A 126,026-nucleotide genomic window follows, 5' to 3' on the forward strand; every position below is an offset into this window, starting at 1 on the left:
AGCGTTTGAAACCAGCGAGATGGATTTGCCAACTGCTGCGGGGCTGAGGCACGGTAGTGTAGCGGTTAGCGTAACGCTTTACAGTGCCAGCGACCCGGGTTCAATTCCGGCCGCTGTCTGTAAGGAGTTTGTACGTTCTCCCCGTGCCTGCGTGGGTTTCCTCCGGGTGCTCCAATTTCCTCCCACATTCCAAAGACATACAGGTTAGGAAGCTGTGGGCATGCTATGTTGGCTCCGGAAGCGTGGCGACACTTGCGGGCTGCCCCCAGAACACTCTACACAAAAGATGTATTTCACTGTTTGTTTTGATGTACATGTGATTAATCAAGATATCTTATCTTATCTTCTGCTGCCAGGAACTCAGTTCGCGGCCGCATTTCCCACTTGTGACCAGTGCAGGTTACAAACAATTCACAGGAACGGAACCCTGCTGTATCTTGGGGAGGACCTGTTCTGCTGCCTGATCCCTTTGATGTTGTGTGATTTTGAGTGAAATGGATTCTTATACCCAAGGTACCCAATCGCCCGTGCCGTTCCTACAAGGTGACAACAATACCAATGCAGTCACAGTTGTACACTGCACATGGTCCCCACCTCCCTATCTGTAATCTTATCCAACTGTATAATTCACCGTGATCTCCAGACACATCCAAGTCAGGTTTCTTGTCCAGCCTCAGTTTTAATCGCTCCAACTTGATAGAGGTGTACAAGATGATAAGAGGCATAGATCAAGTGGACAGTCAGAGACTTTTTCCCAGGGTGACAATGGCTAACACGAGGGGGCATAATTTTAAGGTGATTGGAGGAAGGTATAAGGGGGACGTCAGGGGCAAGTTTTTTACACAGAGAGTGGTGGGTGTGTGGAACTCACTGCCGGCAGAGGTTGTGGGGGCAGATACATTAGGGACACTTAAGAGACTCTTAGATAGACACACGAATGATAGAGAAATGGGGGGCTATGTGGGAGGGAAGGGTTAGATAGATCTTAGAGCAGGGTAAAGTGTCAGCACAACATTGTGGGCCGAAGGGCCTGTACTGTGCTGTAGTGTTCTATGTTCTATGTTCTATGTAACATTGGACGCTCAGGCTTCAGTTGCCGGGTCTTGAACTCTGGAATTTCCACTCTAAGGCTTTCTGCCCCTTTAATCCCTTCTTGTCCTTTGAGACACTCAATAAGGCTTATCAAAGGCTTTTTGTTAGATGTATAATTTTTGATCAGTAACATTTCTTTGTGTTTGCTGGAATTAGTTGACACATGAAAAGGTTAATTCTTTAGCATACCCACCATTTAGATCAGATGTGATCGAGGTACTTCTCACTGCCTCTGTAAAGCAGGCAGCATAATCAAAGACCCCACCCACCCCGGACATTCCCTCTTCTCCCCCCTCCCAGAAGATATAAAAGCCTGAAAGCATGTACCACCAGGCTCAAGGACAGCTTCTATCCTGCTGTTATAAGACTATTGAACAATCTCCTAGTACGATAAAATGGACTCTCGACCTCATAATCTACCTCGTTATGACCTTGCACCTTATTGTCTGCCTGCACTGCACTTTCTCTGTAACTGTATCACTTTATTCTGCATTCTGTTATTGTTTTCCCTTGTACTACCTCAATGCACTGTGTAATGAATTGATCTGTATGAACGGTATGCAAGACAAGTTTTTCACTGTACCTCAGTACATGTGACAATAATAAACCAATGTACCAATTTATGGGTGAATCAAGGGGTTTTATCGTGGAATCATTGATACAGAGGGGGATGAGACGGAGTGATAGGTGTGGAAATTCTCTCATCCATATACAAATATCCATGATTTCCTCTTTCTTGATTGGCACATTTTGCTTTTCCCAACATAAGTGCTGAAAGGGTAGATTTTCCTGACACTTGGGATATTGTGTAGGAGGGGTGGGGTCAGGTGAGAAAGGCCCTAAATATTGTAAATACGGGACTGGGTAGCCCCCAGGGAGCCACACGTGTAGCATCGGTGCTGTTTTTTATATAAAAAGGTAACACTAATGAATGATCTGTACAAGAATGTAAAGGCTTGCACTGTTTTATAATTGTATGTAGTTTGTCATTTATTACGAATAAAGTTGATTTTGGAATAAAAAAAAATTGTGTAGCCAGTGCAACATGTCTATAAACAGAACAAATTCTTTCTCTTTTATGATGCATTTGTCATCATTTAGATGGAGCCCAGATTTATGAGTTTCTTTCAGTTGTCTTCCATTCCATAGATCTGGATGTCATTTGCTACGCTTGCAGCTCCTTTGCACCCACTAATGATCTCATCTACACTCTGCTGAAACACATCCCGCTTTATATTGAGGTCAAAAGTGGACATTGGAATTTGTGTTCCCAAACGTTGTCTTGAATATTGACAGTATGGACGTGATGGGACGAAGGGTCTGCTGCTATGCTCAACACTCCATGACATCTGAAGATTGTTTTCAGGCGAGCCCCCACCACCTTTTCAGTGGAGTGCTCCAGGTCAGGGTATTTCCCCAGGGAGGCTGCTTTGCCCCTTTGTCCCGCTGGGATCTGAGATACTTGGGCGACCGGTGGCTGCAGTGGGTGAGGGCAGCAGCACGGGCGGAACCAGAGTGCGGGCGGCAGTTCCCGGGCGGACCGCGGGGCGGGGACCTCGGCGCTGGTGAGGCGCGTTACCAGGGCGACGGAGCGGCTGGAAATGGGGGAGAACAGTTACAGCATCCGGCCGGCCGCCCAGCACAGGTGGGGGGGGGCGTCCCGGGGGGGGGGATACAGGGGGGTGGGGACCCTTGGGGGGGGTCCCCAGGGGGGGGGGGTACCGTGGGGGGATACAGTGGGGGGGGTGGATCCTGGGGGGGGCGTCCCCGGGGGGGGGGATACAGGGGGGGGACCCTTGGGGGGGGTCCCCAGGGGGGGGGGGTCCCCGGGGGGGGGGTCCCGGGGTGTGGGGATCCTGGGGGGTGTATCGGGGGAGTGTGGGGATACGGGGGGGGGGACCCTTGGGGGGGGGTCCCGGGGTGTAGGGTCCCGGGGGGGGGGTACCTTGGGGGGAGACAGTGGGGGGGGTGGATCCTGGGGGGGGCGTCCCCGGGGGGGGGATACTGGGGGGGGACCCTTTGGGGGGGTCCCGGGGTGTGGGGTCCCCGGGGGGGGGGGTACCGTGGGGGGATACAGTGGGGGGGGTGGATCCTGGGGGGGGCGTCCCGGGGGGTGGGGATCCTGGGGGGTGTATCGGGGGAGTGTGGGGATACGGGGGGGGGGACCCTTGGGGGGGGGTCCCGGGGTGTAGGGTCCCCGGGGGGGGGGTCCCGGGGGGGGATACAGTGGGGGGGGTGGATCCTGGGGGGGGCGTCCCCGGGGGGGGGATACAGGGGGGGGGACCCTTGGGGGGGGTCCCGGGGTGTGGGGTCCCCGGGGGGGGGTACCCTGGGGGGATACAGTGGGGGGGGGTGGATCCTGGGGGGGCGTCCCGGGGGGTGGGGATCCTGGGTGGGGGATACAGGGGGGTGGGGATCCTTGGGGGTGTATTGGGGGAGTGTGGGGATACAGGGGGGGACCCTTGGGGGGGGTCCCGGGGTGTGGGGTCCCCGGGGGGGGGTACCGTGGGGGGATACAGTGGGGGGGTGGATCCTGGGGGGGGGGCGTCCCGGCGGGGGGGATACAGGGGGGGACGGGGAGGGGAGGGGAGGGGGGAGAATAGTTACAACATCTGGCCGACCTCTCAGCACGGGGGGGTCCCGGGGTGTGGGGTCCCCGGGGGGGGTACCGATGGGGGGGATACAGGGGGGGCTTAGGGATACGGGGGGGGGGGGGAAGGATCCTTGGTGGGGGGGGTCCCGGGGTGTGGGGATACTAGGGGGTGGGGATCCTGGGGGGGGGGTCTAGGGGGGTGGGGATCCTGGGGGGGGGGGTTCAGGCGGGTGGGGATCCTGGAGGGGCGTCCCAGGGGGGTGGGGATACAGGGAGGATGGGGGGAGGGGAGGGGGGAGAACAGTTACAGCATCCGGCCGGCCTCTCGGCACAGGTGGGGGTGTCCCGGGGGGAGGGGGATCCTTGGCGGAGGGGAGGGTGTGGGGGGTCGGGGGGGGGGAGAGATACTAGGGGGTGGGGGGAAGGGGATACCGGGGAGATCCTGGGAGGGTGGGTGGGGGATCCCGGGAGGGGGGATCTCCGGTGGGGGATATGGAAAGGTCAAGGTACTGGGGGTGGGCCCCGCAAACAGAGAGGAGAGGAGGAGTGAGTTCCCTGTGGACAGAGGGTACGGGAGGGGGGAGCTCCCTGTGGACAGAGGGGAGGAAGAGCTCCCCGTGGACAGGGGGGTTTCCCTGCAGATACGGGGGGGGGGGGGGCGGGGGCGAAGCACCCTGCGGATACTGGGGAGGGGGGGCAGCACGTAGCAGGGAGGGGGAAGAGACGCAGGGATCGAGTGAAGCAGAGGGAGGAGTACCTGGGCAAGGGGGGAGAATTATTTGTCAACAGTGACATCTGATTCGCCCAGGACGGAAGTACTGGTAAATGGGATGGGTGTAGGTGGGAACTTAATGGTCATCATGGACGTGACGGGTCAAAGGGCCTGGTTCTGTGCTGAATGGCGCTGTAAAACCCTTTGGAGGGGGAATCCTGTGCAGTCACCCTGGGAGAAGGTTTGCACGGCCAAATGCTACAGGAGGGCAAGAGTCTGCCACTAATACCCTGAGAGAGTGTTTGAGAAAAGATATCTTTATTAGTCACATGCACATCGAAACACACAGTGAAATGCATCTTTTTGTGTAGAGTGTTCTGGGGGCAGCCCACAAGTGTCGCCACGCTTCTGGCGCCAACATAGCGCGCCCACAACTTCCTAACCCGTACGTCTTTGGAACGTGGGAGGAAACTGGAGCACCCAGAGGAAACCCACACAGACACGGGGAGAACGTACAAACTCCTTACAGACAGTGACCAGAATTGAACCTGGGTCACTGGCGCTGTAATAGCGTTACGCGAACAGCTGCACGACCGGACAGCTGCATTGCAGCGTGGTGGTTCAGTTACTGGCCCAAGACTCTCTTCCTCAAAGGGCAGTTCAGATCTTCAAAGGACTGATTTGATTTGTTCAAATGTGTAATACCGAATGGCATGCATTTAAGGTGGGAGGGGGTAAGTTCAAAGGAGATGTGCAGGACAGATTTTTTACACCGAGTGTGGTGGGTGCCTGGAATGTGCTGCCAGGGGTGGTGGTGGAGGCAGATATGATAGAGGTGTTTAAGAGGCTCTTAGATAGACACATGGATGTGCAGAGAATGGAGGGATGTGAACATTGTGCAGGTAGAAGGGATTAGTTAAATTGAGCATTTGATTACTAATTTAATTAGTTCAGCACAACATTGTGGGCCGAAGGGTCTGTTTCTCTGTGGTACTGTTCTATGTTCTGTGGCTGGGAAATAAAATAAATTGGTTTCCATTCTGGAATAAAAACTGTAGATGGGTAGCACGGTGACGCAGCTAGCAGAGCCACTACCTCACAGCTGTAATGACCCGGCTTCCATCCTGACATCAGGTGCTCTCCGGGTGTGGAGTTTGCACATTCTCCCCGTAACCGTGTGTGTTTCCCCCGGTGCTCTGGTTGCCTCCCACATCCCAAAGATGTGCGGGTTGGCTGGCTAACTGCCCACTGTAAATTACCCCCAGTGTAAGGGAGTGGTGGAAGGGGGGAGTTGGTGGAAATGTGGGGAGAATTAAAAAATAGGATTGGTGTGAATAGGTGATTGGTGGCCGCCGTGGACTTAGTGGGCCGAAGGGCTTGTTTCTGTGTTAGAGTAATAGAACAGTACAGCACAACACAGGCCCTTCAGCCCACCATGTTGTGCCGACCCTTAAACCTCGCCTAAGACAATCTAACCCCTTCCTCCCACATATCCCTCGATTTTAAATTCCTCCATATGCTTATTTAGCAATCTCTTGAACTTGACCAATGTACCTGCCTCCACCACCGCCCCAGGCAGCGCACTCCATGCCCAACCACTCTCTGGGTAAAAAACCTCCCTCTGATATCTCTCTTGAACTTCCCACCCATTACTTTAAAGCCATGCCCTCTTGTATTGAGCATTGGTGCCCTGGCTGTCCATTCTATCTATTCCTCTTAATATTTTGTACACCTCTATCATGTCTCCTCTCATCTTCCTTCTCTCCAAAGAGTAAAGCCCTAGCTCCCTTAGTCTCTCCTCATAATGCATACTCTCCAAACCAGGCAGCACCCTGGTAAATTATATCATTCTGACTGTAATATCAGTTATAGTAATGGTGAACCACTGGATTTTGATTAGAAATTACCTGGTTCAATAATGCTCTTTAGAGAAGGAAATCTGTCGCCTTTATCCTCAGTGGACATTATGTGACCCTTGAACCTCAACAATGTAGTTGATTCTTATCAGCCTTCAGAACAGTAGCTCTCTGGTATGTTTCTGTGTCCATTAAAAGCTAGCATCAATGAGATGGAACAATAAAATCGCTTGAGGCTGTACACACATTCCCAACATCTCATTGCCAAAACAAGTTTCTGTTTCTGTGATATTTTTGCATCTGTGGTGTTATTTTCTAACCTCTGGATATAAAGAGAATCAGGGACATGGGGATGTGGGTCCCTTGTGTGACACCTTTCCCATTGCACCTGCCATTCAATGTCTGATATTTAACAGTGGGCTGTAGTTGCTGTGTTGCTCCCTGTCTCCATCTAGCTAACTCCTTTGTCAGTTTCTGCTTCGATGTGCTGTTGCTTTTTGAAACTACAGGGACTCGTTCGATTTAAACAGTTCATCTTGTCTGTACTAGTTCTTTGAAAGTATTACACTCAGTCCCACCCCTGCTGTTGTCACCCTCCCATTCATGGTAATTTCTCATATTCAAGTATTTATTGGTATTGGTATTGGTTTATTATTGTCACGTACCGAGGTACAGTGAAAAACTTGTCTTACAAACCGATCGTACAGGTTAATTCATTACACAGTGCAGTTACATTGAGTCAGGTAAAAACAATAACAGTACAGAGTAAAGTGTCACAGCTACAGAGAAAGTGCAGTGCAATAAGGTGCAAGGTCACAACAAGGTAGATTGTGAGGTCATAGTCCATCTCATTGTATAATGGAACCATTCAGTAGTCTTATCACAGTGGGGTAGAAGCTGTCCTTAAGTCTGGTGGTACATGTCCTCAAGCTCCTGTATCTTCTAACTTCCTTTTGATAGTTTCTGTTGAATCTACTTCCACAGGGCACCAATGCTCAAGACGAGAGGGCATGGCTTTAAGGTTACAGGTGGGAGGTTCGGGGAGATGTCGGGGAGGTTTTTCACCCAGGGAGTGGTTGGTGCATGGAATGCACTGCCTGGGGTGGTGGTGGAGGCAGATACATTGGATAGGTTCAAGAGTTTGTTGGATAAGCACATGGAGGAATGTGAGATAGAGGGATATGCGGGAGGAAAGGATTAGATAGTGTGAGGGTGGTTTGATGGATGGCACAACATTGTGGGCCGAAGGGCCTGTTTTGTGCTGTATGGTTCTATGGTTCACCCTTTCAGGTATTGTGTTTCAGCTCACAGGAGCTTGCTGCTGAGAAAATATTCTTCTCCACACTGGCTTCTTACAATAGATCTGTTTCATCTTTATGAGGCTCTTAGTCCTGCCCTTTATTATGCTTATCTTTTTGGCCATTTAGGCTATGCAGCCAAGTTGCCTTGCTTCCTTCAGATACACATGTTCCTGACATCCTGTCCCAACTCTCGGTGATAACCATGTCATACCCACCTCAGTGACCGGCACTGTTGCCTCTGATGCAAGGAGACTGTGGTTCAAGTCCCTACATAAGTGACTGTATCAGCTAAATCTAGGCTGACACTCTGTGCGGTGCTGAGGGAGCGTGGCCACTGTTGAAGATGCTATTTTTTCAGATGAGACGTAAATGTGATTTCCTGCCTGCTCCCTTAGGTTTACAGAAGAGATCCCAATTGTGGACGAGAGTAGGAAGTTCTATTTGATGACCTGGGATCAAAATTGCTAACCATGTTGGAAATGTCCATCTCCTGAAAATGAATACAAGAAATCAACCTGGTTACTGTCACCTGGCTATCTGTAGGAGCTTTCTAAGCTAATTGAGTACTATAGTTCCTGCAGTAAACGACTAGAATATTTCATTGTAAAGCTTTTTGAGACATAGAGCGGACACAAAAAAGTTCTTTCCCAGACCTGAAATGCATTAAAAACATCTTTGTATTGAACACTTTGGCATCTGTCGTCAGGTTACAAGGAATATAAAGCAGGATTGTGCTTCCTGGAATTTAGAAAGTAGACAATGAAAATTTCAAAATATTATTTGTGGTAGTTGGGGAGTCGAGGACAGGGGGTACAAAAATTAGAGCCATATCAATTTGGGAGTGAAGTTAGAAAATAATTGTACAAGCAGAAATGTGGTTGAAATTTGGAATTGATGAAAGGTTGTCAATGTGCAAATTCCACATAGACAACATCAGAGGTCAGGATTGAACCCATGTCACCAGAGCTGTAAGGTGACAGCTTTACTTGCTGCACCCACTGTGTTGCCACATTTACTGGACTGGTTCCCAGAGGTCTGCGCTATTCATTTAGGGTCCATGTTTGATTTTAAATTCAAATAGTTAAATAAATATGAGAACTAAAAAGCTAACATAGTGATGATGACCCTGATTGGTGTTAAAGCCCATCTGGTACGCTGGGGTCCTGAAGACAAGGAGATCAGCTGTTCCTTACCCAATCAGGCTCATTAGTACTTCAGACCCTCCAGTGTGGATGATTCAACAGTCCTCTGAAATGGTCCAGCAAGCCATTCATTTCATGGGGATTCGGGGATGGGCAATAAATGCTGGATTTGCTCCCAGCACCCATGTCCTATGAATGAATAAACAGAATCAAGGCCGCCTCTGTTTCTGTATTGAACAGTAAAGGTGGTTGAGAATTTCCATCATCCGATCAGCATTGAAGGCTCAACCTTTCCCCTTGCTTCTTGGAACAGAAGTATTCCCTAGCTGTCCAGGGCTGGAGTGTCTCCCACCTTCACCACAGCTAGGTTTCGGGCTTGAAGTAGAAATAAATTCATTTTAATAGGGTAAATACAAAAGAAGGATTTCGTCTGGTGGGGAAATTCTGAACAAGCAGCGTGAGATGTTGGCTGTTCAGGAATGGAATCAGCAAAGACTTTGTTGTGCAAAGTTTAACTGGGTGACTTTCAAGTTAACACAATCAAATCATTCAAATAAAGTTTGCTTTTAGCAAACCCTTGCTGGTTGTCACTTAAACCCACATTTTTCAATGTTGACTTGCAATATTATCTCTAAACTTTACCTGTCTATTTGCAAGAGGGAAGAGGAACCTCTGCTGCCCTCCCAATGTAATAAAATGATTTCCTTTTTGTTGTCATCGCCAAAGCTCTTTCACTTGGATCTTTTCATTTTTAAACTTTCAACATTTTTCAATTCTAATGACAGATCATCCACCTGAAGTGATAACTCTTTTTCACTCCCACCACTGCCTCCTGACCTGTTGAACGTTTTCCAGCATGCCCTGTTGTTGGCTCAGATTTTCAAATACACAGTATTTTGGCTTGTTGAAGTACAAGATGATGGGGTGTCAGAAGGGATGAGGAATGTGGGGACAAACCCTCAGTCTCTTGGTTATAATTCTTTGTGCAGCAGAAAACGCTTAATTCTTTTGCAGTGATAGGGAGTTCCCTCCTTGTCATAAATAAGGCAGTCCAGAGTGCAAAAGAATTGGTTGGAATTTGCTAATGGACAACATTGTTGTCAATAGGTTCAAGCCAGCGATTGTCAAAGGGAAGATCAACACTGTGCTGAAGGAGGAGTTAACAAACAAGTTTTATGACCCTGAAGAAGTTCCCATCCTGACCCGGAAGATTGCAGAGACCATAAAAGCTCAAGTAAAAGGTAACATTCCACTACCGGTGATCTCTGTATTCTGCTTGCATGCATTGCAGAGACAACGTTACAAAACACAAACTGCCTGGTGGGACTGCAGCATTTCAATCCCCAGTCCTGCACCAGAGTTCATTTTTGGATACGTACATGAAAAGAAACTTGTAAGAGGAGTGGGATTAATTGGTTGGATCCTTCAACAGAGTGGGCATAGACATGATCAGTTCCATGTCTTCAGCTGTGGTGAATGATTCCACAAAAGAACATAGAACTCTACAGCACAGTACAGGCCCTTTGGCCCACAATGTTGTGCTGACATTTTATCCTGCTCTAAGATCTATCTAACCCTTCCCTCCCACATAGCCCTCTATTTTTCTATCATTCATGCGTCCATCTAACAGTCTCTTAAATATCCCTAATGTATTTGCCCCCACAACCTCTGCCGGCGGTGCGTTCCACGCACCTACCACTCTCTGTGTAAAAAAAAAACTTACCCCTGACATCCCCCTTATACCTTCCTTCAATCACCTTAAAATTATGCCACCTCAAGTTAGCCATTGCCGCCCTGGGAAAAAGTTTCTGACTGTCCACTTGATCTATGCCTCTTATCATCTTGTACACCTCTATCAAGTCTCCTCTCATCCTCCTCCTCTCCAAAGAGAAAAGCCCGAGCTCGCTCAACCTATCCTCACAAGACATGTTCTCCAATCCAGGCAGCATCCTGGTAAATCTCCTCTGCACCTACTCTAAAGCTTCCACATCCTTCCTATAATGAGGCGACCAGAACTGAACACAATACTCCCAAGTGTGAGACCTTAACTTAAACATTGGGTTTAGAGAACCACTACATATTCCCTCCCCAAAATCTCATACAACTAAAAAAATTCTCTTGTTGTAACTGCAAGTAGTTTGTTGTGTTCCAGTGCCCACTGCACTGCGGCTCCTGTGCTCCTGAAAGCTGAGGTATGTGGCTATTTTTCATACGTACTGTTCATTCTTCTTCTTAGGCAGTCACTTGGGATCATGGATGACTGACCACTTTTTGGAGGTTTGGAAGTGCTAATGAGGCGGTTTTGGGAACCACAGACCCCCTGGGCAGAAGCAACAGACAAGATGTTGGAGAAACTCAGCGGGCCAGGCAGCATCTGTGGAGGGAAATGGACAGTCATCGAGTTGTAGAGTAATAGAGCCCATGCAGACCAAGGTGTCCACTTAAGCTAGTCCCATTTGCCCGTTTGGTCCATGTCCCTTTAAACCTCTCCTATCCTATCCAAATGCCTTTTAAATGTTCTTATTGATGTTATTTTAAATGTTAGTCAACATTTTGAGTCCAGGTGACGGGTCTTGAACCAAAATGTCGACTGTGATTTTGCCCCCACAGATGCTGCTTGTCCTGCTGAGCAAATAGTATGTTGCTTCAGATTCCAGCATCTGCAATCCTTTGTCTCCCCCCGGGCAGATGCTGGCTAACCAGGTGGGTGGGTAGTTTGTGAGGCGGTCCCCTTCTGCCACTGTTTTCACAGGGCGTATCTCTCCTGATGCATGGTTTCAAGGTTCTCAATAACATCCTGAATACTCCTGCTCCACTTTGAGTGGACATGGGCCAGAGATTCCCAAAAGTCTCATCGTGGGCCGAAGGGCCTGTTCCTGTGCTGTACTGAGCCGGTAGGTCCATTGCATTTCCTTCAGGGAGGCCTTGAGCACATCCTCGAATCTCATCGACCCACCAAGTAATCTCTTCCCGTACCAGAGCTCAGAATGGAAAGTCCAGTGTCGAGCATGTGAAGGTCACGGCCTGCCCAACATAGCTGACCAAGTATGACTAGGGCCAAGGATGATGGACTGGGAGAGGACATTGACATTGATTTGTTTATCCTTCCTGTGAATGTGGAGGATTTTGCAGAGACGGCATTAGTGCTATCTCTCCAGTGTCTTGAGATGCCTTCTGTAGGTGGTCCAGGTCTCAGATAAGATAAAAGAAGCATATTGGAGGCCTTTACGGTGGCCTTTCCTAGTGAATGGACCCATCAGAGGCACTCAGACTCAATTACCACTGCTCTTATCCAGGCTGAGACTGGCTATCTTGGTACAGGTCAATAGGGTCAGGAAATCTGAATGTCCATGGCCCTCTGACAGAAAATTCCAATGATTCACAGTTCTTAAAGGAAAGAAATCTCCCCTTACCTCAATCTTAAATTGTCAGCACTTGAGACCATGCTCCTGATGCTAGACAACTGTTGCCCAAACTGCAGACCACATCCAGCCCTCCAGTATTTTCCTTCTGTCCCGACCAATATGTCTGGCGCAGCGACAAGAGCTGGGTAAATAAGAATCCCATTACTGTAGCAGTAGGAAGGGTACTGCTGACAATAACAGGGCAAACTGTTTGGTTTTAGGAGGTCAAACTCTGTGTGTAAGAAAACAGAAAATGCAGGAAACAATCATCAGGTCAGGCAGCATCTGTGGAAAGAAAAAAAAGATGACATTTCGGGTCCAGAAGCCTTCATTAGAACTGAGAATGAGAGAAAACAACACACACACAAAATGCCGGAGGAACTCAGCAGGTCCGGCAGCATCTATGGAGGGAAATAAACAGTCGACACATACCTGGATTCACCTATCACCTGCCCCCCTCAGCCAGACTCACCTATCACCTGCCCACCCCACACCTGGACTCACCTATCACCTGCCCACCCCCTCACCTGGACTCACCTATCACCTGCCCACCCTCACCTGGACTCACCTATCACCTGCCCACCCTCACCTGGACTCACCTATCACCTGCCCACCCCACACCTGGACACTCTGCACCTGCAAAGAGACATGCCGTAGTGATAGGGGACTCGATAGTCAGGGAAACAGACAGGAGGTTATGTGGCAGTGAGCATGAATCCTGGATGGTATGTTGTCTCCCAGGTGCCAGGGTCCGGGATGTCACTGATCGGGTCCACAGAATTCTTGAGTGGGAGGGAGAGCAGCCAGAAGTTGTGGTCCATATTGGCACCAATGACATAGGTAGGAAGGGGGATGAGGTCCTGAAGAGTGAGTTCAGGGAGCTAGGCAGAAAATTGAGGAACAGGACCTCAAGGGTAGCAATCTCGGGATTGCTGCCAGTGCCACGTGATAGTGAAGGTAGGAATAGGAGGAGGTGGCAGATAAATGCATGGCTGAGAAGCTGGTGCAGGAGGGAGGGTTTTAGAATTCTGGATCATTGGGATCTCTTCTCGGGAAGGTGGGACCTGTACAGAGAGGACGGGTTACACCCGAACCAGAAGGGGGCCAATATCCTTGCGGCGAGATTTGCTAGGGTGGTTCAGGAGGGTTTAAACTAGTTTGTGAGGGGGAAGGGAACCGGAGGAGTAGGTCAGAGGAAGAAGGGAATGGGGAAAAGTTAGATCAAACAGGTAGAGAGGCTTTGGGGAAGGAGAAGCAGAATACAGGCTGTAAAAGTAGTAAGGTAGATGGACTGAAGTGTGTTTACTTAAATGCAAGAAGTGTAAGGAATAAGGGGGATGAACTGAGGGCTTGGATAAGTGTGGGGGACTATGATATCGTGGCTATTACTGAGACGTGGCTGACGTCTGGAGAGGAGTGGATATTGAATATTCCTGGTTTTCGGTGTTTTAAGAGGGATAGGGAAGGGGGGAGAAGAGGTGGAGGGGTGGCAATACTGGTCAGGGACACTGTTACGGCTGTGGAAAGGATGGATGTTGTAGAAGGATCATCTCTAGAGTCCGTACGGGTGGAAGTAAGGAAGAAGAAAGGAGCGGTTACTCTACTAGGAGTATCTATAGGCCCCCCAGTAGCAGTAGAGATATAGAGGAGCAGATTGGCAGGCAGTGTTTGGAGAGAAGCAGAAATAACAGGGTTGTTATAATGGGAGACTTCAACTTCCCAAATATAGACTGGAACCTGCTTAGTGCCAAAGGTTTGGATGGGACGGAATTTGTTAAGTGTGTCCAGGAGGGATTCCTGACGCAGTATGTCGACAGGCCGACTAGAGGGAATGCCATGTTAGATCTAGTTTTAGGAAATGAACCGGGACAGGTGAAGGATCTATTGGTGGGTGAGCATTTGGGGGACAGTGACCATTGCTCCATAACCTTTAAAATTGTCATGGACAGGGACAGGTGCAGAGAGGACAAGAGGTTTTTCAATTTGGGAAGGGCTAACTACGAGGCTATAAGGAGAGAACTTGGGAGTGTAAATTGGGATGTCCTTTTTGAAGGAAAATGTACCATGGAGATGTGGTCGATGTTCAGGGATCTTATGCAGGATGTTAGGGTTAAATATGTCCCGGTGAGGCAGAGAAGGAATGGCAGGGTGAAGGAACCGTGGATGACGAGAGAGGTGGAACGACTTGTTAGGGAGAAGAAGGTAGCATACGTGAGGTATAAGCAGCAAGGTTCAGACAGGGCTCGTGAGGAATATAGGATAGCAAGGAAGGAACTTAAGAAAGGGCTGAGGAGAGCTAGAAGGGGACATGAAAAGGCTTTGGCTAGTAGGGTTAAGGAAAATCCCAAGGCCTTTTTCAAGTACGTGAAGGGTAGGAGGATGGCTAGGGTGAAGGTAAGTCCGATTAAGGACAAAGGTGGGAGAATTTGCCTGGAGGCGGCGGAAGTGGGAGAAGTTCTGAATGAGTACTTCTCTTCGGTATTCACCAGGGAGAGGGGTCTTGATGATGCGGAAGGGAGTGCTGGTAGGGGTAATGTTCTCGAGGTTGTTGATATCAAGAGAGAGGATGTGTTGAAGTTGTTAAATAATATTAAGACAGATAAATCTCCGGGGCCTGACGGGATTTTCCCCAGGCTGCTTCGAGAGGCTAGGGAGGAGATTGCTGAACCGCTGGTAAGGATCTTTGAGTCCTCGTTGTCTACGGGGGTGGTGCCGGAGGATTGGAGGGTTGCGAATGTTGTCCCCTTGTTCAAAAAAGGTAATAGGGATAGGCCAGGGAATTATAGACCGGTGAGTCTCACATCTGTGGTGGGTAAGCTGTTAGAAAGGATTCTAAGGGATAGGATTTATGAACACCTTGAGAATCATAGACTGATTAGGGACAGCCAGCATGTCTGTGAAGGGAAGATCTTGCCTCACAAGCCTGATAGAGTTCTTTGAGGAGGTGACCAGGAAGATTGATGAGGGCAGTGCGGTGGATGTGGTTTACATGGATTTTAGAAAGGCATTTGATAAGGTTCCTCATGGTAGGCTTCTTCAGAAGGTCAGAGGCCAAGGGATCCAAGGAAGCTTGGCTGTGTGGATTAGGAATTGGCTTGCATGTAGAAAGCAGAGGGTTGTGGTGGAAGGAGTGCCCTCAGATTGGAAGGCAGTGACTAGTGGTGTCCCGCAGGGATCGGTTCTGGGACCTCTACTTTTTGTGATATTTATAGATGACTTAGATGAGGGGGTGGAGGGCTGGGTTAGTAAGTTTGCAGATGACACTAAGATAGGCGGTGTTGTGGATAGTGTGGAGGGCTGTCAGAGCTTACAGAGGGATATTGATAGGATGCAGAGCTGGGCGGACAAGTGGCAGATGGAGTTCAATCCGGAGAAGTGTGAGGTGGTACACTTTGGAAGGACAAACTCCAGGGCAGAGGACTGGGTAAATGGCAAGGTACTTGGCAGTGTGGAGGAGCAGAGGGATCTGGGGGTTCATAGTCACAGCTCATTGAAAGTTGCCTCACAGGTGGAAAGAGCAGTTAAGAAGGCCAATGGGATGTTGGCCTTCATAAGTCGCGGGATTGAGTTTAAGAGCCGCGAGGTGATGATGCAGCTTTACAAAACTCTAGTTAGGCCACACTTAGAGTACTGTGTTCAGTTCTGGTCGCCTCATTATAGGAAGGATGTGGAGGCATTGGAGAGGGTGCAGAGGAGATTTACCAGGATGCTGCCTGGATTGGAGAGTATTGAATATGAGGAGAGGCTTAAGGTGCTAGGGCTTTATTCACTGGAAAGGAGGAGGATGAGAGGAGACATGGTAGAGGTATATAAAATATTGAAAGGAATAGATAGAGTAGACAGTCAGCGCCTCCTTCCCAGGGCACCAGTGCTCAAGACGAGAGGTCATGGCTTTAAGGTTATGGGTGGGAGGTTCAGGGGAGATATCAGAGGGAGGTTTTTCACCCAGAGGGTGGTTGGTGCATGGAATGCACTGCCTGGGGTGGTGGTGGAGGCAGATACATTGAACAGGTTCAAGAGCTTGTTGGATAGGCATATGGAGGAATGTGAGATAGAGGGATATGCGGGAGGAAGGGGTTAGGTAGTGTGAGGGTGGTCTGATGGACGGCACAACATGGTGGGCCGAAGGGCCTGTTTTGTGCTGTATGGTTCTATGGTTCACCTATCACCTGCCCACCCCCCTCACCTGGACTCACCTATCACCTGCCCACCCTCACCTGGACTCACCTATCACCTGCCCACCCCTCGCCTGGACTCACCTATCACCTGCCCACCCCTCACCTGGACTCACCTATCACCTGCCCACCCTCACCTGGACTCACCTATCACCTGCCCACCCCTCACCTGGACTCACCTATCACCTGCCCACCCTCACCTGGACTCACCTATCACCTGCCCACCCCTCACCTGGACTCACCTATCACCTGCCCACCCTCACCTGGACTCACCTATCACCTGCCCACCCCTCACCTGGACTCACCTATCACCTGCCCACCCTCACCTGGACTCACCTATCACCTGCCCACCCCTCACCTGGACTCACCTATCACCTGCCCACCCTCACCTGGACTCACCTATCACCTGCCCACCCCTCACCTGGACTCACCTATCACCTGCCCACCCTCACCTGGACTCACCTATCACCTGCCCACCCCTCACCTGGACTCACCTATCACCTGCCCACCCCTCACCTGGACTCACCTATCACCTGCCCACCCTCACCTGGACTCACCTATCACCTGCCCACCCCTCACCTGGACTCACCTATCACCTGCCCAGATTCCATCTGCAGAATCTCTTGTGTCTCTGAGAGAAAACGTTAGTTTTCAGTGGCAGAGAAAGTGGGGAAGGGATGGGTAGAACAAAGGGAATATCTGATAGGGTGAGACCAAATGAATAAATGTGCAGTAGGATTATTTATGATTCTTTGCCTGATGTGTTGCTAATAGCAGGCTGTGGGACATGCCCAGCAGGACAGACTATACAAATAGAAAAAGAAATACTGAGCTGAAATACTTCCAAGCAGAAAAAGGCCAGTTTTGATACTGATAGAAAGAAAGAGCAAGTTACGTAAAATTGGAGAATTTGATATTGAGTCCTGAAGGCTGCAGTGTGCCCAGACAGAAGATGAGATGTTGCTCCTCAAGCTTGCCTTGGGCGTTGCTGTAACAGTGCAGGAGCCCACAGACAGGTCAGAGTGAGAGTGGGGCAATGAATTAAAATAGGAGGTAAAAGAAAGCTCAGGGTCATTCTAGTGGATTGAGCACAAGTGCTCTGCAAAACAATCACCCAGTCTATGTTTGTCTTCTCCAGTGTAGAAAAGGCAGCATTGTGGACACTGAATGTGGTTCACTAGATCATAACAATTGTAAGTGAATCAGTGCTTCACCTGGAAAGACTGTTTGGCTCCCCGAATGGTGGGAGGAAAGAGGTGAAAGGACAGGTGTTGCATCTCCTGCAGTGGCGTGGGAATGTGTCATAAGATGGAGTGGTCGGTGGGGAGGGAAGAGTGCTTCAGGAAGTCACGAAGGGCGAGAAACAATCCGCCAGAGGAACCCAGCAGGTCGAGCAGCATCTGTGGGAGGAAAGGCATTGTCGATGTTTCGGGTCGTAACCCTGCATCAGGACTGAGAGTGGAGAGGTGAGATGGCCGGTATGAGGAGGAGAAGGGGAGAAAGGGTCACGAGGCAATTGGTTGACTGAGGAGGGGTGTAAGATGGCAGGCAGGGGAGGTGAGTGGGGGATGGAGTCACGAAGGGAGTAACCACTTCAAGATGCTGAAAGGGGAAGGAAACGTGTGTCTGGGGGAATCTTGTTGGAGCTGGCACAAATGTGAAGGATGATCCATTGAGTGCGGAGGCTGGTGAGGTGTAAGATAACGATCAGGGAACTCTATTCATGCTCTGTCCCAATGGAGAAGGGGTGAGAGCAGGAGTGTGGGAAGTAGACAAAATGGTTCCACAGATGCTGCCTGAACCTATGAATGTTTCCAGCATTTGATGCTGTTTTTTCAGATTTCCAGCATCTGCTTTTGTTTAAGTTTCAAACTTCACTTGCAGTCTTGTTCATATTTGGCAGTCTCCAACTCCTCTGTTGACGCATCTGTAAACACGATGAACCAGATCTAGAAGCTTAACCATAAGTTGACAGTATCAAGGCCTGTGGGGAGATAAAGTGAATAACATATCAGATAGCTAAGTTCTGCAAGTTTAGTGGCTTAATTTGGAAACTCTTAAAGATGCTGGCGATTACTTTGTGGTGAGATAATCAACAGTGCACAGGGTATGTGGCCAGAGGCTAAAAATACCCATATTTTCTTTTCGAATCTTGCTGCATGTTCACCTTCAGAAGAACCACTACCAAATCTGAAACAAACTTTTATATTTCATTATAACTTGAGAATATACCTGTAAATACAAATTATATTCAGATTCTGATAACAAGAAATAAGAGAGTAGATTTTTCATTGCAAGTATTTAAGTTCTCCATTAATGGAGAACTTAAATACTTGCAATGAAAAATGGGGCACTTTTTCCCCATTATTCTCACAAATGCACAGAGATTTCCTTGAAAGGAGATTAATTTTGTCTCAAGTGAAGAGTGGGTGATTGTTTAGTAAGGAATAAACAGCCACAGGTGGCTAAATACATTTTAGAGAGGAGGTGAAGAGAAAACTGAGGGAATATTAAAGAAAATGAAGGCAGCAACTTAATAAGTATACTTTACAAAGGGAATGTTTCGTTTGTGAAGCAGTAGCTATTGCAAAATCCAGGATGTAATGCTGTTAAAATCATAAACCCAGATTATTATTTTTAGGTCTACAGGAATAATGAGGGCTTTTTAAAAAATGGTTTCAAGCCAATTTTGCTATAAAAAACCGAAAAACACTGGTCATAATTCACTGGGTTTTAAATAACACAACCTTTGGATTGCTGTTTGCTCGCAATCTGAACATAAACCAGGCTGATAATAAACTTCAGCTTTTGTGTTTTTGTGTATGTGACTAAATATTCAAAGTAAAGAGAGGAAATGCTGGAAATACTCAGCAGGTCAGGCTGCATCTATGGGAAGAGGAACAGAGTCAACCTTTCAGCTCAATGACTGTCAGAACTTGGAAGGAGACAAAAGAAGCTTGTAAAGCGAAGCTACCTCGACTACACCTCCTCCCACCTGGTCTCTTGTAAGGATGAGACCATTCCCTCAGTTTCCCTGTCTCTGCCACATCCGTTCTCGGGGCTTCCTGTTCCAGGACATCCACAGTGACCTCCTTTTATCAGGAAACGTGGCTTCCCTTCAGATGACGGAGCCCTTCCTCTCGTTTCTTCCATTTCCCATACTTCTGCTCTCGTCCTGCCTCACCCAAGACAGAACAGAGAAAGAGTTGCCCTGGCCCTCATCTTTCATCCGACCAGCCTACGCATCAGCACATCATCTTTCATCATTTCCACTGGCTGCAACAAGATTCCCCCTGCCACCAGCCACATCTTTCCCTCCCCACCCTGTTCTGTTTACTGCAGGGACCACTTTCTCCATGACTCCCTGGTTCGCACATCCCATCCCACCCCACCCACACCACCATGCCCTGGCACTCTCACCTGCAACTTTAGGAGGTGCACCACCAGTCCCTACACCTCCTCCCTCGCCACCATCCAGGGACCTAAACAGCCCTTCCAGGTGAGGCAGAGATTTACATGCACCTTCTCAACCTTGTCTATTACATTCTGTGTTCCCCATGTGTCCTCTACATCGATGAGACCAAGCACAGACTAGGTGACCGTTTTGCAGCACACCTGCGCTCTGTCCGCAACGGACATCTTGAGCTCCCGGGTGCAAGCAATTTGTACTCCTCTTCCCATTCTCATACCAACCTGTCTGTCCTTGACTTTCTCCAGTGCCAGGGCGAGGCCAAGTGCCGACTAGAAGAACACCTCATATTCCTCCTTGGTAGCCTACAGACCAATGGTATGAACATTGTTTTCCAATTTCAGGGAACTCACACCCCCTCTGTACCTCTCTCTCTCCTTCTAATCCACCCAGGTTTTCTCAGCCACCTTTTTTCCAACCCCAGCCCCCTGTTATGTAGTTTCATTCCCCTTCCCCACCTGGTTTTATCTGCCTATCACCCACACACTTAACTTACTGGGGTCTCCTATACCCTCCCTCAACTGGTTCCATCATCCCTTCCTGATGTGGTTCCACATATTACCTTCCTTACTTATCAGATTACAGCACCTGCAGCCTCTTGTGTCTCCACTTATCACCTTGCAGACTGTTCTCTACCTCCAGACTCTGTCTCTCTCTCCGTCCTCTCCTCCCCCCCATCTGGCTCCATCTAGCCTCTTTTTCCTCATCTCTTTCCACCTATCACCCGCCAACTGCTGACTCCCAACCCCACCCTTCCCCCTTCCCCACCCGCCTCCATCTGCCCATCATCCCCCTCCTCACCTGGTTCCACAGCCAGCCCTGCCTCACCCATCCCTTACCTCTTCATACTGGCTGTCTTCCCTCTGCACTCTCAGTCCTGATGAAGGGTCTCGACCCGAAACGCTGACTGTTTATTTCCCTCCATAGGTTGCTGCCTAACCTGCTGAGTTCCACCAGCACTTTTTATGTGTTGCTGGAGGAACTCAGCGGGTTAAGATTGTTTGTTGCTCTAGATTCCAGCACTCGACCTGCTGAGTTCCTCCAGCAGATTGTTTCTGCCGAATCCAGCACCTACAGTCTCTTGTGTCTCTGAGAACTCAAGTTACCTGAACTGGTAGAATTCAATATTGAGTCTAGAAAACTGCAAAGTGCCCAGATGGAAGATGAGATGCTGTTCCTCAACCTCGTGTTGGGCCTTGATGTAACAGTACAGGAGACCGCAGACCGATAGGTCAGAGTGGGATGGAGAATCAAGTTGGTAGACAATGGGACATGTGCTGAGAGTTTCCAGCATTTTCTGTTCTTGTTTTTAGATTTCCAGCATCTGTTGTTTTCGATTTTCACTAAAAATTCAAAGTCTGGTTATCTGTGGTTAAAATTGAATGTTTCATGCGAGTGGCCCTCAGCAGTGATCTGCATTCTCATTTCTGGCTCTCCACAGAAGAATGTTATGCCTCTGATCTAGTCTGATAAAGCAGCCTCACTCTGATGTATCTTCTGAGAAATTTGTTTCAATAAGATCTCCTCTTCTTTGAAACACTGCTGCATGTAGTCCAAACTTGCTCAATATTTCTTGCAGGATGACCCTCTCATCCCACACCCCAAAAATCAACATCATAAATCTACACTGAACCCTGTCTACAGTAAGTATATCCTTCCCTGGGTTCAGCCTTCAATGGCACATGGTATTCCATGTATAGAACATAGAATGGTACAGCACAGAAGCAGGCCCTTTGGCCCATGAAGATATAAGGGGGATGTCAGGGGTATGTTTTTTTTATACAGAGTGGTGGGTGCGTAGAACACACTGCCGGCAGAGGTTGTGGGGGCAGGTACATGAGGGACATCCAAGAGACCCTTTAAAGCCATGCCCTCTTGTATTGAGCATTGGTGCCCTGGGAAAGAGGCGCTGGCTGTCTACTCTATCTATTCCTCTTAACATTTTGTACACATTTATCATGTCTCCTCTCATCCTCCTTCTCTCCAAAGAGTAAAGCCCTAGCTCCCTTAGTCTCTCCTCATAATGCATACTCTCTAAACCAGGCAGCATCCTGGTAAATCTCCTCTGCACCCCTTCCAACACCTCCACATCCTTCCTATAATGAGGCGACCAGATAGATATTAGAGCAGGGTAAAATGTCAGCACAACTTCATGAGCCGAAGGGCCTGTACTGTGCTGTAGTGTTCTATGTTCTGTGTCTGTGCTGTACAGGATGCCAAATTAAACTCAATTTCTTCTGCCTGCACACGATCCATATCCCTCTGTTCCCTGCATATTCATGTGCCTGTCTAAAAGCATCTTAAATGCCTCTATCGTATCTGCTTCCACCAATACCCCTGGCAACCCGTTCCAGGCACCCACAACTCTCTGTTTAAAAAAAACTGACATGCATATCTCCCTTAAACTTTGCCCCTCTCACTTTAAATACCTGTCCTCAGGTATCTACCCTGAGAAAAACATTCTGACTGTCTGCCCTATCTATGTAGTCTCACCAGAGCCATGTTCCAGATACTGCTGCCACTGACACAGGTCTCTTCACTTCTGCCATCTGAAGCATCATTTACGGGAAGCTAATTCCCTCATTGACTGCTGTCTGTGTGCTTCCCCCCACAGAGTGTGCGTTTGAGCGATACAAGCTGGTGGTGCAGGTCGTCATTGGTGAACAGAGAGGGGAAGGAGTAAAGTATGTCGGCTTTTTATCTTTTTTAGGTTTGTTCATGCAATGCTTTGTGTTCCCCTTTCCCCCTTTGCCCCAGGGTACTCATTCCTTAAGCAGGTAGGCGTTTGCCTAAAGTTCAGCATTATTTGTTCTGTTGCAGACCTCGGCAGCAAAGTCCGGCAGATTGTCTGTGCAGGAAGGAGGGCATCACACAGATGCTCTTTCCAACAGGAGCCAGAGGAGGACGAGCTGGAACAGCCACAAGGACTGATCCCTCCTCCCTAACCAGATGCTGCTTATCCAGATCCATCACCCTTAGTGAGACATGATCAAGCCAGCTAACTGAATCCAGGCTGAGTTTTCAGAATCAGATTTATTATCACTGACTTATATGATGTGACATTTGTTGTGTTGCGGCAGCACTTCAGTGTAAAGACACAAAATTACTATAAATTACAAAAATAAATAAATAGAGCAAAAAAAAGGAATAACGAGGCAATGTTCATGGATTCATGGACTGTTCAGAGATCTGATGGTGGAGGGGAGGAAGCTGTTTCTGAATTATTGAGTGGTTCTTAAATTGGTAAATTGGTTTATTATTGTCACATGTACTGAGGTTCCGTGAAAAACTTGGCTTGCATACCGTTCATACAGATCAATTCATTACACAGTGCATGGAGGTAGTACAAGGTGAAACAATAACAGAATGCAGAATAAAGTGTTACAGTTACAGAGAAAGTGCAGTGCAGGCAGACAGTAAGGTGCAAGGTTATAACAAGTTAGATTGGGTCTTCAGGCTCCTGTACCTCCTCCCCAATGGTAGTAACGAGAAGAGGGCATGTCCCGGATGGAGAGGGTCCTTAGTGATGGATGCCCCCTACTTGAGGCACTGTCTCTCGAAGATGTCCTTGATAGTGGGGAGGGTTGTGTCCGTAAAGGAGCTGTTTGAGTCTACAATCCTCTACAACCTCTTGCATTGGAGCCTCCATACCAGGCTGTGATGAAACTAGTCAGAATCCTCCCCACTGTACAACTATAGGAATTTGTAAGATCTTTGGTGAAACATTGGCATCCTTTGAGGCTTTTGGTCAATTAAGTTTTAATCGTGCTTTCACCGTTTGTTCTCATGGAATCAACTGGAATACAGTGCCTGATAGGGCAGTAAAGTCAGACTCATTTGGGTCCTGGGGTAAATGTGGCTAATTGAAGAGTTCTCAGTGGGTTGAGTGGTCTCTGTGCTACCTGAGCTATAAAGAAAGGTTGGACAAACTTGGGTTGTTCTCCTTGGTGTGTCGGAGGCTGTGGGGAGACCTGATAGAGGTTTTTAAAATTATGAGAGGCATAGATAGGGTGGACAGTCAGAATCTTTTCCCCAGGGTAGAAATGTCAAACACCGAGGACATCCTTTTAAGGTTAGGGGGGGAAGTTTAAAGGTGACGTGAGGGGCAAGGTTTTTATGTAGAGGGTGGTAGGTGCCTGGAATGGGTTACCAGGGGTAGTAGTGGAAGCAGGCAGTTTGGTGGACTTTAAGAGGCTTTCAGGTAGACATATGAATATGAAGGAAAGGGAGGGATATGGATGACACACAGGAGATGGACATTTAGTATAAATTGGCATCAAGGTTGGCACAACATCGTGGGCCGAATGGCCTGACCTGTACTGTACTGTTCTTTGTTATTCTGTGAATATCCAGAAGCATCTTCCATTTATTTTCTTCCCAGACGTGGAGGTTTGGAGCACAGAATGCTGCCATTTTGCCCATTCTGTGCCAGCAGGAAGAAAGAGCACTTGGAGACTAATTCCTCTTTGAAGCTCTCAGTCCATTGCTTTGTGGGTCAGAGAACATCAGAGCCTTTTTAAATTTGATCAAGATTTCTGTTCCCATTGCCCTTTCCATACCTTCTCCAGATGTCGATTCCCCTCGCTGTCATAGTCATAGAGTGATGCAGCATGGATACAGGCACTTTGGCCCAACCAGTCCATGCCGACCACGGTGCCCACCCAGCTGGTCCCAATTTCCTGCGTTCCCCCCCATATCCCTCCAAGCCCCACCCCTCCATGTACCTATCCAAGTGCTTCTTAAATGATACTGTTGTACCTGCCTCAACCACTTCCTCTGACAGCTCGTTCCACATAACTCACCACCCTCTGCGTGAAAAAGTTGCCCCTCAGATCCCCTTTAAATCTTTCCCCTCTCACCCTCAACCCATGCTCCCTAGTTTTGGACTCCCCTACCCTGGGGAAAAGACTGTTACCTCAAAGGATGCCAATGTTTCACCAAAGATCTTACAAATTCCTATAGTTGTTACCATCCACCTTATCGATGCTTCCCATAATTTTAAACACTATAAGATCACACCTCATTCTCCTATGTTCCAAGGAATAAAGACCGAGCCTGGCCAACCTCTCCCTATAACTCAGGCCCTCTAGTCCTGGCAACATCCTCATAAATCTTTTCGGCACTCGTTCCAGTTTTCCCCTAAACAGGGTGACCAAAACTGTACACAAGTGCGACCTCACCAACGACTTGTACAACTGCAACATAATGTCCCAACTCTTATACTCAGTGCACCAACTGATGAAGGCCAGCGTGCTAAATGCTTTTTCCCATCACCCTGTCTACTTGTGATGCCGCTTTCAATGATCTATGCACTTGTTCTCCTTGGTCCCTCTACTCTGTTGCACTCCCTAGTGCCCTAACCATTCATAGTACCGTTTCCCTGCATACACGGTAGAAGTGGGGAAACCAATTTCAATGTAACTTGGAGATGTGCTTAAGGACCTTTCTTACATTACTGGACGTTACGTAAGAAGCAGTTTGTTGTCTTGTTTAATCACTCGCTCTAATTTACAATTAATCTTTATTTCACAATTGTGACAATTGTCAACATTCCTCTGTACATTGCTCTCCACCTCCACTCCAAGCACACACCTACACATTCTTCCTCCTCCCTGCATCCTTTGTTGAAATTGAGATTCGTTGCACCCCACCCCTTTGGCCAAGATTTGGTCCTCAGTGCTGTATTCTCTGATGTCATTACATTAAGATTCTTCAGAAGTGTGAGTTGTTATTAGGACATTTTATAACAGTCTTTGGTGATGAATTTAAAAACAGACCTACATTTAAACTGTACATTTTTATAACCCAGACATGTCTCTAAATGATATGAAATCACTATTGTAATGTTGGAAATACAACAGCAAGTTTGTACACAGCATGATGCCACACAGCACAGATTCTAAAAGAAGTGAAGTTGTGTTATTAGTTGAGAATATTGACCAGAAAACTGTGGAAAACTTCTTTCCTTTTTGTTTGAAAAGTGCATCATGATACCTTGATCATCTCTCTGAGGGAGCAGCCGGGTTCATCTGAAACTCAGCCTCTCTGATTCGCAAAATAGGAATGCTCAAATCTTTGGAGTGGGAATTAAACCTCCAACCTTCTAACTGAGCCACAGCTGACGGAGTTAGAATACTTTGTTCAAAATCAGTTAAATTTAAGTAACCAGTTTGTGCTGTTTGTAACAATTTCTTGTGGATACTTTCAGGGAAAGGTCAGTGATTAATTCCTTCTCTTCAATGAATTCTGATGCATTTTTCACATTCTTTTGCTGTTCTGCCTTGCTGTTTTGTGTAACAGAGTTGTTCTGGTGCCTACTTATCAGACTTGAGCAAAGCCAGAGTTCGAGTTTAAAGCCTTCCCAAATATTTGTTGAAAGCAGGCTTTGTATTGTGAATGCACTAGTCGACAGATTAGTTTATGCAAACATACAAATGCATTTAAGGAGAATGGGTGAATGCAGTAGAAAGTAATTCTGATGACTCATCGAATTGTACAACACGGAAACAGGCCCTTCGGCCCAACTTGTCTATGCCAACCAAGTTTTCCACTTGAGCTAGTCCCACTTGTGTGTCTTTGATCCAGATCCCTCTAAACCTTTGCTATCCATGTACCTGTCCAGATGTATTTTAAACAATGCAATTATACCCACCTCTACCACTTCCCCTGGCAACTCACTCCATACACCCACCACCCCCTGTGTGAAAAACTTGCCTCTCCTATCCCCATTCTTTCCTCCTTGCAAAGATCCCAATGTTCTTGATCTATCCAACCCTTCCCTCCCATATAGCTCCCCTCCTTGACAGAGAAATGGGGGAGGGGAGCTATATGGGAGGGAAGGGTTGGATAGATCTTAGAGCAGGATAAAATGTTGGCACAACATTGTGGGCCGAAGGGCCTGTACTGTGCTGTAATATTCTATGATTAAACCTTAAGCAACAAACAATCTGCTGGAGAATCTCAGTGGGTCGAGCAGCATCTGTGGGGGGAGAAGGAATTGTTGATGTTTTGGGTCAAACCCTTCATGGGGGAATGCTGCTCGACCTGCAGTTCATTGTTTCTTGCTCCAGGTTCCAGCATCTGCAATATCTTGTGTCCTGTTTACATCTTTCCCCTCTCACCTTAAACCTGTGCCCTCTAGCTTTAGACTCCCAACCCTGGGAACAAGACAGTGACCCTCCACCTTACCTATGCCCCTCATGATTTTATAAGTCTCTCTCAGGTCGCTCCTCCGCCTCCTGTAGGGAGGGGTGAAGTGAACTGTAAAGAATTGGGAGGGTGTCATATGGAATTTATTCACTGGAGTGAACCAGTTGTGCCTGTTTCTGTGCTATGAATGTTGTCATAATAAGCAACCTGTGTTTTATGCTTTACCACAAATGTTGTTCAGGGGATAAATGGCAGAGGGCTGAGTACATGGTTCAGTGAGGTCATAGAACAGTACAGCACAGAACAGGCCCACAATGTACTCCTTATATCTGTTCTGAACCTACCCCTTCTCACCGTAAATCGCGCGTTAGAAATCACAGGCTAACTGCCCCTTGTCCGATCTCTTATTAAGAAGGTATACTAACACTGGACACAGTCCAGAAGAAAGGCAAATTCCTGGTGTGAGAGGGTCGTCTTATCAGGAATGTTTAGATCTAGAATGAAGGAGAATGAGGGATGATCGTAATGAGGCACATAAGATCCTCAAGGGACATGACACGTTAGGTGTTGATGTGTTTCCACTGGTGGGAGGATCCTGAACAAGGGGACATAGTTACAAGGAGGAAGCTGTTTAAACCTGAGCTGCACAAGAATTTAATCTTGCAGATGGTGGTGGAAAACCAGAAATCTCTAACCTGTCGGGTTGTGAACACAGGAGGTATTAAAAAGAGAGGAAGATAAATTGAAAGATTAGGGAATTGAGGGCAGGCTTCAGGGACTGAGTGGCCTCCTCCTGCTAATTTCTTGTATCCTTTGTCTTAAGAGCATTTAAATTAATAGCTAGAAGATCTGGGGCGATAGTCTTTTCTTTTCTCAGCTAGTAGTTACGGCCCATGCCAGCTGAGCTGGGCTGTAGGCTGGACTATGGCATCCCATGTGAGAGAGGGAGAGATTTCTTGATTCTTTGATTTCTCTTGGGAGGTAGATTTTCACAGCTGGAATCAGTTTGCCCTTACTTTGAATGTTCAGCTAAGAAGAGCGCATTCCCTCAGTGTGGTAAACCTTTCTTTCTTTAAGGTTTTCCACAAGTCTTCATTCTGAGGCCACCTTCCCCAAGATGCCCTTGTTTGGTTCAAAACTAAATGTTCTCCGTTATGCTACCATGAGGCACCTTGGGGTGACGGTTGTGGTGAGCTGCAGTATGAAGATGATGCTTGCATTTGTGCACACTCAGAGACCGAGGTCCAAAACATCATCAGCTTGTTCGTGAGCAGTTGATGATGTCTTGTACTCAACATCCACAAAACCAAGGCCCGTCTACAAATCTGCTTCCACTATACTACACTACTGTACAACAATAATGGTTTACCATGGAACCCTTGAAACTGTATTTCAGAAGCCACTTCTTGGTGAAGACATTGATGAAATTCACCACTGTATCCAACGCCAAATCTCGACCTTTGGCTGATTGAGGAAGAAGGTGTTTGAAGATCATGACCTCGTACCTTTAACAACATTCCTGGTCCACCAGTTACCTACAGCAGGCACCACAAGGCACTGGAGAAATACACCAACGGTGTCTCTGTAAAATCCTCCAACTTTTATTAGATATATATTAGTCACATGTACATCGAAACACACAGTGAAATGCATCTTTTTTGCATTACTGAGAATGTCCTGGAGGCAGCCCGCAAGTGTCGCCACTCTCCCGGCACCAACATAGCACGTCCACAGCTCCTAACCCGTACGTCTTTGGAATGTAGGAGGAAACCGGAGCACCCAGAGGAAATCCACACAGACACAGGGAGAACGTACAAACTCCTTACAGACAGCGGTGGGAATTGAACCCTGGTTGCTGGCGCTGTAATAGAGTTACACTAACCGCTACACTACCGTACCGCCAAACTCACTGGAAGAATGAGCAAACTAACATCAGCATCCTCCCCAGGACAACAGTGAGAGCCCATTTATAGCCAAAGTCCTGCAGACAATCTGTTCCAAGCTCTGTCAAGGAGATTACCAGGTGGACAGAGACAAGATTCAAAGTCTCCTTGAAGTTGGTTCTTGAACCAACCACAAAACCCTAATCACTACAGTTTAGCAACACTATGACCACTTTGCGCTAAAATGGACCCTTTTTTTTATTCTAATTATGTTCTTTTCTGTAAAAATTGTGCATAATTTATGTTTAATTTATGTTTTTATTGTGAATGGAGCTTACATGATGCAATGTGCCGGTGATGCTGCTGCAAGTTTTTCATTGCACCTGTGCACACATGTAAATTGGTTTATTATTGTCACGAGTACAGAGGTACAGTGAAAAACTTGTCTTGCATACTGTTCATACAGATCAATTCATCACACAGTGCATTGAGGTAGTACAAGGTAAAACAATAACAGAATGCAGAATAAAGTGTTACAGTTACAGAGAAAGTGCAGTGCAGGCAGACAATAAGGTGCAAGGTCATAACAAGGTAGATTGTGAGGTCAAGAGTCCATGTACTTGTGCATATGACAATAAACTCGACTTTGAACATTCCCACTGACTCCTGGGAATCCCTGGCCCATGACCGCTAAAAGTGGAGACGAAGTATTCGGGGTGGTATTGAGAACTGTGAGACCGTGCATTGGGAGCACACAGAAGGCCCTCGTAAGTGGCAGAAGAAGCACGCCACCTCACAAACCACCCAGCGGCCCGTCCTTTGGCAACCACCTACCCCTTCCATGGAAGATCTGTGGTTACTACATTGGCATCTCATGCCACAATACCGGAGTGAAAGCAAGTCATCCCCGATCCCGAGGGACGGCATAAGAAGACATTCTTGCCTCTGAACCAGAAGGTTCCTGTTTCAATTCCCATTCCAGAGCTGCCTGTGAAAAATCCCAGGCTGACACCCCAAAGTAGTACTGAGGGATTGCTGCATTCTGGGACCATGATTTGGGTGCTGTGTTAAATTCAAACATACCCAGAAAGATATAAGAGGGTCAGTGGAACTATGTGGAATAAGAACAGGACCGTCACCCCCTGTATCCCAGGATGTTATTCCTCAATCAACATTTATTTTAAAAAAATACTCGTTACCTATTTCTTGTGGAATCTTGCTGTGCGCAAAATGGCTGCTGTATTTCCTACATCACAGCAATGACTATGTTTCAAAGGTGCTTTATCAGCTGTAATGTATTTTGGGATGTTCTGTAAGGAACAAGAGGCACTTTAGAAATATAAGTATATGTTTACTTATTAAAGGCATTACTTGTTATATAAATGCAAGCCTTTTTATACAAAAATATCTTTTATGTTCTTTTAGGATGGCCGCACGATGTTTCTGGGATGCTGATACAGATAACTTTGCACAGGCAGTGTACATGAATGTAAGTGTAGCAAGTACATTGCTGCTTCCTATTGATGGTGTGTGTGATGGAAATGATCTCTTCAAGACCAGAAATTGTTCTCCCTCCTCCCCTGTTTTCGTGGGTAACAGAACATCTCTTTATGATTCTGCCTTCTTCCAGAGGTGCTGACTCTTTCAGGGATTTCATCACTACCCTATCTTGAGCGAAGTAAGACCTGTCCCGAGACTCCTGTCATCGAAAGACTGTGGGCATGAGCTATAAGAAAAGGTTGGACAAACTTGGGTTGCTTTCTCTGGAGCGGCAGAGGCTGAGCAGAGACTTAGTAGAAGTTTATATGATTATGAGAGGCATAGATAGAATAGACAGCTGGAATCTTTTTCCTGGGGTCGAAGTGTCTCTAATACTAGAGGGCATGCATTCAAGGTGAGAGGGGAAAGTTCAGTGAAGATGTGCGGGGCAAGTTTTTTTTACACAGACAATGGTGGGTTCCTGGAATGCTCTGCCAGGGGTGGTGGTGCAGGAGGCAGATACGATAGAGGGGTTTAAGAGGCTCTTAGATAGGCACTTGAATGTGCAGAGAATGGAGGGATATGGTCAATGTGTAGGCAGAAGGGATTAGTTTATTCAGGTGTCATTAGCTTAATTAGTTCGGCACAACAATGTGGGCTGAAGAGCCTGTTCCTGTGCTATACTCTTCTATGTTCTTAGTGACTGTGGAGAGCAGTACAGTTGTCCTGATCCCATGCTCACGCCATTGTCTGCTCAATGTAAGGTGCGATTACTAGAATTGTAGTCAAAGTTGGGTTTATTGTCATCTGCACAAGTCCATGTGTGCACAGGTGCAATGAAAAACTCACTTGCAGCAGCATTACCAATATATAGCATCATTTCAGCAGTATTCACAAGAAAACCATAAATTAAACATAAATTATGTACAAGTTTTACAAGAAAAAACACAATTAGAACAAAATAAAAAGTCCATTTTAGTGCAAAGTAGTCAGTGTTGCTAAACTATGGTGATTAGGGTTGTGCCGGTTGGTTCAAGAACCGAATGGTTGAAGGGAAGTAGCTGTTCCTGAACCTGGTGGTGTGGGACTTCAGGCTTCTGTACCTCCTGCCCAATGGGAGCTGTGAGAAGATGGCACGGCCCGGATGGTGGGGATCTTTGATGATGGATGTTGCCTTCTTGAGGCAGCACCTCCTGTAGGTACTCCCGATGGTGGGGAGAGATGTGCCCGTGATGTATTGGGCTGAGTCCACTACTTTCTGCAGCTTCTTACATTCCAGCACATTTGAATTGCCCTCCCAGACCATGACGCACCCAGTCAGGGCGCTTTCAACAGTACATCTGTAGAAGTTATACAGCATGGAAACAGGCCCTGCGTCCCAGCTCGATGACATATGAGATTGGGGGCTTTGCTTACACTGGTCCCTCTCATCACCCAGGCCTATCCCAGGAACAACCCAAACTGGCTAACTCTATGTTGATATAATTCAGCTGTGTAATGCAGAGGGAATGAGCAATTAATGGGACTTCCAGCAATGAAGGACTGGAACTAAATGATACTGCTTAAGATATCCTTGTCCCTTCCGGTCTTGATGGGATTAATTTCACCTGAGACGCCATCTCAGGAGGATGAATTGTGGATGAGTGTCTGCATTAGTGGTTGATACTTCTGCCTTCTGTTGCATCCAAATTATCCATGCCAGTACTGAGGGAGCATGGCACTGTTGAAGGCACTGTCATTCAGATGCGTGGATAAACTGAGGGTCTCCCAGGCAAACACAAAACATGCCTCCTTGAAGAATGGCAGAGAAGTCATCCCTGGTATCCTGGCTAAAATGTATCCCTTAGAACCAAGTGCAGTAAAACTCTGATAATCCAGCACACAGGTTTGGAGAATCCAGACCATGCGATCTTCTGGACTGTTGGATGTTATTTCTATGAGTACCTCAATGCTCTTATACATCTCTCATTTAAGATGTTACATATTATTAGTTTTCCAGTGAACCAGGTAAATTGAAACCAGAATTTCCAAATAGCAGGTTTTTGGAATATTGCTGTGTTTAGCCATTATTGTGGCTTTTTGTGGGAGCTTAGAACATAGAACATTACAACACAGTACAGGCCCTTCAGCCCACAATGTTGTGCCAACATTTTATCCTGCTCTAAGATCTATCTAACCCTCCCTTCCCACATAGCCCTCCATTTCTCTATCATTCGTGTGTCTCTTAAATGTCCCTAATGTATCTGCCCCTACAACCTCTGCCGGCAGTGCGTTCCACGCACCCACCACTCTCTGTGTAAAAAAACTTACCCCTGACATCCCCCTTATACCTTCCTCCAATCACCTTAAAATCATGTCCCCTCGTGTTAGCCATTGTCACCCTGGGAAAAAGTCTCTGACTGTCCACTCGATCTATGCCTCTTGTACACCTCTATCAAGTCACCTCTCATCCTCCTTCTCTCCAAAGAGAAAAGCCCTAACTCACTCAACCTATCCTCACTCAAGCACACAGCTTACTGTGTGCGAATTGGCTGCCACATTCCCTACATCACAGTAGTGACGCCTTCATTAACGGTAAGGTGTGTTGTCCCCTCCTGAAATCATGAAAGGCTCTGTACGGTTGCAAGTCTGTCTGTCTTTCTTCTGGGTTAATGTGAAAAGTTCCAGTGCCTTGCCACAGGCAGGGAAGCTAACGATTCTGGGAAGGGAAAACTCCCAATCCAAAGAAATGTTAAGGTAGTTAGGTTCTTTTTTGGATCTTGTTTGACCAACTCCATGTAGCTTGATGGTAATGAATGTGTAATGTGCCTCGTCACTAGTATTGTATTATTTCTGTTTACAGGACAGTCTATTTTGTGTTGCTGCTGCTTTTGGCTGCTACCACTATTAGCAAACCAAGGATATAAACAGCTGGTGCAATCTTCTCTGTGTGAATATGTTAAATTTTTTTTTACATCTGTACAATAGTTTTTATAATAAAGTGATGCATGATAGCATTTAATAAAGAAATATACAGTGACTTCGTTCAAATTAGTGCTCCTGGTGACGTTGGCTTGGATTGTTCTGGACCCAGACCACTACTTGAAATCTCTGCTTACTTGAGGGGGAAGGAGTTCACACTGACCTCTGCAACAGCAGTGTTCAGAGATTTCACCTTCTGATTGATGCTGACAGCCTTTTCGGTGGAAGGCAAGGATTGGGGTGAAGGGGAGGGGAGGGAATCAGTGGAGCTTTTTCTCATGTCAAAAGTGGAATGAATCTTAATAATTGTAAATGTCTAACATAAATATATAAAAATGTCAAAAACTGTATGAAGCTAAAAGAAAACACTTGGAAACATTAAAGTAATGTAAAATAATTGAAATTAATATCTTCTTTTGCTGCCTTACTTGCAGGATTTGGTCAATAGGGTCCCCAATCCTGTACCAGGACTGACCTGGTATGGGCTCCAAGTGGTCCTTTTCCCAGTGTTGCATTGGCAACTCTCAGCAAAACTGAGCTCTGCTGCTGGATTCCACACGGTCCAGCAACAGAGCATCGTCATTCAGTAAGCGCCAAACTTGCAGCATTGTGCTTGGTTTGTACTGGAAAATGCTGGAAAATGCACAATGTGTTTCCGGATCTGCCAAAACAGGGTAAGGTTAATAGTGTCTGGCTGTCGACTCTGCTACAGAACCGTACTCACTCAGTGGGGGCACAGGAGACTGCAGACACTGGAATCTGGGACAATGAACAATGTGCTGGAGGAACTCAGCAGGTCGAGCAGCATCTGTGGGAGGAGAGACATTCTCATCGTTTGGGGTCAAAACCCTGCATCAGGACTCTTCAGCACGTTGTTTGTTGCTCTAGATTCCAGTGCCTGCAGTCTCTTGTGTCAACCTCCTTGTAACTCTTTTCTGCACTCTTTCCAGGTCCTGATACAGGGTTTTGACCCAAAACATCGACAACTTCTTTCCTCCCACAGATGCTGCTCGACCCACTGAGTTCTTCCAGCACAGTGTTTGTTGTACTCATTCAGTGCCAGTTATGGAAGTGGGTACACACCCAAGTGTGCTTGTGACTTAACTGTTCAATCATAGAGGAGAATCGGAATTTGCTTTGGAATGCAGCAGTTGTGCTGAGCCCTGGTTATAGCAGATCTGGACATCATACCTCAGCAAAGGTACTATTTACATGTCTGCTAGATCACAACATCCGTTAGATCACTTCAACATTGAGATCTCACAGAGAATCCATCTTAAATTTACATAATCATAATTTAATCTTTTAAACCACAGGACTTTGTGCTTTGGGTTGCAAATGGCATCAGTTTAACATCCATTATTGCACTTATGAAAGATTAAAAGGTGATTATAGAAATCTCAGGTTAGGAGAGCTGTTGACTGAAGAGTTATGTTTGAGGGAGCAAATGTCCTCTTGATGTAAACATGATTCACTGAAATCCAACCGGAAAATAGGAGAACAGTAAGAGTGTGGAATAAAAACAGAAAACACTGGAAACAGATCAGGCAGCTTCTGTGGGAAGAGAAGCAGAATTAAATTTCGGATCCGAGATCCTTCGTCAGAACTGGGAGAGCATCTGCAGTTTTTTTTGATTATCGGTAGGAATGTGGAACCCACTCCCACAGTGAAGAGAAAATACGAAGTCCGTGGCTGTACAGGAGCAAGAGATGGGTTTAAGGGGAAGCTGGATAAACAGATGAGGGAATAATGGATAGAAGATGATGGGGACAGAATAATGTAGGAAGGGGGAGATGAATAATCAGCTTGGTACAGGTGGTGCCATTGACAGTGAAGAAAGTTATCAGGATTTACAGAGGGATTTTAATCAGCTGAGTAAGTGGGCCGAGGCATGGCAAATGGAGTTTAATTTGGATAAGTGTGAGGTGTTGCATTTTGGGAAGACAAATGAGGGCAGGACTTTCACAGTGAACGGCAGGGCCCTGGGGAGTGTTGTAGAACAGAGGGACCCAGGAGTACAGGTACACGGTTCCCTGAAGAGGTGTCACAGGTAGACAGGGTGGTGAAGAAGGTGTTTGGCACGCTGGCCTTCCTCAGTCAGGGCACTGAGTATAGAAGTTGGGACGTTATGTTGCAGTTTTACAAGATGATGGCGAGGCCGCATTTGGAATGTTGTGTTCAGTTTTGGTCACCATGCTATAGGAAAGATGCCATTAAGCTGGAAAGAGCGCAGAGGAGATTTATGAGGATGTTCCTGGGACTCAAGGGACTGAGTTATGGAGAGAGGTTGAACAGGTTGGGACTTTATTCACTAGAGCGTAGAAGAATGAAGGGTGATCTGATAAGAGGTGTATAAAATTATGAGAGGCATAGACAAGGTGAATGCACGTAATCTCTTCCCCAGGGTTGGGGAAATCAAGAACTATAGAGCAGTGACAGGGGAGAGATTTAATAGGGACCTGAGGGGCAATTTTTTCACCCAGAGAGTGACCAGTATATGCAATGAGCTGCCAGAGGAAGTGGTTGAGGCAGGTACATTAACAATATTTAAAATCCAGTTGGAGAGGTACATGGGTAGGAAAAATTTAGAGGGATACAGGCCAAATGTAGGCAATGGGACTAAGCAAATGAGCTTGGATGTGAATCTTGCGGGCCAAGGGGCCTGTTTCTGTGCTGCGTGAATCTATGACTCCATCACAAAAGTGAGAGAGGTATGGGAGGGGTCTACTGACAGACTGAGATGGAGGTAAATGTTTAAAATCCAGCCCAGATAGATCGAGCCAAGTAGCCTGTGCCTGTAGATTCTATGAAACATCAGAACAGTGTCAGCAGCCTGTGTGGAACGATGAGCTGGGAATCCTAACTTCCAGCATTGTCACAAGTGGAGGTCGGGATAATGCTGGGACCTGATTTAACTTCCTTACACTCTCCACGGATCGAAAGGAAGGAAATCAAAAAGGTGAAGAATTATTGAGCTGCTATCTCAGACTACCCAGAGGACTTCAGTTACTATGGTACGGTATTGTCAAGTTTATAGAAATTGTATGGAATTCCTGAGGCTGAAGATCATTCTTACAAGCCATGGGTAAGTGTTGATTTGTTGTGAATGTATCAAACAAAGTATGCATTTCAAAACATAAAAGCGGAAAATACTGGAAATACTCGGCAGGTCAGGCAGCATCTGTGGAGAGAGAAGGACAGAATTAATATTTTTGGTCACTGACTTCTTATCAGACGAAAAATCATTGATGTAACGTGAGTGGCTTGTAAATGTGTAAATCATCAGACCTGAAATATTAACTGCTCCTCTTTCAGTTGCTACCTGACCTGGTGGATATTTCTAGCAATTTTATTTTGGATTCTTGAATCTGCTCCAGGTTTTCTGCATTTCAACTTACTTAAAGAAACATGATGTCACTGTAAAAATGGATAGAGAGATTTTGAAATTGCGATATCAGCTTTGTGGCAGAGTGGGCTGGCTCTCTTGTCTCTGAGCCAGCAGGTCCTTGGACTAGCCTCATTTCAGAGACTTAAGTCCATCTTTGCAGGCCTTTACCAAGGGATTTACCGCTGAACCGTCAAGGATGTCAGCTCTCAGATGAGACTAACGTGTGGCTCCATCTATCCTACGACATGGACACAAAAGATCTTTCGTTTGGGAGTTTCCAAGAGGCTCTTGATCAATATCTAAAATAATTGATCTGTTCATTCATTCAGTCGCAGCTGGCGGGAGCTTGCTGTATGTAAATTGGCTGTTGTCTTTTTTTTACAGAAGTGACTATTTGAGATCCGGAATGACCCTCTCAAATTTGCACTTTTTCACCTTTTTTAAAAAGATCTGGGATAACTGCCAATAAGATCTCTTTATTAATCACATGTACATCGAAACACACAGTGAAATGCATCTTTTGCGTAGAGTGTTCTGGGGCAGCCCCCAAGTGTCACCACGCTTCCGGCGCCAACATAACATGCCCACAACTTCCTAACCCGTACGTCTTTGGACTGTGGGAGGAAACCGGAGCACCCGGAGGAAACCCACGCAGACACGGGGAGAACGCACAAACTCCTTACAGACAGCGGCCGGAATTGAACCCAGGTCGCTGGCGCTGTAATAGTGTCACGCTAACCGCTACACTACCGTACCTGCCCAATAATAAAATATAGAGGTGCAGTAGCAACACACGATCTGCTGGATGAACTCAGTGGGTCGTGCAGTATATATGGGAGGAAAGGAATTGTTGACGTTTTGGGTCGACAGTTCCTTTCCTCCCACAGATGCTGCCTGATCTGTGGATTTCCTCCAGCAGATTGTGTGTTGCTCCAGATTCCAACATCTGCAGTCTCTGGTGTCCCCATAGAAGTGAGGTATTTGGATATCAAAAGAGGCAACTTTTAATTTGTGAGCTGAGCCTTAGTTATCACTGTTCTTTAAAGCAACAAGTTCCTTTGAGACATCAAACACAAGGCGTTGCCCTAACACAAGACTGTCCTTTTGTCGTGACCAAAACAACTCTCTGGACCGGAACTTCAAAAGTGAATGTAGCTTCTCAGTCTATTCCCAGCATAAAATGAGTGGGCAGAAACTTAAAAAAAACCTGCGTCATGCCTTAAGGGGAATAATGACATGCCATTTTGTATAATATAAAGGGACCTTCCAGTAGAATGGAGACTGTAATCAGACCAGACTTCTAAAGTGGAAGAGATCAGAGAGAGAAACAGATGGGGAAACCAGAGAACTGTCTGAGCTGCTCCTCCACAGAATCACAGGATGGATCCAGCACCGAAGGTGGCCATCCGGTCCATTGAGTCTGTGCTAGCTCCATGCAAGAGCAATTCAATCAATCTCAGCAGAGAAGGTGCATCAAATTTTCAAAGGTCACAAGATCACAAGACAAAGAAGCAGAAGTAGGTCATTCGGCCCAGCGAGTCTGCTCCGCTACCTCACCATGAGCTAAACTATTCTCCCATCTAGCCCCAATTCCCGGCCTTTTCCCTGTATCCCTTGATACCCTGACTAATTAGGTACCTATCAATCTCTGCCTTAAACACCCCCAAATGATCAGGCCTCCACAGCTGTATGTGGCAACAAATTCCACAAATCCATGACCCTCTGGCTAAAGAAATTTCTCCTCATTTCTGTTCTAAATGGGTACGCTCTAATTCTAAGACTGTGCATAAGGGTAAACAGAATGGTGGAAGATTGATAGTCAGGAAGCACATATTAAAATGGTGGCTTAATGGAAATGTTGCTGGACTAGTAATCTTGGACTAAATCCAGAAACATGTTAAATCTTACTAGATCAACTTAAATTTGATTAAATAGGATCATACATACAAGATAGGTACCAATTGTCATGCACCCATTTGCACTAATCCTATCCCAATCCCATTTCTTTATCTCCATGGTCCCATCAGCTCTGCTCAGATTCTGCCACTCACCGACCCACTAGGGACAATTCACTGGCAGCTGATCAAGCTCCCGACCCGGGATGTGGGAGGAGGCCTGAGCATCTGGTGGAAACCAATAAATTTAGGATAGAAATTTTTATCTGGGCATCACTGGCAGGGCTGCCTTGGTAACAATGAAGGAGAGACGATATATTTCCAAGTGAGATGGTGCGCTTGGAGCTGGTGGTGTTCCCGCGGACTTGCTTTTGTCCTTCTTGGGAGATGCTGTCAGAGTAACCTGGGCAAGTAACGGCAGTGCGTTTTGTAGACAGTACACACTGCAGCCACTGTGCACTGGTGTTGGAGAGAGTGAACGTAGAGGATGATGGATGGGGTGCCAATCAAGTGGGTTACTATCCCCTGATTATCATAGAGTCTTACAGGATAGAAACAGGCCCTTCAGCCCAACTTGCCCATGCTGACTGTGTTGCCCAGCGAGCTAGTCCCATCTGCCCACGTTTGGCCCATAGCCCTCTAAACCTTCCCCATCCATGTACTTATCGAGATGGTTTTTAAATGTTGCTAATGTGCCCGCCTCAACCATTATTTCTGGCAGCTCATTCCAAATACGCACCACCCTTTGTGTGAAGAAGCTGCCCCTGATGTCCCTTTTAAATCTCTCGCCTCTTATCTTAAACATATGCCCTCTTGTTTTTAGCATCCCCCCTCTGGGAAAAAGACTGTGTGCTTTCCCCATCTATTACCCCTCATGATCTTATATACCTCTGTCAGGTTACCCCTCAATCTCCTATGTTCCAGGGCACTGTGTCGAGCTTCTCAGGAGTTGTTTGTACTTTACTCTTCCAGTGCAAACCTCTCCTCAATGGAAGAACACTCTGCTAGCTGTGCCCAACTAGGCTCAGGTGGCTCCAAATCAACAGAGCTGCTGACCCTGAAACGTGGACAACAAGAGAGACTGCAGATGCTGGAAATCTGGAGCAACGAACACAAGATGCTGGAGGAACTCAGCAGGTCAGGCAGCACGTGTATGATCAATACCAATAGATCACCAACAGATGCTGCCTGACCTGCTGAGTTCCTCCAGCATTTTGTGTTGGTTCACCCTGAGACGGAGTCAGATCCAGAACAACCCATGGAAGGTGGTCCTGCCCAGGGGATGCCCTGATACAGGGTAGGGCCCGGGAGCGCTGCCTGACCCCGGAGGGAGGGGAGGATGGAGGGGGAGGAGGAGGACGATGGAGGGGGAGAGGGAGGGAGGGGAGGATGGAGGGGGAGAGGGAGGGAGGGGAGGATGGAGGGGGAGAGGGAGGGAGGGGAGGATGGAGGGGGAGAGGGAGGGAGGGGAGGATGGAGGGGAGGGGGAAGGGAGGGAGGGGAGGATGGAGGGGAGGATGGAGGGGGAGGGAGGGGAGGATGGAGGGGGATGGAGGGGGGAGGGAGGGGAGGATGGAGGGGAGGGGGAGGGAGGGAGGAGGGAGGGGAGGATGGGGGAAGGGGAGGGAGGGAGGATGGAGGGGGAGGGGGAGGGAGGGGAGGATGGAGGGGGAGGGAGGGAGGGGAGGATGGAGGGGTGATGGAGGGGAGGGAGGGGAGGATGGAGGGGAGGGGGGAGGGAGGGAGGGAGGAGGGAGGGGATGGGGGAAGGGGAGGGAGGGAGGATGGAGGGGGAGGGAGGGGAGGATGGAGGGGGGAGGGAGGGGAGGATGGAGGGGGATGGAGGGGGGAGGGAGGGGAGGATGGAGGGGAGGGGGAGGGAGGGGAGGATGGAGGGGGAGGGAGGGGAGGGAGGGGAGGATGGAGGGGAGGGGGAGGGAGGGGAGGGAGGAGGGAGGGGGAGGATGGAGGGGGAGGGAGGGGAGGGGAGGGAGGGAGGAGGGAGGGGAGGATGGGGGAAGGGGAGGGAGGGAGGATGGAGGGGGAGGGAGGGGAGGATGGAGGGGGGAGGGAGGGGGAGGATGGAGGGGGAGGGAGGGAGGGGAGGATGGAGGGGGGAGGGAGGGAGGGGAGGATGGAGGGGGGAGGGGGAGGGGAGGGAGGGGAGGATGGAGGGGAGGATGGAAGGGGAGGGGGAGGGAGGAAGAGTAATGGGAGGATGGAGGAGGGGGGGGGGGAAGGAGGGGGAGGGAGGGAGGAAAGAAGGAAGGAACGAGGAGCCCGGAACTAATGTTCAGGGCGCGGGGGCTCCGCGCTCCCGGGACAGCATCCGGTTCCGGCTGCGTCCGCCCGCCAATCCAGTCCGGGTCCCGAGAGGGAGAGGCGGCGCCGAGGGAGAGAGGTGAGTGGCCGCGCGGTGCTATCCCCCCTCCCCCCCTCCCCCCCCCCTCGCCTCCCCCTCTCCCCCTACCACCGCTCCCTCACCCCCTACCCTTCCCCCCCCCACCTCCCCGCCCTCCCCCCCCTCCCCCCATCCCCCCCTTCCCTCCCCCCCCACCCTCCCCCCCTCTCCTCCCCCCTCTCTCCCCCCCCTCTCCCTCTCCCGCCCTCCCTCCCCTCTCCCCCACTCCCCCCCTCCCTTCCCCCTCCCTCCCCCCTCCCTCCCCTCTCCCCCCCCCCCCCCCCTGGCATGCGGGACGCTCCCCCCCTCACTGATCCCCCCTCAACCCTCCCTCCCCCTCCACTGATCCCCCCCTCAGACCCCTCCCTCCCCGCCTCACGATCCCCCTCAGACCCCCTCACTGATCCCCCCTCAGACCCTCCCTCCCCCCTCACTGATCCCCCCTCAGACCCTCCCTCCCCCCTCACTGATCCCCCCTCAGACCCTCCCTCCCCCCTCACTGATCCCCCCTCAGACCCTCCCTCCCCCCTCACTGATCCCCCCTCAGACCCTCCCTCCCCCCTCACTGATCCCCCCTCAGACCCTCCCTCCCCCCTCACTGATCCCCCCTCAGACCCTCCCTCCCCCCTCACTGATCCCCCCTCAGACCCTCCCTCCCCCCTCACTGATCCCCCCTCAGACCCTCCCTCCCCCCTCACTGATCCCCCCTCAGACCCTCCCTCCCCCCCTCACTGATCCCCCCTCAGACCCTCCCTCCCCCCTCACTGATCCCCCCTCAGACCCTCCCTCCCCCCTCACTGATCCCCCCTCAGACCCTCCCTCCCCCCTCACTGATCCTCCCTCCCCCCACTGATCCCCCCTCAGACCCTCCCTCCCCCCTCACTGATCCCCCCTCACTGATCCTCCCTCCCCCCACTGATCCCCCCTCAGACCCTCCCTCCCCCCTCACTGATCCCCCCTCAGACCCTCCCTCCCCCCTCACTGATCCTCCCTCCCCCCTCTGATCCCCCCTCAGACCCTCCCTCCCCCCTCACTGATCCCCCCTCACTGATCCCCCCTCAGACCCTCCCTCCCCCCTCACTGATCCCCCTTCTCTCCCTCAGACCCTCCCTCCCCCTCACTGATCCCCCCTCAGACCCTCCTTCCCCCTCTGATCCCTCTCTCCCTCAGACCCTCCCTCCCCCTCACTGATCCCCCTTCTCCCCCTCAGACCCTCCCTCCCCCTCACTGATCCCCCTCACATCCCCTCACTTATCCCCCCTTCTCTCCCTCAGACCCTTCCTCCCCCCCTCACTGACTCTCCCTCCCCCCCTCACTAATCTCCCTGTCTCCCCCCCTCGCTGGTCCCCCCTCTCTGACATCTATCACAGACCCCCACCAACACCCTCGCCCATCTCATTGGCCCCCTTCCCTCCTCTGATCACTTCCTCCCCCCCACCTCCTTCCTTCCTCGCACCTTGTCCCAATCCCCCTCTACCTCCCTCGCTCCCTTTTCCCTACAAGCCATGAGTCAGGGTAGAACACTTGCCAGGACAAGTGCAGCCCCAACTCTCAAGAAACTCGACACCATCCAGGATCTGGCAGCCCGCTTGATGGGCTCCCCTTCTACCACCTTAAACATTCACCCCCTCCAGCACAATGGCTGCAGTGTGAACCATCCACCAGCACAAACGACGTCTACCACTGAGATGGGAACACCACCGCCTGCAGGTTTCCCTTCAAGTGTCTCGCCATCCTGACTTTGAAATCGATCGCCTTTCCTTTACCATCTCTGGGTCTAAATCCTGGATCTCCCTCCGCTGCAATGTGGTGCAATTAGGATTGGGCAGTAAGTTCTGGCCTTGATGGTAGTTCCCACCTCCCAGGAGAGAACAAGGAAGAGCTTGTTTCCTGCAGCAGCCCTTCCAGGGACAGATGCCGAGTGTGGAATGCCTGACCCTGTGACATCATGAATGACAGGTTTCTGCCCACTTGTCATCCTCGGGCTCCATTCATGAGCTCACAGGGGGGAGCAAGGTTTGGTGGAAAAGGCTTTTAAAGTTTGAGACTCTGATCAAATCCTCAGTGTGGAAGTCCCAATCTGCTGCACTTGCCATCCCACTGTGTGTGACATCTTGACTGAGGTGTAAGTTAATTGGTTTTTCCACATGTTCTGTGTGGTCATCAGTGACTTACAGTTGGTGTTTCTATTGTTAATTAATTCATTTTACATTATTCGTTCCTGGGATGTGGGAGTTGCAAGCAAGGTAAACACTTCTAGCCCATTCCTAATTTCATTTGTTCTATTGATACTTTACTGTTGGAAACTTGCTCCGTCCTTTTTAGTTAGTGTGTCTGTCTCGTGTCGCGTTGTGCAAGAATGTCTTGGATATGCTTTGTTTGAAGGAGGCACCCAGCGCTGTGACATTTGTGAAATAATCTGTTTGGTCTGTTCTTTACATGGTGTGCACAGCAGCAGGTTATGTGCATAGTGTCCCCTGCAGTGGCTTGTTATTTGTTGAATCTCAGGGGCTTGTTTTGTTTTAAGGATTCCACACTTCACGGAGCACATGATGACTTGCAGCAGATCCAGGGGGAATACAAGTATTAAACAGACAGAGCGTTGTATTGCAAGGTGTATTTTTCCATTGTAGAAGGAAGAATTGTTTTGTGGGCTGTTCTGTTTTGTGTCTTTTAGTTCTTTTTTTTTCAGTTACAGAGGTTTGGGTGGAATTGGATGAAGAAAATCCTGGCTTGTAAAGTAGGTACAGATTGGTCAAGAGATGGAACTGTTTGAGGAGTTTTCTACTCTTCTCACGTTAAAGCTCATAGAGTCCACGTCCATAGATCCCTCAAGGTTGCTGCGCAGGTCGATAGGGTTATTAGGAAGGTATATGGTGTGTTGACCTTCATTAGTCGGGGTACTTGAGTTCAAGAGCCGCGAGGTAGTGTTGCAGCTCTATAGAACTCTGGTTAGATCACACTTTAAGTATTGTGTTCAGCTCTGGTTGCCTCATTATAGGAAAGATGTGGAAGCTTTAGAGAGGGTGCAGAGGAGATTTATCAGGATGCTGCCTGGATTGAAGAGCATGTCTTATGAGAATAGGTTGAGCGAGCTGGTGCTTTTCTCTTTGGAGAGAAGGACGTTGAGAGGTGACTTGATAGAGGTGTACAAGATGATAAGAGGCATAGATCAAGTGGACAGTTAGAGACTTTTTCCCGGGGCAAAAATGGCTAACATGGGGGGAATCATAATTTTAAGGTGATTGGAGGAAAGTATAAGGGGGATGTCAGGGGTAAGTTTTTTTTTACACAGAGAGTGGTGGGAGCGTGGAACGCACCGCCGGCAGAGGTTGTGGGGGCAGATACATTAGGGACATTTAAGAGACTCTTAGATAGACACGTGAATGATAGAAAAATGGAGGGCTCTGTGGGAGGGAAAGGTTAGATAGATCTTAGAGCAGGATAAAATGTCGGCACAACATCGTGGGCTGAAGGGCCTGTACTGTGCTGTAATGTTCTATGTTCAAAGTGACAACTGGATGGTATGGACCAGTTTACAGCTGCATAGGGTCGGATACTCGAGTACAATATTGATGCAAACAAACACTTTGCTGGAGGAACTCAGTGTTTGGATCAACGTTTGATCCTGATGCAGGATTTTGACCTGAAATGTTGAGAATTCCCCCCACAGACGCTGCTCAACCTGCTGAGTTCCTCCAGCAGATTGTTTGTTGCTCCAGATTCCACAGAGTTCAGTCTCTTGTGTCTCCATCAATGCAAACGTATTCCATCTGCAACCTTTAATATTCTTCTCGCAAGCATTTTGGTCACCCTGCTCCCTGAGTGCGGGCGGTTGGAGGAATCAGATGAGTGATTAGGAATGTTGAAGGAAATACAAGGGTAGGCTTCTTCACAGTGCACTTTCTCTCTGTCTGTCTCTCGCTCTCTCTCTCCCCCCTCCCCCAAGCCCCCCGTCTCACTCTCTCCCTTCACCTCCCTTCCCACTCACTGTCTCCCTTTCCTCTTCATTTTGGGTATATCTCATTTTAAAACGCCCAATGCACATCACAGACAGCCGAGTGCTTTTGAAGTGTTGTGATTGTTGTAAGATAGGACATGCAACAGCCAATTTGCAGACAGCATGTTCCCACAAAGAGCAGTTGAATAATGAACAGATGATCGAAATGGGTTGCTGGAAATCTGAAATAAAAACAAGAAATGCTGGAAACACTCAGCAGTTCATGCCGTATCTGTGGAAAGAGTTCTGATGAAGGGTTTTCAACCTGAAACATTAACCCTGTTTCTCTTTCCACGGGTGTTGCCTGACCTGCTAAGCGTTTCCAGAACTTTCTGTTGTTATATCTGTTTTAAACATGTTGTTTGAGGGGTAATTGTATCCCTGAACATTAGAAATAACTCCCCTGCCGTTCTTTGAAGTGGTGCTGTTTTTATCTTGGGCAAGCAGACACAGTGGTTTACCATCTCATTCAGGAAGGGTTTTCTGGAACAGAACAGTGTCTCCTTGATGCTGCCGTCCTGAGTGTTTACTTGTTCTAGTTTCTGGATCGAGAATTCAAACCCTTGACCTTCAGACTTGAAATTCAGGGGAACTAGCAACCTGAGATCTGGTAAAGGAAGCCAGAAAGTGACAGATATCAAACCTTGTTCAAGGCCAAGTCCTGTTTCTCCTTCCCTCCCTGGTGTACATTCATGTAAGATGAGTCAGGGAACCATAAAAGCAGTGGGAGGGAGTGATTGTGCTAATGTAATGCCAGAGAAGCTCATTATGCTGCGTGTACGAGCTGTATTGTATGCTTGACTGTTTGTATTGATGGAATGAGGGCACACATCTTCAGTCAGTCAGTCAAGGCAGTTAGAACATAGAACAGTACAACGCAGGAACAGGCTCTTTGGCCCGTGACGTTGAGCCAAACTAATTTAACTAGTAATTAAACACCTAACTAAATTAATCCCTTCTGCCTACACAATGTCCACATCCCTCCATTCTCTGCACATTCACGTGCCTATCCAAGAGGCTCTGAAACACCTCTATCACTTGCCTCCACCACCACTCCTGGCAGCCCATTCCAGGCACCCACCACTCTCTGTGCAAAAGAAAAACTTGTCCCGCACATCTCCTTTGAACTTACCCCCTCTCACCTTAAGTGCATGTCCTCTAGTATTAGATTCAACCCTGGAAAAAAGATACCAGCTGTCTACCCTATCTATGCCTCTCATAACTCCTGTCGGGTCTCTCTTCAGCCTCCGCCGCTCCAGAGAAAACAACTCAAGTTTGCCCAACCTCTCGTCATTAGCACACACCCTCAGTTTAATGTGCATGCATCATCTGGTAATCTGAAATGTATCATTTTGTTGTTTGTTCACATTTGCTGATCAAACTGTTGGGTAATGAAGTTTTTTTTAAAAAAACACCATTTTCTTCAGTGTGACTAGTGGAACAGACAGGACGGTGAACCCAATCAATTTGTCATCAAATCAGTTTCTGAGAGGAATGTCTGAGAAAAGACTTGAATTTCTACAATGGTTTTCGGAACCTCAAAATATTCTCATGCAGTTTACGGTTTTGTTTTTGAAGTTTGATCATTGATTTTTTGAAGTTGATTAAGGGATAGATATTGGCCCAAGACATTGTGGAGACCTTTGCTGATTATCTTGACAGGCATCATGACCTTGGTTTATTGCCTCAACTGAAAGGCAGCACACATGTCAGTGCAGCACCACTCAATACTGTGTTGAAGAGTCAGTTGAATCGTGCAGTTTTAATTGAACCCACTGTCTGAGAGACGAGCTTGCTACCCGTTGAAACAAGGTTGATGCAGTGATACATTCATTGACTTGACCCGCATCAGTCATTGCTCGCTCATTGTGTACCATGTGTTGTGAAACAGATTCAAGGTCTCAGAGGCAAGGACTCTGAACACAGTCTTGGTGATAAATGATTTATTTATGAAAGACAAGCCCGGGGAAAGGGTAATACACACACGCGTACAGTTTATAGCGAGCATGGGAAAATCGCAATGGGGTAGAATACACACACACAATGAACTGGGTACAGACAATCAAGGAAAAACAACATGACACCCGCCACTCCTTGACTCAGTGCAGGCACTGCTCTATGCTACCGGGGATACTAACTAGAATGCTCCCGACCCTATTAACAGTGCACACCTCACCAACGATCTCTCCAGCACCGTTCCATGGTTCCCCGGCCTGGGATGAAGCAGGGTGATCCCTTGGGGCAGTCAAAAGAGCAAGAGCCAAGCACGTGTGGCACTCTTTATAATGCTGGAGGGCTGGTGGTTGGGGGGGTCCAGCCCAGGTAATTTAAAAAGGCCAATGGCCAGGGGTGGGGTGGGGCCAGGCCAAACCATACCATACCATACCATGCTTGGCAGTGGTGTGTCTTCTGACCAGGTAGGGGCAGTGCTGTCGTGACAGCCACGACCCTCCACAATACACCATGGCAGCGTGGATGTTACCAGACATTGTACAGAGGACCAGTCTGTTGATCCAAAGGAAATGAGTTCAAATCCTACTACGGATTTTAAATTATTAGTTTATTAATTTGAATAAAAATAGTATTTGTCATGGTATGATGAAATGGTGATGCAAACTGGAAAAGTAAAGATACCAGGACTGTTGTAAACCACCTGGTTTCCAACATCTTTTAGGGAGGGAAATCTTTTTTAATCAACTTTCATTCACGTGAAGCCTTTAATGAACCAGTGGACTAATCTAATCAAAAGTAGAGAAGTTGAGGGAGACAAATTGAGTGTCACTTGAAATGCTCGGGACAATAGAGGAAGTAAAGGAGGGAATTGAAGTGGGTGCATAAAATGAGCTGCTGGAGGAACTCGGTGGGTAATTTTGTTCCAGATTCCAGCATCTGTAGTCTCTGTGTCTCCAATGTAAGCAAGTTGTTGGGCACAAGGATACTGTGGAGCGAGGAATGGACAGGGCCATGGAGGTCGTTGAACTCTAGATGTTTTGAGAAATTTGTAGATGCCTCATTTTAGTGGCACAGTGCATAGAGCTGCTGCCTCACAGCACCAGAGAACCAGGTTCATTTGTGACCTCGGATGCTGTCTCTGGAGTTTGCACATTCTGTCTGAAACTGCATAGGTTTCCTCCAGGTGCTCCAGTTTCCTCCCACACCCCACAGATGTGCAGCTTGGTAGGTTAAGTTGGTCATTGTAAATTACCCCTAATGTGTGGAGACACAAGAGAACAGTCGATATTTAAGGCCGAGACCCTTCATCAGTCCAAAACATCGACTGTTCGTTTCCCTCCGTGGATGCTGCCTGACCTGCTGAGTTCCTCCAGCATTTTGTGTGTTTTGGTGTGATGGATGCTCGGTCATTGTTGCAGACTCGATTAGCTGTAGGGCCTGTTCCCATGTGGTCTTCCACTGAGAGATGTTTAAATCATGGGCTCGATTGAGCTGTGCTTTGATAGTTTTTGAAATCTTATAACTAATATAAGAAGAGGTTGGACAAATTTGGATTGTTTTGTCTGGAACATTGGAGGCTGAGGGGAGACCTGATAGAACTGATGAGAGACATAGATAAGGCAGATAGTGTTTTTCCCAGGGTGGAAATGTCAAATACTGGAGGACATGGGTTTGCGGTGAGAGGGGGAAAGTTCAAAGGAGATGTGCAGGGCAAGTTTTTTTACACAGAGAGTGGTGGGTGCCTGTAAATCGCTGCCAGGGGTGGTGGTGGTGGAAGCAGATACGAAAGTGGCGTTAACGAGGCTCTTAGATAGGCGCATGAGCATTGAGGGATATGGATCATGTGCAGGCAAATGGGTGTAGTTTAATTTGGCATCATGGTCGGCACAGACATGGTGGGTTGAAGGGCCTGTTCCTGTGCTGTACTGTTGTGTGTTCTAATACATGTGATGTGAGCAGTGTGACTGTAGCCATGCAAGTCCAGAGGTTTCTCTCTGGTAACACTGACGCAGCTGCACTGGTGACTGATGGAACTTGTTCTGTGGCTCACCTGTTCCGTCAGGAGTCAGCTTTTCCTCCACTCAGCTCTGCACATTTCTGGAGTGGGGGGTTATCGGCGGCTACCCTGTGTACAAGCCATCAAGGCAGGTGGGATGTAGAGAGGGACCTTGCAAACACCACATTTTGCAATATTGGGATTAGTGGTGTTTGTACTGATGGTGCTGAACAGAGTGAAATGCAAAAAAATGCTGCAGGTTCTGATAACCTCTGTGGTAAGAGAAGGAGGGTTAAACATTTTGGGTTAGAGTGCAGGATTGTTGACTTGATGCATTGACCTTGTAGCTCCGTCTGAAGTTATTTGAGGTTTTTTTCCCCTGAGTTATCACCATCATTAAATGGTACCAAGGGGCACAGGGAGAGAGGCGGTCTGTGGTATTGAATAGAAACCATTTTGTCCGGATGCATCATGACTTGGTACAGCAACTGCTCTGCCTGGGACCGCAAGAAACTGCAGAGAGTTGCGGACACAGCCCAACACATCACAGAAACCAGCCTCCCCTCCGTGGACTCTGTCTACACTTCTTGCTGCCTCAGTAAAGCAACCAACATAATCAGAATCCACCACCCCGGACGTTCTCTCTTCTCCCCCCTCCCATCAGGCAGAAGATACAAAAGCCTGAAAGCACGTACCACCAGGCTCAAGGACAGCATCTATCCCGCTGTTTTAAGACTATTGAATAGTCCACTAGTACGATAAGATGGACTCTTGACCTCACAATCTACCTTGTTGTGACCTTGCACCTTATTGTCTGCCTGCACTGCACTTTCTCTGTAACTGTTACACTTTATTCTGCATTCTGTTATTGCTTTACCTTGTACTACCTCAAGTCACTGATGTAATGAAATGGTCTGTATAGATGGCATGCAAAACAAAGTTTTTCACTGTTACTTGATACATGTGACAATAATAAACCAATTTATTGAAGATTGGCCATAATTGTTTTGAATGGCAGAGCAGGCTCCATGGGCCGAATGGCCTGCTTCCATGTGTAATCAGCATACCTCTTCGGTCAAACTGAGTTGCATTTCTCCTTCGTCTTAGTGTCAGTACTTTGGCTGATTGCACTATTGGGCAAAGCTATTGAATAATTTCCCGTTAAAGTGCACGCAAGTCGTTTTCTTTGTGTTTTGCAAGACGTCACTGGCCTTTGCCATTGAGACATTCTACTGCCTGTCAATCAATGTGCAGCAATGTAACCTCAAGCAGGGGCTCTCTGTACCGGTTTGTACTTCAGATGTACAAACACAAGGGGTTTGGAGTTGGCCACCCAGTCCCTCGGGCCTTCTGTCATTCGATAAGATGTGGATGATCTAATTGTAACCTCAACTCTGATTTGCCTCTTGCTTATCTACCTCTTCCTTAAAAACATTCAACGAGTGCTTCCACAGCCCTTTGAGAAAGAGAGATCCAAAGGCTCTCAACCCTCTTGGAGGGAAAAAAAAATTTATCAGTTTTAAGTGGGTGATCTGTTATCTTTAAACAACGACCCTTGGTTCTGCATTCTCCCCCAAGAGGAAATATATCTTCCTATCTGCCCTCTCAAAGCTCATCAGGATCTTGTATGTTTGAGCAGCCCACAAAAAGAGCTAGAGGAACTCAGCGGGTCAGGCAGTATGTGTGGAGGGAAATGGACAGTGACGTTTCGGGTCGAGACCCTTCATCTGGGTCTCATTTCCCTCCACAGACGCTGCCTGACCACCACGAGTGTGAAGTGATGCATATTGAGAAGTTAAATCAGAGCAGGACTTACACGGTGAATGAGGAGCATTATAGAACAGAGAGACCTAGGAGTACAAGTGCATAGTTCACTGAATGTGGTGACATAGATGGCCAAGGCAGTGAAGAAGGCATATGATGCAATTGCCTTCATTGGACGGGCATTGAGTACAAGAGTTGGGACATTGTGTTACAGCTGTGTAGGATGTTGGTGATACTGAACCTGGAATATTGTGTGCAGTTTTGGTTGCCGTATTATAGGCAGGATGTGATTAAGTTAGAGAGGGTGCAGAAAGGGTTCACAAGGATGTTGCTGGGACTGGAGGGCTTGAGTTATAAGGTAGGTCTGATTAGGCTGGAGCTGTTTTCCTTGGAACGAAGGAGGCTGAGGGATGGATTCTTGACCTCATAATTTGCCTCATTCTGATCTTGCACCTTATTGTCTGCCCGCACTGCACTTTCTCTGTTGCTGTGACACTTTTTTCTGAATCCTGTGTTGTCTTACCCTGTACTACCTCAATGCACTGTGTAATAAATTGATCTGTATGAACAGTGTGCAAGACAAGTTTCTCACTGTACCTCAGTACAAGTGACAATAATAAACCAATTGCAATTCTTTATGGAGGTTTATAAAAATCATGAGGGGCATGGATAAGGTGGATGGTCACAGCTTTTTCCCCAGGGTAGGGGAGTCTAAAACTAGAGGGCATAAGTTTAAGGTGAGAGGGGAAAGATTTAAAGGGGACCTAAGGGACATGTTTTTCACACAGAGGGTGGTGGGGATATGGAACGAGCTGCCAGAGGAAGTGGTTGAGGCAGGTACATTAACAACATTTAAAAGGCACTTGGATGGGTACATGGATTGGAAAGGTTTAGAGGGATATGGGCCAAACACGGGCAAATGGGACTAGTTCAGGAAGGTGCTGTGGTTGGCATGGAGCGAAGGACATGTTTCCATGGTGTATAACCCTGACCCCAGAACACAGTCATAATGTTTAATCTTCATCTAACATCACAAAAACAGATGATGATCTCGTCACCTCGTTGTTTGTCTGAGCTTACTGTGCTCAAGGGTCCTGCCACATATCCTATCTTGCAACAGTATCAGACACAGTACCTCATTAGTTGTAAAGTGCTGTGAGAAATCCAGAGATTGTAAAAGAGATTACGGAAAGGCCTTCCCTTTCTAGCACCCTGCATAGAGGGAATATTTCAGTCATTAGCTTTGTGAATCTAATGACCTGTTTTATCTGCAAAGCCTTTGTAGCCTCACACCCACAAGGTGCTCTGTCTGTTCTGTGTGACATGTCAAGCTCATGAGAGCAAGCTAACATTTCACAAACATTTTGTGCACATGCAACTGTTTAGTCGTAAATGTGTGAGTGTGATTGTGAGAGAGAGCGAGAGCGAGAGAGCAAGTGGGAAAGGCACAGCAGTGAGCTTTAACATCTAGGAAGATACCTGAAGGACCCCTCCTTCAACATTGCAGCGCTCCCTCACTGCAGTGTTAGCTGGAAGTTTGTGCTCAAGGAAGCTGTGGGAGGAAATTAAGGACTGGAAATACAACTGTCAATAAAAGCTAATGGAGTGCAAAGGTACAGAGGTTTGGTCAGACCTGACCTGAGTAACTGTGTTCAGTTTGGTCAAAAGGCAGGTTTTGGGGAGTTGATTAAAGGTGGGTAGATGGAGAGTTTTAGAGAGGGAATTCTCAGCAGCACAGCTGCCAATGGTGGAACAGTTAAAGTTGGGATGAGTAGGAACACAGAGATCTGGAAGGGTAGTGTGTTTGGTAAATTGGTTTATTATTGTCACATGTACCGAGGTACAGTGAAAAACTTTGTTTTGCATGCCATCCATACAGATCATTTCATCACATCAGTGCATTGAGGTAGTACAAGGGAAAAGCAATAACAGAATGCAGAGTAAAGTGTTACAGTTATAGAGAAAGTGCAGTGCAGGCAGACAATAAGGTGCAAGGCCATAACGAGGTAGATTGTGAGGTCAAGAGTCCATCTTTTCGTACTAGGGAACCATTCAATAGTCTTATAACAGTGGGATAGAAGCTGTCCTTGAGCCTGGTGGTACGTGCTTTCAGGCATATTTATCTTCAGCCCAATGGGAGGGGCAAGAAGAGAGAATGTCCGGGGTGGGAGGGGTCTTTGATTACGCTGGCTGCTTTGCCGAGGCAGTGAGAAGTGTAGTAAGAATCCAGGGAGGGGAGGCTGGTTTCCGTGATGTGCTGAGCTGTGTCCACTGCTCTCTGCAGTTTTTTGCAGTCACGGGCAGAGCAGTTGCCGTACCAAGCTGTGATACATCTGGATAGGATGGTTTCTGTCGTGCATCTATAAAAATTGGTGAGGGTCAACAGGGACATGCCAAATTTCTTTAGCTGCCTGAGGAAGTGGAGGTGCTGGTGAGCTCTCTTGGCCATGGCAGGGATTACAGAGAGGGGGGCAGTGGAATAATGACCGTAAAGCTCAGGAGATCACGTCGTCATTGTGTAACCTTTCTCATTTCTGCAGCTGAGCCTGTCCAGGTGTTCCAACCTTGCTGTGGTTTTATGCTGAAGAATCTTGCTAGCCAGAGGCTGGATTGAGGCCGTCCTCAAGCTCTTCACAGGTACAGAACAAACTGATTTGCACGCCAGAGGGCCTTTTGAATCCTTGTGGTGTTCACAGACTCTTTTCTCAGCTGCTCAGGAGATGTGTTGTCATTTGGGCACAATATTTAACAGTGAGAGCAGAATTTTACCATAGAACCATAGAACAATACAGCACAATACAGGCCCTTCGGCCCACCATGTTGTGCCGACCTTCAAACCACACATAAGACTATCTAACCCCTTCCTCCCACATATCCCTCTATCTTAAATTCCTCCATATGCTTACCTAACAATCTCTTGAACTTGACCAATGTATCAGCCTCCACCACCACCCCAGGCAGCGCATTCCATGCACCAACCACTCTCTGGGTGAAAAACCTCCCTCTGACATCTCCCTTGAACTTCCCACCCATTACCTTAAAGCCATGTCCTCTTGTTTTGAGCATTGGTGCCCTGGGAAAGAGGCATTGGCTGTCCACTCTATCTATTCCTCTTAATATCTTGTACACCTCTATCATTGTCTCCCCTCATCCTCCTCCTCTCCAATGAGTAAAGCCCTAGCTCCTTTAGTCTCTCCTCATAATCCATACTCTCTAATCCAGGCAGCATCCTGGTAAATCTCCTCTGCACCCTTTCCAATGCCTGCACATCCTTCCTATAATGAGGCAACCAGAACTGGACACAGTACTCTAAGTGTGGACTAACCAGAGTTTTGTAAAGCTACATCATTACTTTGCGGCTGTTAAACTCGATCCCATGACTTATAAAGCGAACATCCCATAAACTTTCTTAACTACCCTATCTACCTGTGAGGCGACTTTCAGTGATCTGTGGATATGAACCCCCAGATCCCTCTGCTCCTCTACACTGCCCAGAATCCTGCCATTTACCTTGTACTCTGCCTTGGAGTTTGTCCTTCCAAAGTGTACTACCTCACACTTCTCTGGATTGAACTCCATCTGCCACTTGTCAGCCCAGCTCTACATCCTATCAATATCCCTCTGTAAGCTTCGACATCCCTACACACTATCCACAACACCACCGATCTTTGTGTCATCTGCAAACTTGCTAACCTACCCTTCCACCCCCTCATCTAAGTCATTAATAAATATCACAAAAAGTAGAGGTCCCAGAACCGATCCCTGTGGGACACCACTAGTCACAGCCCTCCAATCCGAATGCACTCCCTCCACCACAACCCTCTGCTTTCTACAGGCAAGCCAATTCTGAATCCACACGGCCAAGCCTCCCTGGATCCCTTGGTTACCATGCGGAACCTTAACAAACGCCTTACTAAAATCCATGTAGACCACATCTACTGCACTACCCTCATCAATCTTCCTGGTCACTATCAGGCTAGTGAGGCAAGATCTTCCCTTCACGAAGCCATGCTGGCTGTCTCTAATCAGTCCATGATTCTCTAAATGCTCATAGATCCTATCTCTTAGAATCCTTTCTAACAGCTTACCCACCACTGACGTAAGGCTCACTGGTCTGTAATTCCCTGGACTATCCCTACTACCTTTTTTGAATAAGGGGACAACATTCGCCACCCTCCAATCTTCCGGTACCATCTCCGTGGCCAATGAGGACTCAAAGATCCTAACCAGCAGTTCAGCAATCTCCTCCCTTGCCTCACGAAGCAGCCTGGGGAATATTCCTTTAGGACTATCTGTCCTAATATTTTCTAACAACTCCAACATGTCTTCTCTCTTGATATCTACATACTCTAGAACATTACCCTTACCAACACTGTACTCAGCATCATCACGACCCCTCTCCTTGGTGAATACTGAAGAGAAGTATTCATTGAGAACCTCACCCACTTCCACAGCTTCCAGGCACATCCTCCCACCTTTGTCTTTATCAGACCCACCTTTGCTCTAGCCGTCCTTCTGCTCTTCACGTACGAGAAAAGAGCCTTGGGATTCTCCTTAACCCTACTCGCCAAAGCCTTTTCATGTCCCCTTCTCGGTCTCCTCAGCCCTTTCTTGTTCCTTCCTTGCTACTCTGTATTCCTCACGAGCCCTGTCTGATCCTTGCTGCTTACACCTTATGTATGCTGCCGCCTTCTTCCTAACTGGTTGTTCCACCTCTCTCGTCACCCACGGTTCCTTCACCCTGCCATTCCTTCTCTGCCTCACTGGGACAAATTTATCCCTAACATCCTGCAAAAGATCCCTGAACATCGACCACATCTCCGTAGTACATGAGGAGGCACTATTACATTATACAGCATGAGAAAGGCCGTTTGGTAAATTGGTTTATTACTGGCACATGTACCAAGGCACAGTGGAAAACTTTGTTTTGCACCCTTGTGTGTGTGTTCTTATCTGCACATCGTGTGTGTGACAAAAGGCTTTGGGTGCAACACCCAGTTCTGTAGAGATCCCACCTGCTCTTTAATATCTTGTTCTAGGACCTGTAGCTTTTGCAGTTTAGATTTCAGACACAGATGTACATTTGTTTATTTTGTTCTTTTGCCCAGTCAGTCACCCGATGAGATGGAGATGCAGTTTGGTGCCAAATTGAACTGCAGAAAGAGGAGGAAGGACGGGACAGGTTCCAATGGCACCACCAATGATGACCCCACCATCCCAGTGAAGATCTCACGATTGGTGAGTGTGGGGAGGTGATCATGTTACTTGTTATCGAGTGGGATATTCGCTGGGCAGCTGTTAAAGTCCAGAGACTGTAGCTCCATTTATTCATCTCCAACCCAGGAACAAGTCACTTGGCACAACTGCTCCTTGCTGGTGGCCCTACTCCATATGAGTCTCTTCTCACCCCTCTTGATCTCTCTCCATCTTCTATTCCTTGCCTCCTCATTACTAGGTTACCCCCCCCTAATCCCACCTCCGTTTCACCACTAACTTATCTGATGGGAGTGGGGTTCCATTCTCAGCACTCCCCTGACATCTTTTTGGCTTATTAGTGACTATTTTATACATTATATTTTGAACTTGCCCACATCTTCTTTGCATCTGACCTGTCAAGCTCATCATAATCATTTGGAGGTCTATTAGATCCCTTCTCTTCTACAGAAAATAGCTCCACTCTATTCAAGCTTTCCTTAACCCCCTAGTGGGAATATCCTAGAACAAGCACAGTTTCAGAGTAAAAGTTTACCCACTTAAGATGGGAATGAGGAGGAATTTCTCCTGTCAATGGAATTGTCTACCCCAGAGACCAGTAAAAGCAGAGTCATTAAATACATTCAAGACTGAGATTGAGGCATTTGGATCACAAGGGAGTCAAGAGGTAGGGGAAGAGTTGAGCATAAGAATGGATTGGTCATGACCTTACTGAATGATGGAGCAAGCTCTAGCGTTGAATTGATCTACTTATGTTGGTCTACCGTCTGCTCAGGAAGTCATGTTGCAGTTGTCCAAAACCTTGGTTCAGCCACATTTGGAGTATTGAGTGCAGTTCTGGTTGCTCCATTACAGGAAGGATGTGGAGACTTTGGAGAGGGTGCAGAAGAGGTTCACCAGGATGTTGCCTGGATTAGAGAGTATTAGCTATAGGGAGAGGTTGGACAAACTTGGATTATTTTCTCTGAGGTATCAGAGACTGAGGAGCAACCTGATAGAAGTTTATAAAATGATTAGAGGCACAGATGGGGTAGACAGACAGAGTCTTTTTCCCAGGGTGGAAATGTCAAATCCTAAAGAGCATAGGTTTAAGCTGAGAGGGGAAACTTTAAAGGAGATTTGTGAAACAAGTTTTTTTTTACAAAGAGAGTTGTAAGTGCTTGAAACTTGCTGGTAGGGGAAGTGGTCGAAGCAGATATGAAAGCAACATTTAACGGGCATTTAGACAGACACATGAACAGGCAGGAAACAGAGGGATATGGACCATGTGCAGGCAGATGGGATTAATTTAGATTGGTGAGCACAGACACCAAAGGGCCTGTTCCTGCTGTACATTCACGTTCTATGTTCTTGGATCAAGTTTTTTCTCACTTTAACAGCAGCTCCCAGTTTGGCAAATACTAATTTTGAAATTGCACTTGTGATTCCCAAGTTGAAGTGATTAGTGTAAGTGGTGAATTTACAGGATCTCTGCCCAGTCCCCAGGGATTATTGCTCCCTGCTTCTCAGCATTGTGATTCGTTGCAGCTACAAACACTGCGCAGCATAAGGGAGGGAGAGAGTTATGTAGACACGGTGCATCAGGTGACAGTCACCCCCCCTTAGGGTAGGTACATCTGAGGTTCAGGAGGCAGATAGAATGGTGACTGTCAGGGGAGGGAAGAGGAAGAAGGAGTCAGGCAGGCAGATAGGACAGAGAACGCCGGAGGCTGTTCCCCTCAGTAACAAGTGTTCTGCCTTGGAAGCTGTTGAGGGGGATGACCTGCAGGGGCCTAGCTGCAGTTACCAGGTCTCTGGCACTGGGACTGGTACTGCTGCTCAGAAGGGAAGGATGGGAAAGAGACATGCGGTAATGATAGGGGACTCGATAGTCAGGGAAACAGACAGGAGGTTCTGTGGCAGTGAGCATGAATCCTGGATGGTATGTTGCCTCCCAGGTGCCAGGGTCCGGGATGTCACTGATCGGGTCCACAGAATTCTTGAGCGGGAGGGAGAGCAGCCAGAAGTTGTGGTCCTTATTGGCACCAATGACATAGGTAGGAAGGGGGATGAGGTCCTGAAGTGTGAGTTCAGGGAGCTAGGCAGAAAATTGAGGAACAGGACCTCAAGGGTAGCAATCTCGGGATTGCTGCCAGTGCCACGTGATAGTGAAGGTAGGAATAGGAGGAGGTGGCAGATAAATGCATGGCTGAGAAGCTGGTGCAGGAGGGAGGGTTTTAGATTTCTGGATCATTGGGATCTCTTCTCGGGAAGGTGGGACCTGTACAGAGAGGACGGGTTACACCCGAACCAGAAGGGGGCCAATATCCTTGCGGCGAGATTTGCTAGGGTGGTTCGGGAGGGTTCAAACTAGTTTGTGAGGGGGATGGGAACCGGAGGAGTAGGTCAGAGGAAGAAGGGAATGGGAAAAAGTTAGATCAAACAGGTAGAGAGGCTTTGGGGAAGGAGAAGCAGAATACAGGCTGTAAAAGTAGTAAGGTAGATGGACTGAAGTGTGTTTACTTAAATGCAAGAAGTGTCAGGAATAAGGGGATGAACTGAGGGCTTGGATAAGTATGGGGGACTATGATATCGTGGCTATTACTGAGACGTGGCTGACGTCAGGAGAGGAGTGGATATTGAATATTCCTGGTTTTCGGTGTTTTAAGAGGGATGGGGAAGGGGGGAGAAGAGGAGGAGGGGTGGCGATACTGGTCAGGGACACTGTTACAGCTGTGGAAAGGATGGATGTTGTAGAAGGATCATCTCTAGAGTCCGTATGGGTGGAATTAAGGAAGAAGAAAGGAGCAGTTACTCTACTAGGAGTATCTATCGGCCCCCCGGTAGCAGTAGAGATATAGAGGAGCAGATTGGCAGGCAGTGTTTGGAGAGAAGCAGAAATAACAGGGTTGTTATAATGGGAGACTTCAACTTCCCAAATATAGACTGGAACCTGCTTAGTGCCAAAGGTTTGGATGGGACGGAATTTGTTAAGTGTGTCCAGGAGGGATTCCTGACGCAGTATGTCGACAGGCCGACTAGAGGGAATGCCATGTTAGATCTAGTTTTAGGAAATGAACCGGGACAGGTGAAGGATCTATTGGTGGGTGAGCATTTGGGGGACAGTGACCATTGCTCCATAACCTTTAAAATTGTCATGGACAGGGACAGGTGCAGAGAGGACAAGAGGTTTTTCAATTGGGGAAGGGCTAACTATGAGGCTATAAGGAGAGAACTTGGGAGTGTAAATTGGGATGTCCTTTTTGAAGGAAAATGTACCATGGGGTTGTGGTCGATATTCAGGGATCTTATGCAGGATGTTAGGGATAAATATGTCCCGGTGAGGCAGAGAAGGAATGGCAGGGTGAAGGAACCGTGGGTGACGAGAGAGGTGGAACGACTTGTTAGGGAGAAGAAGGTAGCATACGTGAGGTATAAGCAGCAAGGTTCAGACAGGGCCCGTGAGGAATATAGGGTAGCGAGGAAGGAACTTAAGAAAGGGCTGAGGAGAGCTAGAAGGGGACATGAAAAGGCTTTGGCTAGTAGGGTTAAGGAAAATCCCAAGGCCTTTTTCAAGTACGTGAAGGGTAGGAGGATGGCTAGGGTGAAGGTAGGTCCGATTAAGGACAAAGGTGGGAGAATTTGCCTGGAGGCGGCGGAAGTGGGAGAAGTTCTGAATGAGTACTTCTCTTCGGTATTCACCAGGGAGAGGGATCTTGATGATGCGGAAGGGAGTGCTGGTAGGGGTAATGTTCTCGAGGTTGTTGATATCAAGAGAGAGGATGTGTTGAAGTTGTTAAATAATATTAAGACAGATAAATCTCCGGGGCCAGACGGGATTTTCCCCAGGCTGCTTCGAGAGGCTAGGGAGGAGATTGCTGAACCGCTGGTAAGGATCTTTGAGTCCTCGTTGTCTACGGGGGTGGTGCCGGAGGATTGGAGGGTTGCGAATGTTGTCCCCTTGTTCAAAAAAGGTAATAGGGATAGGCCAGGGAATTATAGACCGGTGAGTCTCACGTCTGTGGTGGGTAAGCTGTTAGAAAGGATTCTAAGGGATAGGATTTATGAACACCTTGAGAATCATGGACTGATTAGGGACAGCCAGCATGGCTTTGTGAAGGGAAGATCTTGCCTCACAAGCCTGATAGAGTTCTTTGAGGAGGTGACCAGGAAGATTGATGAGGGCAGTGCGGTGGATGTGGTTTACATGGATTTTAGAAAGGCATTTGATAAGGTTCCTCATGGTAGGCTTCTTCAGAAGGTCAGAGGCCAAGGGATCCAAGGAAGCTTGGCTGTGTGGATTAGGAATTGGCTTGCATGGAGAAAGCAGAGGGTTGTGGTGGAAGGAGTGCCCTCGGATTGGAAGGCAGTGACTAGTGGTGTCCCGCAGGGATCGGTCCTGGGACCTCTTACTTTTTGTGATATTTATAGATGACTTAGATGAGGGGGTGGAGGGCTGGGTTAGTAAGTTTGCAGACGACACTAAGATAGGCGGTGTTGTGGATAGTGTGGAGGGCTGTCGGAGCTTACAGAGGGATATTGATAGGATGCAGAGCTGGGCTGACAAGTGGCAGATGGAGTTCAATCCAGAGAAGTGTGAGGTGGTACACTTTGGAAGGACAAACTCCAGGGCAGAGTACTGGTAAATGGCAAGGTACTTGGCAGTGTGGAGGAGCAGAGGGATCTGGGGGTTCATATTCACAGTTCATTGAAAGTTGCCTCACAGGTGGAAAGAGCAGTTAAGAAGGCCAATGGGATGTTGGCTTTCATAAGTCGCGGGATTGAGTTTAAGAGCCGCGAGGTGATGATGCAGCTTTACAAAACTCTAGTTAGGCCACACTTAGAGTACTGTGTTCAGTTCTGGTCGCCTCATTATAGGAAGGTTGTGGAGGCATTGGAGAGGGTGCAGAGGAGATTTACCAGGATGCTGCCTGGATTGGAGAGTATTGAATATGAGGAGAGGCTTAAGGTGCTAGGGCTTTATTCACTGGAAAGGAGGAGGATGAGAGGAGACATGATAGAGGTATATAAAATATTGAGAGGAATAGATAGAGTAGACAGTCAGCGCCTCCTTCCCAGGGCACCAGTGCTCAAGACGAGAGGTCATGGCTTTAAGGTTATGGGTGGGAGGTTCAGGGGAGATGTCAGAGGGAGGTTTTTCACCCAGAGAGTGGTTGGTGCATGGAATGCACTGCCTGGGGTGGTGGTGGAGGCAGATACATTGAACAGGTTCAAGAGCTTGTTGGATAGGCATATGGAGGAACGTGAGATAGAGGGATATGCAGAAGGAAGGGGTTAGGTAGTGTGAGGGTGGTCTGATGGACGGCACAACATGGTGGGCCGAAGGGCCTGTTTTGTGCTGTATGGTTCTATGGTTGCCCTTAACTGCCCATCAAGTGGCCAAAGAAGAGCTTCTGTTCACACACTTCAGCTCCTGATCTCAAGCCTGCTGGCATCTGACCTCCCAGTTTGTCCACTGAGGCCGGGAGCTTATATTGTGGCATAGCTAACCCCTTGATGAAGAAATTCCAGGGGCATGCATCATGCATGTGGCAGCTTTAGCAGCAGTGCATTCATGCGTGCTACCGCTGGGGGCCCTGGTGGTGGAGTATCATTGTGCTCTGAACTACCAGTGTGGTGGTCATGGTAATTTTTAAAAATAGTCTCTTTGCATAGTCTGTTTTGTTTGCCAACCCCCAGCACTTTATAGCCAATGAGGTACCTGTTTTTGAGGCTGTTCAGGAAACATGACAATCAGTTTGTGAACCTCAAGCTTGTATAGATGGCAGTGACAAGAACATGAGAAATGGAGATAAGAGTGGAGTAGTCAGCCCTTCACACCCGCTACATTGCTCAATAAGGTAATGGCTGATCATTTACTTCAGCACCATTCTACTTTGCAACTCCATGTGCCTTGATTCTGTTCATATCCAAGTTTTTACCCTGTACTACCTCAATGCACTGTGTAATCAATTGATCTGTATGATCGGTATGCAAGACAAGATTTTCACTGTACCTCGGTACAAGTGACAATAATATACCAATACCAATATCCAGAAATCTATCGATCTCTTGTCTTAAATATACTCCGCCACTGAGCCTCTGCGGCACTTGAGAAAAGTTCCACAAGGATGTTGCCGGGACTGGAGGGCTTTGGTTATATAACAAGAGACTGGGCTGGGACTGTTTTCGCTGGAGTGTAGGAGGCTGAGGCTCCCCTACCCTGGGGAAATGATTGTGACCATCCACCCTATCTATGCCCCTCATGATTTTATAAAGCTCTATAAGGTCACCCCATGGCCTCCCTACACTCTGGGGAATAAAGTCCCAGCCTCTCCTTGTAACTCAAGGCCTCCAGTCCCCAGGTGCTGAGCCCAGTATCTGTTAACCTTACAATAAGATTCCCCACTGTAGGTTATCTTGCTGTCAGCGGCCTTAAACCTCTCAGCATTCCCTTTCAGCGTTTCCTCCACAGAAGGTGGGTTGCTGGAAATTATGGCATTTATTGTCCATCCCTTACTGCCCCTGACCTGTCGACCACATTCTGCACCCCCACCCCCCCATCACCCCCCTCATCACCCCAGCTGTTGCATGGAACTGACGATGGTCGGAGGATGCCTCAGTGCAACGTGACGTTCCCCTATTTGACGTCACGTTGCACTGTGGCATCCTCCCCAGTCAACAGTTTGATTGTGTGCCGCTTTCTGCAGAGAAAGCGTTCCAAAGAATCGAATCACTGATTAACGGCATTGCCCAGTGACTCTGGGGAGCAGTTACCCTCTGGTACCACCTGCAGTAGACGCCCCTCATTAACCTTAAGTCCCTTCTCTCTTGACAACTCTTCATTTCAGACCCTTTCGATGCCGGCTCCCTTCGCAAATGAGAACGGAGTGATAAGTGACAAACCATACGAACGTGTGACATTTGAAGAGGCCAAGGTTGGGACACCCTGTGAGTACCGAGACAACTGTGATTTTGTGTAGCTATTGACCTCCTCCTCACTGTCACAAGCCCCTTCACTAATGAATGAAAGGTTGATGGTGTGTTTGGGGGTCCAGTTTACAAAGCACTGGTCAGTCCCCATCCGGAGTACCACATGCAGTGCAAGGCAGCACACCTTAACGATAGATACAAACACAAGAGACTGCAGATGCCGGAATCTGGAGCAACAAGCAATCTGCTGGAGGAACTCAGCGGGTCGAGCAGCGTCTGTGGGGGGGAAAAAATTGTCGACGTTTCGTGTTGAATCCCTGCATCAGGATTGAGGGTGGAGAGGGGAGGTGCCAGTATAAAGGGGAGAGGGGGAGTGGTGAGACAGGAGTCTGAGGTGAATGGTGGACTGGGGAGGGGTGAAAGATGACGGGCAGATCACCACCCCATCTCGCTCCATCTGCCTCTCATTTTTTTTTCTGTGTTTGTCTGCCTCCATCTGTCATCCACCTGCCACTGTCTCCCAACTCCACCCCGCCCTCCTCTCCCCTCCCCGCCACTACCTGCCTGTCATCTTTCACCTGAAATGTCGACAATTCCACTGAGTTCCTCCACCAGGTTGTTTGCTGCTTAATGAAAGATGTATTGAACTTGGAAGGGAAAATGCACCGATTAACCAGGATGATACTGGCGATTCAAAGTTTAAACGGTGAGGACTTCTTGCAGAGTCTAAGCTGAAGTGTGGAATGTAAGGAGTAACTTAACTGAGGTGTTTAAGATGATTGAAGGATAGAGTTGTGAATAGAACTGACCTGAAGGACTGAATGGCCACCTCTTCCAGTGTTTGTACTTTGCATGGTAGAGGGATGCCCTTTAGGCTCGACTGGATATGTGTTGATGTGGCCTTCCTAATGCTTTTCCTTGTGTTGAAGTTGGCCCGATTTGATAATTGGCTGTGGAAGTGAGGATTGCTGCCATCATGAATTGTCAGCATGTTCAGAAGGTGAACAGTGGCATGAAGTCATCTCTTATTCTGGAGATGTGGGAGTTACAGCTTGTGTTGTCTTCCCCCTTGTTGCCTTGAAGAGGTGGTGATGCTGCAAGGCCCTTCTACAGGCAGAGGGTGGTGGATGTTCCAGAATACTTTCCATAGATGGCAGGAGCCATTGGTTCATGGTTGATTCTAAATTATTGGTTAATCGTTGATTCCAAATCTGAGATGGAAAGATTGTTGTCCAATGTGGACAGCAGCTGTTCAAGAGCGTAGCTCATCACTGAGATCCATGTCCCAAGAACCATTAGATAAGGAACGGCTTGCACTTCTGCAGTGCCTTTTGTAACCAGCGGACATTTCAATGATTTCAGCCAATTATAGAATGTAGAACATTACAGTACAGTACAGGCCCTTCGGCCCACAACATTGTGCCAATATTTTATCCTGCTCTAAGATCCATCCAACCCTTCTCTCCCACATAGCCCCCCATTTCTCCATCATTCATGTGTCTATCTAAGAGTATCTTAAATGTCCCCGATGTATCGGCCCCCACAACCTCCGCAGGCAGCGCACTCCACGCACCCACCACTCTCCGTGTAAAAACAAACTTACCCCTGACAGGAGATCGAATTTGAAGGCAGAATACAATGTTAATGGCAGGACTCTTAGCAGTGTGGAGGTACAGAGGGATCTTGGGGTCCACGTCCATAGATCCCTCAAGGTTGCTGCGCAGATCGATAAGAAGGCGTATGGAGTGTTGGCCTTCATTAGTCAGGGTATTGAGTTCAAGAGCCGCGAGGTGATGATGCAGCTCTATAGAACTCTGGTTAGACCACACTCGGAGTATTGTGTTCCTTCTGGTCGCCTCATTATAGAAAGGATGTGGAAGATAGAATTGTACAACACAGAAACAGGCCCTTCGGCCCATTGCGTCTACGCCAACCATTTTGCCCATGTACATTGATCCCAGTTATCCACGTTAGGACCTGGTGCTATTATGCCTTGCCTATTTAAGTGTCTGTCAAAGTGAAGTATCTGATTCCTCCACCACCACCGCCTCTGGCAGTGCATTCCACGTACCAACCACTCACCATACAAAAAAATCTTACCCCTCAGTTCCCCTTTAAAATTCCTTCCTCTCACCGTAAACATATGCTCTTTTGTTTTTGATACCCCTGCCGTGGCAAAAAGATTTTGACTATCTCCCCTAGCTATGCTGTCATGTACTTTTTGAAGTGTTATCACTGTAGGAAACAGGTAGTTAATGTCTGCTGATTGAGATACCGCAGAGAGCTGTTTGATAACAAAAGGGTGATCTATTTCAGTGAGGTTGATTGAGGGATAAGTATTGGCCAGGACACCAGGGTGAAGTACCCTGCTCTTCTTTGAACCATTCTTAAAGGACTGACAGGCGGGATGCAGGGAGGGTGATTCCATGGCTGAGTTTCAGGACAAGGGAGCGTACTTGAGAATAAGAGGCAGGCCCTTTAGGTCTGAGATGAGGAGAAATTTCTTCACTCAGAGAGTGGTGAATCTTTGGAATTCTCAGGCCCAGAAGGCTGATTTACAGGAAGGGTGGGCAGGCTTTGGAGAGGGTGCAGAAGAGGTTCACCAGGATGCTACCTGGATTAGAGAGTATTATCTGTAAGGAGAGGTTGGACAAACATGGGTTGTTTTCTCTGGAGTATCGGAGGCTGAGGGGAGACCTGATAGAAGTTTATAATGTTATGAGAGGCATAGTGGTAGAGTCAGGGTAGTCAGAGTCATTTTCCCAGGGTGAAAATGTCAAACACTGGAGGTCATTAAGGTGAGAGGGGGAAAGTTTAAAGGAGATGTACGGGGCAAGTTTTTTTTACACAGAGTGGTGGGAAGATGGTAGAAGAAGATATGATATCAATGTTTAAGAGATACTTAAGACACATGAACAGGCAGGGAATGGAGGGATATAGACCATGTGCAGGCAGATGGGATTAGTTTGCATTGACATCATGGCTGGCACAGACATGGTGGGCCGAAGGGCCTGTTGTGCTACAATTCTACGATGAGGCTCAGTCATTGAGTTGTCAGAACTGACATCAATGGATTTCTGGATTTTGAGGGAATCTGGATCTGGGTCACCACTAGGAAATTGTGCTGAAGTAGAAGATCGGCCAGGATCTTAACGAATGGCAGAGCAGAATGAGTGCTCCTAGTTCCTACCCCGAGTGCTGTGGGATCTTTTACACCCATGTGTGAGGGCAGGTGGATCCTCGGTTTGTCGTCTCGTCTGATGCTGTCGTAGAATGAGTTACACAGCAGTGGAGAAGGCTATTTAGCCTTTCACGTATGTTTCAGGAGCGAATTAAGAATGCACAGAGCTCATTTGATGATATGAAGTGAAGTTATTTCTTCTGATTTCAGTGGATCGCCCGGTTCGAGTTTACGCTGACGGCATCTTCGATCTCTTTCATTCGGGCCATGCACGGGCACTCATGCAGGCAAAGAGCCTTTTCCCAAACACGTATCTAATAGTGGGAGGTAAGAAATGAATTGTCAGTTTCACTTGAAGTATTTAGTACAGTTTTGGTCGCCCTGTCATAGGAAAGATGTTATTAAACTAGAAAGAGTGCAGAAAAGATTTACCAGGATGTTGCCCGGACTTGGGGGCCTGAGTTACAAGGAGAGGTTGTGTAGACTAGGACTTTATTCCCTGGAACGTAGGAGATTGAGGGGTGACCTGATAGAGATATTTAAGATCGTGAGGGGCACAGACAGGGTGAGAGTGCATAGTCTTTTACATGAGACAAGATATCTTTATTAGTCACATGTACATCGAAACACACAGTGAAATGTATCTTTATGCGTAGAGTGTTCTGGGGGCAGCCTGCAAGTGTTGCCATGCTTCCGGTGCCAACATAGCATGCCCACAACTTCCTAACCCGTCTTTGGAATGTGGGAGGAAACCGGAGCACCCAGAGGAAACCCACGCAGACACGGGGAGAATGTACAAACTCCTTACAGACAGTGGCGGGAATCGAACCCGGGTCGCTGGCACTGTAATAGCATTACGCTAACCGCTACACTACCATGCCTGCCCTCACAGTGCGTGCCTACTCTTTTCCCAGGGAGGGAGTGCTAAAAACAAGAGGGCATGGGTTTAGGATCAGAGGGGAGAGATTTAAAAGGGACATCAGGGGCAGCTTCACACAAAGGGTGGTGCGTATTTGGAATGAGCTGCCAGAAATAGTTGTTGAGATGGCACATTAGGAACATGTTAAAGCCATCTAGAAAAATACATGGATAGGTGGATAGGAGAGGTTTAGTGGGCTATGGGCCAAACACGGGCAGATGGGACCAGCTCGCTGAGCAACACAGTTGGCATGGATGAGTTGGGCTGAAGGGCCTGTTTCCCTGCTCTTTGACTCTATGTGTTGTCTTACTGACAACATACACTGAGCACCACATTAAAGTGATCTGGCTGTTAGCACTTGGTAATTGGTTTATTATTGTCACATGTACCAGGAGCTTTTGTGTGTGTGCCATCCAGACAGATCACTCCATACATAAGTACATCAAGGCAGTACAAAAGAAAAAAAACAAAATGCAGAATACAGTGTTACAGTTTACAGAGAGTGCAGTGCAGGTCGACAAATAAGGTGCTTCCAGCTCTGAGTCATGAAGCTGTAACTTCAAATCCCACCACAGAGACATGTGTACATAATCCAGGCTAAATGCGTTATTGAGGGAGTGTTGCAGAATGGATGTGTGGCTTTGAGAACTGAGGACTCAGCCCATCTGCTGAGATCTCTGGAGAAAGAACATACAATGGGTCCCTGAGCTAATGTTCCTGCCTCAGTCAGTACAGATTAACAGCAGTTGCTCTACCTGGGATCTTGTCATGTAATCTTGGCTACTGCTGACACCAGATTATCAGTGACTGCACTGAAGGCTTGAGCCCTGGACTGGCAAGGGCTTTGGGACATTGTATGACAGTGAGAGGGGCTGCAGAAAGCAAGTTTCTCTCTCTTTCTTCCCTTCAACTCTTAAAGGAAAGATGGGATACTTTTGAAGCATTGTTATTTGTCCAAAAAATCTGTTCATCGATGGCAATCCTGTCAACCACATTGGTAGGTCTGGAGTCACCTGCAGCCCCCTGCTTCCAGAGTGCTGCATTGGCTATAGAACACAGAACAGTACAGCACAGGAACAGGCCCTTCGGCCCATGATGTCTGTGCCGAACATGATGCCAAATTAAACTAAATCCCTTCTGCCTGCTCATGATCCACGTCCCTCCATTCCCTGCCTATCTGTGTGTCTACTTAACAGCCTCTTAAATAGACTATCGTACCTGCTTCTGGCCACTACCCCTGTCTGTGTAAAACAAAAACTTGCCCTGCACATCTCCTTTAAATTTTCCTCCCTCACCTTAAATGCATGTACTCTAATACTTGACATTTCTACCCCAGGAAAAGGATTCTGACTGTCTACTCTATCTATGGATCTCATAGTAGGCAATGGGAGCCCACTGTTCTCCCCACATTCTCATCCAGATCATACTAATTAAGGCAATGAAAGTGCCTATTTTCTCAGTTTACGAATAATCTACTGTTTTTACTGCTATCTGCTTTTATCTTTGTTTACTTTTGATGTTAGATTTCATACTTCTCACTCACTGTGTAGATAAGATGTACAGGAAGTGTCGCTGGCCAGGAGGGGTTTATCGCCTGTATTTTAAGCTGCAAATTCATCTACCTTTGCATACCACCTATTTTGCATAAATTGCAATCGATATGGAAAGACTGGAGATTCTATGAATCTGCTTAGAACAGAGAAAAATAACTTCCCACATTATCGTGATTAGCAGTAAAGCACTTTGAGATATTTTGAGATGGAAGGCAAATGTAAGTCTTCTGGGGTCAACGGGAAAAATTAATAGAATTGCTCCAATTTACAAGAGATATTGGTAGATTACAAAAGGGTAATCAGTATCCAATGGCAGCAGGGTTGATAACCAGAGTTAAGGTAACTTGTAAAAATAAATACTCGGGGGTGAGGCGGCATTGATGGATTGAGCCCTCTGACACATACTCAGAATGATGTCCTCCAAACTTCTCAATCATGCTGCCTGCTACAGCTGTTCCGGCTGCTAACTTGAAGCTTCTCTTGTTTGCAGGGGCATGGGTAAAGTGTCTTGGGTATCTCAGAGTCACAGAGTTGTACAGCACAGAAGCAGGCCCTTCAGCCCAACTTGTCCATGACGACCAAGATGTCTAATCAAGTTGGTCCCATTTGCCTGTGTTTGGCCCATATTCCTCAGAACCTTTCCTATCCATGTACCAGCCTCTGCTGCCTCCTCTGGTAGCTTGTTCCATATACCCAGCATCCTCTGATACATAGACGGGAGAGGTCTAGAGGGTTATGGACTGGGTGCAGGTAAATGGGACTAGTGGAATAAAGTTTTGGTACAGACTAGAAGGGCGGAATGGCCTGTTTTCTGTGCTGTTGTGTTCCACGGTTCTCTGTGTGAGGAAGTTTCCCCTCAGATCCCCTTCAAATTTTTCCCCTCTCATCTTAAACATATGCCCTCCAGCTTTAGACTCTCCCACCCTTGGAATAAAACTGTGACCATCCACCTTATCTATGCCCCTCATTATATGATAAACCTCTATCAGGTCACCCCTCAGCCTCCTACCCTCCAGGAACAACAGTTCCAGACTATCCAGCCTCACCTTACAACTCAGGCCCTCCAGTCCCAGTAGCATCCTCCTGAATCTGGTCCGCACTCTTTCCAGCTTATGATCTCATGACCTTAAGAGCTGCGTTGGAAGTAGCCTTGTTGCCAGGAAGGCCACCTATGTTTGAACGTGGGCTTCAGCCTGGATTGTGGGCTCAGCTCTCTTGAATAAGACTTGTGAAACCTGTACCCATTCCTTATAATGGCAACCCACAAAATACATTGAAATTAATGCCACGGAGGGACTCGATCACTGGGTTTCTGTTGCCAGCAGACCGTGAGATAGTAGAACGGTGCAGCTGTATGTGGAGTTTGCACCCTCTTCCTGTGACTACGTGGATTTCTCTGGGTGCTCCAGTTTCCTCCCACAAAGATGTGCGGGTCAGTAGGTTAATTGGCACCGCTGTAAATTGACCCTAGTGTATGGGTGAGTGGCAGAATCTGGGGGGAGTTGATGGGAATGTGGGTAGGATAATGGAGGGAAGGGTTAGATTGATCATGGAATAGGTTTATGTAGGTCGGCACAACATTGTGGGCAGAAAGGCCTGTACTGTGCTGTACTGTTCTACATTCTATGATAAATAAATACAGCATTGGTATGAATGGGAGGTTGTACGGTGGCGAAGGGTCTGTTTCTGTGCCATATGAGTCCACGACTTAAGATTTCTTTATTAGTCACACGTACATCGAAACACACAGTGAAATGCATCTTTTGCGTCGAGTGTTCTGGGGACAGCCCGCAAGTGTCGCCACGCTTCTGGTGCCAACATAGCACGCCCGCAACTTCCTAACCCGCACGTCTTTGGAATGTGGGAGGAAACCGGAGCACCCGGAGGAAACCCACGCAGACACAGGGAGAACGTACGAACTCCTTACAGTCAGCAGCCGGAATTAAACCCGGGTCACTGGCTCTGTAATAGCGCTACGTAGATTTCCCGGACGGTGTTTCAGTCTATTTGGAATGCTGAAGCAAATAACAGAATGCCTGTTTGTCCTTGCAGTGTGCAACGATGACCTGACCCACCAGTTCAAAGGGTTCACTGTGATGAATGAGGCCGAGAGGTACGATGCAGTCAGGCACTGCCGCTATGTCGATGAGGTAGTACGAAATGCACCCTGGTCCCTCTCACCCGAGTTCCTAGAAATGCACAGGGTAAGTTGCTTCATGTCCCAGCCTGTAGTGTCCCGATCAAGAGAAACTATTTCTGTTGGTTAAGCTGGGGGCAGAGTCTAAAGATTGGACAGAAGTTTGAAAATGTGCAGAAAGTGTTAGAAATTCGGGGCTCTTTCACAAACAGAAATCATTGCTGGGATCTGAGGGGTTTTAACCAAAGGTATTAAGTAAAATGGGGAAAGGCAGTGCACGAAGTTGGGTCATGACCTCACTGATGGACGGAACGAACTCGAGCAACTGAATAACCTCCTTCCTGCTCCTGTGTTCTTCCTGCATCGTGAATTCATCAGGGCGACCTGATAATGCAGACCGTTTCACTGTGTCCAGCGACACAGAACTTGGAGAGACAGGTGTGCCTTTGCTGTGCTGAAACTGTGAACTACTCTCCGAAGTGATGGTTCAGAGAGCAAGTGGTCAGGTTGTGGAATGGGCTCTGATTGTAGAAACACTTTGCATTGGTTGGTTCACATGTAAATTAGAAAGATTTCTCCCAGAAAGTTTTTGGAATGCAGTATGTTAAGTGGTTAGTGTAGCGTGTTTAGGTGTTGATGACCTTGGACCTTTGGAACCCAAAGATGTCATCACCCGCTGTTTTCCTCATGTGTCCGGGTCTGTTGACAAATAATTTGCAGGTTAACAGGAAAAGGAGTGTTAATGCAGTGAGGGAAATAGGCAGTTAAACATAGACAACAATGGGGGAGAATATGATTGGGCCACGTGCCCTGTTTCAGCACCATTTTCCTTGGTAATCCTAGTTTTAAGGGGGTTATTGATGAAGCAGATAACTATCGTTGGATTGAAGAACTCCTGCAGTGAATTTTGGGACTGGGCTGATTGATGTTCAGCAACTTCAATCATCTTTGTGCTAGAAATTACTTCAAAGAGTGGCGAGTTACCCTTTGATTCCCATTGACTCCCTGATGCTGCACTTGGTCAAATGCTGCCTTGATGTCAAGAGCAGTGAACCTCGGAATTTAATGCTATTACTGGTGGGAAGAAATCATTCTGATCAAACGGTGGCAGTGCTCATTGCAAATCAGGATATTGGCATGTTAGTGTGGCAGAGGCTAAAGGTCTGGGCGGCATAAGTGAATAGATTGTCCAAATCAGTAAGTGCTCTAAATATTATTGTTGATTTAATATCAAGTTTTTGAAGATTTCTTTCTGTTGCAGATTGACTTTGTTGCTCACGATGATATCCCATATTCCTCTGCAGGAAGTGATGATGTTTACAAACACATCAAAGATGCAGGTAGGTGCTTGGTGTGGAGATAAGTGCCTTGACCATATTCCCAGGGTGTTTGTGGAGGTTCAGTCTGAGTTTATTCACAGCACAGATTAATAGATTTCTGGGCATTAAAGGCAACTAGGGGAAAATGGTGCTGAGGTCGAAGACGGATGGTGGTCCTGGTGAGTGGCACAGGCAGACCTGAAGGTCCAAATTGGCTCCTGCTCCTGTGTCTTCATTTTCAGTGTTTTTGAATCTAATGTGAGGACAGCTCCAACTCAATACACCGCTCAACAACAACACACAAAATGCCGGAGGAACTCAGCAGGTCAGGCAGCATCTATGGAGGGAAATGAACAGTCAACGTTTTGAGCTGAGACCCTTCATCAGACCCTTCATTCACCCAGTCCTGATGAAGTTTGTCTTGTGTCAATACACTACTCAGTCCTCTTCAACGAGACAACTGTTTTTTTTAATTAAATGGAAATACTCAGCGGGTCGGGCAGCATCTGTGAAGAGAGAGACAGTTTTTCCCGCTCTCTCTCTCTCTCTCTCTCTCTCTCTCTCTCTCGCTTTCTCTCTCTCGCTCTCGCTCTCTCTCACTCTCTCTCTCTCTCACACTCTCTCTCTCTCCTCCCCCACCCTCCCACAGATGCTGCCTGACATTAACAACATTCTTATTTCAGATTTCCAGCATCTGCATTTTTTTCCCCTTTCGGTTTTTTTCCTTAATGATTCAGACTGGACACCTTAGTGTGTGCACTCCAGACAAAATTGTTAGCTGAAAGTCTCATGCCTCCTCTTCATAGAGTTACACAGCACAGAAACAGGCCCTTAGACCCAGCTCATCCATGCTGACCAAGTTGCCTATCTGAGCTCGTCCCCTTTGCCTGCATTTGGCCCATATCCTTCTAAACCTTTCCTGTCCATGTACCTGTCCAAATATTTTTTAAAACTTGTAAATGTACCTGCCTCTACCACTTCCTCTGACAGCTCATTCCATATACCCACCACCCTCCGTGTGGGAATAGTTACCCCTTAGGTCCAGTGTTCTGACTAGTCACTGCAAACCTCATGATTAATATTGTTCAGTGGTTAGAACAGCAAGCCAGAGAGTGATTGAAGGTTCTGCAAACTACAGGGGTGATTCAGCTGTGGCTCAGCGAGTATCGCACTCGTGTCTCAGTCTCGAAGTTAGAGGTTCGCCCCGTTTCAGAGACTCATGTTGATCTAAGCTGACAGTTTGGTGCTGCAGTGTGAGGGCTAGCATCTTCTGAGTGAGACTCCAAACCAACAGTTCATCTCCCCTTTCAGGAAGATGTTAAAGATCTTGTGGTGGTTACCCAGGCTAATATTTACCCCTCAATCAACACTTTTAAAAAAAAATCATGCCTGGTCATTATCACTTTGTTATCCATGCGATCTTGCTCTTTACACGTTGGCTGCTGTGTTTTCTATATTACAACAGTGACTCTACTTCAAAATTACTTAAATAAAAACAGAAAATGCTGGAAACACTCAGCAGATCAGGCAGCATCTGTGGAGAGAGAAATGTTAGTGTTTCAGGTCGATGATGTTTCATTAGAATGTCAAAAGTGTTTAATTAGCTGTTAACAGCTTTGGGACCTCCTGTGATGATGGAAAGCTCTGTTTAAATGGAAGCTTTTTCATTCTGGTGAATGGAGGGAATGTTTAAAGCTCGGTGAAGCCATAACTGCGTCTCTGCTGTGTGTGACTCATAGGCATGTTTGCCCCAACTCAGCGAACAGAAGGCATCTCCACCTCAGACATCATTACCAGAATTGTGCGGGATTATGACGTGTATGTGCGGAGGAACCTGCAACGTGGTTACACTGCCAAAGAACTGAACGTCAGCTTTATAAATGTAAGTGTCGGTGACGATTAGTCATGGAACCCGTGGGTGGGGCGGTGTGTGAGTGGAAACTCCTGCATTGCACACCCATTGAAGGACATCAGCAGGACAGGTCTTGCTTATCATTGCTCGGGTGCAAAGTGATGGATCAATTAGGGTCAGGTATAAGGGGTCTGAGTGTAAAGAAGAATAACTGTTTCCATTGACAAAGCATGAGAGGGAAATTACTGGAGAAAATTCTAAGGGACAGGATTTATGTTCATTTGGAAGGACAGGGACTGGTCAGGGAGAGTCAGCATGGCTTTGAAAGGGGGAAATAATTTGATTGAGAAACAAAGGACTGCAGATGCTGGAATCTAGATGAAAAACACTCTGGTGTTGGAGGAACTCAGCAGGCCAGGCAGCGTCCATGGAGAAAAGCAGGCGGTCAACGTTTCGGGTCAGGACCCTTTTTCAGGACTGAAGATAGGAAAAGGGGAAGCTTGATATATAGGAGGGAAAAGCAGAGCAGTGATAGGTGGACAGAAGAGGGGAGGCGGGGTGGGCACAGGGTGGTGACAGGTAGATGCAGGTAAGAGACAGTGATGGGCAGGTGCGGGGGAGGAGGGGAGAGGAGATCCACGGGGGGATGGGTCAAAGGTGAGGAGGGAAAATGGGAGTAGAAAAAAGAGAGAGAGGCTGGGAAAGGGAAGAAAAGAGGCGGTGTGTGTGTGGGGGGGGGGAGGGGTTACTTAAAGTGGGAGAATTCAATGTTCGTGCTGTCAGGCTGCAAGCTTCCAAGACGGAAAATGAGGGGCTGTTCCTGCAGTTTGCGCTTGGAATTCCCCTGGCAGTGGAGGAGGCTGAGGGCTGACATATCAGTGATGGTGTGGGAGGGGGAGTTGAAGTGACTGGCGACGGGGAGATGCAGATCACGGTTACGGACGGAGCGCAGGTGTTCTGCGAAACAGCTATTCTGCGTTTGGTCTCACCAGTGTAGAGGAGGCCACACTCGGAGCACCAAATGCAGTAGATGATATTAAGGGAGGTGCAGGTGAATCTCTGTCTCACCTGAAAGAACTGTTTAGGTCCCTGAATGGAGGTGGTCTAGGGGCAGGTGTTGCACCTATGGCGGAGGGCAGTGGAAAGTTCCCGGGGTGGGAGTGGGATGGGTGGGGGAGGGGGGAGGAGTAAACTAGGGAGTCGCTGAGAGAGCGGTCCCTGCAAAAGGCAGAAAGGGGTGGGGAGGGGAAGATATGCATTGTGGTGGGGTCCCATTGCAGATGGCAGAAGTGGTGGAGAATGATGTGTTGGATACGTAGGCTGGTGGGATGAAATGTGAGGACAAGGGGGACCCTATCCCTGTTGGGTCTGGGAGGGGTGGGGGTGAGAGCGGAGGTACGATGAATTTGAGTTTTTTGAGGAGGTAACCAAGGAGCTTGATGAAGGAGGGCTGCAGATGTTATCTATATGGACTATAGTAAGGCACTTGACAAGATCCCACGTGGTAAGCTGGTCTAGAAGGTGAAGGCACAAGGGATCCAAGACACATGGGATCCAAAATTGGCTTGGTAATGGGAGGCAGAAGGATGTTTTTCTGATTGGAGTCTGTGACTAGTGGTGTACCACAGGGATTGGTGCTGGGATCTTGATTCTTTGTGATATATATATAAACAACTTGGATGTGTCTGTAAGAGGGAGGATTAGTAAGCTTGCAGACAAAATGAAAATTGGTGTTGTGGGTAGGATCCACTTTAGATCCGTTGTGGTCTCCCTTGTCCACATGTCCTTACTCATGGAACTCAGTGGGTCAGGCAGTATCTGTGGGTGTTTTGGATCAAGACCCTACGTCACTCCTTGATGCAGGATTTTGACTCAAAACACCCACTATCCCTTTGCCTCCACAGACGCTGCTCAACCCAGCAGTTTTCTGCTCCAGATTCCAGCATCTGCAGTCTCTTGTGTCTCTGCTCTTACTCATGGGTCTCTATCGCCCTTGCACACTCCCCACTTACTATCTCCCACACACTCTGTCTTCCAGGAAAAGAAGTACAACCTGCAGGAGAGAGTCGATAAGGTCAAACAGAAAGTTAAGGACGTGGAAGAAAAGTCAAAGGAGTTTGTTCAGAAAGTTGAGGAGAAGAGTATCGACCTGATTCAGAAGTGGGAGGAAAAGTCGAGGGAATTCATCGGAAACTTTTTGGAGATGTTTGGCCCTGAGGGAGCCTTGGTGAGCATCTGAATAATAAACAGGAAAGAATATAACTAGAAGTAGGAGTAGGCCATTCGGCCCCTCTCTCCTGCTCTGCATGGTGGATTTCTTCCTTCAGTACCACTTCCCTGCACTAACCCTAGTGGTGTTCCACAGGGATCTGCACTGGCACCTCTGTTGCTTGTCATACTGTATATAGAACTGATTTGGGTGGACATGTGGTAGGGTGGGTGAGTAAGTTTGGAGACAACACGAAGATTGATGATGCTGTGGGTTGCATAGAGGATTGCCAAAGGATACAGCAGGATGTAGATCAGTTGCAGATACGGGCGGAGAAATGGCAGGTGGAATTTAATTCGGGTAAGTGTGAGCTGCTGCAGTTTGGGAGATCCAACATACAGAGAGTGCACACAGTTAATGGTAGGATCCTTAACAGCGTTGATGAACAGAGGGATCTTGGGGTCCAGGCACATGGCTCCCTAAAAGTGGCCACACAGATTGATAGGGCGGTCAAGAAGGCGTGTGACACGCTCACCTTCATTAGTCGAGGCACTGAGTTCAAGAGCCAGGAAGTTATGTTACAGCTTTTTAGAACTCTGGTTAGGCCACAGTTAGAGTATTGCTCTCATTTCTGGTCGCCTCATTATAGAAGGATGTGGTGGCTTTGGAGAAGGTGCAGAGGAGGTTTACCAGGATGCTGCCTGGTTTGGAGGACATGTGCCATGAGGGGAGGTTGGATGGGCTGGGGCTGTTCCTTCTGGAGCAGTGGACACTGAGGGGAGATTTGATAGAAGTTTATAAAATTATGCGAGGCATAGATAGCGTAGACAGCCAGTATATTTTTCCCAAGACTGAAATGTCTAGTACTGGAGGGCATGTATTTAAGGCGAGAGGGGGAAAGTACAAAGGAGATGTGCAGGTCAAGTTTTTTTTTACACAGAGAGTGGTGGGTGCCTGGAATGCGCTGCCAGAGGTGGTGGAGGCAGATAGCATAGGAGCGTTTAAGAGACTCTTAGATAGGCACATGGATATGCAGAGAAGATATGCATCCACCACCTCCATAACTGCGTCTTTCAAAACCTCGGGATGCAGGACGTCAGCCATTAGTTGGCTTTAGCCTTGCCAACTTCTCCAACACAATTTTCTTCTTGCGAGTGCTAATTTCTATCAGCTCCTCATTCACTGCAGAGCTGTGCTTCTCCACTGTTTCTAAGAGGTTTTCAATAGCTGTGATGAAGAGGCACAAAATATTTGTTCAGCTCCCTGCCGTTTCCTTACTCCCCACTGTAAATTCCTCCTGCGTCAGTCTGAACAGGACCCACATTTTATATAAATCTTACCCATTCTATGCATCTTTAGAAGCTTTGACAATCTAGTTTTTGCTTCTTGCTGGATTACTCTTCAATTCTACTTTCCCTTTCTTTATCACGGCAGCAGTTATTCAGCCCACAGGGTACATGCTGGACCCCAACAGGTCCATGCTATTAGTCGACAATTCCTTCCCCCCCCACAGATGCTGCTCGACCCACTGTGTTCCTCCAGCAGACTGTTTGTCACTCCAGGTTCCAGCATCTGCAGTCTCCTGTGTCTCCGTGCTATAGTCCTGTTCTCCCCTTCATGTCCCTGTCCTCCTTTTTCTCTCTCACATGCCCATCAATCCTTTGATTCATTTGGCCTTCATTAGGAGTAAATTGCAGTGGCCAATTAACCTACCTGCATGTCTTTGGATGTGGGGGGTGGGGAGGGAAATTACAGCACCCAGGGGGACCAATGTGGTTTTTATTCATTCAAGGGATGTGGGCTTCACAGACTGAGCCAGCATTTAGTTGCCCCTTGAGAAAGTGGCAGTGAGCTGCCTTCTTGAACCACTGCAGTCCTTGAGGTGTGGGTAGACCCATAATGATGTTAGGGAGGGAGTTCCAGGACTTTGACCCAGCGACGGTGGAGGAATGGCGATATATTTCCAAGTCAGGATGGGGTGTGGCTCAGAGGGCAACTTCCAGGGGGAGGTGTTCCCCGTGGTTTTGCTGCCCTTATTATTCTAGCTGGGAGAGGTGGTGGGTTTGGAAGGTGCTGTCTGAGGAGTCTCGGTGAGTTGCTGCAGTGCATCCTGTAGATGGTACACACTGCTGCTACTGTGTGTCGGTGGTGGGGTGAGTGAATGGTGGTGGATGGGGTGCCTGTCGAGTGGGCTGCGGTGTCCTGTACGGTGTCGAGCTTCTTGAGTGTTGTCGAAGCTGCACTCACCCAGGCAAGTGGAGACCGCCCCATCTCACTCCTGACCTGAGCCTTGGAGATGGTGGACAGGCTTCGGGGAGTTCGGAGGTGATTCACTCCCCACAGGATTCCCAGCCTCTGGTCACAGGAGGTCAGGATGGAACCTGGATCCCCAGAGCTCTGAGGAAGCTGCACTATCTACTGTGCCACCACCCTTCCTGTCCTTGTCAAGCTCTTCAGAATGACCTTAACCATGCCAAGCCTCTGTAAATGCAAACTGCCGTTACGTTGGAGAGGATGATTCTGATGCTGTGCGTTTTTTTTCGCATTCCCTGTTCCTCTCCCATAACTTTAGAAACACATGCTGAAAGAGGGCAAAGGTCGAATGCTGCAAGCCATCACTCCGAAGCAGAGCCCGAGCAGCAGTCCGACGCGGGAACGTTCCCCCTCGCCCACCTTCCGATGGCCTTTCTCCAAGACCTCCCCACCCTGCTCGCCAAAACCTGACTTGGATGCGGCTGCCTACGATACCAGTGACGATGACACCGAGTAAAGGTCTCACTCTCTCTCTCTCTCTCTCTCTCTCTCTCTCTCTCTCTTTCTCTCTCTCTCTCACTCTCTCTCTCTCTCTCTCACTCTCTTCCCTCCTTCCTTGAGTCTTCACAACTCCACCTCGCTCCTCCACCCCCTCCCACCCTCAGTTCACTCTGTTGATCGCTGGTAGTCCAGGAGGCTGCAGAAATGGGACGTATTGCTTCACGCCCAAGGAGAAGGTCTGAACAAACGGGGTCAAGCTGGACTTGGGAATTAAAACATTAAAAGTCAATCACTTTCCACAGGGAAACAGCTCAAAAAAACTATGCAAACTTTTTTTTTCTTTTTAGCCTATTCAACTAATTAAAGAGAAAACTCCTTGAAAAGATCAAGGAAAAATAGCTTCCTTTGATATTTTAGCCTTGTGCCATGTCTCTCAGCAGTCAGGGTTACAGGTCGGAGCTTGTGCGTATCTTTGGGGGAGAGGCTAGAGATGTACCCAGCCCTTCCAACGCAATGTAGGGAGCGTTCAAACAACTCACCACTGCAATCTGTCACATTGGACCACGTGCCCTGCAATGGAGGGGTTGATCCATGCCGATCGCAGACCAGCTGAATTGTCTTCTGATCTCTGCTGCCCTGTCCATGGGCTTGATTACCATTCTGCTGCAGGACCTTGGAGGGAAGAGGCTGAGGAGAAAGCAGGAGCTCGTGCTACTGATGCAAGGGGACCTTGCAGGTTAGTGATGTTGAGCACTTTCAGGAGTGTGACATCTCATTGATGCGCGAGAGGAGAGGGAACCAGGGGGGTGGGAGGGGGACGGGTGGAGATTCTTAGTCTTACACAATCTAATCGATGGGTTGGGGATGTGCTCCAACACCTCCCCTCCTGTGCAGCAGTTGTGATTCCTTCCTGCACGGTCTTGGCAGTTGTCACAGATAGGGGAATGCATCTGGACAGTGAGCGGCTGAAGTTTGCCAAAGCATCCTCCCTCAGTGCAATGGCGGGGCTAAAGCTGAACCCGGGGCTGGGTCCTTCTGTGGGCCCAGCCTGCAGAGCTAGCTGGTTCCCGCCTCTGATCTCTGTCCCATGTTTGCACCATTAGTGAGTCTGCACTGTAACTCAGTGCTACCTACAGTTCGCTCTGCCACTCGAGTTGTCAAATCGGAGTGAAAATCGAGCTGTTTTGTGCCTAGTAAACAGCAGTAGCTTGAGCACCATTGGGTGTCAGCTATGTATATAAAGTAACCTATAATCGTTTTAATAATGCTGAAACTAAAGGGCCGTTGGAAGCCTACTGGTTAAACTCGTTGCATATCCTGTCGGTGTTGCAAGTTGGTGTGGGGTATATTTAAAGGGGGAATCACAGTATGTTGCTTGCATGTTATAGAAGTTTGTTGCTGGTGTTATTTCAGGATGTTCAATGGTGAGATCAGTGTTTACACTCTGATGGTTGATGGGACTCCACTCAGCTCACCCAGTCTCTCTGCATGAGTTTTCAGAAAGTAAACGGAGATAGACTCCGAGCATCTCGCTCGTGGACAGCTGGCTCACACGGCGCCTGAAAGCCAGGCACACCGCTGCTTTGATTCCAACCCTTTCTTTGTCACTGACCCTTAGTCTGTCTTTCTTAGATGTTAACAAATTTTTAAATATCTAGCAGGTTTTTCCTGATTTAAAAATCCCTTTGCCAGAGGATAACAAATGACCAAATGTCTGAGAATTAATCACGGGGATGGGTGGCAGCTTCTCCCTGTCACAAGTTGTTGGATTCTGAAGCTGTTGTCCTGTGGCCCTATTTATCTTTGACCTCAGGATTTTGTCCAAGTTCCACTCTATTTTTTAATTAAAGCAAGACTTTTTAACACATCTGCACTGTAAACAGATGGAAACAGTGCTGCATTATCACTGTGTTATTCTAGTAGCAATGGTGCATAGGTAGTCTGCAGCACTGCCCAGTCCCCTGCCCTGAGCTGGGACTTATAAAGGTGCTTTAAGAGAAGTGTAGTGTCTCGCACAGCTGAGGGGATATCCCAAAGCACTTTGCAGCCAGTATAGTATTGTTGCTGTTGTAATGTCAGAGAAGGGAGAATGTTGTCGAGTCCCAGGTGGCCAGTGTCAGTTTCCGTGTTCTCACTCCCACAGCTCGGGTCTCTGCGTTCCCCCTACCCCGTGCATCCCCCTGAGTTTTCCCCCATAACTCCCCCTGCCCCCCATTTGTTTCCCCGTCCATCTGCATTAGCTGGCACCACACTGGACCCAGCTCAGCGCAAGTTGCCCCTTGGCTAGTGGCCGAGAGGTGTCCCCAGCCACAGAATCGTGGACCACCTACGGTCGTACCCTCTCTGGGGGTTCAGTCGGCCCCTGTGGAAGTTGCCTGGTAACTGTGCCAACCCCCTCGTAACAGGGAGGGTGAGGAGTGATGGTCAGATGGCCTTGAAGGAATTGCAGACTCGTCACCTTGAACTTGGCCAGGAGTTCCCTGGGAGGGAGTGCCGGACATGTCCAGGGGGAATCTGTCGCGTCCCAACCAGTGGGAGCCCTGGGCTACCGGTCCCACTTTCACTCCCACCTCACAGAGGTTCTGGAGGCAGGCAAATCTGTAAGCAGGGTAGGGCTGTGGGTATTGTGGGTGGGGTTCGGTGGTCTTACAGTTTACAGTGAAATCGGTCCCAAACTGTTCAATCCACCTCTTCAGCAGTGACTGGGGGAGAAGACTTGGTGTGGTGGTGTGAAGTTGTCTGTGTGTAATTTATGCAATGGCCAAACTCTGTTTCTGGGGCCATCCTCGATGATCGTTTTAAGGTAAACCACATTAAAAAAAAGTCTGTCTTTTTACAATTGTTAAGACTTCTGTTCACATTTTGTTATCCACTTAAGAGGGGAAGGGTTTAATTTTCCAAGAAAAGATTGAAATACAGAGGTTGTGGGTTTGGTTCCAAACTGAGGTATTTTTAAAAGTTGCATGATGTCAATGTGGATTCTATGCTGATCTTTTAATCAACTTATGACTGTTAAACAGTGGGAAATTGTCTGATTAAACTGCAGTGTTATAATGTTCTGCCCCTTGTCTGCTTTCTCTTACATTGAGCCAGTGTGTGAATTGTCTCCACAGCTGTCCCAGTGAGGTGGTCTTGGGAGAATGGGGCCCAACCCCTAACCCCTCCCTGACCCATGGGTGATTGGTCAGCAGGCTGTTCAAACACGGTGGGAGGTTTGCGCTAATCCCTGTAGGAACCAATTGCAGTGGCAGTAACTGGGTGAGTCGGAACCCTGGCTGTAGACCTTACAAACATAAAATACTGCAGGTATTGAAAACCTGAGTTAAAGCAGTGCATTTACATCTGTTTACAAAAGAAAGATCAAGGTTCCAGGTTGAAGAACTTGCATCAGGATTGGGAAGATTTGGAAAGCCCAAGAAGCCAAAGATCAGGCAAAGTGTGAGTGGTAGAATGTGAGGAGAATAAAAAGGGATTAATGTGGCTACACTGCTCTCCTTGGTGGGTGAGTCCAGCACTAGAGGGCACAGTCTTAGAATTAGAGGATAGAACAGAAATGAGGAGAAACTTCTTTAGCCAGAGGGTCGTGGATTTATGGAATTTGTTGCCACCTACAGCTTTGGAGACCCGATCATTGGGGTGTTTAAGGAGGAGATTGATAGTTACCTAATTAGGGTGTCAAGGGATACGGGGAAAAGGCCAGGAATTGGGGCTAGATGGGGGAATAGTTTAGCTCATCGTGAGGTAGCGGAGCAGACTTGATGGCTGAACGGCCTACTTCTGCTCCTTTGTCTTGTGAACTTGTGATGTAAGTGGGCGCTTGATGGTTGGCATGGACTTGGTGGGGCCAAGGGCCTTTCTCTGCACTGACTCTACGTATCCATGTAAAGTGACAGGAAACGGGAAGCTTGGGTTAGAAGTGTGCTGAGCCGAGTATTGGCTGGAGTTTAGAATGAGAGTTTCTCTCACTGAAACATACCAAACCCTGGCATAGTGGAAGCAAAGAGGCTGCTTCTCCCACAACTGTAGAGCCAGTTGGCACAGTCACTGGACAAGGGGTCCGATACCGGAACTGGCTTCTTATTGTCACCCGTACCGAGATGCAGTGGAAAAACTTAGGAGTAGAGTGGGATGAGAACTTCCTTTGATTGTGAATCTTTGGAATTCTGTATCCCAGAGAGATGTCGGTGCTTGGTCATCCAAGGCTGAGGGGGATAGGTTTTGGGAACAATGGGATGTGAGGAGAGGATGGAAAAGTGAAGTGGATGCTCTGGAACAGCAGTGGTTTCATTGAGCGGCAGAGTTTCCATTTAATTACTGAGTGTGGTTATCGGTGTGGGTCACTACTCCTTATATTCCTAACTAACATCTATGACTATCATTGATAACCCACTCCCACCAGTGTTCCCGGGGTCTCCCTCTCCCTGTGTTCACCTTTCCCATCCCTTCCCTCTCCCCCACCTGCCTCCCACCGTGCCCACCCCCCCCCCATCTAGTTCCACATCACCTACTAGCTCCTGTTCTGTCCCTCCCCCACACTTTTATATACTGACAATCTTTCCACAACATTGAGGCCCTAATTATCACAAGCAGGTTTATTATGACTAACTTATATGACGTGAAATGTGTTGTTTTGTGGCAGCAGTACAGAGCAAGACATCAAATCCATAGATTACAAAAATAATAGTGCAACAAAAAAGGAATAACGAGATGGTTCACGGACCGTTCAGGAATCTGACGGCGGAGGGGAAGAAGCTGTTCCTGAACTGTTGAGTGTGGGTCTTCAGGCTCCTGTACCTCCTCCCCCTAAATTCAGCTTCTGGACCTCATCCCACTGTTTTCCTGTATCGTTGGTACCTACATGCACCATGGCAACTGGTGCCCTTCCAGAATGCCCTGCAGCCGCTACAAGACATCACTGACCCTTACACCTGGGGGGCAACACACCAACCAGGAGTCCCATTTGCAGCCACAGAAGCTTCTGTCTATTGCCCTCAACATGGAATCCCCTACTGGTGGCATCACGGCTTGGTACGGCAACTGCTCTGCCCAGGACTGCAGGAAACTGCAGAGAGTTGTGGACACAGCGCAGCATGTCACGGACACCAGCCTCCCCTCCATGGACTCTGTCTTTACCTCTCGCTGTCTTGGTGAGGCAGCCGGCATAATCAAAGACCCCACCCACCCGGGTCATTCTCTTTTCTCTCCTCTCCCATCAGGTAGAAGATACAGGAGGGCACATACCAGCAGGCTCAAGGACAGCTTCTATCCCACTGTGATAAGACTATTGAACGGTTCACTTATACAATGAGATGGACTCTGACCTCACAATCTACCTTGTTGTGACCTTGCACCTTATTGCACTGCACTTTCTCTGTAGCTGTGACACTTTACTCTGTACTGTTATTGTTTTTACCTGTACTACCTCAATGCACTCTGTACTAACTCAATGTAACTGCACCGTGTAATGAATTGACCTGTACGATTGGTCTGCAAGACAAGTTTTTCACTGGACCTCGGTACAAGTGTCAATAGTAAACCAATACCAACACGATTATAGCTCTGCCACTCTGTTCCCTGCCCTCCTGTGCAGCAGAGCCTCTCACGCCTCAACCAGGTGCAGCCCTCCCTTAATACTCCAGTGGCATCACTGACTGGATGATGTCCTCAGTGATTTCCTCCATTTCCCGTCTGTCTGCTCTCACCTCCCCTCCCCAGACAGAACAGAGATGGAGTTCCCCTGGTCCTCACCTGCCACCCCACCTGCCTCCACATTCTGCCTATCATCCTTCACCACTTCCACCAGATCCAACGGGATCCCATCTCCAGCCATGTCTTTCCCTCTCCTTCCACCCCCACCACCTTTCCACAAGGACCAGAGTCTTCATGACTCCCTGGTCTTCTCATCCCTTCCCACCCACCCTTCCCAGTCCCCAAGAGGTGCTTTCCCCTACAATCAGAGGAGGTGCAACACTTGTCCCTGCACCTCCTCCCTCACCGCCATCCAGGGACCCGAACAGCCCAGCTAAACCATCCAGATGAAGGGTCTCAACTGGAATCACCCACTGCCCGTTTTCCTCCACAGATGCTGCCTGACCACCGAGCTCCCCCAGCATCTTGTGTGTTGACCTAAACAGCCTCTCCAGGTGAGGCAGAGATTCACATGCACCTTCTCAAACCACCTCTACATCGGCGAGGCCAAGCGTAGACTAGGCGACCACATTGCAGGACACCTGCGCTCTGTCCACAATGGCCATCTTGAGTTCCCAGTTGCACGTCATTTTAACTCCCCTCTCCCACAGCGACCCGTCTGCCCTCAGCCTTCTCCACTGGCAGGGTGAGGACAAACGCAACCTGGAAGAACACCGTGTATTCCGCCTGGGTGGCCAACAGCCCAGTGCTACGAACATTGAATTTTCCAACTTCAGGGAACGTGTTCTTTCCCAACTCCTACCGGTCTCCCTTCCTCTGTTCCTTTTCCATTATTCCCCCCTCGTTACCACCTTGTCACCCTCTCCCACCTGGTTCCATCTGCTTCCACCCAACCCCCCCGGCCCTGTTTCACCCCTCTCTCTCACTCCTATGTACCGGCTACCCTCCCACCACATCCTCAGCTCTGAGGTGGGACCTTGGCCAATCCTTTTGCGTCCTCAAGATCTCTGGAACGGGGACTTGGACCCATGATATTCTGCGGGATGAGAGTGTTGCCCCCACCTAACAAAGCTGACACCTTTTAGCATCTTCATGTAAAATCTCACATTTTAATTCCAGTAGTTATTTTTGTGGTTCTTGCTTACATACGGGAGACTATGGAGTGATCAGCCTGCTAGTCTGCTGTGGCGGGTTGTTCACATTAACCACCTTGTTGACCTGCTGAACTCCACCCACCGGTCGGTAACCTGGGCGATCGTCCCCCTTCCTGTAGGACATCCGTGTGAGGACACCGACAAAGAACATCTCCAGAATCAGCAGCTGGTTGTTCATGACTGCAGAGGAGAAGAAAGTTCTGCAATTACTGAATTGTTGTGCTCAGACACTGTGTAATGCCTCAACCGAGAGAGAACCCGTCCACTCCCTGAATACTCCAGTGGTATCTCTGACTGGATTATGTCCTCCATTTCCCGTCCGTCTGCTCTCACAGTAGTGTAGCGGTTAGCGTAACGCTATTACGGTGCCAGTGACCCGGGTTCAATTCCGGCCGCTGTCTGTAAGGAGTTTGTATGTTGTCTGCGTGGGTTTCCTCCAGGTGCTCTGGTTTCCTCCCACATTCCAAAGACGTACGGGTTAGGAAGTTGTGGGCATGCTATGTTGGCGCCGGAAGCGTGGCGACACTTGCGGGCTGCCCCCAGAACACTCTGTGCAAAAGCTGTATTTCACCGTCTCTTTCGATGTACGTGTAACTAATAAAGATCTTATCACACCCCAGACACAACCGAGACAGAGTTCCCACCTAATGTTGAAGGTGATTTGGAACGAGCCTCTCAGAGATCTGAGGGGCAGGTTTTTCCACATAGTGAGCGGTGGCTACAGGTCCTCAGCTCACGAACGCCCGACCTATGGACAGCCCGTACACAGGAACCAGTGCTGGGACACTGGCGGGATGGATTTGCCACCAGCTGCATGGCTGCAGGCATCTTCTACCAGGTGGAAACTCTGAATGGCAATATCTGAATGGTTGAGTTAAACGTCCTGATTTGATCACATGTTGGCCTTTGGGTTACGAACAGTTCTCAGCAACGGGACCCCATAGCTGAGAACTGTCCCTGTAACCTGGGAGGACCTGTGTATGGAACGGGCTGTCAGAGCAGGTGGTTGAGGCAGGTACAATTACAATGTTTAGAAAGTTTTTGGACAGATACTGGGTAGGAAAAGTGCAGAGGGATACAGGCAAAATGCAGGCAAGATGGGATTCGCGTGGGTAGGTATCACAGTCGGATGGTATTGGTATTGGCTTATTATTGTCACTTGTACCAAGGTACAGTGAAAAACTTGTCTTGCATACCAATCGTACGGGTCAATTCATTACACAGTGCAGTTACATTGAGTTAGTACAGAGTGCATTGAGGTAGTACAGGTAAAAACAATAACAGTACAGAGTAAAGTGTCATAGCTACAGAGAAAGTGCAGTGCAATAAGGTGCAAGGTCACTCTGTCCTGAACAACTCCATGAGCCAAAAAACCGCTGGAGAGACTCTGGGTCAAGCAGCATCTCTGGAGGCAGAAGGATGGTCAACGTTTTGGTTCAAGATCCTTCAGGTGGATTATGAACACTGTTCTAAAAGGAAGAGCGAGATTGGTATCAGCGATTGGTGGGTTCTTGATTGGTAAGGGGGTTGAGGGTTAAGATATCTTTATTAGTCACATGTATATCAAAACATGCAGTGAAATGCATCTTTTGCGTAGGGCATTCTGGGGGCAGCCCGCAAGTGTCACCACGCTTCTGGCGCCAACACAGCATGCTCACAACTTCCTAACCCGTACATCTTTGGAATGTGGGAGGAAACCGGAGCACCCGGAGGAAACCCATGCAGACATGGGGAGAACGTACAAACTCCTTACAGACAGGGGCCGGAATTGAACCCAGGTCACTGGTGCTGTAATAGCGTTAAGCTAACCGCTACACTATTGCGTCTGGTTACGGGAAGAATGGGGTTTAAAAAAAAATCAGCCATGATCGAATGGCTGAGCAGACTCGATGGGCCAAATGGCCTAATTCTGCTCCTATATCTTGTGGAGAGAGGGGCCAAAGTTTTGAAGTGATTTCCAGAGCTCGGGGCCCAGGCAGCTGAAGGCACAGTCCCAGGGGCGGAGCAATGGGAGTCGGGAATGATCAAGGTCTGGAACTGGCGCAGGTCCCAACCCTGGAGGTGTGGACTGTGTGCAGGGAGATGGAGTTGGTTGGAAACAAGGGACCACAGATGCTGGAATCTGGAACAACGCACAAGTTGCTGCAGGAACTCAGAGGGTCAGGCAGCATCTGAGGAGGGAGATGGACGGTCGACGTTTCGGGTTTAGACCCTTCATCTGGACGGGATGGGATCAGATTGGCGTCATGGTCGGCACAGACATGGTGGGCCGAAGGGCCTGTTCCTGTGTTGTGTTATGTGAGGTTGGAGGAGGGGGATAGAGGGAGGGGCGAGGCCGTGGAGGGATTTAACAGGTGGGTGTGTGTTTTAAAATCTAAACCCTCAACCAAGATGGGGCAGCACGCAGAAGGAGTGGGTATGGAGGGCGCGGGCAATCACTGGGTCCCTCTGTCCACCCCCCTCCTCACCCTCCTGTACACGTGGGTCTGTTCCCGGCCGGGCTCACGTACACTGGCCTCTCGTCCTGGCAGAGTACGGGGGAGCACAGCCAATGTGCCCGGCACCAGACAACGTTCCGATAATGGCATTCTGCAGCGACGACAGGATCAGGATTGCCTGAGGAACACAAGAAAGGTGAGGGGTGAGGGAGAGTTTCCGGAAGTGGAGCGGATCCCACAGTCCCTGATTGGAGGGAGCAGCTTGCTGGGGGTGTGGGGGGATAATTCATGGCCACAGAATGCCCCTCCCTCTCCCAGAGCCCTCCTGGGCCTCGATTTAATGCATCACCTCTGATAGAACATGGAACAGTGCAGCACAGGAACAGGCTCTTCAGCCCATCTTGCCTATGCCGACCGTGGTGCCAAATTAAACTAATTCCTTCTTCTCGCATGTGGTCCCAATCCCTCCATTCCCTGCACATTCATGTGTCCTGTTGAAACGCCTCTTTATCGTATCTGCCTCCACCACCAGCCCTGGCAGCCCGTTCCAGACACCCGCCACTCTCTGTGTAAAAAAAACTTGCCCCACACATCTCCTTTAAACTTTCCCCCTCTCACATTAAATGCATGTCCTCTAGTTTTTGACATTTTTACCCTGGGAAAAAAAAATTCTACCCTTATAGAATTATAAGCTTCTATCAGGTCTCCCCTCAGCCTCCAACACTCCAGACGAAACAATCCAAGTTTGTCCAACCTCGCCTTATACACCTGCCCTCTAATCCAGGCAGTGTCCTGGTGAACCTCTTCTGCACCCTCTCCAAAGTCTCCACATCCTTCCTGTGATGGGGCGACCAGAACTGCACACAGTGCTCCAAGTGCAGCCTGACCAGAGTTGTGTACAGCTGCAACGTGACATCCTGACTGTTGTACTCAGCACCCCAACAGATGAAGGCAAGCGTGCCATACGCCACCTTTGTCACCGTCTACTTGTGTTGCCTCTTTCAGGGAACTGTGGACTGTGGATAGTGCAACCCAAAAGGAAACTCAGCCCAGATTTTGGGAGGTACTCACTAACTCAGAAGCAAGAATCTACCCTCAGGGGCACAGTGGGCGCCTGGGATTACATCAACTCTTAGACCATAAAACGTAGGAGCATAATTAGGCCATTCAGCCCATCTTCTGCACAGAAAGAGACCACATTTAATGTCCAAGTCTTGAGAAGGTGGTGGTGAGCAGTTCATCCCAAGAACATGGCTCCCCACAGGGCTCTGTGAGGTGGCCGTAAGTTGGGAGACACAAAAGAGGCTGCAGATGCTGGAATCTGGAGTGAAAAACAAACTGCGGGAGGCTCTCAGCGGGTCGAGCAGCATCTGTGGAGGCAGAGGGATGGTCGACGTTTCGGGTCGAGACCTGCACAGGGGATTTAATGTCAAACACGGTCCTCACTTCTCTTTTAGTCATCATTTAAACTTGTCACTTTTTAAATATCTGTCCCTCAGTGTTGTGTTGCACACTTACTGTTGTGTTGCACTGTATTCAGTTCCATTCACACTTCCGTCAGTAATTACACAGTCCATTGCTGCCTGCAGCAAGGTTGTGGCCACAACATTCTCCTCACTAAAGTGCCAGGCAGTGCCCATCTCCAACAGAAGGTATTGGTATTGGTTTGTTATTGTCACTTGTGCCGAGGTCCAGTGAAAAGCTTGTCTTACAAACCGATCGTACAGGTCAATTCATTACACAGTGCAGTTACATTGAGTCAGTACAGAGTGCATTGATGTAGTACAGGTAAAGACAGTAACAGTACAGAGTAAAGTGTCACAGCTACAGAGAAAGTGCAGTGCAATAAGGTGCAAGGTCACAACAAGGTCAGAGTCCGTCTCATTGTATAAGGGAACCGTTTAATAGTCTTATCACAGTGGGGTAGAAGCAGTCCTTGAGCCTGGTGGTACGTGCCCTCAGGCTCCTGTATCTTCTACCTGATGGAAGAGGAGGGAAGAGAGAATGTCCCGGGTGGGTGGGGTCTTTGATTATGCTGGCTGCTTCGCCAAGACAACGAGAGGTAAAGACAAGAGAGTCCAAGGAGGGGAGGCTGGTGTCCGTGAAGTGCTGGGCTGTGTCCCCAACTCTCTGCAGTTTCTTGTGGTCCTGGGCAGAGCAGTTGCCGTACCAAGCCGTGATACATCCAGATAGGATGCTTTCTATGAAGGGAGTCCGACCACCTACCCTAACATTTGTTGTTGGATCCCCCAACATCAGCACCCCAGGGTCACCATTGACCACATACTCAGTAGAACCAGCCACATAAATACAGTGGCTACAAGAGCAGGTCAGAGGCTGGAGATCCGACGGGTGCCTCACCTCCTGACACCCCACGGCCTCTCCGCCATCTGCAAGGCCCAAGTCGGGAGTGTGATGGAAGACTCTCCACTCACCTGGCCAAGTGCAGTCCAACAATGCTCAGGAAGCTCGACGCCATCGAAGACCAAGCGGCCGACTTGATCACCTCTCCGCCCACCACCTGACACGCTCCCCTCCCCTTCCCCATCGGTGCACGGTGGCTGCAGCGGGCACCGTCTACAATGTGCGTTCTAGTTACTCGCCCAGGCTAACCAAACAGCACCTCCCAATCCTGTGACCCCCCCCCACCCCTCCCATCACCGAGAGGGACAAGGCGAGAAAGTGCAGGGGGGGAGCACCACCACCTGCAGGTTCCCCTCCACCAGGGTGGGCAATGTCCACTGCCCCACACGGTCACCCTCGCACCCACCCGCCCCCCCCCCCGCCTTGGTTCGATCTGAGGCAGTGTTTTCTCCGCTGGTCCCTCACCGAGCCACCGCCCACGCCGCCCCATGGCTCCCCACCACCCCCCAGAGAGGCACAGCCCCACACACACTCACCTGGAACAGCGCAAACTTGCTTGTCAGGTTCTGGTCAGCCATGAGGAGCTTGGAATGCCGGAAGAGGACATTGACCGGCCAGAGTCCCAGGATGGTGGACACGCCCAGGAACAGGTTAATCCACAGGAAGATGCTGGTGGAGGACCACTGAGCAGTGCAGCAGGGGAGGCAAGCAGGAGATGCATCAGGGTTGGCGCATGGCGACATGTGCATGGATGCGAACTACTGCACTGTGTGCCAGTGCAGGAAGGGAGGGGAGTTCCAGGGTTCACCGGGCAGCAGGTGGGAGAATGGAGCAAACATCACATTACTGCAATGGATGGTGTAGAGGGAGCTTCACCCTGTGTCTGACCCCGGGAGTGTGTGATGGGACGGTGCGGAGGGACAGAGAGTGTTCTGGTCACTCACATCATCCGGGTCGTACAAGCCATTGGTCCACAAGACTACTCCCAGGAAGAAAACAGCAGGTCTCAGGAACGCCACTTGGAAAGCTCCCAGCACAAAGATCCTGAAATTCTTTCTGGAGAGGTTAAAAGGGAAGTTAAATTCCTCACTGGTTGTCAGTGGCACGGTCTAGAGAACAAAGGCATCGAACAATGATGGTTTACCATTTATATAGCACCTGTATCAAACGAAAATCATCATGAGGAGAGATTTAGGCTGGAGAATGAAGGTCAGTGAGGATTGTGTCAAGGGAGGTGAGATTTGGGGGAATTTCAGATCTTTGGGTCAAGCTAAGAATGAATGCCCAGCATGATTCGATCCTGGGACGGTTAAGAGTTAAGCATTGGACGAGTGTGGATATCCTGTCAGGCTGGGGGAGAGAGGGAGTTTGGGAGAGAGAGGGAGAACAGAGGGAGACCAGGCAGGGGTGGACATGAAGGATGTGAATTCTAAAACTTGAGATGTTCCTTCACCGGGAGCTGGTGTGGGTCAACAGTCAGGGTGGAGTTGGCACAGTACTGCAGCAGTTAGTGCTGCTGCTTCACAGCTCCTGGGATCCAGGTTCGATCCTGACCTTGGGCGCTGTCTGTTTGCACATTCTCCCTGTGACCACGTGGGTTCCCCTGTGTGCTCCGGTCTCTGCCTGGTGTGTGGCTGAGTGGCAAGATGATCAAAGGTGAGTTGGTGGGCCAGCGAGAGAAGAGGTTCCGGGGCTACTGGGAAATCAGGAGAGGGGGAATGGGGCTGACGGGATTACTCCCCTGGGAGCTGACATGCATCTGACGGGCCGAATGGCCTCCTTCTGTGCTGCTTTAAGACAGGATGAGCTGAGGTCTGTGGGAGATCAAGATTGTCCAAAAGTACAATTACCAACCTGTAAATAAAAACAGAAAATGCTGGAAACACTCAGCAGGTCAGGCAGCGTCTGTGGAGAGAGAAGCAGTGAACGTTTCAGGGTGAAGACACTCCGTCTGCACACACACAAGCATCGGCCTTGCCCTCTGCAACTGGATCCTCGACTTCTTCATCGGGAGACCACAGTCAGTGCGGATCGGTAGTAACATCTCCTCCTCCCTGACAATCGACACAGGCGCACCTGAAGGCTGTGTGCTTAGCCCACTGCTCTGCTCTCTCTACACTCATGACTGTCTGGCTAAGCGTAGCTCAAACACCATCTATAAATTCACCAATGACACCACTGTTGTTGGCAGAATCTCAGACGGCGACGAGGAGTGAGGTAGATCGGCCGGCTGAGTGCTGTCGTAACAACAACCTCACACTCAACATCAACAGGACCAAGGAATTGATTGTGGACTTCAGGAAGGGGAAGTCAGGAGAACACACACCAGTCCTCACTGAGGGGTCAGCAGTGGAAAGGGTGAGCAGCTGGGATCCATCACCACCCAGGACATGCCCTCTTCTCGTTACTACCATCAGGGAGGAGGTACAGGAAGCCTGAAGACCCTCACTCAATGATTCAGGAACAGCGTCTTCCCCTCCGCCATCAGATTTCTGAACGGTCCATGAACCCATGAACACTGCTCATTATTCCTTTTTTTTTGCAATATTTTATTATTTGGAATTATAGTAATCTTATGTCTTGCACTGTACTGCTGCCACAAACAACAAATTTCATGTCATATAAGTCAGTGATAATAAACCTGATTCTGATATCGGGTTAGCTGTCTCTCTCTCTCTCTCTCCACAGATGCCGCCCGACCTGCTGAGAATTGTCTAGCAACATCGGCCTTTATTTCAGGTCTCCAGTTTTTTTTTTAATTTTGATTTTCTATTTATTTATTAAATTGCTAAAGCGAAGCATCTCCATTGCCCGCCATTATTCTGTGTTTGCCCCTTAAAGGGTTAAAGAAATAGCAGATGAACAGGATGAAATTCCTTCTGAGCATTCCACCTGCAATACCGCCCGGATCTCAGCTGGCGGTGCTGCTGAGCGCGGGTTCCCGACCTGCCAGCGGGGAGAGCCGGGGCAAGGCTCCTCCGTGCAGCTGCAGTACTGCAGCCGTCCACCCAGCACCGCTGCTGCTCCATCGGGCAGCCGGTTCTAACCACAAAGCCAATAACTTCCTTATCTGAAACTAATCTGCTCATTTTCACATTCTCAAGACATCACCGTGCACAGTTCTGGTCACCCAGCTAATAGGAACAATGTCACTAAGCCAGAAAGGGTGCAGAAATGTAGAAGTGGGACGGCTTCTATCCCACTGCTATAAGACCATTGAGCGGTCCCTTAGTACGATAAGATGGACTCTTGACCTCACAATCTCCCTCATTATGGCCTTGCACCTTATTGTCTGCCTGCACTGCACTTTCTCTGTAGCTGTAACCCTTTATTCTGCATTCTGTTATTGTTTTCCCCTGTACTACCTCAATGCACTGTGTAATGAATTGATCTGTATGATCGGTATGCATGACAAGTTTTTCACTGTACCTCGGTACAAGAGACAATAATAAACCAATACCAATTAACATCATTGGATAATCACCCTAACACTATCTGCAATTAAACTAATGGAATATCCCATATCCAGTCATTAATGAACACCATGAAACGTTTAATTTTTATCATTACTAGCTTGAAAATTGCTTTAAAAACGTATGGGAGAATTTGCACAAAGACAGATTTTCATAAATCAGGTCATCCGTAACCCAGGCAGCCTTGCTTATTGTTTCCTACCCCGTACAACGGGAACACAACTTCACTGTTTAGAAGCTCCGTTTGCCTTCTGAATGACTTGCCGCACCTCCCGGGAACTCTCTGTGAGCCATGCACTAGAACCGAGATCCCTCTGAACTTCAGATACCTGAAATCTTTCTCCATTTGGATAATAACCTGCCTTTTGATTCCTCGTTGAAACCTACTGGATACTGAAAGGCCTGGATAGAGTGGATGTGGAGAGGATATTTCCATCAGTGGAAGAGTCGAGGATCCGAGGGCACAGAATAAAGGGACGTCCCTTTAGAGCTCTCTCCGTTCTCTCTCTGTACATGTCCTGTTGCTGTGTCTCTGTACATGTCCTGTCTCCGTGTCTCTGTACATGTCCTGTCCGTGTCTGTACATGTCCTGTCCCCATGTCTCTGTACGTGTCCTGTCCATGTCCCTGTACATGTCCTGTCTCCGTGTCTCTGTACATGTCCTGTCCGTGTCTGTACATGTCCTGTCTCCGTGTCCCAGTACGTCTTGTCCATGTCTCTGTACATGTCCTGTCCCCGTGTCTCTGTACATGCCGTCCATGTCTGTACATGTCCTGTCCGTGTCTGTACATGTCCTGTCCCCATGTCGCTGTACGTGTCCTGTCCATGTCTGTACATGTCCTGTCCCCGTGTCCCAGTACGTCTTGTCCATGTCTGTACATGTCCTGTCCCCGTATCCCAATACATGTCCTGTCCGTGTCTGTACATGTCCTGTCCCCGTGTCCCAGTACGTGTCCTGTCCATGTCTGTACATGTCCTGTCCCCGTGTCTCTGTACATGCCGTCCGTGTCTGTACATGTCCTGTCCCCGTATCCCAGTACATGTCCTGTCCGTGTCTCTGTACGTGTCCTGTCCGTGTCATCCCTGCATGGCTCCCTCCCCGTCTCTCCGCACACGCCCTGGGGCCCGGGCACTCACCTGGTCATGCGGATGTGGGGCAGACAGGGGCAGTAGCAGCAGCAGGGACCCGTACTGATCCTGATCTCCGCTGTCTCCAGTTCCTCCAACATGGCCTCCTCCCCCCCCGTACCCCTGCACGATCACCAACAGCAGCAGGTAATAGCAGACAGCAAAGTATCTGTGGAACAAGGAACAGTCAGATCCCACCACTCACACCCCTCCTGCCCCACCACCACGGGGTCAAGGGTTAGACCATAGGTCAGGGAACACAGGGTCATGCAGCACAGTGGGGTCAAGGTCAACGTGTAGGGTCAGGAAACAAGGCAGGGATTAGGGCTGTGTTTTATGGTTGGAGTCAGAACTGTGTATTAAGGTTGAGGATGTGTTTAAGGTCAAAGCTGTATTTTAGGGTCAGGGCTGTGTGTTGGGATCAGAGCTATGTTTTAGGGTCTGGGCTGCGTTTTCAGGTCAGGGCTGTGTTTTAGGGTCTGGGCTGCATTTTAGGGTCAGGTTTGTGTTTTGGGGCCAGGGCCGTGTTGGGTCAGGGCTGTGTTTTAGGGTCAGGTCTGTGTTTTGGGATCTGGGCTGTGTAGGGTCAGGGCTGTGTTTTAGGGTCAGGGCTGTGTTTTGGGATCTGGGCTGTGTAGGGTCAGGGCTGTGTTTTAGGGTCAGGGCTGTGTTTTAGGTTCAGGTCTATGTTTTGGGGTCAGGGCTCTGTTTTGGGGTCAGTGCTGTGTAGGCTCAGGGCTGTGTTTTAGGTCAGGCCTGCGCTCCAGGCCGCCCGGCAGTACAAACCCACTCACATCGCTGCCACCATGTCCACAAACATCGCAGCTCGAGGGACCCAGAGACCGAGGCAGGAAGTGATCGCGAAGATCTGTTGGAGGCAGCAGAGTCAGAGAGACCAGCGGTGACCCCGTGTGACTGGGGAACGGACAGGGGTGAGTGGGGAATCTCCCCGCTGGAACCAGACCCAACCCAGACCCCCCTCCCATCTCGGGATCTTGCCTCTCCTCTCAGCTGGGCCGATGTCGACTATGGAAGTGTGTGCTGGTGCGCGGTCCGGCGGCTTGTGTTTGAATACACGTGTTTATGTCCTGCGTTCCTGGGACACAAGCACTGCTCGCAAGGCCAGCGGTGATACCCATCCTCACTGCCCTTGTACAGAGTCCTACAGCACAGAAACAGGCCCTTCGGCCCACCAAGTCTGTGCTGACCATCAAACACCCACTCACACTGGTCCCATTTTATTCTCCCCACATTCCGATACACCACCCCCCCCCAATCCCAGTCCTCACCCCACACACCAGGGGGCAATTCACAGCGGCCAATTACCCCACCAACCCACATGTCTTTGGGAATTGGGAGGGAACTGGAGCACCCGGGGGAAACCCACTCGGTCGCAGGGAGAACGTGCAAACTCCACACAGACAGCGCCGGAGGTCGGGATTGAACCCGGGTCTCCGGAGCGGTGAAGGGTGTTGTTTGGGGTGAAGTGGGGGGTGAGCCACCTCCTTGAACCGCTGCAGTCCTTCTGGGGAAGGTGCTCCCACGGTGCCGTTGGAGGGAGCTCCAGGGTTTAGCCGGTGAGGGAAGGGTGAGATATTTCGAAGTGGGGGTGGTGTGGGGTTTGGAACGCAGTGTGGTAGAGGATGCATTACTGGATTTGCCCCAGAGAACTGACTTTGACCTACACCACTGGGCAATTTATATTCAGTGAGATAAACCTGACCCAGAACTGGTTACCGCGACCGGTTAAAGAGTATCCCAGCTGGCACCAAGGGCGATGTGGGGAGAAACCTTCTCACACAGGGGGCGGGTTTGGGGTGGACACCCTCCACCTGTAGACGTGGTGAAGGCAGAGCCAGCAGGGAACCGAGCAGGGGGGAGGTCGCTGGGTCACGGGGAATGAGTGGGTGAATGGGACTGAGGGGGTTGCTGCCAATTCGATGGGTGAATGGCCTGCTATGCAACAGTTGTAGCCTGGGGAAACTGGTAGGTTACTGCCAAAAAGCATCTGGTTCGTTAATGTTCTCAGCTGCCCTGGTCAAGACGTGACTCCAGACACAACAATCTGCGTGTTCCAATGTAGTCCAGTGAGACACTCGGTTTGGGAGGATGTGGGAAGGGCAATGGATGTGGATAATGCCGGCAATCTCCACCGCTCCGCGACAGGTAGATAACAAAATACTTCCGCGAGGTGCCCAACCCGTGTTAGTGAGATCCCCGTGAAGTGGAGGAGAATGAGGGCTGATCTCAGAGAGGTGTATGAGGGGCATCGATAGGGTGAATGTGCACGGTCTTTTTCCCAGGTTTGGGGAATCAAGAACTAGAGGCCACAGGTTTAAGGTGAGAGGGGAGAGATTTAAGAGGAACCTGAGAGGCAAATTTTTCACCCAGAGGGTGGTGAGTGTATGGAACGAGCTGCCAGAGGAAGTGGTTGAGGCAGGTACATTAACAACATTTAAAAAGCACTTGGACGGGTCCACGGATAGGAAAGGTTTAGAGGGATATGGGCCAAACATGGGCATATGGGACTAGCTTAGATGGGAATCTTGGTCGGCATGGACCAGTTGGGCCGAAGGGCCTGTTTCCATGCTGTGTGGCTCCATGAAGGAGATGGAACCTTAACCGGTTCAGCTGACCAATTCCTTCCAATCTTTTGTAAACTAGCACCCTGCGGCTAAAGTGAAAGGTGCAGCTGCCCGTGCACTGGTGTTGGACCTTGTGTTGCTGGACAGTTGGAGGACTGTGGCTGTCCTCAGCTCCACAACAGAACTGGGAGATTTAGCAGCAACACACGAAATGCTGGAGGGACTCAGCGGGTCAGGCAGCATCCGTGGAGGGAAGTGGACGGTCGACGTTTCGGGTCGAGACCCTTCATCTGGACTGTCAGATAGAGGGGAGACGGCCGGTATACAGAGGTGAGGGGACGGGGCGGGGCAGGAGCCGGCAGGTGATGGGTGGATCCAGGTGAGGAGGGGTGACGGGCAGATGGGGGGGGGGGGGTGGGAGCAGTGACAGAGGCCGGGAGGTGAGAGGTGGGGGGGTGACAGGGGGCTGCAGATGGTGGGATCTGATGGGAGGGGAAGGTGGAGCCTGGAACCAAGTGAGGGAGGTGGGGAGGGCAGGTGGGAACAGCGGGGGGAGGGCACCCAGTGGGAGGGGTGGGTGTGGGCTGATGGAGTGGGTGGGGAAGGGGGAAGAGGGTGATGGGGTCTGGGGTGGGTGCGGGAGGAACGGGATCGATCAGGAGGAGAGGGAAGAGGGGGAGCAGGTTACTGGACGTTGGACAATTCAATGTCCATGCTGTCAGGGTGTAGACCGCCCAGGGGGAATACGAGGGGCGGTTCCTCTGTGTTTGGCCCCACCCTGGCAGTGGAGGAGGCCGAGGACCGACAGGTCGGTGTGGGGAATGAGGGGGATTAAAATGGCTGGCTCTGCCTCATTACATAGGCCCTCCAGTCATAGAATTGTACAGCACAAAAACAGGCCCTTCGGCCCATCTGGTCCATGCTGACCAACCCTGGCAAAATCCTTGTGAATCTTTTCTGCACCCTCTCCAGCTTAATCGCATCCTTCCCATAGCTGGGCGACCAGAACTGTGGTGTGGAAGAACAGAGGGATCTCGGGGTCCACGTCCATAGATCCCTCAAGGTTGCCGCGCAGGTCGATAGGGTTGTTAAGGAGGCGTATGGAATGTTGGCCTTCATTAGTCGGGACATTGAGTTCAAGAGCCGTGAGGTGATGTTGCAGCTGTATAGAACTCTGATCAGACCACACTTGGAGTATTGCGTTCAGTTCTGGTCGCCTCATTATAGGAAGGATGTGGAAGCTTTAGAGAGGGTGCAGAGGAGATTTACCAGGATGTTGCCTGGATTGGAGAGCATGTCTTATGAGAGAGCATGTCTTCCATTTTGTCACGAACCAGCAACAAAAGAAACACACTGAGCATGATTCAGTGTTAAAAACTATTTTTATTAATCACTACTTATGACCATACGTAAAACAAAAGTAAAAATGTTAGTATGTTAGAATTCAAAAATGTTAAACCTTGAACGTTAACCCCAAAACTAAACTCTTCGTGTGTGTGTGTGACAAAGTCCCAAACTCCACGTTCAGGAATGGTTCTTAAAGTTCAGTTCCGCAAGCCATAAGGTGAAACATGAGCAAGGGCTTCTTCAACAACCACCGTTGTCTGAAGATAAGATGTAGGTGTAGAGAAACATAGAGAGAGTAAATACAAAATCCAAATGTTCCACGATGGAACCCAAACGACACTTCAGTGTTTACTCGGTAGTGACTTCCTCAGCCCGAAAAGCATCCGAATCGTGGTCGTCCACACAAATACCTGTTTCTTTCTACAGGTCAGCAACAAAGTGAACTCCACCGGATTACTTCCAACTTCCATACATGGATTTCAGTGGCAAACACAGTTATTGTTTCTCATCCATCGATAGAGAAAACTAGCAGGCTGGTGTCTCTCTCCCTTCTCTCTCTCTCTCTTCTTCTGACTTCTTCAACAACGTCATTACGTCCTTTATCTTCTATTGACATAAGCACACACACACACACACACACACACACACACACACACACACACACACACACACACACACACTCTATCTATCATAAAGGGACATTCACTGAGTCCGTAACACCTCCCACCTAAAAGCTCTATCTTTGACCTGTTGAGCGTACTTGTTGTTACTGTAAGAAACCTGGCCATGTGTAATCTAATTGTGCCCTTTTGAAGAAAAGGAAGTGTTAAAACAGTTTCCTGGCAGTGAAATAGCAATTTCTGAGGCACAGGTGCAGCTGGCAAAGATAGAGGCTGAACGTGAAGAAGCCCTTACTCATGTTTCACCTTATGGCTTGCGGAACTGAACTTTAAGAACCATTCCTGAACGTGGAGTTTGGGACTTTGTCACACACACACACGAAGAGTTTAGTTTTTGGGTTAACGTTCAAGGTTTAACATTTTTGAATTCTAACATTTTTACTTTTATTTTACGTATTATCATAAGTAGTGATTAATAAAATAGTTTTTAACACTGAATCATGCTCAGTGTGTTTCTTTTGTTGCTGGTTCGTGACAAAAGTGTGAGCTCGGGCTTTTCTCTTTGGAGAGAAGGAGAATGAGAGGTGACTTGATAGAGGTGTACAAGATGATAAGAGGCATAGATCGAGTGGATAGTCAAAGACTATTTCCCAGGGTGACAATGGCTAACACGAGGGGGCATAATTTTAAGGTGATTGGAGGAAGGTATAAGGGGGAATGTCAGGGGTAAGTTTTTTTACACAGAGTGGTGGGTGTGTGGAACGCACTGCCGGCAGAGGTTGTGGTGGCAGATACATTAGGGACATTTAAGAGACCCTTAGGCACATGAGTGATAGAGAAATGGGGGCTATGTGGGAGGGAAGGGTTAGGTAGATCTTAGAGCAGGATAAAATGTCGGCACAACATTGTGGGCCGAAGGGCCTGTACTGTGCTGTAGTGTTCTATGGTCTTTGGTCTAATACCCCAAGTGCGGGCTCACTAACGTCTTGTACAGCTGTAACACCATGTCCCAACTCCTGTCCTCAATGATTGTTAAACTCTATATGAAATACACAGAACAGTACAGCACAGGACAGGCCCTTCGGCCCACCGTGCTGCGCCGTACTCATTAAACCAATGCCTCCTAATTAATCTAATCCCTCTTCCCCGCTCCCTTCTCTGCATATTCATGTGTCTATCTAAAAGCCTCTATCGTATCTGCCTCCACCCCCACCCCAGGCACCCACCGCTCTCTGTGTAAAAAAAACCTGCCCCACACATCTCCTTTGAACTTTCCCCCCTCTCACCTTAAACACACACCCTCTAGTACTGGACGTTTCAGTCCTGGGAAGAAAGATACTGGCTGTCTATCTGTGCCTCGCATAATTTTATTATGTGAAACCTGAAGCTGTTTCTCACAAGCAGCAGTTGTATCGGAGGCAGGACTGACTCACGGCCTGTTTGAGAGGAAGGGGTGACTTACAGTTGGAGCTGCACTGATCCACACTAACGTCTTCCTCTTAATAGGACACTTCACCTTCTTCATTAGATAACACGAGTTCTCCAGATAGATGACGACTGAGACCACGGTCATTGCCGTCAGTGTGCCGAAGATACTGATATCCAGCCATGTAAACTCTGCACAAGGACAGGAACGGGAGGAAGACTCACAACAGAAACACTGGTGGAGCAAGACCTGAACTTGAGAGGTACGAGCGGACCTCCTCTATCTCGAGGTCCCCTGGGCAGACACAGGGCAGAGAGCAGCAGCCGTACACAAGGGGAAGGGGAATCCTGGGTGAGAAACACTCTGATGCTGGAGGAACTCAGCAGGCCAGGCAGCATCCGTGGAGAAAAGCAGGCGGTCAGCGTTTAAGGTCAGAATTTTATTATGTGAAACCTGAAGCTGTTTCTCACAAGCACAGAGGCTTCAGGGTGTCATAGATGGGCCACGGGGCGGCACAGTAGCACAGCAGGTAGAGCCGCTGCCTCACAGCACCAGAGTCACAGGTTCGATCCCGACCTCCGGTGCTGTCTGTGCGGAGTTTGCACGCTCTCCCTGTGACCGCGTGGGTTTCCTCCGGGAGTCTGGGTTTCCTCCCACATTCCAAAGACGTGCGGGGTTGGCGGGTTAACTGGTCACTGTAAGTCTCCCCAAGTGTGTGGGTGAGGGGCAGAACCTGGCGGGAGTCGACGGGAATGTTACGGGGAAAATTAGCGGAGGGTGAGGTTGTTCTGAGAGCCGGCATAGACTCGATGGGCTGAAAGGTCTCCTATGTTGTAAGGAGAATATAAAATATGGAACTGTGTGAATGGGGGAGGACAAGGCTGTTGGAATATAGTGCGGGAAACGTGAGGTCATCCACTGTGGTGTGTGTTATATAAAGCAAAGCTTCACCATGAATCAAGACAAAAGTCGGGTTTATGTCATCTGCACAAGTCCATGTGTGCACGGGTGCAATGAAAAACTTTCTTGCAGCAGCATCACAGGCACAGAGCATTAGAGACACAACATTCACAAGAAAAACATAAATTAAACATAAATTATACAAGAAAGATCGCAATTAGAACAAAATGTCCATTGTCGTGCAAAGTGGTCCCAGCGTTGCTGTACTGAGGTAGTGATTAGGGTCGTGTCAGTCGGTTCAAGAACCGAGTGGTTGAAGGGAAGTAGCTGTTCCTGAACCTGGTGGTGTGGGACTTCAGGCTTCTGTACCTCCTGCCCGACGGGAGCTGCGAGAAGATGGCACGGCCTGGATGGTGGGGATCTTTCATGATGGATGTTGACTTCTTGAGGCAGCGCCTCCTGTAGATACTCCCGATGGTGGGGAGGGATGTGCCCATGATGTATTGGGCAGGGTCCACTACTCTCTGCAGCTTCTTACCTTCCTGCACATTTGAATTGCCTTTGAATTTGAAATAGCGCAGGAATCACGATACTGTGGAGAATCAGAGTTCTTTGGAACTCCCTCCAGCTCCATGGAATATCAAACCTTGAATCCATGACATATGGACACTGAGGCAGGTCTCATTGAGGAGAACTGAGCACAAGCTCTCGGCTGACCTTCTAATGAGGTTGCGGTGCCTCACTGCTGGGGGTGTGATACTAAACCGAGACCCTTTTACTGTCTCAAAGGATCCCACAGCCCCATGTTCAGGGAGAGGAGCAGGAAGCCTCTCTCTACCTTTGGGCAGTAGCCATTTCACAACCAATGTCATTACCACGATATTTTGATGATATTTGCGTCCTCTCTGGCCGCAGAGGATTGGAGGAAGGCAAATATTGTTCCGTTGTTCAAGGAAGGTAAAAGAGATAATCCTGGGAATTATAGACCAGTGAGTCTTACATCAGTGGTGGGCAAACTATTGGAGAGCATTCTTAGCGACAGGATTTACGAGCATTTGGATAAGCATAGTCTTATTAGGGACCGTCAGCCTGGCTTTGTGAGGGGCATGTCGTGTCTCAAGAGCCTAATTGATTTTTTCAAGGAGGTGACAAAATAATTGATGAAGGTGGAGCAGTGGATGTGCTGTATATGGACTTTAATAAAGTGTTTGACCAGGTTCCCCATGGTAGGCTCATCCAGAAAGTCATGAGGCATGGGATCCATGGAGACTGGGCTGCATGGATTCGGAATTGGCTTGCCCACAGAAGGCAGAGGGTGGTGGTAGATGGAGTGTATTCTGCCTGGAGGTCGGTGACTAGTGGTGTTCCACAGGGATCTGTTCTGGGACCCCTGCTCTTTGTGATTTTTATAAATGACTTGGATGAGGGCATGGAAGGGTGGGTTAGTAAGTTTGCAGATGACACAGCAGTTGGAGGTGTTGTGGATAATGTAGAAGGTTGTCGTAGGTTACAACAGGATATAGACAGAATGCTGAGTTGGGCGGAGAAGTGGCAGATGGAGTTCAATGTGGAAAAATATGAAGTGATACACTTTGGAAGAACAAACTTGGAGGCAGAGTTTAAGGTTAATGGCAGGATTCTGAGCAATGTAGAGGGATTTTGGGGTCCAAGTCCATAGATCCCTCAAAGTTGCCACGCAAGTTGACAGGGTGGTTAAGAAGGTGTATGGGGTGTTGGCCTTCATTAGTCGGGGTACTGAGTTCAAGAGCTGCGAGGTAATGTTGCAACTCAATAACTTGGTTAGATCACACTTAGAGTACCATGTTCCGTTCTGGTCGCCTCATAGGAAGGATGTGGAAGCTTTAGAGAGGGTGCAGAGGAGATTTACCAGGGTGCTGCCTGGATTAGAGAACACGTTTTATGAGGATAGGTTGAGTGAGCTAGGGCTTTTCTCTTTGGAGCGATGCAGGATGAGAGGCGACTTGATAGAGGTGTACAAGATTATGAGGGGTACAGAGAGAGTGGACAGCCAGCACCTTTTCCCCAGGGCAGCAATGGCCAATACCAGAGGACGTCCGTTTAAGATCAGAGGAGGAAAGTTTAGGGGAGATGTCAGAGGCAGGTTTTTTTACACAGAGAGTGGTGGGTGCCTGGAACGCACTGCTGGGGGTGGTGGTAGAGGCTGATACAATAGGGACATTTAAGAGATTCTTAGAAAGACACATGGATGTAAGGAAAATGGAGGGTTATGGGCTGTGTAGGAGGGAAGGGTTAGATTGATCGTGGAGTAGGTTTATATAGGTCGGCACAACATTGTGGGCTGAAGGGCCCGTACTGTGCTGTACTGGTCTATGTTCTATGAACAATTCTGATGAAGGTGATGGACCCATGTACTGCCTGACCTGCTCACCAATCCTTATCCTGCTTTCACATTTCATACAACCACAGGATTCTATCTCATCACGGAGTATTTTTAGGGAAAGAACCGATGGATTTTTGGTTAATAGGGCATGATGGTGTTAGTGGAGGAAGGGGCATTGGGCTAAAGATCATCCAAGATGATGGTTGAGGCAGGCACGTTAGCAACATCTAAAACCCATCTAGATAAGTCCATGGATAGGAGAGGTTTAGAGGGCTATGGGCCAAACACAGGCAGGTGGGACCAGCTCAGTGGGCAACACAGTCAGTATGGACGAGTTGGGTCGAAGGGCCTGTTCCCCTGCTGTGTGACTCTGTGACTCTAAGATATTGAGAGGTGGAGCAGAAGGGGAGGGGCTGAATATCTGATTCCTGCTTCTGTTTCTCACTGGTCACCACTTCCTGAACCATCTGAAGATGTGCTGGAGGGAACGGTAAGGAGATTCACCAGGATGTTGCCTGGATTGTAGGACTTCAGTTACGGACAGAGATCGGACAGGCTGGGACTGTTTTCCCTGGAGCGAAGGAGACTGAGGGGTGAGCTGATAGAGTTAAGGAGATTATGAGTGGCAGAGGTAGGGTTGATAGTCAGGGTCTCTTGCCCATGGTAGGGGTTATCAAAAACAAGAGGGCGTGGGTTTAAGGTGAGAAGAAGGAGACTTAAAGGAGATCTGAGGGGAAAGTGTTTTACACAGAGAGTGGGTGATCTCTGGAACGCGCTGCCAGAGGAGGTGGTGAATCAGGTACAGTCACTACGTTAAAGAGGCATTTAGACAGACACAGACAGGGTATAGAAGGATATGGTCCTAATGTGGGAAAATGGAGTTAGTGTAGATGGGCAAAGAGGTCAGCATGGACGGGTTGGGCCGAAGGGCCTGTTTCTGTGCTGTACCACTCTGTGACTCTATCACTTTGATCTGATTTGCCCCCGACTTACGCAGTATGAGGTTGATGGATCTGGGAGGTGGCAGGAAGCAAGCTTTGGACACGTTGAACTTCTCGATCAGCTCCAGGACATTTGGTGGAAACCTTCAAGTTAAAGAAAAGACACAAAATCTTCAGATCGTCATTTGTGTTTTCACATCCCCGCAAAGGTCAACCATGGGTCAGTCTGACAGCCTCCAATGCCCGTCCGACTGCTCGGTGGTGTGACTGTGCTGGGAAGGCCTTGCATTTGTATGGCACCCGTCATGACCTCAGGATATGACATTGCCCTCCTCTTGGCTCCATCTTTCCCTGACACCCACCCTCATCTTTGTTACTTTTAAATTTCCATGAGTTCCAATCCTTGAAATGTTTCTGAAATGGCTCTCGTGAAGCCACAGCGGTAAGTCGTTACTGGAACACACGTTTTCACAAGGCACATTTTAGAACAGGGACATCTCTCTGGGACATTAACTTTCCTACCAACCTCCATCCCTCTTAATCATTCATTTTTCAGATGCTGGGCATCTCTGACAGGGCCAGCATTCATTGCCCATGTCTTATGAGGATAGGTTGAGTGAGCTGGGGCTTTTCTCTTTGGAGAGGAGGAGGATGAGATGTGACTTGATAGAGGTGTACAAGATGATAAGAGGCATAGATCGAGTGGACAGTCAGAGACTTTTTCCCAGGGCGACAATGGCTAACACGAGGGGACATAATTTTAAGGTGATTGGAGTCAGGTATAAGGCAGATGTCGGGGTAAGTTTTTTACACAGAGAGTGGTGGGTGTGTGGAACGCACTGCCGGCAGAGGTTGTGGGGGCAGATAGAAACATAGAAAAACTACAGCACAATTCAGGCTCTTCAGCCCACAAAGCTGTGCCGAACATGTCCCTACCCTAGAAATTACTAGGTTTATCCATAGACATCTATTTTTCTCAGTTCCATGTACCTATCCAACAGTCTCTTAAAAGACCCTATCGTATCCGCCTCCACCACCATTGCCGGCAGCCCATTCCCCGCACTCACCACTCTCTGAGTAAAAAACTTACCCCTGACATCTCCTCTGTACCTACTCCCCAGCACCTTAAACCTATGTCCTCTTGTGGCCACCATTTCAGCCCTGGGGAAAAGCCTCTGACTATCTACCCGATCAATACCTCTCATCATCTTATACACCTCTGTCAGGTCCCCCCTCATCCTCCGTCTCTCCAAGGAGAAAAGGCCGAGTTCCCTCAACCTATTTTCATAAGGCAAAATACATTAGGGGCATTTAAGGATACATTAGGGACATTTCAGAGTCTCTTAGATAGACACACGAATGATAGAGAAATGGGGGGCTATGTGGGAGGGAAGGGTTAGGTAAAGCAGGATAAAATGTCGACACAACATCGTGTGCCGAAGGGCCTGTACTGTGCTGTAATGTTCTATGTTCTATGTTCTGACTGCCCTGAGAAGGTGGGGGTGAGCTGCCTTCTTGAACCACTGCAGTCCTTCTGGTGAAGGTGCTCCTCAGTGCTGTTGGAGAGGGAGTTCCAAGTTTAGACCCAGTGACTGTAAAGGAACGGTGATATATTTCCAAGTCAGGATGGTGTGTGACTCGATGGGGAACTTGCAGGGGGTGATGTTCCCTCCCTACTGATACAGTGATCAAAAAAGCACATTTCTTAGGCATCTGAGTGGATTCAGCTTATCCACAAGGATTCTCTCAAACTTCTACAGATGCTCTATGGAAAGTATCCTGATGGATTCCATCCCAGCCCCGGTACGGCAACTGCTCTGCTCTGGGCCGTCGGAACCTGCAGAGAGCGGTAAACACTGCCCAGTCTGTCCCCAGCTCCTCAATTCCTTCCATCCTGTCCGTCTTCACCGTGCGTTGCTTCAGGAGGGCTGACAGTGTCGTCAGGGACACCTGTCACCCTGGCCATTCCCTCTTCTCTCTTCTACCTCCTGGGAGAAGATACAGGAGCTTGAAAGCGTGGACGTCCAGACTCCGGAACAGCTCCTTCCCCACTGCTGTCAGACTCCTGAACCAATCCCCTCTCTCACATCCCCTTCCCGGTGGTGCTGTCACGTTCTCAGACCCTTCATTCTACCTCTTCCGTTATTGTCACTTTAGCATTTCTTTCTGCGCTACCATTAGACTGCACTGGAATCGTCGCATCGTTCCATTGTTCTGTGCTCGTTGCTGTATTATTGTGGTATTTATTACTGGCTCTCTCTCCCCTGACACCCACCCTCCTCTTTGTTACTTTTAAGTTTCCATGAGTTCCAATCCTTGAAATGTTTCTGAAATGGCTCTCATGAAGCCACAGTGTTAAGTTGTTACTTGGAACACATACGAGGCATATTTTAGAACATGGACATCTCTCTGTCATGGTGTACATGACAATAAACTCTTCTGATTCTGAATCTGAAGCTGCTGCCTTTGTCCCTCCTTGGTGGTAGAGGTCAGAGGTTTGGGAGAATCTATTGGTGTAACCTGGTGTATTTTGTAGATCCTTGATGTTACTACTGTGGGGTACATGAGGGTAAAGTTACATTTAATAACTGAGTGTATTTTGTGGTGTGACCTTGATAATGGAAAAAATGTGAGCTTATCTATTTTGGTGTAAGCTACATAGGGTAAAACCTAACAACGTAACTTTTTTGGTCCGTTGTGACTTGGGGAAACCACTGCCACCATCGTGTGATGCCTCCAACTCTGGGGCAGGTGTGGACATTGCCCAGGGAAGGAACCGGGCCTTGAGTGAGGGACTGTCCGGGGTTCTCTCAGTAAGAGGAACCATCCGTGAATGGAACTTGATCGGAATGCACACGGTGTTTGTAACGAGGCAGATGAGTTGACGGAGCAGGGAGAAACAAATGAGTTTGATTCGATAGCTTTTACAGAGGCAAGGAATGGGAGGTGGGGTGGTGTTGTTAATGAGCGTAGGTATCTGTGTGGGGATGAGGGGCGGTCTCAGTGCAGGGTATCACGAAGAGGAACAGTTTGGGTGGAAACCAGGAATGGCAGGGGAAAGAGATCCCATGGGTGGGAGTGTTGTCCAGGTACCCATGGGTGGGACATCCTGAGGTCCCATGGGTGGGAAAGGTCCTGTGGGTGGGAGTGGTCCCATGGGTGGGAGAGGTCCCGAGGTCCTGTGGGTGGGAGTGGTCCTGAGAACCCAGAGTGTTGCTCCTCAATAGGACAAAGCACAACTAGGGAAAGATGAAAGGGAGGTGATAAAAGATCTGCAATGATCATGGGTGATCTTACGTTGCATTTTTGATTGGACTAATGGTTATGGTGAAGGCAGATTTGTGGAATGTGTCAGGAATTATTGGGTCGAGCAGTGTGTTATGGAACCTACATGGGAGCAGGTTATTGTGATTGGTCCTGTGTAATGAGGTGGGATTAAGGTTTTGTGGTTTAGGATCTTCTGGTGAGTAGTGGTCATAACTTGGTAGAATTCCCTTTACAGTCTGAGGGTGAATACTTTGGATCCAAAGCCAGTGTCCTCAACTTAAAGAAAGGCAATTATAAAGATATGAATTGGTACATTGGTTTATTATTGTCACATATACAGAGATACGGAGAAAGACTAGTTTTGATGCCATCCATACAGATCATTTCATCACATCAGTGCATCGAGCTAGTACAAGGGGAAACAATAACAGAATGCAGAATAAAGTGTCACAGCTACAGTATGGGCGATAAGGAGAGGTTGGACAAACTTGGATTGTTTTCTCTGCAGCCTCAGGGGTTGAGGGGTGACCTGATGTAAAATGATGAGAGGCATAGACAGTCAGGGTCTTTTTCCCAGGGTGGAAATGTCAAATACTAGAGGGCACAGCTTTAAGGTGAGAGGGGGAAAGTTTAAAGGAGATGTGCAGGGTAAGTTGTTCAGTGGTAGGTTCCTGGAACGTGTTGCTAGGGGAAGTGCTGGAAGAAGATACAAGAGCAATGTTTGGAAGGCATTTAGACAGAGACATGAACAGTCAGGGAACGGAGGAATTATAGACCATGTACAGGCTAATGTGCAGTTTAAATTGGCATTGTGGTCAGCACAGACATGGTGGGCCGAAGGGCCTGTTGCTGTGCTGTACTGTTCCATGTTCTATGTTACGCAAGCGTGGGAACATTCTTGACAAGACCCAGGGTTACTGTCCATCATCATTTACCCTGGAAGAGAACGGAAGCTCTTAAGTACTAGAGCAACTCAGGGTCCACCACGTCGGTGGGTCTGGAGTTACATACAGGCTTAAAGTCACAAACTACCCACCCGCCCAGCCACCTCCTGCCCTATCTAAGGCAGAATCTGCAGTCACCTCAGAACCCCACAAAAATCAGAGTGGGAGCGAGTCATCCACGATCCCGAGAGACCAGCTGAGAAGGAGCAGGAGAACCTTCTCTGAAGGACGTCAATGAACCAGATGTGTTTCAGGAACATCCATTGTCACCACCACCGAGAAGAAATTCCAGGTTTACTTAATTACTTGAACATAAACTCCCCAGTTCCATGATGGGATTCGAACTCACGCCTATGGATCAATGCTCCAGAACCCTAGTTTCCAGTCCTGTAGCCTGTACCTTACCTGCTATTGTTCTGCTGGCACATTGGTGGTGAGGACCTGCCTTCATCCACCACGACATTACATAGAACATAGAACACTACAGCACAATACAGGCCCCTCGGCCCACAATGTTGTGCTGACATTTTATCCTGCTCATCTATCTAACCCTTCCCTCCCACATAGCCCTCCATTTTTCTATCATTCATGTGTCTATCTAAGAGTCTCCTAAATTACTTAATGTATCTGCCCCCACAACCCCTGCCGGCAGTGCGTTCCACGCACCCACCACTCTCTGTGTAGAAAACTTACCTCTGACATCCCCCTTATACCTTCCTCCAATCACCTTAAAATTATGCCCCCTCGTATTGGCCATTTTCACCCTAGGAAAAAGTCTCTGAATGTCCGCTCGATCAATGCCTCACAATCTTGTACACCTCTATCAAATCACCTCTCATCCTCCTTCTCTCCAAAGAGAAAAGCCCCAGCTCGCTCAACCTATCCTCATAAGACATGTTCTCTCCAATCCAGGCAGCATCCTGGTAAATCTCCTCTGCACCCTCTCTAGAGCTTCCACATCCTTCCTATAATGAGGTGACCAGAACTGAACACAATACTCCAAGTGTGGTCTGACCAGAATTCTATAGAGCAGCCACATCACCTCACGGTTCTTGAACTCAATACCCCAACTAATGAAGGCCAACACACCAGATGCCTTCTGAACTACCCTATCAACCTGTGTGGCAACCTTGAGGCATTGTTGAAGTTAAGGCGCTCCCATGGAGCTGTTGGAGTGAAGTTAGACCTGAGCTCTGCTCTCACCTCTTGAGTTGGGAGTTCAGCCCCTTCTCCAGAGACTCCAGCCCCTACTCCCACTACCTCTGCTGGAGATCTGACGAGGTGCTCAACCTGTCCTCTGGGGCCGATTGTCCTCATTTAATCCCCAGTCAACAGTGACCTGCTCACGATCCCATTGCCGTCTGTGGGAGCTCGCTGTGCACATATTGCCCCACACAACAGTAAATACACTTCTAAAACTGAAGCACTTTCCAACAGCCAAAAAGAAGGTAGATATGTGCCATCCAATCTGTTACCTGGTCTCTTCCTCGGGATAATTCATTCCCATCTCCTTTGCGATATCAGAGTCCTCAGTATGATTGCCGAGGCCAGCGCTGCGTGAGTTTGTGTGTGCTCAGTGTGTAGGGAGCTTGCAACATGAGGCCGGAGTGTTACAGAGCACTGAACTTCAGAACATGACATTAGTCAAACTCGTCTACCAGGAATAGTTAACCTTTAGACTTTCAGCTGTTCTGATCTTTCTGGACTTCCCACAGAGACTTTAGTTTTTAGATGAAGACATGATATTTCCCTTTTTCCTCCTGTTCTCAGACCATGGACTGGTTGACGGAGCTGTAGAGTGGGCTATGGACCACAAGACCATAAGATATAGGAGCAGAATTAGGCTATTCTGTCCATCGAGTCTGCTCGCCATTCAATCACGGCTGATTCTTTTTTTTCAACCCCGTTCTCCCACCTTCTCACTGCAGTCCTTAACCCCCTTACCAAACAAGAACCTGTCAATCTCTGCCTTAAATACACACAATGACTTGGCCTCCACACCCCTCTGTGGCAACGAATTCCACAGATTCACCACCCTCTGGCTGAACTTCCTCCTCATCTCCGTTTTAAAGGGATGGCTTTTAAAGGCACAGCTTTACTCCATACCTAACTCATTTTGTTTTCTTTTGTCCTTTACAAAATCGGACTATCACAAAAGGTTTCTTTCTCCAGCGTGGTCGCAGCTGAGCATTGTTCAACATGGAGCCATGGAATTGGAATTGGAATTGAGTTCCCATTCGTGTGACAATCCTGAGTCATTCGACCACTTCCACTCCCTCAGCAGCCCAGCGGGGAACATCTTGAAGTGATGCGGCTCAACTGAGGGCAAGTCTGCGCCCTTCACCGTGCCTTTGAGGGAGGTGGGGACAGACTCCACAAGCAGCACCAGATTCAAGCAGCATCTAGACAAGTATTTGAACTGCGAAAGCATAGAAGTCTTCGGAATTGGTATTGGTTTATTATTGTCACTTGTACCGAGCTACAGTGAAAAACTTGTCTTGCATACCGTTCATACAGATCAATTCATTACACAGTGCATTGACGTAGTACAAGGTAAAACAATACAGAATGCAGAATAAAGTGTTACAGCTACTGAGAAAGTGCAGTGCAGGCAGACAATAAGGTGCAAGGCCATAACGAGGCAGATTGTGAGGTCAAGAGTCCATCTTATCGTACTAGGGAACCGTTCAATATTCTTATAACAGCAGGATAGAAGCTGTCCTTGAGCCTGGCGGTACGTGCTTTCAGGCTTTTGTATCTTCTGCCCGATGGGAGGGAGAGAAGAGAGAATGTCCGGGCTAGGTGGGGGCTGATTATGCTGGCTGCTTTACTGAGGCAGCAAGAAGTGTAGAGAGAGTACATGGAGGGGAGGCTGGTTTCTGTGATGTGCTGAGCTGTGTTCACAACTCTCTGCAGTTTCTTGCAGTCTTGGGCAGAGCACTTGCCGTACCAAGCCCTGATGCATCTGGATAGGATGCTTTCTATGGTGCATCGATAAAAATTGGTGTGTCAAAGAGGACAAGCCAAATTTCTGTAGCCTCCTAAGGAAGTAGAGGCGCTGGTGAGCTCCCTTGGCCGTGGTTGGACCAGGACAAGCTGTTGGTGATGTTCACTCCTAAGAATTTGAAGCTTTCCACCCTCTCGTCATCAGCACCGTTGGTGTAGACTATGGACGATGTGTAGATAGGTACAAGGGGTGACATCGATATTGTGGGCCAGAAGGGCTTGTTTCTGTGCTGTACAACTCTATGACACTATGACACTATGCCCAGTGGGCAACTGGACATTATAGATTCACTCAGCAGAGAAACAGGCCCTTCAGCCCACAGTGTCCATGCTGACCATCAATCACCCATCTACACTCCCAGCACCTGGTCTGTACCTTTCAGTGCCTCGGTGGTTCAAGCACTGTTTAGATACTTGTTCAACGTTGTGAGAGTCTCTGTCTCTAACACTTCCTCACGCAGTGAGTTCCAGATTCCAACCCCACTCTGGGTGAAAAAAATGCCTCCTCAGGTCACAATGGTGTAGTGGTTAGCATAACACTATTACAGCGCCAGCGACCCGGGTTCAATTCCGGCCGCTGTCTGTAAGAAGTTTGTACATTCTCCCCGTGTCTGCGTGGGTTTCCTCCGGGTGCTCCGGTTTCCTCCCACATTCCAAAGACGTAGGGGTTAGGAAGTTGCGGGCGTGCTATGTTGGCGCCGGAAGCGTGGCGACACTTGTGGGCTGCCCCCAGAACACTCTATGCAAAAGATGCATTTCACTGTGTGTTATGTTGTACATGTGACTAATAAAAAAATCTTTAAAAAATAAATAAATAGTGCAAAAGAGGGATAGTGAGGTAGTGTTCATGGGTTCATGGACCGTGCAGAAATCTGATGGCGGAGGGGAAGAAGCTGTTCCTAAAACGTTGAGTGTGGCTCCTGTACCTCCTCCCCGATGGTAGTAACGTGAAGAGGGCATGTCCCGGATGGTGAGGGTCCTTAAAGATGGAAGCTGCCTTCTTGAGGCACCGCCTGTTACCAGGGCAACTAGCCTAAAGCTTCTTTACCAAAGATTTTTCTGCATAAATTAGAAAGTACAGGTTTAGGGTAAGGGGGAAGAGGTTTAGGTAAGATAAGATATTGATTTAATTAATTAAAAACATTAAAACTTATTTGAAAAGTAATCCATTTATTTATAAACATATTAAACCACTGTTAATTAATATTGGTAATTGGTGATTGGTTTATTATTGTCACATGTACTGAGGTGCAGTGAAAAGCTTTTGTTTGCGTGCCATCCAAACAGATCATTCCATAAGTTAGTTCAAGGAAAAAAAAAGAATGCAGAACATAGTGTTACAGTTACAGAGAAAGTGCACGCAGACAAATAAAGTGCAAGGGCCATGACAAGGTAGATTGAGAGATTAAGGGTTCATTTTTTGTGTACAAGAGGTTGTTCAAGTCTTATAAGCGGGACAGAAGCTGTCCTTGAGCCTGGTGGTTCGTGCTTTCAGGCTTTTGTATCTTCTGCCTGACGGGAGAAGAGAGAATGTCCGGGGTGGGTGGGGTTTTTGATTATGCTGGTTACTTCACCAAGGCAGCAAGAGGTACAGACAAGAGTCCATGGAGGGGAGGCTGCTTTCCATGATACACTGAGCTGTCTCCACAACTCTGCAGCTTCTTGTGGTCCTGGGCAGAGCAGTTGCCGTACCAAGCCGTGATGCATCCACATAGGATGCTTTCAATGGTGCATCTTTAAAAATTGGTGAGGGTTGACGGAGACATGCTGATGTACAGAGGGAAAGGTAAATCACGGTGGAGAAGTGGCATAGCTGCTTCCTAACAGCTTCCTTGTTGTACCAATTCCTGGAACTCCAGGAAAATCCAGGTGGGATGAGGAAAGAGGTGGTTAAACTAGAAAGAGTACAGAGAAGATTTTCGAGGATGTTTCCAAGACTAGAGGGCCTGAGTTACAGGGAGAGGTTGGCCAGGCTAGGTCTTTATTCCTTGGAGCGTAGGAGAATGAGGGTGACCTTATAGCAGTGCTTAAAATTGTAAACTCTTCGATGAGGTCGCCCCTCATTCTCCTACGCCTCAAGGAATAAAGACCCAGCCTGCAGATCTTTTCAGCACTCTTTCCAGTTTAACCACCTCCTTCCTATAACAGGGCAACCAAAACTGTAGGCTGGAATGGAGGGTTTCCATGCTGAGCTCAAGGCTGTGATGGGGTTGATGGTAAGGGGTGTCTGGTAAGCTCAGGACCCTGCTGTACTTCCAAGAATCAATGCCTCTATCTCTGCATGGGCTTTCTATCTTTGGGTTAGGGTTGGGCGGTGCTCCTGAGCAAATTGTCGTGGGCTGGCGCTATCCATGGTATGTGATGGCTGATGGATCTTTTCCTTCCTCGGTGGTACCATCTACCCCCTGAGGCGTTGTGAATGCCAGGGGGCAATGACTTAACATCTCAGGTGGAAGGTGGTACCACTGAGCGTGCAGCACACCCTCATTACTGGCACAAGCAACAAGGGGGCTCCAGAGAGCAGCACGCAGATGGTTCATTGCTGCCAACTTTGGTTGGAGACAGTGAAACCCAACACCCAGTGCTTGAAAGCTACAGTAACTGAGACTCTACATAGCTGAAAGGGGCTCTCACACGTTGCTACTTGCTGGCTTTTGTCTTCAGAACAAAGGCTAGAAGCAACAAAGGAACTCTCAGATTCACGTTACACAGTGCACCTCTCCCCACACTCCCAGTGGGACCCAATCCTCAGGCATCAACAGTTCGCCCTGTGGTGCGGGCTGCAGCACCCACGCCTCTCATTGCAGCCTTGACTCCGAGTCCTGCTTTAAAGGCGTGACTATTATCCAGTGTCCTTGCCAAGGTTCATCCTGAGCGGCTGTGTAACACAGGACTCTCTGACCTACGGGGTGCTCCCGGGGACACACACTGAGTCCGACATCACCTGCTGCTGGAAGGTTATCAACTCGGTGAAAGATGCCCTTTGGTCTGCCCGAGACTTGTTGGGCTTCCAGCACAGTGAGATGTCCGTAGGGGATGCTGCTGACTGGCACATTCCAGGCTGCAGGAGGACGTGCTGAGGGACGCACTGAAGCTGGGTGCAGCCAATGCCAAGGCTCTGTGGGGAAGGACCGCAGTCTGGGATCCTTCTGTCATGAGGCACTGAAGGACTGGGTCCTGTGTAAGAGCTCTGCAAAATCTTGAACGGTGTATTGTCCAAAGAGGCCACATAAGTGGCGTTGGTGCTTTGTACGTAGAATGTATTATCTTGACACTATGAATATATAGACCAGACGACACTATGAACGTAAAATCCATGTACTGTTGAGTATTTCTTGTCTGTATGTTTTATGAATAAAGTTTATTTAAGAAATATGAAAACAAGGCTGGTACAATACCAAAGCTGTGTCCGCCATCTTATGGATGTAATGTTGAACCCCAGCTCCCTCTGAGCTCTCAAAACAAACCTATGGCCTCTATTTTGAAGAGGGTTTAGGGGCTTTCCTCAGTGTCTGCCTGGTGTTTATCTCTCAGTCAAGTGAAGAACTGGTTTATCTGGGTCACTGTCATGTTTGTGGGATCTTGCTGTGCATGGAATGTCTGCCGTGTTTCCTCCATTACAACAGCGACAGCACTCCAGAAGAGTTCTGAATGTCTCTGGGGGCTGTAGAAATTCCTCAGGGCTCTTGGAGACCGGGACTAGCCTCGGGTTCTGGGGCATGGGTGGGGGGGTGGGTGTCCAAACCAGGAGAACGGGCCCGTTGGTCCCCGTGAGATGAGGCGGATGGGAGGTGTGGCCCAGTGGACGGTTCTACCCCACCTCTGCTGTAACATCATCGATTTACAACACTCAGGTCTGACTGGGCTGGGCTGTTGGGGTTGGAGTGATTGTTGGAATGAGGAGTGTGAGTCAGTCCAAGTCAAGTCAAGTCGAGTTTATTGTCATGTGCACAAGTACGGCGACGTACAGGTACCGTGAGAAACGTGCTTGCAGCAGCATCACAGGCACGTAGATTCAGCCAACACACAGAAGATGAATTATCCATAAACTATACAAGACACTGAAGAGAAAGACTGTACAAGACAAGAGGTTAGTACAAAACAAAGACCCAATCAGAGGCAAGTCCACGGCAGTGCGAGAGGTGGTGCGTAGTGATCCATTGCTGAGGTAGGGTTGGGGTTGTGCAGGTTGGTTCAAGAACCTTGTGGTTGTAGGAGAGTAGCTGTTCCTGAACCTGGTGTGTGGGACTTCAGGCTTCTGTACCTCCTGCCCGATGGTAGCAGCGAGAAGATGGCACGGCCTGGATGGTGGGGATCCTTGATGATAGATGTTGCCTTCTTGAGGCAGCGCCTCCTGTAGATGCTGTCAGTGGTGGGGAGAGATGTGTGTGATGGACCAGGCTGTGTCCACTACTCTCTGCAGCCATGTGTGTTCCTGTGTGTTGGAGTCTGTGGACACGTGTCTGAGCAGCACGAGTGTTGCCCAGGAACACGCAACCACGCTTCCACACCAGACTTGATGGCTGCACGTGTGCCTGTCTCGTGTTCCGGACCTGAAACATGTTTCTCCTTGTTGGCAGGGACTTCACATAGTCTGGCTGTGAGCTGGGAGCCAGGGTTGCTCTCGGGAGGTGGGGAACTGATGGGAGGTCAGAGCAGGGAGAGGGGCAGGAAGTGGGGAGGGAGAAGAGGAGGGGAGAGAGACGGGAGTCAAACCCACAATGAGGACAATGGATGGATGGGGAGAGGGATGGACATCCAGCCATGCTCCTCAAACATTGGGCACCCCTGTCTGCCTCCAGTGCCCTGTCCATTCACTGAACGTTGATGCGTCATCCCTGTGGGGACTAGATGCACATTAATTTTGGACAAGAAGAAGGAATGCAGCTGGATATATCCATGCTGATCACAGTTCTCCCCTTGCTGCACTATTATTTATGTTTTTATTCCCTTTAAACAGAGGAGGAGGCCATTTGGCCCATTAAGTCCATGCCGGCTCACAGATCAATCTCACTAATTTTCACTGTAACCCATTATCTCCAAATTCCCATCAACCCCACCCCCCCCCCACAGATTCTACCCGTCACCCACACACTAGGGACAATTTACAGTGGCCAATTAACTGACCAACCTACACGTCTTTGGGACGTGGGAGCATGGTGTGGAAACTCCACACGCACAGAGACAGCACTAGAGATCAGGATCGAACCCGGGTCACTGGAGCTGTGAGGCAGCGGGTTCTATCTGCCATACCACTCTACTTACCGTCCCACGCAGGGCAGTGGCCAAGCACTTGGTAGATGTTAAGGAAAAGTGGAAGGGAGAGGCTGGAGAGCAAGGAATTCAGAGCAAGAAACAATCTTCTGGAGGAACTCAGCAGGTCAAGCAGCATCTGTAGGAGGGGGGAAGGAACCGTCGTTGCCTTGGGTCAAGACCCTGAATCAGGGTCCTGAAACGTCAGCGATTCCTTCCCCCCCCCCCCCCCCCCCCCGAGATGCTGCTCGACCCGCTGAGCTCCTCCAGCAGATTGTTGCTCCACATTCCAGCATCTGCGAGCCTATTGTACCTCCAAGGAATTCCAGAGCTTGGGGCCCAGGCAGCTAAAAGCCAGGCCCTCAGTGGTGGATCAATTCAACTGAGGGTCGTTCAACCGGCGGAGGTCAGACGTCTCAGACAGCTGCTGGGTGAAAGGGGTCACAACAATGGTATAGGACGAGTCTCCTGTTCTAGAATCTCCTAGCACAGGTTCTGACTGAACTCACTTTGACTCATTTTGTTGTTACCAGATTTAACCTGGCTGCTTTTAATAGTTTAATTAGTTGGAACATCCAGCTCTTCCAGTGAACCAATCAAGCACAGTCAATCAAATCACAAAGATCTGATCCCTGCCGAAATTTGAAACTAGGCAATATTAGAAGCCAAATTCTCAAAGGTTGATCACTTGGTTATTTCCGAAAGTTTGGGGTGGTTTGTTTCCATGGGGGTAAATCGGAAGGTTATATTCAGTCCTTTACACTGAATTGTGTTTTTTGTGTACAGTAAACTAGTGCATGCACACACTGGTTACCTACTGCAAGTAACATTAGCCAACTGCTGCCGCCTCTTCTTCCAAGCTTATTCTAGTGTATTCATAGCATTGTCTAAATGTAATGATGGGAATTATGCAAGTGGTACAGTTGGCAACAGGATCTAGTAAATCCACAGTCAAGAGAAATAAAAAATTGTAGACACGAGGTTCTGCAGATGCTGGAGTCTGGACCAACTCACGTGCTGGGGGAGCTCAGCAGGTCAGGCAGCATCTATGGAGGTGTAGCGGTTAGGGTAACGCTATTACAGCGCCAGCGCCCCGGGTTCAATTCCGGCCGCTGACTGTAAGGAGTTTGTACGTTCTCCCCATGTCTGCGTGGGTTTTCTCCGGGTGCTCCGGTTTCCTCCCACATTCCAATGACGTACGGGTTAGGAAGTTGTGGGCGTGCTATGTCGGCGCCGGAAGTGTGGCGACACTTGCGGGCTGGAGAGGGTGCTCCGTTTCCTCCCACATTCCAATGCGTACGGGTTAGGAAGTGTGGGCGTGCTATGTCGGCGCCGGAAGTGTGGCGACACTTGCGGGCTGGCCCCAGAACACTCTACACAAAAGATGCATTTCACTGTGTTTCGATATGCGTGTGACTAATAAAGAAATCTTATCTTATTCTTATATTAGTATTACTTGACTGAGTATATCTTTGCAGGGGTCCGTTGAACTGAACAAGAATCAGATTACAGTTGGGAATTGGATCAGTGTCTTTCTTGGAACAGGAGCGGCCATTCAACATGTTAAAATTATTTCACATTCTGTCAAGTTTTGGCTGATTTCTGTCTGCTATTGGCCTCAAATCCAGCAACTCAAGTATCCGACAAAAAATGAACAATCTTGATAGAGTCACAGAGTCGTACAGCAATAGAACCAGGCCCTTCAGCCCAACTGGTCCATGCTTTTTAGGGCAGGCACGGTAGTGTAGTGGTTAGCGTAATGCTTTACAGCGCCAGCGACCCGGGTTCAATTCTGGCTGTTGTCTGTAAGGAGTTTGTACGTTCTCCCTGTGTCTGCGTGGGTTTCCTCCGGGTGCTCTGGTTTCCTCCCACATTCCAAAGACGTACGGGTTAGGAAGTTGTGGGCGTGCTATGTTGGCGCGGGAAACGTGGCGACACTTGCGGGCTGCCCCCAGAACACTCTACGCAAAAGATGCGTTTCACTGTGTGTTTCGATGTACATGTGACTAATGAAATCTTATCTTATCTTATCTTACCAAGATTCCCATCTAAACTAGTCCCATTTGCCGGCATTTGGCCCATATCCCTCTGAACCTTTCCTATCCATGTACCTGTCCAAGTACCTTTTAAATGTTATTCATATACCTGCCTCAACCACCTCCTCTGGCAGCTCGTTCCATATACTGACCACCCTCTGGGTGAAAAAGCTGCCCCTCAGGTTCATAAAATCTCTACCCCCTCACCTTAAACCTGTGCCCTCTAGTTCTTGATTTGATTCCCCAACCCTGGGAAAAAGACTGAGCACATCCACCCCATCTGTTCCCCTCGTGATTTTATATATAATGTCGAACACTTCCTCTGCTCTCCCCTGCCCCCCCCAACCCCCACAGAAGGATTCACCAGTTTTTCACCGTCCCTGTGTAAAGACCTGTTCCCTTGCATTAGACCTGAACAAACTGCTTTAAAGTTGAAGTTAATCAGTAATTTGCATCATACAAGGAAAAGCCAATGATGGTAAATAACCCAGAGCAGGTGCATGAAAAATGAAAGGAACTCGATTAACGATAAATTGAAACTAGAAACTATCCTCAGGGTACTGGGTCAAGGTGTGGTGATGTATGAGATTATTACTGAACTGGACCCGTGAGGCAAACCTTACGATGTGGGAGGAACAGGTCCCTCCAGTGTTTAGTGTGTTGCTGCTGACTCCACTATCTGCAGTCTCTTGTGTCTCCAGTGAGGCAAACCTGTTGCTTCTCTCTTAGAATCATGGAATCATTTCACATGGAAACAGGCCATTCGGCCCAACTCATCCACACTGACCCGTGGGCACCCTGGCATATTAATCCGAACTCCCAGCAGTTGGTCCATAGCCTATTCAAGTCATTGGTCCCAATTCAAGTGCTCATCTGGACACTCCTTAAATACAGTCCGTGACTCTGCTTCCACCACTCTCTCAGGCATCCTCAGATCCTCTCTAAATCTCTTCCCCCTCACCCTAAACCTGTGTCCTCTAATCTTATTCACCTCTGATCTGCAGAGAGTTGTGGACACAGCTCAGCACATTATGGAAGCCAGCCTCCCCTCCATGGACTCTGTCTACACTTCTTGCTGCCTCGGTAAAGCAGCCAACATAATCAAAGATCCCACCCACCCGGGACCTTCCCTCTTTTCCCCCTCCCACTGGGCAGAAGCCTGAAAGCACGTACCACCAGGCTCAAGAAGGACAGCTTCTATCCCGCTGTTATAAGACTATTGAACAGTTCTCTAGTACAATGAGATGGACTCTTGACCTCAAAATCTACCTTGTTATGACCTTGCACCTTATTGTCTGCCTGCGCTGCACTTTCTCTGTAATTGTGACACTTTATTCTGCATTCTGTTATTGTTTTCCCTTGTACTACCTCAATGTACTGTTTTAATGAAATGATCTGTATGGATGGCATGCATAGCAAAGTTTTTCACTGTAGCTCGGTGCAGGCATGGTAGTGTAGTGGTTAGTGTAACGCTTTACAGCGCCAGCGACCCAGGTTCAATTCCGGCCACTGTCTGTAAAGAGTTTGTATGTTCTCTCCGTGTCTGTGTGGGTTTCCTCCGGGTGCTCCGGTTTCCTCCCACATTCCAAAGACGTACGGGTTAGGAAGTTGCGGGCATGCTATGTTGGCACCAGAAGTGTGGCAACACTTGCGGGCTGCCCCCAGAACACGATGCAAAAGATGCATTTCACTGTGTGTTTCGATGTAATGTGACTAATAAAAGTATCTTCTCTTATCTTATGTGACAATAATAAACCAATTTACCAGTATGGGGAAAGGTTTGCTGCACCTATACCCCTCATAATTTTATATACCTCAATCATGTCCCTCTTCTTCTGAGGCAGTTCCTCAGGATCGAGGATGACTTTTTTCCCCTCCGGTTCTGTGGGCTCTGAGGTGGCTGATGAGGCCATTGTGGTCCCCATGGACTCTGGCACAGCTGGGTAGGGGTGGCTGACAGGGCAGGTGGGTGAGTTGTTCGGGAAGTGGTGTGCTCTCCCCACCATCTGCACTCGGCCTCTGTGTGGTCCCAATTTACGACCTGGAAGTTCTTGCTGCCGTTCCAATCACCTCATCTCCTGTTTGAGCAGTCATGGGACAGATCCCCGGGAGTTGGTGCAGATGTACAGATATTTTTGACAGAGGCTTTGAACAAATCATTGAATCTTTTCCTCTGTCCACCTGGTAACCTCTTCCCTTGACAGAGCTTGGAATAGAGCGACAATTTCAGTGGGCATGGACTGAGACAGCCTTCTCATTGGAGCTGACTGGCTGTAACTAGGTCTGCAGTCCTGCTGGAGGGGATAGTGATGTTGATATGCTCATCGTGTTGGTGACTTTGGAGGATCTTGCAGAGACAAAGTGTTGGTGGTACCTCTCCAGTGCTTTGAAGTGAAGTACAGGAAGGTACCTGCTAGACCATGAGCTTGGAACCGGGTCTGAAGCCTTGATCTTCAAACACACTTTTCGTCCGATGACCAAAGGCTGTGCTGACATATTAAAGGCAGTGGTGGATTTCATCACTGATGTTGGTCCTTGCTGAGAGGTGCTCCCAGGGTATGGGAAGTGAGCCATGTATTTTCTAAGGTCAAGCGAACCTTTCTGTGTTCTATGTTCTAAGTTGAAATGGAAGTGAAATGAAATGGCTGATCCTGAGAAGAATGGTCTCTTCAGAATCAGAATCAGGTTTATTATCACTGATGTATGTTGTGAAATGTGTTGTTTTGCAGCAGCAGTACAGTGCAAGGCATAAAAATTACTACGTCACAAAAATAAATAAGTAAATAAATATGGCGAAAGCGGTACTATTCATGGGTTCATGGAGCTTTCAGAAATCTGATGGCAGAGGGGAGGAAGCTGTTCCTAAAACGTTGAATGTGGGTCTTTAGGCTCCTGTATCTCATTCCCGATGGTAGTAATGACAATTGGAATTGAAATTGGTTTATTATTGTCACTTGTACTGAGGTACAGTGAAAAACTTGTCTTGCATACTGATCGTACAGATCAATTCATTACACAGTGCATTGAGGTAGTACAGGGTAAAAGCAAAACAGAATGCAGAATAAAGTGTCACAGCTGCAGAGATAGTGCATTGCAGGTAGACAATAAGGTGCAAGGTCATACAATAAAGCGCAAAGTCAAGAAGAGAGCATGTTCCAGATGGTGAGGATCCTCAATGACGGATGCTGCCTTCTTGAGGCACCGCCTCCAGAAGATGTCCTCAATGGTGGGGAGGGCTGTACCCATGATGGAGCTGGCTGAGTCTACAACCCTCTGCAGCCCCTTTTGATTCTGCACATTGGAACCTCCATATCAGGCGGATGCAACCAGTCAGAATGTTCTCCACCTTACATCCGTAGAAATTTGCAAGAGTCTTTAGTGACATAATCAACCAAATCTCCTCAAACTCCTAATGAAGTAGAACCGCTGGCGTGCCTTCTTCGTGATTGCATCAACATGTTGGTCCCAGGACAGATCCTCTGAGATGTTGACACCCAGGAACTTGAAGCTGCTCACCCTTTCCACTGCTGACCCCTCAGTGAGGACTGGTGTGTGTTCTCCCGACTTCCCCTTCCTGACGTCCACAATCAGTTCCTTGGTCTTGCTGACGCTGAGTGCAAGGTTGTTGTTGTGGGACCACTAACCAGCCAACCTATCTCACTCCTGTACGCCTCCTCGTTGCCATCTGAGATTCTACCAACGACATTGATGTCATCAGCGAACTTATAGATGGTGTTTGAGCTGTGCCCAGCTACACAGTCATGAGTGTAGAGAGAGTAGAGCAGTGGGCTAAGCACGCAGCCTTGAGGTGCGCCTATGTTGATTGTCAGCGAGGAGGAGGTGTTACTACCGATCCGCACTGACTGTGGTCTCCTGATGAGGAAGATGAAGATCCAGTTGCAGAGGGAGGTACAGAGGCCCAGGTTTTGAAGTTTGTTGATTAGCACTGAGGGGACAAGGGGACAATGGGATGATGAGGTGATAAATTTATTGCAATGCAATGTCAGCATTCATTTCAAGAAGTCTAGAACATAAAAGCAAGGATGTACTGCTGAGGTGTTATAAGGCATCGGTCAGACCACATTTGGAATATTGTGAGCAATTTTTCTGAGGAAGGATGTGCTGGACCTGGAGAGGGTCCAGAGGAGGTTCACAAGAATGATCCCAAGAATGAAAGGCTTAATGTATGAGCGTTTGATGTCTCTGGGCCTGTACTCAATGGAGCTCAGAAAGATGAGGGGAGATCTCATTGAAACCTGCCGAATACCATAAGGCCTGGATAGAGTGGACGTGGAGAGGATGTTTCCATCAGTGGGAGAGTCCGGGATCCTAGGGCACAGCCTCAGAATAAAGGGACGTCCCTTTAGAACTGAGATGAGGAGGAATTTCTTCAGCCAGAGGGTGGTGAATCTGTAGAATTCATTGCCACTGACGGCTGTGGAGGCCAAGTCATTGGGTGTATTTAAAGGCAGAGATTGATAGGTTCCTAATTGGTAAGGTGGGACAATGGGGTTGAAAAAATCAGCCATGATTGAATGCAGAACAGACTCGATGGGCCGAATGGCCTAGTTCTGCTCCTGTATCTAATGGTCATGGTATTTATTGTTCGAGATTACAGTTTATACAGGGGGTGGGGGCAGACTAGGAGGGGTCTGTGCTTTGAGGATGTGTAAGGTTCTCCTACTGAGAAGCTTCAGTGAACAAGCTGAGGACAACTTAGATTTCAGCCTCTGCATGTGCACAGAGGCAAGTGTTGTCTGCACACAGGTGCATCGGTAAATTGGTTTATTATTGTCACACATTCCGAGGTACAGTGAAAACTTGTCTTACATACCATTCATACAGATCAATTCATTACACAGTGCGTTGAGGTAGTACAGGGTAAAACAATAACAGAATGTAGAGTAAAGTGTCGAAGTTTCAGAGAAAGTGCAGTGCAGGCAGACAATAAGGTGCAAGGTCTTAACGAGAGAGATTGTGAGGTCAAGAGTCCATCTGCAGCTCAGTGACTGAAGCTGGGTGATCTTGGTTCCAGAGTGGAGGTGAAGCAGGATGAACGGTTCATCCTGACGATTAATTCCACTCCAGTGGGAAGCTGGTTGAGGATGAATTGGTATTGGAATTGGTTTATTATTGTCACTTGTACCGAGGTCCAGTGAAAAACTTGTCTTACAAACTGATCTTACAGGTCAATTCATTACACAGTGCAGTTACATTAAGTTAGTACAGAGTGCATTGATGTAGTACAGGTAAAAACAATAACAGTACAGAGTAAAGTGTCACAGCTACAGAGAAAGTGCAGTGCAATAAGGTGCAAGGTCACTACAAGGTCAGAGTCCGTCTCATTGTATAAGGGAACTGTTCAATAGTCTTATCACAGTGGGGTAGAAGCTGTCTTTAAGCCTGGTGGTACGTGCCCTCAGGCTCCTGTATCTTCTACCCGATGGAAGAGGAGAGAAGAGAGGATGTCCCGGGTGGGTGGGGTCTTTGAGTATGCTGGCTTATGAATGCAGCATTGTGTTGAGAATAATTGGGTAAAACATCGGGGTGATGATAAAGCCTTTCCTGAAGCTGTTCTGAGATTGGTTCTGAGGGTGTGCCCACATTTAGAATACAATGCACAGTTCTGGTTACTGGAGTGAAGGAATTGATATTGCAGTGACTGTAGAGGTGTGGTAGCAACATCTGGACTAACCAATGGGATGGGGTGTGTGTGTGGTTATGTAACTGGGTGTCTCCAGTCAGAAAAAGTTAATAACCAGAGGTCAGGGTTCAGAAGACATTGAACATCAGACTGAGACAAACAGCGGAAATTGATTTATTTTTTTCTAGAAACTTGAATCTAAATTGTAGAATTAGTGTCTGTTATTTAAATTCAAACAAAACCAACCAGAGCGAGGAATTTTCTTTGTGTTACTACCATCGGGGAGGAGGTACAGGAGCCTGAAGACCCACACTCAATGATTCAGGAACAGCTTCTACCCCTCCGTCATCAGATTTCTGAACGGTCCATGAACCCATGAACACTACCTCGTTATTCCTCTTTTTACCAAATATTTTTATTTTGTAATTTATAGTAATTCTACGTCTCTTCACCGTACTGCTGCTGCAAAACATCAGATTTCAGAATCAGAATCAGGTTTACTACCACTGTCTTATATGAGGTGAAATGTGTTGTTTTACAGCAGCAGTACAGTGCAAAGACATAGAATCACTATAAATTACAAAATAAATAAATAGTGCATTAAAAAGGAATAACAAGGTAGTGTTCATGGGTTCATGGACCGTTCAGAAATCTGATGGCGGAGGGGAAGAAGCTGTTCCTGAATCATCATATAAACTTCATGTCATATACTGTAATTCAATGATAATAAATCTGATTCTGATTTTGATTGCACGCCCTGGCCCTTTCTCTGTAACCTTGTATTATTTTTTCACAATATATCGATCCAATTCCACAAGTGAACCTG

General features: G+C 48.4%; 3 protein-coding genes across 6 annotated transcripts; 2 read left to right on the top strand and 1 right to left on the bottom strand.

The window, feature by feature from the left end:
* Nucleotides 1-2,646: 2,646 nt before the first annotated feature.
* Nucleotides 2,647-33,443, top strand: dynlt2b (dynein light chain Tctex-type 2B). The gene is made up of 5 exons (XM_052018799.1): nucleotides 2,647-2,737; nucleotides 9,804-9,937; nucleotides 22,359-22,428; nucleotides 30,202-30,265; nucleotides 33,098-33,443. Exons 1-5 carry the CDS (start codon nucleotides 2,694-2,696, stop codon nucleotides 33,143-33,145), a joined length of 360 nt encoding a protein of 119 aa, XP_051874759.1. The 5' UTR covers nucleotides 2,647-2,693; the 3' UTR covers nucleotides 33,146-33,443.
* A 7,399-nt stretch (nucleotides 33,444-40,842) lies between these two features.
* On the top strand, nucleotides 40,843-84,567 carry pcyt1aa (phosphate cytidylyltransferase 1A, choline a). 4 transcript variants are annotated; one of them, XR_007956545.1, is made up of 11 exons: nucleotides 40,843-40,900; nucleotides 53,154-53,250; nucleotides 55,722-55,851; nucleotides 62,658-62,757; nucleotides 66,131-66,247; nucleotides 70,445-70,596; nucleotides 71,791-71,869; nucleotides 73,588-73,730; nucleotides 75,739-75,927; nucleotides 78,482-79,399; nucleotides 83,306-84,567. XR_007956545.1 is itself a non-coding variant. In XM_052018794.1 (10 exons), exons 3-10 carry the CDS (start codon nucleotides 55,738-55,740, stop codon nucleotides 78,677-78,679), a joined length of 1,092 nt encoding a protein of 363 aa, XP_051874754.1. In that variant the 5' UTR covers nucleotides 40,843-40,900; nucleotides 53,154-53,250; nucleotides 55,722-55,737; the 3' UTR covers nucleotides 78,680-81,931. The 4 variants fall into 4 exon arrangements, 1 of the variants encoding a protein (XP_051874754.1); XR_007956544.1 differs by lacking the exon at nucleotides 83,306-84,567 and adding an exon at nucleotides 80,077-81,928; XR_007956546.1 differs by lacking the exon at nucleotides 83,306-84,567 and adding an exon at nucleotides 80,077-81,928 and having other exon boundaries at nucleotides 55,726-55,851.
* An 886-nt stretch (nucleotides 84,568-85,453) lies between these two features.
* LOC127571994 (organic solute transporter subunit alpha-like) lies at nucleotides 85,454-110,875 on the bottom strand. The gene is given in 11 exon segments (XM_052018795.1): nucleotides 85,454-85,513; nucleotides 85,516-85,646; nucleotides 87,977-88,082; nucleotides 90,805-90,951; nucleotides 91,213-91,324; nucleotides 94,879-94,985; nucleotides 94,987-95,038; nucleotides 95,664-95,737; nucleotides 100,884-101,038; nucleotides 105,103-105,194; nucleotides 110,737-110,875. Coding segments are annotated over 11 exon segments (1,068 nt in total). The 5' UTR covers nucleotides 110,769-110,875.
* Between the last annotated feature and the right edge of the window lie 15,151 nt (nucleotides 110,876-126,026).

This window comes from Pristis pectinata, chromosome 6 (genome assembly GCF_009764475.1).
Source record: "Pristis pectinata isolate sPriPec2 chromosome 6, sPriPec2.1.pri, whole genome shotgun sequence".
NCBI classification, from domain to species: Eukaryota; Metazoa; Chordata; class Chondrichthyes; order Rhinopristiformes; family Pristidae; genus Pristis; species Pristis pectinata.

What these genes read in the sequence shown, in the direction of transcription:
- dynlt2b (XM_052018799.1), top strand. Translation starts at nt 2,694, where the DNA reads ATGGGGGAGAACAGTTACAGCATCCGGCCGGCCGCCCAGCACAG. An exon ending in CGGCCGGCCGCCCAGCACAG is followed by an intron (nt 2,738 to 9,803) that starts GTGGGGGGGGGC and finishes TGTTGTCAATAG; the next exon opens with GTTCAAGCCAGCGATTGTCA. An exon ending in CACAGGCAGTGTACATGAAT is followed by an intron (nt 30,266 to 33,097) that starts GTAAGTGTAGCA and finishes TTCTGTTTACAG; the next exon opens with GACAGTCTATTTTGTGTTGC.
- pcyt1aa (XM_052018794.1), top strand. Translation starts at nt 55,738, where the DNA reads ATGGAGATGCAGTTTGGTGCCAAATTGAACTGCAGAAAGAGGAGGAAG. An exon ending in CACGTATCTAATAGTGGGAG is followed by an intron (nt 66,248 to 70,444) that starts GTAAGAAATGAA and finishes TTGTCCTTGCAG; the next exon opens with TGTGCAACGATGACCTGACC. An exon ending in AGTTCCTAGAAATGCACAGG is followed by an intron (nt 70,597 to 71,790) that starts GTAAGTTGCTTC and finishes TTTCTGTTGCAG; the next exon opens with ATTGACTTTGTTGCTCACGA.